This window comes from Medicago sativa, chromosome 8, assembly GCF_051527215.1.
Source record: "Medicago sativa cultivar Bolivia chromosome 8, Bolivia_mono, whole genome shotgun sequence".
Lineage (NCBI taxonomy): Eukaryota > Viridiplantae > Streptophyta > Magnoliopsida > Fabales > Fabaceae > Medicago > Medicago sativa.
This window is the reverse complement of record NC_140756.1, coordinates 64,496,748-64,640,926: the sequence shown is the minus strand read 5'-3', so window position 1 is coordinate 64,640,926 and position 144,179 is coordinate 64,496,748. Positions and strand designations below refer to the sequence as shown.

General features: G+C 33.1%; 8 protein-coding genes, 4 long non-coding RNA genes and 1 other non-coding gene across 16 annotated transcripts in view; 2 read left to right on the top strand and 11 right to left on the bottom strand.

Moving 5' to 3' along the window:
- Positions 1 to 3,407, bottom strand: part of LOC146900496 (serine/threonine-protein kinase/endoribonuclease IRE1a-like) — a 3,881-nt gene extending 474 nt beyond the window's left edge. The window contains 5 exon segments of the mRNA XM_085736950.1: positions 743 to 1,007; positions 1,356 to 1,495; positions 1,601 to 2,718; positions 2,955 to 3,174; positions 3,328 to 3,407. Coding sequence (XP_085593076.1) covers positions 743 to 1,007; positions 1,356 to 1,495; positions 1,601 to 2,718; positions 2,955 to 3,174; positions 3,328 to 3,407 — 1,823 coding nt within the window.
- A 19,102-nt stretch (positions 3,408 to 22,509) lies between these two features.
- On the bottom strand, positions 22,510 to 23,208 carry LOC146900495 (uncharacterized). The gene is made up of 2 exons (XR_015021302.1): positions 22,855 to 23,208; positions 22,510 to 22,749 (listed from the first exon to the last, which is right to left on the bottom strand). It is a non-coding gene; the product is annotated as an uncharacterized LOC146900495 (long non-coding RNA).
- A 17,524-nt stretch (positions 23,209 to 40,732) lies between these two features.
- LOC146900494 (uncharacterized) lies at positions 40,733 to 41,137 on the bottom strand. Its single transcript, XR_015022176.1, has 2 exons — positions 41,042 to 41,137; positions 40,733 to 40,920 (listed from the first exon to the last, which is right to left on the bottom strand). It is a non-coding gene; the product is annotated as an uncharacterized LOC146900494 (long non-coding RNA).
- Positions 41,138 to 42,954: 1,817 nt separating this feature from the next.
- On the bottom strand, positions 42,955 to 44,445 carry LOC146900493 (uncharacterized). Its single transcript, XM_085738410.1, has 3 exons — positions 44,147 to 44,445; positions 43,419 to 44,013; positions 42,955 to 43,331 (listed from the first exon to the last, which is right to left on the bottom strand). The coding sequence occupies exons 2-3, from the start codon at positions 43,857 to 43,859 to the stop codon at positions 43,077 to 43,079; spliced, it is 696 nt and encodes a 231-aa protein (XP_085594536.1). The 5' UTR covers positions 43,860 to 44,013; positions 44,147 to 44,445; the 3' UTR covers positions 42,955 to 43,076.
- A 196-nt stretch (positions 44,446 to 44,641) lies between these two features.
- LOC146900492 (protein PIN-LIKES 3-like) lies at positions 44,642 to 49,331 on the top strand. Of its 4 annotated transcripts, none has more exons than XM_085732294.1 (11): positions 44,642 to 44,793; positions 45,881 to 46,040; positions 46,119 to 46,198; positions 46,277 to 46,401; positions 46,669 to 46,790; positions 46,959 to 47,150; positions 47,287 to 47,379; positions 47,477 to 47,577; positions 48,268 to 48,320; positions 48,420 to 48,605; positions 49,135 to 49,331. In XM_085732294.1, the coding sequence occupies exons 2-11, from the start codon at positions 45,906 to 45,908 to the stop codon at positions 49,260 to 49,262; spliced, it is 1,215 nt and encodes a 404-aa protein (XP_085588420.1). In that variant the 5' UTR covers positions 44,642 to 44,793; positions 45,881 to 45,905; the 3' UTR covers positions 49,263 to 49,331. The 4 variants fall into 4 exon arrangements, with proteins under 4 accessions (XP_085588420.1, XP_085588421.1, XP_085588417.1 ...); XM_085732295.1 differs by having other exon boundaries at positions 44,671 to 45,781; XM_085732291.1 differs by lacking the exon at positions 44,642 to 44,793 and adding an exon at positions 44,796 to 45,496.
- Positions 49,332 to 49,420: 89 nt separating this feature from the next.
- On the bottom strand, positions 49,421 to 53,867 carry LOC146900491 (diacylglycerol O-acyltransferase 2D-like). The gene is made up of 9 exons (XM_085732296.1): positions 53,519 to 53,867; positions 52,467 to 52,541; positions 52,291 to 52,376; positions 52,054 to 52,160; positions 51,812 to 51,967; positions 50,265 to 50,351; positions 50,057 to 50,154; positions 49,837 to 49,924; positions 49,421 to 49,725 (listed from the first exon to the last, which is right to left on the bottom strand). Exons 1-9 carry the CDS (start codon positions 53,851 to 53,853, stop codon positions 49,624 to 49,626), a joined length of 1,134 nt encoding a protein of 377 aa, XP_085588422.1. The 5' UTR covers positions 53,854 to 53,867; the 3' UTR covers positions 49,421 to 49,623.
- Positions 53,868 to 66,884: 13,017 nt separating this feature from the next.
- LOC146900490 (diacylglycerol O-acyltransferase 2D-like) lies at positions 66,885 to 73,753 on the bottom strand. The gene is made up of 9 exons (XM_085732290.1): positions 73,394 to 73,753; positions 73,232 to 73,306; positions 73,023 to 73,108; positions 69,676 to 69,782; positions 69,394 to 69,549; positions 69,139 to 69,225; positions 68,461 to 68,558; positions 67,451 to 67,538; positions 66,885 to 67,153 (listed from the first exon to the last, which is right to left on the bottom strand). Exons 1-9 carry the CDS (start codon positions 73,546 to 73,548, stop codon positions 67,052 to 67,054), a joined length of 954 nt encoding a protein of 317 aa, XP_085588416.1. The 5' UTR covers positions 73,549 to 73,753; the 3' UTR covers positions 66,885 to 67,051.
- An 11,672-nt stretch (positions 73,754 to 85,425) lies between these two features.
- Positions 85,426 to 104,433, bottom strand: LOC146900488 (ankyrin repeat-containing protein BDA1-like). The gene is made up of 7 exons (XM_085734970.1): positions 104,154 to 104,433; positions 103,845 to 104,021; positions 103,409 to 103,443; positions 89,547 to 89,670; positions 87,163 to 89,455; positions 86,686 to 87,020; positions 85,426 to 86,120 (listed from the first exon to the last, which is right to left on the bottom strand). Exons 5-7 carry the CDS (start codon positions 87,772 to 87,774, stop codon positions 85,724 to 85,726), a joined length of 1,344 nt encoding a protein of 447 aa, XP_085591096.1. The 5' UTR covers positions 87,775 to 89,455; positions 89,547 to 89,670; positions 103,409 to 103,443; positions 103,845 to 104,021; positions 104,154 to 104,433; the 3' UTR covers positions 85,426 to 85,723.
- LOC146900489 (uncharacterized) lies at positions 98,295 to 99,267 on the bottom strand. The gene has a single exon (XM_085735969.1). The coding sequence runs from the start codon at positions 99,217 to 99,219 to the stop codon at positions 98,536 to 98,538; it is 684 nt and encodes a 227-aa protein (XP_085592095.1). The 5' UTR covers positions 99,220 to 99,267; the 3' UTR covers positions 98,295 to 98,535.
- Positions 104,434 to 116,635: 12,202 nt separating the features above from the next.
- LOC146900487 (lipid phosphate phosphatase epsilon 2, chloroplastic-like) lies at positions 116,636 to 119,698 on the bottom strand. The gene is made up of 4 exons (XM_085736949.1): positions 119,693 to 119,698; positions 118,105 to 118,258; positions 117,959 to 118,026; positions 116,636 to 117,222 (listed from the first exon to the last, which is right to left on the bottom strand). Exons 1-4 carry the CDS (start codon positions 119,696 to 119,698, stop codon positions 116,986 to 116,988), a joined length of 465 nt encoding a protein of 154 aa, XP_085593075.1. The 3' UTR covers positions 116,636 to 116,985.
- Positions 119,699 to 120,059: 361 nt separating this feature from the next.
- Positions 120,060 to 120,166, bottom strand: LOC146900486 (small nucleolar RNA R71). The gene has a single exon (XR_015024337.1). It is a non-coding gene; the product is annotated as a small nucleolar RNA R71 (small nucleolar RNA).
- A 9,383-nt stretch (positions 120,167 to 129,549) lies between these two features.
- LOC146900485 (uncharacterized) lies at positions 129,550 to 130,886 on the bottom strand. Its single transcript, XR_015023261.1, has 2 exons — positions 130,764 to 130,886; positions 129,550 to 129,927 (listed from the first exon to the last, which is right to left on the bottom strand). It is a non-coding gene; the product is annotated as an uncharacterized LOC146900485 (long non-coding RNA).
- Positions 130,887 to 132,714: 1,828 nt separating this feature from the next.
- On the top strand, positions 132,715 to 139,196 carry LOC146900484 (uncharacterized). The gene is made up of 2 exons (XR_015022315.1): positions 132,715 to 135,381; positions 138,607 to 139,196. It is a non-coding gene; the product is annotated as an uncharacterized LOC146900484 (long non-coding RNA).
- The last annotated feature ends 4,983 nt before the right edge of the window (positions 139,197 to 144,179 follow it).

Sequence of the window (144,179 nt, the reverse complement as noted above, 5' to 3'; positions counted from 1 at the left end):
ACAAAGCTCCTGCTCCTACTCCTAAATAAATAGGAAAATCAAGAAACAAATCATGATAATAACTGTGTAATACAACAATCAAACCTTTACCCTACTACGTGAGATCGGCAAATAACCATGTAATATAAAAACTAATTTTTGGGTCTAAAATACGCTACACGATTATAAACTAATCCTGGGAGATAAACTAGGATACTAGGACATAATATCGAAGATATTATAACATTTTTTTTATATTCTAACATTATCCTTCAATCTAAACTCTAAAGCTTACCGAACTTTAAACTTTTTATAAATATTCCCTTCAAAAGATAAGATATAACAACCAAGGTAACCAGACGAGACTCAAACAGCAAAAAACAACACATAATTAACTGAAGAAGCAAAATAACAAACCAGAAAGAAATACGCAATAGCAAGCTAGAGACTGAAATTATATTGAAATAGCATAATTTAAATTTAACCTATTCTAATAAATCTTAGTCTTGGCTTAAAATAAGACCTCCTGAAATCAGCAGACCAATAAAAACAAATAAAACTACAATAGATTAATGTTATCAAAATAGGTATAACACTCTTACATCTTAAATTATTATTCATAACATTAATAGGTATGTTGGTATTAACTTTGAGCCTTAATCATTTGATACAACATAACATTTAAGCAAGTCATAGCAGATGCAACACTGTGAAAGTATGAGAAGATATACTTCTAAAACCACAATGAATGACAATGATTTACCTTAGATTCTGGTCAGAGTTTAATAAACAGCTAATAAGATCCTCAGCTTCCGGAATGAACTCCACTAAGGAAAGATCTTTTCGATCGTTCAGGATATTGGACTCACGCCAAAGATGATCATCTCCAAATGGATGGCTTCCCTTAGTCAAACAGAAAAAAAGAATACAACCTAAACTGAATATGTCTGCAGCTTGTGTTTCAATTCCTTGATGCTGCTCTGGGGCTTCCCAACCTGTACAGTAGGATTTGGCGAAAACAGACTTCCCTGTTTAAACAATATAAAGAGAAAAAGGTCAATGAATTTGGAAAGAGAAAGAAGAGAAACAAATCCGAATAACATTGAATTCGATCGATATGGAAACAAATTTGAAAAGGAAACAAAAATTAGGAAACAATTCCTAAGAGCTAATCGATATAGAATATTTTTGAAAATAAAACAAAAATTAGGAAACAACTCTTATGAGACAATTAAAGTACTTTGGAGATATTAAGAGATATCTAACAAATCACCATATTGTAATTTACAGAAGCAAATCCCATGCTAGACATAATTGGACATTCACAAGGTAAATGTTAGGAAATGTAAATTTTTTTAAAAAATCTTAGTGCTTACCAGGAACATGTTGGTTAATGCCCATGTCAGAAAGCTTTACACATAAGGATCTATCCTTGATTATTAGAACATTTTGAGGTTTCAAATTTCCGTGTATTATTCCTAGTTTATGCAAATGAACAACCCCTGCAACAATACCCCTAAGTTGCAAAACAAAAATGGAAGTTAGTTTATACTAAAAATGTGTAAAATAAACTACACTTACAATGTGCACAAGTAAGGGTTCAAGAAGAAATAATGCAAACCTCATCAGTTTTAGTAGTAGAGGTGATGGATGGTCATTTTTTTTCCAAAGATATTCTGTAGTATCCTTCCCTGACTCCACTTGAACCAAATCATTTAAGTTGCAAGTACAACGCTCCAGTGCAAGGTAAATAAAATCTTCATCGTACTCCACTCCATGCCATTTGACAATGTTCGGATGATGGTCCGACATAAGTGTTCTGATTTCGTTTAGAGCTAGACTATGATGAGATTTGAGAAGCCGCTTGACTGCAACTGGTTGACCATCATACCTTCCATTCGTCCTTCCCTGGCCAATCTCTTTTTTTGAAACGAATAATTCGCCAAATATTTCTCCATCAACACCTTCATTAAAGTTCATCGATACTTCTCTATTATTATCCTTTGGTATATACTTATACTTAATCCCCTTTACCACGAGATAGCAGTAGAGTGAAACAACGACCAACAGAATAACGAACATACTAGGTGATGGAGTTGGCCATCCACTCTTCTTGTTCAAATAAACATGTCCTATTAAATCACTCTCAGTGAGAGGCTGACGAAGTTTATCTTTCCTCTTGTAATTATTTTGTTGTAGAAAAGGCGTAGGAGGCATTGCCATATTACCATCATGATCATTGAAAAATCTATCAAAATCAGGCTGCAACTGAATCATCATATCTGAGGCAGGCATTGAATTTGAGAGTGTATCATTTCCATGATAAGCACCATGTGAACTTTCACTGATTAAAGATTCTAACAGAAAGTTATTATTCAGTTTGAACACTTTTTGCTTCTTTAGACATGGGTAAGGCATTGTAAAATTGAGATATGTAGTATGATGATGGCATAATAATACAAAATCAAACTCGGCTACTGTCAAATTCCAAAATCCTGATCCCGACGTGGGACCATCATACTTCAGATGGAAATCCTTCCTATAAATATTGATCAGCAGCGGCTTTGATGCATTTAGATTCCCAGGACCAGCAAAATTCTTATTATTTGTACTGACCGACCCAGTTTTGGCTTCAACTTGAAATGAAGTGGTTTTTTCGGATCCAATTACAGCTTCTCCATTATATGAAATTATGATAGGCGTACGATGTGCAAGTTCTCTAATAGATTCCACTATTATCTGCAGACATGATAAACAACCAACAGAACATCAATCCCAAATTTCCTCAAAAAAAATAAAATAAAATTGAATAAACAGCGTAAGAATAGATTAGTTTTCTACTTCAAATATTCTTTGTATTTAGTTAGTTACAGACACAGTAGTGAAATTTAACTCTCTAGCTAATGTAGGTTAAGCTGATGCTGCAAAACGCATATTTCAAATACCAATTACAATTACAATGTTCTAACATATACCAGTTTGCCGTAGTACATATCCTCCTTGTACAATGACCAATCATCCTCACAGTCCAAAAATTCGCTAGCTCCGGGAGCTTGATACGAGCTGTAGATTGGCGATCCTGTGGAGAATGACTATAATATCCTCATGGGACCATTCTAGTAGATGGCCACAAAATAAATGGTCCCATCAGGTGCGGCAAACAGTTTTGTTGGAATTAGTTTTGTTGCTTCATTACTGTCAATGAAAACATTTGCACAAATAAGTACGAGAATATCAACATCAAAATAGTAAAAAATAATTGTATAATAAGATATCATGTACAAATCAAACAAGCCTAGCATATATTATTGATAAAGAAAAGAAAGAAAAAGAGTTGTTAGAACGGACGGAGGGGGAGGAGGAGCATGGTCGCAGCAACAGTCTTGAAAAAGCGAGAAGAGGAAGAGGAACCAGGGGAGAACTTTCATCTTTTCAACACGGAGAGGGTGGAGTGGAATGGAAGTAAGTGAAAAATAAATTAGGGTTTATGGGAAATTAGGGTTTATGGAAAGTACAAGCGATTCCAACCTTCTTTCTTTTCTATTCTCTCTCTACCACTCAACTTGGTTACTTTTTTTTTTTTAGGGTTTTAGGTTCCTCATTGATTATTTTTATTATCGTACTAGACCATCGACCCGTGCTAACGCACGGATCATATGGAAGGTAATAGGTAACAAAATAGTTTAGATGAATGTCATGATTGTCATATAGTATTTCATAATATTAAGAATCATAGACGTTGGTACTGTGAAGGTGAGAAAAACACAAGAAGGGGGGTTGAATTGTGTTTTGAAAAATTCTTCGTTTCTCCTAAAAACTGAACACACTGATCAGAAGCTAGGTGAGACAGCTTCTGAAGTGATAATCAGAATCTAAATGCAGCGGAATAAAACAGAGAGAGAGAAGAAGAACGACACAAAGCAATTATACTGGTTCCTTCCACAATCCGGAAGTAGTCCAGTCCCCCTTGCACTTCCAAGGAGATTTCACTATGAGTAATATCTGATTACAAATGCTCAAGCACACAAGCAAGAGACTTCCTTTGCTCAAGCACACAAGCTAGAGACTTCCTTTGCTCAAGAACACAATCAAGAGACTTCCTGCTCAAGCACAACTGCAAGAGACTTCCTAACTAAACAAAATTACACAGAAAATTGTTTAAGGTTGAACACTTGATATACAATCAGAGGTGCTCACAATACAAATCAGATACAGACTCAATGAACTTAAGAATTTCTAAGATATGACTTTGAGACACAGAAATTCTAAGTGAATGCAGAACAATTTCAGCAGAGGTTTGGTACTTGTGAAAATCTTGTGAGTCTTTCGTTTAGCGTTCTTGCATTACCAATTCTCTAGGTCTTCACTCCTTTATATAGAGGTGTGAAAGAGACGTTATGAAATTGCCAGCACACCAAAGAGTCGTTAGTTGAAGCTTGATCTTTCACCAATGATCTTTTGCCTGATTTGGTTGTTGTCCTATGAAGAACCAATTTGAAATCCATTCCTTATCCAAAGGAACATATATGCAGGCGAGACCGTATTCTGGAGCTGTTTTCTTGTCTTGAAGCGTGGACACAAAACAGAGTAGTGGAGAACGTGGTTGTACAATTCGTACAAAGTACAATGTCAACGCTTTCGTCCAAAATGCAAGCACAAGCCTTCAAACATCTTTGAAATGACCGTTGCAAAATTCCACTAATCCTTTGTTTGTGTTTTCGAATCCAATGGACAGCTTTTGCATTGATAATTCTTCAATTCTTGAATCTTTTGCAAATCCAGTTGAGATTCAGCTTCTGGTGAAATAGCTTCTGATGAGGCAGCTTCTGCAGCTTCTGATGACGCAGCTTCTGATGATGTGGCTTCTGGACCTCTTGTCTTCAGAAGCACTATTCTTCAGGAGCAGCTTTACTTCAGGAGCGCTATTTCTTCAGGAGCAGCTTGACTTCAGGAGCGCTTTGCCTTCAGAATCATCTAAGCTTCATTTTCTTTTGCTCTTTATTTGCTCATTCAGAACCAATGATGATGTGACTTTATAATTATGGTCCTGTACACTTGAACAAATATTAGCTAGTCCAATTTACAATTTTTAATACCTTGTTATCATCAAAACTCTTTAAGGTTCATTGTTAAACACATTTTGTTCCAACAATCTCCCCCTTTTTGATGATGACAAACAAAAGTATTTAAAATTGATCAATTGTTGTTAATCTAATTAACAAGTTGACTTTGGGGTTCTGAGGTTTGTAAGCTCAGAATCTGAGGTTTGTAAGCTCAAACTCCCCCTGAGTCTGATAGTATTTAAGGTGAGGTTTGTAAGCTCCCCCTAAGTTCTATCCAGGTTAATTAAATTCATTTTTCGCACAATAAAAATATCAGAGCTTAAAAACAAAATTGAATCATTGAAAGAATTAACTTATAGATAAGAAGAATGGTTCAATTAATTTTACTTGAATTTTGATACTCCTTCGTTCGTTCATAGCTTATACCAATAAGGTAAAAAAAATGATAGAAGTTTTTCAAAAAATTTCAAATGCCATTAATGGGGCTCAGAGCCTTTAAATACTTGTCACATATACTCCCCCTTTTGTCATTATCAAAAAAAATAAAAAACATAAAAGACAAAAAGAGAGTATACAAGAAATTAATCAAAAGAGAGTATACAAGAAATTAATCAGATCAAAAATATATGAACATGAATATCTAAAATCAGAAGCAGCTAAACAGTCAGAATCAGTAAGCATTCAGAAGCAAAGAGAATTAAAACAGAATGATTTCAGAAGCAAGGACTAGGAATTTAAAACAAACAACAAACAAAAAGAAAAACACAAGGGTGTGCAACTAAGGGTTGGTTTGTTGTTGTTTCTTCATCTTCTCCATCTCTTCAATTTTCTTCTGCAACAGTTCTTCAAGTTGTTGTTGCCTCTGGAGAAGAGCTTGTTCCCTTTCTCTAGCTTCTTGCTGCTGCTGTGCCATCTGTTTCTTCAGAAGCTTACACAACCTTGCTTCTCTGGTCAAGTAATCCGTTTCTAAGAAGAAAGGCTGGTTTGCCAGGAGCAGTGTAGAACTTCTTACTCTAAGACTCTGATTCAGATTTTCCATTAACCTTCTGACTGATGCTTGCTTGACTCTGATGCATTTAGCCTTGATCTCTTCAATAAGCTCAGCTGCCCGGTTCTGAAGAGATGCCCAGGAGTCTTCATATGCACTTGTGAGATCAATTGTCCTTCGTTGATCCACAAGATTATGCAATCTACTAAGGATTGTCAGAAGCTCAGAATTAATATATCCAGATTCCAGGATGTTTGTGGGTGGTTGTTCAAGGATTTCAAGATCAGAATCACTGATTTCCAAATCTTGAAAAGGGTTAGGAATTGGAATGGTAAAGTGTGTTTGAGTGTTTGAAGATGAAGGCTGGTCAGAGGCAATGTGAGTGGTAGAGGTTGAGGCTTGAACATTGACTAGAGAGATGTCAACATCCATGGGAGTTGGTTGTGGGGAGTGTTCAATTTCAGTTGGTGGTTGTTGTGGTGAAGTTGATGTTTGAGTGTTGAGTTGGGGGTCAATGGTAGCTGTTGGTGATTGTGGGGGTGTTGTGGGTTTATGTGGTTCAGGTGTTTGTTGATGGGGGTTTTCTGAAACAACGTTTTCAGAAGCAGCTGCTTCTGGAGTTGCTTCAGAGGCCTTTTCTGAGGTAAACTCAACATTTTCTGGAGGAATCATGTTGAGAGGTTGAATGTTAAGGGGTTGAGGGTTAAGGCGAAAGATAGTCTCAATGACTCTTTCTCTCTGCACAGCCATTTCAGCCAATTTCTCATTAATTATGTTACCAACTGGTTCATAAGTAGTTGACTGAGAGGGCTTTTTGTTGGTTTTGGTTGATGTTGACTGGCTTTTTTACTGGTTTTTGAAAGAGTTGGGCTAAGGGTATATCATCATCAGAATCATCAGAATCTGATAATGGTGTGGATGCGGAATCTGATGATATATTAATTACCTTCTCTGGTTCAGGATCAGAATCCTCTTTAACAGACTCACTGGTCATCAGCAACAGTTGCTTGGCTTCTGAAACTACAGACTCTTGTAGCTCAGCAGCAATCTCCATAGCTTTTCCAATAGCTTCTGACACAATAGTAGCAGCTTCAGTCTTTTTAGAAACATGAGGGAAGTTCTTGGTCCTTCTTACTGCTTGCTTCCTTTTCTTCTTTGGTATTGCAGGTTGATCAAGAGTAATGCCAACATCCATGATCATCCTGGAATTCATGTCTTCAATGGCTTCTTCAATAGAAGGTACTGATGAACTACCAATCTTGAGCTTGTCAGTAGCAACTTTTGCCTTTTTAGCAGATTGTTCAACCTCTAGATATTGCTCTGCAGTCATCTTTCTTTTTGACTTTCTGCCTCTGGCTCGTGGCAGAGCACCACCATACATTTCCTCTGGAATATCTTCCAATCTGATTCTCTCATTGGTTGCCTCAAAATGTTCCTTTATATAGTACATCTGCACTTCAATGGGATCCTTCTTGCAGATGGGTGGAAAGTCCTTCATAAGATCAGACTTAACAAGTGATTCACTCAAATCTGTATGAAGCTTGGTGACAGCAGGGATCAACTTCATATTCTTGAGGGTTTGTGCATTAATGAACTTTCCAGTTTTAGTATCAAGCAACTCGTCTGTGAAGGCTTCAGCACTGCTTAGCTTGTCCAAGACTCCTCCTTGATAGAATATTTCTGACAAGAGTCTTCCATAAGGTACCCAGGTTCTATTCTGCAGCTGACTCTGTTTCAGACACTCTATCAAGTATTTGAACATATATTTTGGCACGTTCACTTTCTCCTTCTTAATGAAGTGTTGAAGAAAGACCTTTTGTGTCAAATTGGGTTTCTCACTTCCACCACATGGAAGTAAGTCCTCATTCTGAATCTTCAGAAGCAGCTTCTTATCCATGCTTAGATCAGCATACTTTCCTGCTTGTGTTGAGTTGTACAGGGCCAAGTTTACTTTCTCTTTCCAGAGGCGTTCTTCAGCTGTATTTGAGAGATCAATTCCAGAGTATTTTCCAGAGGCCTCTCTACAGAGTACAGCTTCTATCTGCCATTCCGCAATTCTTACTGGAATACCACAAATACTTGACCTGATTTCAATACCTGTAAATGGCTCAAGACCCATTTCTTCTCTGGTCTTCCCTTCCAGTTCGGGATAAATCAACACCATTTGACTTTCTTCAGTTATAGACGCAGCTTTGTCATAAACCTTAGCCCTCACCCAGAAGTGTCTTACCAATGCTTCGTATGTTGGTCCATTCAACATCTTGAAGTAATGCATAAGTTCCTGCTTTTCATAGTAGCTTCTGATCCAACACTCATGGAAGGCGAGTGATTCAAAATCCACCGGATTTTCTATTTGAACCTGTAGTTCCCATTCTTCCAATTTCATGCTTCTTCCTTTGTAGTCATATTCAGGGATCATTCGTGAAGTAGATACTGAAACTTCTCGTTGCGAGCTTGATGATGCCATTTGATGATTGACGAAGATTTGAAGAAGATAAAGATTTTAGGGTTCTAAGGTTGAGAGAATGCGCTTACTTCGCAAGAGGTTTGAGAGCAAATGTGTTTGTTGTGAGTGAGTAGTGTGTGAATTGTCAAAGTGTTAAAAGTAAAACGATTGCAATTCAAAAGAGACAAACAAACATAACATTAATGACAAAATTGGGGGCGCGTGAAAAGTACTTTCAAAGCTATTAAATCATCATTGCCCTTTTAGTTATACACCAACACATACAGGCCACGTAAGAAGTTCACAGAGTGACTACCAAGTTAGTGGGCCAGAAGTTACTTTTTAAAAGGTAACTTCCAACGTTTCCACTAATTCAACTATTCAGAAGCAACAAATCCAGCTTCTGGACTTCAGATGCTGACGTCATCATCAGAAGCGAGTTTTCCTCAGAACCTCAATAAAGAGCTTCTGATGGACTACCGCTTCTGAACTAACTTCAGAACCTAAAATCCTATTCAGGAGCAAGCAAGCATTTAATCAGATACAAAGTGCATGTTCAAATTTTTCTTTATAAAATCAAATCTTTCAACAGTTAAAGGCTTAGTAAATATATCAGCCCATTGATTTTCAGTATCAATGAATTGTATATCTAAAATTCCTTTTTGAACATAATCTCTGATAAAATGGTGTTTGATTTCAATGTGCTTCGCTCTTGAATGCAAAATTGGATTTTTAGACAAACAAATAGCAGCAGTATTATCACAATAAATGGGAATACTGTTAGCAGTCATCTGATAATCTTCCAACTGATGTTTCATCCAGAGTAGTTGTGTACAACAACTTGCAGCTGAAATGTATTCTGCTTCTGCTGTAGACATAGCAATAGTTGTTTGTCTTTTGCTAGCCCAGGATATAAGATTATCACCCAGAAATTGACAATTGCCACTGGTTGACTTTCTTTCAATCCTATCACCAGCATAATCAGCATCACAGAATCCAATTAGCTTATAATCTAAGGATTTCCTATAAAGGAGTCCAAGATTAGTTGTTCCTTTCAAATACCTGAAGATTCTCTTGACAGCAGTCATATGAGATTCTTTAGGATCTGATTGGAATCTTGCACACAAGCATACACTGAATAAAATATCTGGCCTAGATGCAGTGAGGTATAACAAAGAACCAATCATACCTCTATACAGCTTCTGATCTACTTTAGCTCCTTCATCTTCTTTGCTTAAGGTGCACGTAGGGTGCATTGGAGTGTTCATCACTTTACAATCTTCAAGTTTGAACTTCTTCAGAAGCTCCTTTGTGTACTTTGATTGATGAACATAGACTCCATCTTTGCATTGATTGATTTGAATGCCAAGGAAGAACTTCAGCTCTCCCATCATGCTCATTTCAAATTCATCCTGCATCAACTCAGAAAATTCCTTGCAAAGAGATGCATTAGTAGAACCAAATATTATATCATCAACATATATTTGCACAACAAGAATATCTTTCCCAAGGGTCCTTCTGAAGAGTGTAGTATCAACCTGTCCTCTTTTAAAGTCATTTTTGATTAAGAAATTACTTAGTCTATCATACCAAGCTCTGGGAGCTTGTTTCAAGCCATATAGTGATTTCTTCAGTTTAAAAACATGGTCAGGATATTTAATATCCTCAAATCCAGGAGGTTGCTTGACATACACTTCTTCTTCTATGACACCATTTAGAAAAGCACTCTTGACATCCATTTGATATAATATTATGCCATGATTAACTGCATAGGAAAGAAGTAACCTGATTGCTTCCAATCTTGCAACTGGAGCAAACGTTTCAGTGTAATCAATGCCTTCTTGTTGACTATACCCTTGTGCAACAAGCCTGGCTTTGTTTCTTGTTACTTCACCTTGCTCATTCAGCTTGTTTCTGAATACCCATTTTGTTCCAATAATGTTCTTGTGCTGAGGTTTGGGTACCAGATCCCACACATCATTTCTTTGAAATTGATTCAACTCTTCTTGCATAGCTAGGATCCATCCATCATCTGAAAGTGCTTCATCAACTGTTGTAGGTTCAATCATTGAGATTAGTCCAATCATTGACTCCTCTTGTCTGAAATGTGATCTTGTTCTTCTTGGACTATCTTTGTTTCCAATGATTAGCTCCTCAGGATGTGAAGACTTGTGTTTGAATGTGTTTCTGGGAGGATCTGCTTGATGTGAGCCATCTTGTGCTTCATCAGAAGCAGCTTCATCTTGTGCTTCTGATGTGGGTTCAGCTTCTGGACTATCTTCAGACTCAGCTATCTGATCAGGTTCTGGAGTAGCTTCAGGAACCTGTATCTCTGCAGAACTTTCACCTTGCTTTGAAGTTTTATCTCCAAGCTCCTTGTCATCAAATTTAACGTGCATAGATTCTTCAACACAAAGTGTTTCTGAATTATACACTCTGTATGCCTTTGACCTTTCAGAGTAACCTAAAAAGATTCCCCTTTGGGCCTTGGCATCAAATTTCTTTAGGTAGAGCTTGTTGTTCAGAATGTAACATGTACATCCAAATTGATGAAAGTAAGAGATATTGGGTTTTCTTCCTTTAAAGAGTTCATATGCTGTTTTCTCCAAAATAGGTCTAATATAGATCCTGTTCTGAACATAGCATGCTGTATTCACTGCTTCTGCCCAAAAATGTTTTGGTAAATTGTTTTCATGAATCATGGTTCTGGCCATTTCTTGTAAAGTTCTATTCTTTCTCTCTACAACCCCATTTTGTTGTGGTGTTCTAGGAGAAGAGAACTCATGGAAAATTCCATGTTTTTCACAAAAAGCTTCAAATGGCTCATTTTCAAATTCTCCACCATGATCACTTCTGACTTTCAAAATTTTTGATTCTTTTTCAGATTGAATTTGAGTGCAGAAGCTACTGAATACATCACACGCAACATCTTTACTCTTTATGAATTTCACCCAAGTCCATCTGCTGTAATCATCAACAATGACTAATCCATATCTACTTCCATATAGGGATGCAGTACTCACTGGTCCAAATAAATCAATATGGAGTAATTCTAAAGGTCTGGAGGTTGAAACAATGTCTTTGGTTTTAAAAGATGATTTCACAATTTTCCCTCTCTGACATGCACCACAGAGTGCATCTGAATGATAGTCAATGTCTGGTAGCCCTTTCACAAGTTGTAACTTACTAAGCTTAGAGATTAACCTCCAGTTAGCATGTCCCAACCTTCTGTGCCACATCCATTTCTTATCATTCATTGATAGTAGGCAAACCACCTTCTGATCAGCCAGTTCAGAAAAATTGATTTTATAGACATTGTCAACTCTCTTTCCCTTGAACACAATGGATTTGTCTTTCTTGTTGATTACTGTACAGTTGGGTTTTTCAAAAAGCACATCATAACCATTATCACAAAATTGACTAATGCTCAAAAGGTTATGTTCAAGACCATCTACCAACCATACATTATTAATTGAGGTAGAGGAATTACCAATAGTTCCTGTACCTATGATCTTGCCTGACTGGTTGCCCCCAAATTTCACATTTCCTCCCTCTTTCATTGTTAGGCTGAGGAACATGGACTTGTCTCCTGTCATGTGTCTTGAGCAACCGCTGTCTAGGTACCATGATCTTTGCTTTGGCACTGCTCTTAGACATACCTGCATCATTGACATTTTTAGATTTAGGTACCCATTGTCCTATGGGTCCTGGAAGGTTAGTACTTAAGGCTTTACTCTTCACTTCTTGTACCTTGTGCTGTGAGTTGGGTTGCTTCTGATTAACCATCACCTTAGGTTTTGGTACTTCAGAAGCAGTAACTATCTTCTTCTGAAACTTAGACTTCAGAACCCCAGATTTTGGTTTCACCAGACTCTGAGGAATAGGTTCTGATCTTTTGCGGATCCTGACCTTTGAAGTCTTGGAATCAGATTTGATCATAGCCTTTGACTTAGAGTTCTTTGGCGTTGAAGTAATCTTAGCCTTAGGACTAGAAGCTTCAGGTTCTGATTGAACAACAGTTTCCAACTCAGCCCCTTCTGGTACAAAGAATGTTTTTAGACCTTCCTTGATGCATTCACAACAAGATTTTAGATTGGTTTTCTCAAGTTTCACTTCTGGAAAACCAATTCCTCTGCCATTGTTCTTGTAAATGCTATAAATCATAGAAGCTACTCTGCTTCTGTCAATGCCAGATATAATAAAATCTTCAAGAGCAATTTCATGGTTACTTAAAGGTTTTTCATTACACTTTTCTTGTAGCTTCTGACATAAGAACCTGAGCTGATCTTCATATGTTTTACACATGAAGTCAAAGCCCCTAAGTCCTTGTTCAGAAGCTTTCAGATCCAATAGAGTTGATTTTTGCTGTTGTACCAAATTAGCATATTTTTCTTTTAAATCCTTCAACTCATTGGTTCTTACTTCAAAATGTGTAAGAAGTTCTTTGAGTGACTCAACAAGTTCATCTCTGGGAATTTTGGAGTATACCTCGTTTTCATCTTCTGAGTCTGAATCTGATCCAGCTTCTGAAGTTGCTGTTGCTACCAACCCAACAGCTATCTTTGCATCTTCACCAGCTTCCTCTTTATCAGATCCAGATTCACTACCCAAATCATCCCAGGTTGCCATTAAACTCTGCTTAATCTGCTTCTTGAGTTTGCTTGGTTTGAATGTAGACCTCTTTGACTTGTCCTTTGACTTTTCTCTTTGAAGATCAGGGCATTCAGCAATGAAGTGTCCAGGCTTCTTACAGTTGAAGCATCCCTTCTGATCTTCTTTCTTTGAGCTTCTGGAGTTACCCCTTCTGGAGAGAAACTTTCTGTTCTTCTTGGCCAGATATTGAAGTCTGTTTGAGAGCATGGCCATTTCAGCAGCATCTGGTTCAGAATCTGAACTTGACTGTTCTTCCTCTTCAGATTCAACTACTTTGAGAGCTTTTGATGACTTGCCTTTGGATGGAAGAGCTATTGATTTACTCTTCTTAGTAGACTCATGTTCATTAAGACTTAACTCATGAACTTTGAGAGAACTAACAAGATCTTCGACACTTAAAGTGTTTAAATCTTTAGCTTCCTCAATGGCAGTCACTTTTGGTCTCCATCTGGCAGGTAAGCTTCTGAGTATCTTGCTTACATGATCAGAAGCAACATAGCTCTTCTTTAGAATCTGTAGCCCAGAAACTAAGGTTTGAAACCTTGAGTACATCTCCTCAATAGTTTCATCATCCTTCATCTTGAATAACTCATACTGATGTACAAGCAGGAGAGCCTTTGCTTCTTTGACCTTCTTGCTCCCTTCATAATTTGAACAGAGAGAAGCAAACATAGCTTTAGCAGTGGATTTGTCACTCATCTTCATATACTCTGCTTTGGGTATGGCAGTGACAAGGGCTCCTCTGATAATATGATGCTTCTTGTAAAGTTTCCTCAGTTCTGGAGTATGTTTCTTTCTATCCACAGCAGCTCCTTCTTCATCAAGGACTAAATCACCAACACCATCTTCCAGAATATCCCATAATTCTTCATCCAGGCTCATGATGTAACTGTAAAAGTTGGTCTTCCACCAAGAGAACTCTTCAGCATCTCCATTGAACTTTAGAACTTTTCCAACACTGGTTTTCTTACTATCACTATAATCATGTGAGACATGTTTATAGCTAGTATCACTAGAACCAGTAGGAGGAGGAGTAGACATGTTTTTCTCAGATCTTTGACTGTTGCACGGTTAAGTGTTACACAACAGACCAAGGCTCTAGATACCAATTGAAGGTGAGAAAAACACAAGAAGGGGGGTTGAATTGTGTTTTGAAAAATTCTTCGTTTCTCCTAAAAACTGAACACACTGATCAGAAGCTAGGTGAGACAGCTTCTGAAGTGATAATCAGAATCTAAATGCAGCGGAATAAAACAGAGAGAGAAGAAGAACGACACAAAGCAATTATACTGGTTCCTTCCACAATCCGGAAGTAGTCCAGTCCCCCTTGCACTTCCAAGGAGATTTCACTATGAGTAATATCTGATTACAAATGCTCAAGCACACAAGCAAGAGACTTCCTTTGCTCAAGCACACAAGCTAGAGACTTCCTTTGCTCAAGAACACAATCAAGAGACTTCCTGCTCAAGCACAACTGCAAGAGACTTCCTAACTAAACAAAATTACACAGAAAATTGTTTAAGGTTGAACACTTGATATACAATCAGAGGTGCTCACAATACAAATCAGATACAGACTCAATGAACTTAAGAATTTCTAAGATATGACTTTGAGACACAGAAATTCTAAGTGAATGCAGAACAATTTCAGCAGAGGTTTGGTACTTGTGAAAATCTTGTGAGTCTTTCGTTTAGCGTTCTTGCATTACCAATTCTCTAGGTCTTCACTCCTTTATATAGAGGTGTGAAAGAGACGTTATGAAATTGCCAGCACACCAAAGAGTCGTTAGTTGAAGCTTGATCTTTCACCAATGATCTTTTGCCTGATTTGGTTGTTGTCCTATGAAGAACCAATTTGAAATCCATTCCTTATCCAAAGGAACATATATGCAGGCGAGACCGTATTCTGGAGCTGTTTTCTTGTCTTGAAGCGTGGACACAAAACAGAGTAGTGGAGAACGTGGTTGTACAATTCGTACAAAGTACAATGTCAACGCTTTCGTCCAAAATGCAAGCACAAGCCTTCAAACATCTTTGAAATGACCGTTGCAAAATTCCACTAATCCTTTGTTTGTGTTTTCGAATCCAATGGACAGCTTTTGCATTGATAATTCTTCAATTCTTGAATCTTTTGCAAATCCAGTTGAGATTCAGCTTCTGGTGAAATAGCTTCTGATGAGGCAGCTTCTGCAGCTTCTGATGACGCAGCTTCTGATGATGTGGCTTCTGGACCTCTTGTCTTCAGAAGCACTATTCTTCAGGAGCAGCTTTACTTCAGGAGCGCTATTTCTTCAGGAGCAGCTTGACTTCAGGAGCGCTTTGCCTTCAGAATCATCTAAGCTTCATTTTCTTTTGCTCTTTATTTGCTCATTCAGAACCAATGATGATGTGACTTTATAATTATGGTCCTGTACACTTGAACAAATATTAGCTAGTCCAATTTACAATTTTTAATACCTTGTTATCATCAAAACTCTTTAAGGTTCATTGTTAAACACATTTTGTTCCAACATACTGTACCATAACATAATTTTCCATGACATCGTCCTTGATACCGTAACGTAACATCATATGTTAAGTACAGGGACGAAGCTAGGTACTAATGAAAAGGGGCAGCCGCCACCCATGAAATATATAGGACCCCTATAGGACTCATATGCATATTAACCATTCGCCACCCATGCTTTCATATCCAGTTGGTTCACTTATACTAAATTTTATTTTTTTAATTAAAGGTCCACTCATGTTCTCTTTTTTCTTACCATCCACTCATATTATTTTATAATAATAAATATAGCATATTGAATTGATCAGTCTATTAAGTTTCATTCCTATTTCCAAGTAGAAGCCAACAACATTTGGGAAATTAGGGGTGATAGAGACACCCTAAATCATACATTCAAGAACAATTATATTCTAAAGTTGCAATTTCTAAAAATTTCAAGTACCGCCACACCTCAAGATTTAGTAGTATATATATTTGTTATTGTTTATCTTGCAAACAAAGTAGGAGCAGGGAAACAAAATAGGAAGAAACTGTTATAGGATGGACTCCGTTTAGTAAAAACAAAGTAGCAACGATGAGTTGAAAATAGGAGCAACGATTATAGGATGAAACATTTAGCATCCGGGTTAACTTTAATAAATAAGAGATAAGAGATCTCTCCATTTGAAAATAAGATTTTGATTAAATTGATTAAATTAATTAAATTAAATAGGTTTAATTAAACAGGGGTAATACAGTAAAAGTAAGCGTAGAATTTAGGTTAAAATTAGGGCAACAGTTAGCGTCCAAGTTAACTTTAATAAATAAGAGATAAGAGATCTCTCCGTTTGAAAATAAGAATTTGATTAAATTAACTAAATTAAATAGGTTTAATCAAACAGGGGGTAATACAATAAAAGTAAGCATAAAATTTAGGTTAAAATTAGGGCAACAGTTAGCGTCCGGGTTAACTTTAATAAATAAGAGATAAGAAGATGATAATAATAATAATAATAATAATAATAATAATAATAATAATAATAATAATAATAATAATAATAAGAAGAAGAAGAGAAAGAGTAGGAAGCAGATAAGGTTAAACCAGAAAATAAGCATTAGGGTTAAAACAGTAAATCTATGCAATAAGTTTAGGTTAAAATTAGGGCTAAAATATTTACCCGGTTAACTTTTATATATATAAGAAGATAAGAAGATTATATAATGAGTTTATTTCAAAAGAAAGAATTTGTTACACACATGCGTTTATGTATTAAGTTACTTTTTTTAGGGTTTTAGGGGTGCGTTTGGCCCTACTTTTTTTAGATCTAAAAGTCACTTTTAAAATAAAGTTGAAAATTAAAACTTTGAAGTTGAAGTTAAAGTTGTTTGGTATTTGTTGTTTTTTTCAACTTAATTAGTACTTTTCAGTTAAAATCTGTTTGGCAAAATATTTTTAAAAGAGCTTTGAGATTTTATTATAAATTATCATAAATAAAATAAAAGGCATTTTTTTTTTTAAAAATTAAATTTTTTAAAGACCTATGAAGTTAAAATTAGGAGGCCTCACAATTTTTTTTGCTAGTAAACATAAACTTTCTAAAACTTCATTAAACTTCCTACTTACGGTCTCTCCTGATTTCTAAATTTATTTTGAATATTTCTATTAGTCTCGCTATGCGCACAACTCCAAATAAACATAACAAGTGCCTCCAAGGATGTCATTTCTTTACATTCTTTATGTAAGAAATTGTTCAGCGAATATGGAGACAATTTTGATGCGTGGGCGTATAGATTTCTGATCTTAATGGGTGTGTAAAATTGTGAAATTTTTTCACAATTATATTTCTTGATTTTTCAGAAACAATAATCTTATGTTGATTTTTGATGAGTAAAGATGATGCATATCGAAAAGAGAAGGAGATGGGGCATAATCATGTGTGTAAATATAGACATGTTCTTGTTTTAATTTCCAACAAATCTAAACCATTGATTACATCTAACCAGTTTTTTAATGTCTCATAGGTGAGAGATTTAATTGAGCTCTCACTTTAAAATCCATCAACTTGAAAATAGAATTCTGCTCTTTACCAAAATGGTTTCACTCATTCCCAAAGTAAAGTCCAAAATGCCCCTACGCAACTTAGCATGCGTAGCGTGAGTTAACATGCGCTAGTTATAAGAGAAACGTAACTTAAGTCACGCAGCGTGACTTAAGTCACGCTACGTGCTGTAATTAGCCCAGGCAGAACCTCATTCTGCCTCATTTTCAAACAACACACACACAAATCTCAATTTTCTCTCAAATTACCCAACTTCAAAATTCCTTCAACTTCAAATCAAACAACACTCCAACAACAAGAACAAGTAAGCTTTCACTTAAACTATGTTGGTATGATATATTTTTTCACTTAATCTAGAATTTTTTAGGTTTAGTGTTTTGTTAAAATTTTATTTTTTCTTGCAAGAAATGATAGAATGTTACATGCAAATGACTTATAGTGCTTAATTGTTATGATGTTTAGATGTTTGCATGACTATTTTAGGTTTTTTACACTTAGATTAGATTTTTTTTAGATTTAGGGTTTGTTTAATTTTTTTTTTTTTTGCAAGATATGATACAATGTTACATGCAAATGAGTAATATTGCTTAATTATTTAGATGTTTGCATGTTTATGTTGTAGTTATCATTTTTAGGGTTTATGTATAATTTGCACTCCAAGTGTTTGATAAAATGTTGGAATGAATTTTTCATTGATTGTGTTTAATTTCTTATTGTATAGATTTGAAGCAATGGCCGGGTGGATCGACGTTCATGCAGAATTCAACGACGGAGAACCTCAGAGGTTGAAGGTTCGGTGCCTTGATGTAACGTTAAGAGGTCTCAAGGATCAACTGAATGAATTCAACCAAGGAGTCAACCCCAGAGACACAAGGAGAGAGCAAAATGTTCGCAATAAACGTTCAACGCTCGACGAGGGGAGAGTATCATTCACTTGGGTGGAGTTAAAGAACGACGAAAACGTGACGAGCACGTTTTGGGAGCACAACATGTTCCAGTGGATCGATATGCGGCTAACGTTGCTGAGATCAACTGAAGATATCATCAACAGCTTGATTCCGCCAGAAGATCGTCATTAGTTAGGATAAGGTGCATTCCAACTACAACAATTGTCTTACCTCTGAAATGGGGTAATTGAAACTTGCCAAACGGCCAGGACTCAAGCATTTCGATCGGCATTCATGTTTTACTTTGAAAAGATTAAATTCTTGTTAGGCTGGTTTAGATGAAGGTATTAAGTGTCAAGGAATGAACCTCATTTCATTGGCACTTGAATACCATCATCTAAAGCAAGTCTAACAAAAATTTATTCTTTTCAAAGGAAAACATGAATGCCGGGCGAAATGCTCGAGTCCTGTTGTTTGGCAAGTTTGAATTTACCCCATTCAAAGGTAAGACAATTGTTGCAGTTGAAATGCACATTCCAACTACAACAATTGTCTTACTCTGGATGGGGAAATTCAAACTTGTTAATCGGCAGGACTCCAACATTCGATAAGCATCTTGAATACCATCATTCAAGATGTTGATCGTATGTTGGAGGCATGTTGCTTAGCAAGTTTGAATTTGCCCCATTCAGGGGCAAGACTGAAGGTGAGAAAAACACAAGAAGGGGGGTTGAATTGTGTTTTGAAAAATTCTTCAATTCTCTAAAAACTGAACACACAGATCAGAAGCTAAGTGAAACAGCTTCTGAAGTGATAATCAGAATCTGAACGCAGCGGAATAAAACAGAGAGAGAGAAGAAGAAAGACACAAAGCAATTATACTGGTTCCTTCCACAATCCGGAAGTAGTCCAGTCCCCCTTGCACTTCCAAGGAGATTTCACTTTAATGTAATATCTGATTACAATTGCTCAAGCACACCTGCAAGAGACTTCCTTTGCTAAAGCACACTTTGCAAGAATCTTCCTATGCTCAAGAACACAATCAAGAGACTTCCCTGCTCAAGCACAACTGCAAGAGACTTCTAACTAAACAAAATTACACAGAAAATTGTTTAAGGTTGAACACTTGATATACAATCAGAGGTGCTCACAATACAAATCAGATACAGACTCAATAACTTAAGAATTTCTAAGATGAAACTTTGAGACACAGAAATTCTAAGTGAATGCAGAACAATTTTAGCAGAGGTTTGACACTTGTAAAAATGTTGTGAGTCTTTCGTTCAGCATTACCAAATCTCTAAGTCTTAACTCCTTTATATAGAGGTGTGAAAGAGACGTTGTGAAATTGCCAGCACATCAAAGAGTCGTTGTTGAAGCTTGATCTTTCACCAATGATCTTTTGCCTGATTTGGTTGTTGTCCTATGAAGAACAAATTTGAAATCCATTCCTTATCCAAAGGAACATCTTTGCAGGCGAAGCCGTATTCTGGATCTGTTTTCTTGTCTTGTAGCATGGACACAAAACAGAGTAGTGGAGAAGGTGGTTGTACAGTTCGTACAATAGTACAATGTCAACGCTTTCGTCCAAATTGCAAGCACATGCCTTCAAACACCTTTGAAATGACCGTTGCAAAATTCCACTAATCTTTTGCTGTTCTTTGATGAATTTCGATCCATGAAACAACTCTTGAATCCTTGAATTTCTCAAATTCAGTTGATCTTCAGCTTCTGGTGAAATGGGTTCTGATGAGGCAACTTCTGATAATGTGGCTTCTGATGATGACGTGGCGCTTCTGGACCTCTAGTCTTCAGGAGCACTAATCTTCAGGAGCACTATTCCGTCAGGAGCGTTTTAGTCTTCAGGAGCAGCTTGACTTCAGGAGCGCTTTTTCTCTTCAGGAGCATATTGCCTTCAGAAGCGTCTAAGCTTCAATTCCGTTGATTTCTTTTGCTCTTTATTTGTCCATTCAGAACCAATTAATGATGTAAAAATGTAGTTGTGGTCCTGTACACTTGAACAAATATTAGCTAGTCCAATTTACAATTTTTAATACCTTGTTATCATCAAAACTCTTTAAGGTTCATTGTTAAACACATTTTGTTCCAACAAAGACAATTGTTGTAATTGGAAGGTGCATGTAATGTAATGTAATTGTTGACATACATGTCGTTTATGTAATGTAACGAAACCTTAATTAGACTTTTTATTCGAATTCACGCAGTCGCAATTTTTATTCGAATTCACGCTGAATTTATTTTAATTTATTTATTAACTTTATTCGAATTTTTAATTCAATACGCAATTAAAAAATAAATGCAAAAAATTAACAAAAAACGTGTAAAAACCATTTACAATGCATTAAAATGCATGAAGAACCTGCCACAGTAGCGTGGCTTAACACACGCAAGGTTTAACACAAACGTGAGTAAACTCACGCCCAGGTTAACACTAGCGTGACTTAAGTCACGCCTAGGTTAACACTAGCTTGAGTTAACTCACGCCTGTTTGGCAGGTGGTCACAAGTGAAGAACACGTTTTTTGGACTTTGGTCGATTATTTTGATTTTATTGAGTTTTACACTTTTTTTTACTGTTTTTTGACTGCATTTAGTGCATATAAAACCTATGCACTAAATTATTTTCAATTAGGCCTTTTTTTTCAATTTTTTAATACGTAACTTTATTCTAATTTAGTCAATACTCTAATTTAGTCAATACGCAAATTTTATTCTAATTCAAATTATTTTATTTACTTTATTTACGCACTTAAAATAAATATTGATTCGATATTATTCATTAAATAAATACAAATATAAATAAAAGGAAATGAACTAAATTAATATTTATTCATTAAATACAAAAATAGAAAATAAATGCAAATATAAAATAAAAAGGAATGAACAAAATTGAGGCACATAACAACATCTTATTTTATTAATAGAATTCAAACAATACAATAATTGATACACTAATTTATTCAAACATTACAATAATTTATTCATATATTTCACCCTCTTCGGTATGTACCAATAGCTCTTGGGGTAAATAGTGATCCGTCCTGTTGGGGAAAACGACATCAAGATCCCTTGAGGTAAATTTAAATTTGGTTCCTTTTATACCCCCCATGATGATTCTTTTTACCCACGGTAAAAAGATTTTGGGAGTAAAAGGAAGCAAATTGAATTTTACCTCAAGGGATGATGCCCTTTTCCCCAACCTAACGGACCACTACTTTCCCCAAAAGCCACTGGTATATACCTAAAGGGGCCTAGAAACTAAAGAAGCCTAGACACTAAAGAAGCAAAAAAAAAAAAAAAAAAAAAGAGAAAGAGGGGGAGAGAGAGATAATGTGAGGAAAAGAGGATGGTTGGGAGGGTATTTATAGGTGGTTTAAGGTCCAAAAACGTGTGAAAACCTTAAAAAAAAGTGTAAAAATCAATCAAAACCATTCACCACCGTCCAAAAAATGTTTGTGCTTCAGTTTTTACCACCGGCCAACTAGCGCGAGTTAACTCGCGCAGAGGCTCAGTGGTGCGTGACTTAAGTCACGCTGAGCTACAAGGTGCGTGAGTTAAGTCACGCTGCTTGACTTAACTCACGCTGCGTGACTTAACTCAGGTAACGTATACACTAGCGTGACTTAAGTCACGTAAGGGCATTTTGGACATTTACTTTGGGAATTGACTTAACCTAATAGTTTGACTAAATAACCTAATAGCTAAATGGACATCCACTTGTAGTATTCTTAACAATTCTTATCATCATGCAAGTTAAACATTATCATGCGAACTAGCATCGCTTTTTACACACCAGTCAAGCATTTAATATATATATATATATATATATATATATATATATATATATATAGAGAGAGAGAGAGAGGGCATATCAAATGAGCGGAGTAGTTAAAATGAGAGGATGAGAGGATTGAATAGGGACCCTTAGATTAAAATAAATGGCTGTGATTAATTTACTTCTTAAAAAATATTGTACACATTCCCATAGGTTAACCTTCAACCGTCCTTCCCTGTATCATGAACACGACTTTCCGACTGCCTCTCAAACCGCCAATATTCTGCAACTTCATATTCCATCCGCCTTTCAAGCTTTCATCTGCAATCATGTTCTGCAACTCCACCATATCGTAAATCCACACCTTAAGTTTTCATTCTTTCATATTTTGTCTCTACAATTCCAGAATTTTTAACCACTTAATCTTTGATTGCATATCCAATTATGCTTACAATTATTTCAAATTTTGAAACATCAAATTGCTTCAATATTCTTTTACCTCTTTTATCCTCGTGCCACCTTAGCAAAGAAAAACTAATTATGTTCAGATTCATATTTTGAGTAGAAGGCACCATCAAAGCTAAACTTCATTTTGCATGAGAAAATTGTGGCATAGTAATTTTTGAGACTTGATTAAATAAATATGAAATCAAGAACAGCGAAGAACAGGAAACACAGGAAGAGTAGAAATTACTCCTTAGAGAGAGAACGACAGAGTGGAGAAGTGGAAGGCAGAGGTTATAGTGCATGACCCCTTTTTAAAGAGCAATTAAATCTGAAGCGTTGATTTTGATCCAATGGTCCAGATTAATTCCTCTCATCCTCTCATTCTAACTACTCCTCTCATTTGATATGCCCTATATATATATATATGGGAGCCCCTAATATGGACCCTATTTTTAAGAGTCCATTGGTGGACCTCTATAATTGACCGATTATAGCAGGTCACTCTTTTTCTTTTCTTTGGAGTTTAACATTAACTTCATTCTCTCTCCTTCCGTTGTATCCGCTGCACCCAGTTCACCAATTTTCTCTTTTCTTTCACAACTCCGCCGTTTCAAACCCACAAATTCTCACATTTAAAAAAATTGATAAATTCATTTGTTGTTGTTTTTCATTGTGATTAGGATCAAAGAGAAAAAAAAAACTGCAAGGGGGATTTGTCTTCTCACTCGTCCTCTCAATGTATCAAAGTTCATCTCTTAGTCTCTCCTATTTATTTGGTCTTTCTTCTCCTTAGTTTCTTTCATATTCCCTTATTTTATCCTACCACATACTCTCTCTCAACAGATTTTAAAAAATCCAATAAAATCAACTTCAAAAACAAAATCTAACAAAACCAAAATCCAATAACGACCACCACCACATCCCATACAAATTTTGAAAAACCCAACGATGTAGTGAGAAAGAGCACCAAAAGTAACCCTTCACAGTTCAGACTAGAACAACGATAAACAAAGTTTTGTTTTTTTTTTTTTAAATTCAGATTTGCAAATTTCATATGACACAGACTGACAGAAGTATCCCAGTTTAAGGTTTATATGTCTCTAAGAATCGATGGAATGGGTTCCATAGTCACACTGTGACTAATAGAAATGAAAAATTAAAGGAAATGAAACCTTAAAATGTAATGGGAAAATTGAAGGTATATATATATATACCCACTTCTTCAATTCAATTTTCATTCTCACGCGTAAGCATCACAATTGTGCTACATCTACGGTCATTTACAAAGGCGTATGGATGAAAATTGGGAGGGAAAAACTCACAAAACTAATGGATCACTACTCAAAAAACCAATTAACATTTGTATATACAGGCTATATCCGGTCATTCACAGAGGTGCACCTATGGTCCTCTTTTTTTAGGGTCCATATTAGGGGTTCCCTATATATATATATATAGAGGACATATCTTATGAGAATGATCATCTTATATGAGAATGATGAGAATGATCATTAGTCATTAGATCAAAAATACACGGCTGATATTAAAGCACCGCATTAAAACTCACTCGTACCTAATTAAAACCCTGTCTCCATCATTCCTATTCTCATCGTGTTTATCTCCCACAACAACAAATTCTCCCACAGCAACAAATTCTTTCCTCCATCAAGAAGAATAACGTGAACCTTCACAAATTGATTCCCATCAGTTTTTCTTAATACATGTCAAATTGATTTGTTATTTCAATGTTCATTGTGGAACCTCCGTGAACAAAAAAATTCTATAAAAAACCCAAATTACAAAATCAATTCAACATCATAGGAGTACAAATTGAAATAGATTTGAAAGATGAGATCACTTTTAATTGTTTGCTTGATTCACGATGAAATATTAATTTAAGAGGAAAGATTGAAATTGGTTTTTTGTTTACATCATGAACGATATTATCAATAGATAGATCGATTATATGGATTAATTGCTATCAATAGATCAATTTTTCATATAAAAAAAGAAAAAATAAAAGCACAATTTTGATGGTGAAGGGTGGGAATGGATTAAAGCTCTGCTGTGTGGTTTTTGGATCGGCAAAGATGAGAAGCCGAACAGTTCTCAACAAAGGATACACTGTGGAAAGGCACATGTGTTGTTAGAAATAAAACTTTTAATCTCAACCATATATTTTTGATCTAATGGTTGATGATCATTCTCACCATTCTCATATAAGTTAACCATTCTCATATTATACATCCTCTCTCTATATATATATATATATATATATATATATATATATATATATATATATATATATATATATATATATATATATATATATATATATATATATATATATATATATATATATATAGGGGGCTGTTCCGTCAAAAAAAAAAATATATAGGGGGCTGTTAACTTGCACCCACCTAAAAACACTAAGGTGCAAGTTAACAAGCTGCACCTACTTGTACTTTACTAAAACACCCTTTTGTCTCTATTAAACTTTATTTTAATTAAAAGAACATTTTTGTAAATAGCATAAATAATATTTGTTTATAATAGAAAAACATGGGTGTTTTGGTAAATAACTAGTAGGTGCAGTTTGTTAACTTGCACCTTAGTGTTTTTAGGTGGGTGCAAGTTAACAGCCCCCATATATATATATATATATATATATATATATATATATATATATATATATATATATATATATATATATATATGTTTCTCTTCTTCTTGACACAACCTTTCTACATTAGATTTGAGTTTATTTTTTGTCTAACTCTTCATAACTTTTTTTTTTCTTCTGCAATTCTCGAGCACTTGAAATCGTTATTGCTTTTCGGCCAAAAGAAAAAAGAAAAGAAATTGTTGCTGCTTCTATCAAGCACAAAACAAAAGTTAATATGTAAAAAAAGTATTTGGTTGAGTTGCGAAGTAAGTCATCATTCTTTTAATACATTTCACAATACTACTTAACGGTGCAATTGTTTTGAGCCTCACCGTCCCATGATTAAACATCGTCCAAAATTGGAGTAAGAGTACTCTATGTAACTTTTAGATCAGAGCATTTCTTGTTCTTTGATTGTTTGTTTTAATTTATCATTTCTTTTATCTTCTTTTAAAAAACTGGAGTAAGAGTAATCTATGCACAAAGAGAACTCACCATTTAAAGAACAATCTATTTATGAGAGTATATCAGTTTAACTCGTGCATGATATTAGAACTGTATCGGGTAAAACTTGATTATGTTAAATATGTTTTTTGTCTCTGAAATATTGTTGTGAATTCGGATCAAAACTCATATCAATATTTTTATGAGTGGAGTAACATTAAGCAATAACCAATAAGCAATGTGATAGACAAATCTTAGACGATAAAAAAAAATATAAAGGCGAAGATTGAAAAACATGGTGATATGTGTTCATCTAGTTGTGCCCAAATTTGATCTATGCACGGAGAAGAGATCTCTCACCAATTGACTATCAAAGAGTTTCTTACAACGAGCTACAATGGTTACAAGAAATTAGTTTTAAACTATAAAACCTAATTTCTAACATTTTCCCGAATCTATTTCCGTGACCAATTACATTCAATGATTTATCCCCAAGGTGTTTTACAAGTCTTTTCCAACCCTAGTTTCTATCCCAAAAGGAACCAACCCTTAACTTTTCATTTTCTAAGGATATACTCTTTTGTCAAACCCTAGTTTTCTCCACTTTTACATCTTTCTTAAAACCGACTGAAAATGAAAATTTATAGGACACAACCTCAATAGATTCAGAATCATGATTTTAAGATATATACAACAAATATCTCGAATAGAACAATATACTTATAGTTTCCGTTTAGGGACTAAAACAAGTAGGTTTTATTTTTATTTTGCAGCATCTAAAATCGGATACAAAGACTAACAAGATATGTGGATGACTTCCATTTGTTCAATTTAAAAGCATTGCAGTTATGTGGTATTCGACCATCGCGATAGTTTAACAAACCCATATTGAACTAGTTAAAATTTTGGTTTTGGTGATGGACAAGACAGAACTAGTTAAAATTTTAATGTAGTGTGGTGTTTGCAGACGCGCGTGCGAGCACACATGTCTGTTACATATAAAAAATTTAGGGCACTTACTTCATGTTTTGCACAGGTCACTCAAAATTGCAGTGGTGGCCTTGCTAATGCAAAAGATGAGATATCCATAACTTTTCAAATTCAAAGGGTAAGAAAGAAAATCCAAAATAGGGTCATGTATTGCTGTTGATTTTAATGGTTAACCAACTCATGTTCTCACAAAACAATATAGATTTTGTAGATAGAAGTGGGTGAATGTTGTTGTACTTTATTCCTCAGCCCAAAACTAGTTTAAATAGAGTTGATATAATTAATTCTCTACTTGAATTAAGGAGAAAATAGTTACAAGGAAAAATAATAGGAAATAGAAATATGTAGAAGTCCTTAAAATATGATTAATGAAGAAACTTCTGTATCTTCCAACACCCACCCTCATTATCGAAAATATAGGTGTTATCACGTCATTTGGAAGATCTGTTCGTGGTCCAACAAGGTAGCGATACATCAGAAGTTGAGTCTTTTACTCAATATAACCAACAATTTTTGAAGGGATGACCTCAATATTTAAATTGGGTTGCTCCATTGCAAAAAGACGACGCCCATTAGATGATGATTCCTTGTATCCTTGTACCCAAAGATACTGGAAATATTGTAATCTTGTTTCAACATTTATTTTGAACAAGCTAGTTGCAGCATCAACTAGCATATTCTCACTAAAAAAAGAACAATATATTATTTCAAGTTTCTAAAGTGTTGGACAACCTTGAATTGAGAAGAAAATAGTTACAAGGAAAAATAAAAGAAAATAGAAATATATAAAATTTCCTAGAAAATGACTAATGAGTATTCTTCTGTATCTTCCAACACCCACCCTCATTACCGGAAAAGTTGGTGTTAGCATGTCATTCGGAAGATCTGTTTCACTCTCCGGTAAGGGAGCGATATGCAAAAAGCTAAGTGTGATGCTTAGCAGTGCCAACAATTCTCTAAGGGGTGATTTCAATATTGGAATGAGGTAGCTTCATAGCTAAAAGATCACACCCACTAGGTGATGATTCTCTATACCCTTGTATCCATAGAAAATAATAATCCGCCAAGGTAATATAAAATGGATATTACTTTAATGTTACATTTTTTTTAATCATACATTTTGTTGTCATACAACAACAAATTGTAACCATGTGAAAACAACTAGTTAAAAATGTAAATTTTATCAAGTTATTACTATCATTACGAAGATTTTTGTTTTCTTCTTTATATATTGCGGCTGTCGACAAGGAGGCGACAAGCCCCAACAGAATAAAGATGACATTACAAAGTTTAACTAAATTGGTTAAAGTTTCTGTTTGATTTTGATCCATACTTAAAAAAAAAATACTAAAATCAACAAAAAAACCGAAAAATGAACAAAAATAGCAAAAAAAAAAGAACAAAAACTAGATCGAAGCGATTTACCGGTGAGAAGCTTTAAGTTGTGTTGACGTATTGCGTTAGATACGTTGCGAGTGAGAGGGTATAAGAAGGGTAGTGAGTGAAGGGTTAGATACGTTGTGTTGACGTATTGCGTTGTTGAGTTGTTGTGAGGTTCTGGAGCGAGAAATGAATGACAAATGTGATGACGGGTTTAGGTATAAGAAGGGTAGTTCTGGAGCGAACGTGTTGCGTGTTTTGATAAATGGAGCAATGCTATTTATAGCGAATTGCCCATCGTGAATTTTCAAGAATGTTAGATACGTTGATTTAAATATATTATATTGTTGAATGTTAGATACGTTGTGTTGGTTTGATAAATGAATATTGTTGAATGTTAGATACGTTGTGTTGGTTTTGTGTGATGACGGGTTTAGCCTTTTGGAGAGTGGGGAGTTTACGGAATAGTGTTTTTCACCGGTTTTACCGACATTGCCAAAAAGCATCCATCTCACGTTTGGACTGTTTTCTCCAATGTACCATTGGCCTGCATCAGTTTGAGGTGCGACAACACATGACTCCATTTTTCCATGGGAACCAAATATTTAACGTAGCATGTGTTTGTGTGTGTGAGTGTGTGTGTGGTGTAGTGTTTGCAGACGTGCGTGCGTGCGAACACGCACGTGTGTTACGTATAAAAAATTTAGTGCACTTACTTCACGTTTTGCACAGGTCACTCAAAATTGCAGTGACGACCTTGCTAATGCAAAAGGTGGGATATCTATAACTTTTCATATTCAAAGGGTAAGAAAGAAAATCCAAAATAGGGTCATGGATTGTTGTTGATTTTAATGGTTAACTAATTCATGTTCTCATAAAACAACATAGATTTTGTAGAAAATAATGGGTGAATGTTTGTTGTACTTAATTCCTCATCATGAATATTCAAAATGTACTAATGGTTATTCAAAATAAATGTTTTTACCCTTCCAAATTATACCTATCATTGTAGTTTATTATTTTTACGGTTTCATGTTTTCTTGTCCAAATAAAGATTCAAATCAATATATGTACGATTAATTTGATAAAATTAACTTGATAAAATTCTAGAATCTTACCTCGAGGATTTCCAGGTTGGGACATCTTCAGATTAATGTACAATGATCCTCCCTATTCATCTCAACATCGTAAAGTTCCAACATTTTCAGTTGGGCTGCATAAGGGAAGACAATAATCGGCAATTGATCCCTTTTAATGAATCCTAAACCAAGTCGACTTTGCTCAGGTAATGATACAACAACATAGTTATTTGGATCTTGTATCACATATATACCTCCAGCAAATTCTTGAAGAGAAGATGCATGCCGAAAGAAGTTCCTAAGCTCCCAGACTTCATATATTCATGATCTTTTTCAATTTCACTTTCAACAATTTTCTTTAATCTTGGCGTTTTTGTTTCTTTGTATCTTTTTGCCCTCCTTGCCATAGCTTGTGGTTTGGTGCGGTTCTTTCTTTAATATATTTACGATAAGATCGATTGAAGTTGTGTCTGAAGTCCGTGTTATTGTCATTGCTGATCATTTTCATAATTATTGAGTTGATTAATGTAGGTTCATCAAATACAATGGAAGAAGCTCTGATGGAAATAGATGACTGTTATTAGGAGCAGATCATGCCTGATACTCTTCCATTTGCTAAAGGGTTAGTTTTTTAAACCTAAACCCTTTCCATTGTAATGTTTTTTGCTTGGATTGATGAGTTTTTTTTTTTTTTTTTGTGTGTGTAGCTATCAACTTGAAGCATTGGATAAAACCATTCGCGAAAATACTATAGTGTACTTAGAGACTGGTAGTGGAAAGACTTTGATAGCCATCATGCTTCTTTGAAGCTAAGCTTATCACCTCCGAAAGCCTTCTCCTTACATTGCTGTTTTTTTGGTTCCCAAAGTTGTTTTGGTTTCTCAAGTATTATGCTGCCACTTTCATCTCTTTTATAATAACTTAGTGATTTTCACAGAGCTCAAGTTGGGGCAGTTTTGTGCTAGAAGTTCAAGCTTCTCAATATTGATTTCTTTAAAATCAGTTGAGGCAAAATTCAGTATCTCGAGCACCGTGTTATTTAACACAAGATCGTTCAGTCATTCACCATCATTCTCAATAATTGAGCTCTCCTCCATAAACAAGACTCTTAGATTCCTGCCAGACAGAAAAATCCAGTAACAATTTAATAACCACTGATTTAAAAGAGAAAGCATAGGTTCCTACTTCAAAGTTCCAATAATATGCAATTACATGTGCAAAGCTTATAAGTTAAGTAAATTTGAATCATGTGTAATAAAAATTCAACAAAAAACAATCCAGAAAGAAATAGAGATAACCAACTCAAATTATACAAGAGAGACTTCAAAATCTAGAGATGTAAAGAAAAGACAAAAGGATCAAAGCATAGGGTATACTTTTAATCAATATACTATAGTATATATAGGATTGTATACATCATCCAAATCAAATTTGAATTTTCACACAAGATAAAAGATTACAAAGACTTCCATGATTATGTTCCTAACAGACTACAACCTAACCAAAACTAACATGCCTGCATTTTCTTATCAATAAATCTTAAAATCTTTATTCAATTATTATTTAATATCCACAATAACTGATTGTGGATAATAACCTGTGTGACTTTCACCTTTGGAATGGAAGAAACTACTCAATTGCACAAGAGTGGAAGAAACTACGGCTTTGTCTTCCGGGATGTCTATAACTTTGGAATGTTCCACATTCATTCTTTGGACGATGGGATTTTCCAAACCTGAAGATGATTTTTATGATCAAAGCTGAAACTTATCACATGGGATGAAACAAGACAAATCATATATTGAATAAGCATATAAAAATAAGGAAGAAAGAAAGAAAAAAAATTTAGCTGCTACCACACATGACTCCATTTACACCAAATATTTAACGTAGTGTGTGTTTGTGTGTGCAAGTGTGTGTGTGTGTGGTGTAGTGTTTGCAGATGCGCGTGCGTGCGAGCGTGCATGTGTGTCACATATAAAAAATTTGTGGCACTTACTTCACATTTTAAATGTGGAAACAAATTTACCAACTCTATTGAAAAAGAGCAATGCTATATCTCTAGAAAAAAAACATCAAGAATTCTTCAAGAATAAAAAGCAACCAATCACAATGCACTATTTGCCACAATTCAAGGAGGTGTGGCTGAAAAATAGGATGTGAACAAATAAATCATGCAATTAAAACTTGCCACATGTGTCTTCAAAAATTCTTGATGCTATTTTTCTAGATAAATAGCATTTTCCATTGAAATAATTTTATGTGCTTTTATTGTTATGTCTCATTTACAATTTCTTTTTTTTGTTATTCAGCAAATAATTGTATGTCGTTCTTTCTTCCAATAAGTTTTGTCTAAGTGTTTTTCTTTATGGGTGTGTCATGTGACAGATTTGACTATTGCTTATTTCATTTAGGAGTAAATAGGCAAAAAACCCCCCGAAATTGTAGTATTCGTCAAAACCCCCCTGACATTTAAGAAACTTCAAAAACCCCTCTGAAATTGTCAAACGTTAGGCAATTACCCCCATCCATTTGTTTTGGATATTAAACCATATGACGTGGCAAGTAAATGTACACGTGGCACCTCCACATTGGCTGAATTTTATGCCACATCATAGGGGGGTAAATGACTTTATTTTATTTTATTTTTTCTTTCTTCATCTTCTACCTTCCACTTCTTCATCATCTTCAACATCACTTTCATCAATGTTTATAAAAAATGCAGAAGCGGAAGGAAGAAGATGAAGAAAGCAAAAAAAAAAAAAGAAGTCATTTACCCCCTATGATGTGCCATAAAATTCAGCCAATGTGGAGGTGCCACGTGTACATTTACTTGCCACGTCATTTGGTTTAACAGCCAAAACAAACGGAGGGGGTAATTGACTAACGTTTGACAATTTCAGGGTTTTTTTTGAAGTTTCTTAAATGTTGGGGGTTTTTGTCGAAAGTTACAATTTCAAGGTTTTTTTTTGCCTATTCACTCTTTCATTTAGTTTCAATGTTCGATAATTATTTTTGTTATGAATAATATAGTTCTTGAGCTTAATCTTTACTTGATAGAAGTTGCTGTCACATTTCAGGACCTCGAGCTTTTAGCCAAAAGTGCCCCATCAAGATCTTAAAGGAGAAGAATGAAAAACACAACGATATCTGTTCATCTAGTTGTGCCTAAATTTGATCTACGTATGGAGAAGAGAGATCTCTCCAATCGACTATCAAAGAGTTCTTACAACGAGATACAATGGTTACAAGAAATTAGCTTTAAACTATAAAACCTAATTTCTAACATTTTCCCGAATCTTTTCCCGTGACCAATACGCTCAATGATTTATCCCCTACGTGATTTCCAACCCTAGTTTCTATCCCAAAATGAACCAACCCTTAACTTTTCATTTCCTAAGGATAGCCTTTTTTTACAAACCCTAGTTTGCTCCACTTTTACATCTTTCTTAAAACGACTGAAAATGAAAATTTATAGGACACAGCCTCATCACATTCAGAATCAAGATTTTAAGGCATATACAACAAATATCTCAAATATCGTTTTTAGCCTTTGTACACACTTTTCGGTCTTTACAAAACTATAGAACGATATACTTTTAGTTTCCCTTTAGGGACTAAAACAAGTAGTTTTTATTTTATTTTGCAGCGTCTAAAACTGGATACAAAGACTAACAAGATATGTGGATGACTTCCATGTGTTCAAATTAAAAGCATTGCAATTATGTGGTATTCGATCATCATGATAGTTTAACAAACCCTTATTGAATTAGTTAAAATTTTGGATTGGTGATGGATGTTGAAATTGACTCAAAATTTGATGGATAAAGCATATGTTGCTAAAAATTAAAAAGATTTGTTTTAAATATATTTTGTGTGCTTCCAGAAGATTGTTGCTGAAAGTGTGCTCATTGTCAAGGTTTCATGCATCTATTTATCGACTTTGTAACATTTCAATATTACCAATACTTTTATTGACCCATGATCATTAAAATTTAAAAATAGCCCCCTCCTTGCACCGCTTCCACCCTTTTCTAGGGTTTAGGGAGTTATGGTGTATAGTGTTCTCTTTGTCCGTTTCAATCGTGCTATCCAATCAGTTTTTCCTGCCTCTCAATCACCTTCACCATGTCGTATCCGTAGCTCCACCCTTAATCTGATTTCAACCCCAAATAGTTGTAATTCCCAAATCATCCCCATGAAATCACCTTCCGGCCCAAATCTCGTCAATCCCAAATAGCTCGCCGCCCCCATCGCCCTCACCCCCAAATCGATCTCAGCGTTAGTTGATTCTCCCTTAACTACCTTGAGACCGCCGGTTGGTGTTTCCCCTCTTTGTGTTATGGCAATTCTTCTGCACCTCCGTCAAGCCTTCCTCCGTCAGATCGTCCACCACCACATCCACCGCCTCTGTATCTCGTTGTTATGGATGTCATCACAATCATTGAAACGTCAACTGAGCGTCCCTCTCGAAAGCCACCATGGTATCTCTGTTACTGGGTTATTCCATCATCGCTGGGTTTGATATCTAATAAATTTGTGGTTGTTTTCAGGTTTTATTGTTATGTTATTTGGCTTGGTTTTCATGTTCCTTATTTGAGTTCAAGATTGTACTTTATATGTTTGCTAAAATGCTACAGAAGGACTGGTTTCACAGGTACTATATTACAAGTAGGAGACTTATGGCGGTTATCACTGAACTCATTGTCCTCACAATCACACAATTACCTTCTCATCATGTGGCATAATTTGTCATTTCAGAGACCATTTATAGTCAATATGTGTGAACACCTGTACTAATCTTTTTCCGAAGTTGGATGAAATCAAAGACTATGGATCTCAAATTCTTAGCGACATTTGGCCATATATGTGGAAGATTTTAGCCTGGTTGTTACAATTGGTATTTTGGTTTGTTACTGCTTTAAGATTTTCTGAAAGTACTATATGTACTCTTAGGGGGGTTTTAGCTATCTTGATATCTTGTACTCCTCTCAAAGTATGGATGGGAATTGTCCCAATTCATGATCATTTTGATTGTAATTTTGCTATTTTTGCTTTTGAATGAATGAAATTTATTTACCGTATAAAAAAATACTTTTATTGACCCACTTAGGTAGGTTAATTTGGTGGTATTGACTTGAGATCTAAGAGTGTACTCCTTGTTAAGGTTTCATGTACTATTCTCTCCAAGGCTAATTTGGGTGGGCTAATTTTTTCTTCTTAAAAAACAATACTCTTATTAATTTTTGATAAGAAAATACTAACAAATGTTCTAAAACACTCTTAATTTAGAATATTTAAATAGTAGTGTTCCATAAACACTCTTTAGATTTTTTTTTTATCATCTTTTTGGCTTATGAGAAAAAAATGTATGGTCTTAGTTGTTGGCACATGCAACACGATGACTAGGGAGCACGAGATCTGAAAATAGAAAGCCTGATACAATTCTGGTACCAGAAATAAAGACAAACATAAAAACATAACCGTGCATGAATAGCCCTTGTCTAGTCCGGTTCACCATTCAATTATGATTTTGACCTGCAAAATAGCGACAACGAAATTAAATTGTACCAAAGAGAAATATTAACGTATTAAGTTTATGAAAGGTGCTATTCCTCACGACAAAAAACAACCTGTGCTTTTCACAAAACAGTTGAACTGTTGGATTTTGATCTGTCTGGTAGTGACAGATGAAGGCAACGATAACAGTGTTGTGTTCCGGGATGATGGCGATGTAGTCTTTGTGGTGGAATGAAGGTAGACACATTAGCACTCCAACACTCAAGTCTATGTATAAAATGAGGTGGAATGTGTAAAAGTATGTGGAAAATGAATAGTACCTTGAAGGTGGCGCGGAATCACCCTTATATATGAGAAGGAGACGCTAACGACTTCCGTGAAAAGCAGCACATCATCAGGCAGCCGTTGGAGGCCACATGTATGGTGTAGGAAGCACTGGAGAGTGCTTTAGTGAGGTGGTGTTCACTATTATTGACGTGCTGACGCAAGACACCGCGCCCTTGGTCTGAAGTGTTTTGTCCACGTGTTGTAATAGGATTGGCCTTTTGGCCAGTTCAGAATAGATTCTATGTAGTAATTGGAATACATGGTCGATGTGTGGGCTAAAATAGGAAAATATGCATGAGGATAATTGTCCACAAGTATTGGGATGTTCTCCGCCCCGACAATAATTAGGGCCCTAAACCTCTAGGGTGTGTTTGGATGGAGGGTTTAGGAGGGAAGGAGATGATTTACTTTTCTTTTTTAAATTACAGATATTATAAAATTATTTTTAAAAAATTGAAAATGATAAATTATCATATATTACATAAAAAAACACTTAATTTATTTTAAAAAAACATTTTACACTGTTTGTAATTTAAAAAATAAAAGTAAGTCCTTCCATTCCTTCCCCTCTAACGGTTGTTGGTTGGAAAACAAGGGATCGAAACCATTTATTAGAGAATGTTTTGAGTTATGAGGGAAAACTTGGGAGATGCATTATGGGATTTTTGCATGGCAAGTCATTGTTGATACAATAACTCAACTACTTATATTTTTTTTTTTTTTGATAGAAAAATGTGGAGTAGAACCCAATAGTTAATTTTTTACCACCTCATAGGTCAGAATAAATATTTATTGATCAGAAACAACATTTAAGCCCTTTAGAGTAGTCCAAAGCTTGGCCATCATTATAGTACACGATCCCACGAGGCAAGCAAAACCAAATTATAATCAAGACACACACACCCTACAAACTTCTTTAACTCCATGGTTAGTCAGCACACCATCCTCATTCAACTTGATTCTACCAAAAGTAGGAGAAACCGGGGAATGGATCCTCTCTATTGTTTTTTTTTTTTCTTCATGTCTTTTATGTGTTGAAAAATAAAAGATTTATTTTTAATATAAAACCAAGAGCAAAAAAGTTTAATGATGAAATCAATATCAATTAAAAGACATGAGAGAAAAACAATTGTGGCGATTCATTCTTGAGGAACCCACGTAGGAGAGGAAATGTTATTAATATCAACTTTATTTGAACACATTCACCCAAATTGAACAAAGTAAAATAGAGTTCAATAATGTGTATTTTACAAATAATTAAAGGGTTAATTATGTTTCTAGTCCCTATAAAATAGCGACCTTGTGAGTTTAGTCCTTACTTAATTTTAATAGCATTTTTAGTCCCTATAAAAAAAATTTACTTATAATTTTAGTCCCTGCTAAAACAAAGTTTGATTAATTATCATTAAACTCTTAAATTTTTGAACGATTTTTTTAAGACAAGATTAGAACACTATGAAAGGTTCGTTTACTAAAATTTAGAATTTTCTGACATGAAATGAATTAAATATGAATTTTTTAAAACGACAAAAGTTAAAGATAAAAAGTAATAAAATCTGGATGTAGAAATCAAATTTTGCGATAATTTTTTGCGGAGGAACTTTTAGTAATGTTCTAAACATGTCTGCAAAAAATTGTTTAAAAATTTAAGAGTTTAAGCATAAATTAAACAAATTTGAATTGAGTAGGGACTAATACTCAGTGCAGAAAAACAAAATTAGGGACTAAAAATGCTATTAAAATTAAGTAAGGACTAAACTCACAAGGTCGCTATTTTATAGGGACTAGAAACATAATTAACCCATAATTAAATGATAAAGTTCAATAATGTGTATTTTACAAATAATTAAATGATAAATTATGTATATGTACCTTGATCTGTCTGGTGAAGATCAAAGAGATGTAGTGGTGGTTCTTCAATAGATATGGTTGTTGTCGCAGTGTTGCGCGACGCTTCGACGTGGAGGAGGACAAGCTTCTACGATATATGAGAATGGTGTGTGCAGGTACGGTACGTTAGCACTTCAACGCTTAAGTCAGTATGTAAAAGATGTGGATTATGTGCGAAAACGAAAGGGGTGAGTGAATCGTGTCTGGAGCATGAGGTTGATAACAGCCTCTAGGATTTTCGGCGTGAGTTACGGAGGCCGTTAGAGATGGCTTCAATGACCAAGATTCAAACCAAACGTACTCTTGTGCGGTTAGCCGTAGATGGGCACATTGCTTCACGTGCATCTTCACAGTGTCGTCTTCTAAATGATGTCGGTCTCACCTTATTGGGTTCTTATTAAGACTTATGCTGATCTGAAACATACCTAAATCTTGTTTTTTTAACAAGCATACCTGAATAATTTTTATTTAGAACTGTGACCATAAAAATATTTCTCCATTGAATGATATGTCAAAAAAAGATGCTTACAAATTGTATTTGTCTTTTGCAAATAAAAACAATGTCCCTGCGAAAACATTCTGATATGAGTGAGACAAAGGGACAAAGAAGAGAAAGGAGAGTTTTGTTAGTAAGCAAAAGAAAAATCTTGTTGACGTTAGGGTAGATCGTGGTTCAGCTTCATCATCCTCGACTAGTCACCACTCACCACCTGTAAATCTGTTTTTCACGTACATTTAGTAGTACTATTAATTATTGAGATTAAAACATCTACCAACTATTATAGTACTAGTTTGAGTAGTTTCTTCGTATCATTATCAATAACAAATTTATTATTTTACACTCAAATTCAAGAGAAATTATAGTGTTTTTATTCAAAGTAATCTCATTTTATGCATGCCAAACACTAAACAAGTAAATATAAATGTATTTTTGGCCATAATTCTAAATTTGATTTACCATGTTCGACCTTCTTTTAGTGGTGACTGGGGGTTTGAACTCCAGAACCTTCACCAACTGAGTTAAGCTCACGAGGGCAGATAAGTCAATCTTTTACGCTTGTCTAACCCTGATGGTAATATCAATGTTTATTTTAATAAATATTGTTTTAAGTTTATCTCTTAATACTTGTAAAAAAAATGTTTATCTCTTAATTAATGATCAGTTCAGGATACTAGCTCGTCAGCATTATGTTTATTCTTTAAAAAAAAAAAAAATTATGCTTTAATACTTTCATGAACATATGGTGTACTCCACTTTATTAGTTTCCTTTAACTATCTGCTTTTTTCTTCACAAAAGTGTATTAATTAATTAATTAACAATTAGCAGGTTTTTTTTTTGTCAAAACAATTAGCAGGCTTTATTGACATTATACCAGCATATTGCTTTTGACTTTTTATTATTTTATTTAGGTAGATCTATATTCCCCAACGTTCTTTTAATCTACTTTTAGTTCAGAAAAAAAAAACTTTATCGACATTAAATATCTACTAACATTATCAATAACACAATTAGTAAAACACACTTATCATTTCGCAAAGAGGAATCTTGGTTAAAAATTGTCTTCAACCTTAGTGATCTAGGATCGTTACTATCACTCCGAACACAAATTAGTATCAATAACACATTTATTATTCACACAAAATAAGAAGAGAAAGGAGAGTTTTGTTATAAAAGTGACGAAAGATTTTTTTTTTTTATAAAAGTGCAAAAAAATGGGAGTTAAATTATTTTTATAAATCAGTCATATTAAATATTGACTTATTTATCATCACTTTTTTGAGCAAATATTAGAGTGAAAAAACATCACATTGCAACAATGACATCCCAAGTCCAACTATGTCGACATTGAAAAAACCATCATCATTTGCGAAATCCTAATAACTATATTGAAATAAAAAGAAGAATAATGGTTTGTAAATATGGTGGATTGTTTTGTCTCCTACGTACTTTGTGTTTTTATTTCGGTGGGTTTATAGTACCATTTGTGTTTAGTCCCTTTTGCAGGGTTTATTATTACTTGTACTTTATTTCTTTAATTCTAATAAATTCTTTTAGGTTAAATAATAATTATATTAATAAAACCGTGGTAAAGGAAATTAGGCAGCAAGAACAAATAGTACACTCACAAAATGATAAGTCTACCAATAGAGAGGGCAAAACCAAACCCATCAAGAAAAAAAATGAAAATTAAGGAGACTAAATCTATTATGAAAAAACCATCTCCAATAAAAGAATGAAAACCTTTCACCAAGTAAAACCATGCATACGAAAGTCGAAAAGTATAGTCAACATGCTTATCCGTTTTTAGATATGAGACACAATAAAAGATAAATCACCAATTTTGTCAAAAAAAAAAAAAGATAAATCACCAATGATATTGATAAAAAATAGCGATATCATAAATACAAAGTAATAAATATTTGGATTTGAAAGTGATGCAAATAATACTAATTAAAGCGTTTATAAAAAAATATTAATTAAAGCGTATTATTATAAATTTGGCTTAATTAAACGTTTGATTCCTTAATTAATTTTCTGTTTTCATTTTGGTCTCATAACTACTACTTTTTACATTTTGGTCCTTTTAAGTATAGCTGTGTTAGTCAATTTGATCTCTAACCGTTAATTTTAACTTCAAATGTCTAAAGTGAAATACAAGCAATGTTGGTCCACCTTAAACCTTATTAACTCTTTTAATTTTAACCATTCGATCTTGTCAAAAAAAAAACCATTCGATTTTTTTTTATCAAAAAGTGATTGTTAGATCATGAAGGTCCATTGTATCTTACGGTATACCATCAATAACTAATTTTGTTTATGATCAGACGGGTACTATAGACATGATACAAAGTGAGTGTTTTTTTAATAGTCGTCTAATTAAAAGCCCGTTTGTTATAGTTTTATTCAGGAAAAAATCACTTTTTTTAAAAAAATAATCACTTTTAAGAGTTTTGCATCCGTTTGTTACAGCTTTTTAAAAAAATCAGAATCTAAAAAAAATCTAAAAACAGCTTCAAATGAGAAACTGTTAAGAGCAGCTTCTCAAAAAATAGACTCTTTTTAGAGGAGAGAGAAAATATGTTTTAAAAGATTGAACTAATTTTGTAACAAAAAACCCCTTTTATATAGTTGTCCAAACAAATTAAATTATTTGTTTAAAAAAAGTGATTATTATCGTGGTAAACAAACTCAAAATAAATTCTAATTTTTCATAAAATCTCTAAAATATAATCTCTAAATTATTTTACATGAAAATCACTTTTATTTTAATCCGTAACAAACGGGCCATAATTTTCACCTGCATGTGTTAATGAACTACTTTAGAAAAATAAAAATGAAATTTTTCCAAAAAAATAATAAATATAATAAAAAAAATTCATGTGCATTTCCTTAGTTTTTTTTTTTTGACGTTACATTTCCTTAGTTACCCTTAGTGTTGTTCTATTGATGATTTTCTCAAATCTATCATTTTCTTATAGTTTTTTTTGAAGGAAGGGCCATTTATAGTTAAAAATCATAAACACGTGATAATAAAACTAGATCTCCCTCCCGTGCTACCGCACGGGTCATATATATTTAACAGCGGTATTTGAAGAGATTAATAATTCACGTAACATCTCTGACAACACGATATAAACTAAATATTGTTAAAAGTACGATAAATGGACCTCATAGTGACAAATAATGCATCCAAAGTTCACACTTAAATCGATCATAATACATTCCCCACACACTAAAATAGAAAGCTAGTTCATATACTATGTATATCTGTCATGTAACAACAAATGCCTCCAAATATTGTTAATAAGTTTCCATATGACCTACATTTCAATTAAAATATAAATAGCATGAGACATTACAGTACATATAGCATAATGTTAAACTAATATTTTGCATCTTTAAATAAGGATTGTGCCTGCCAAAACTTAACAAACCAATAACCTCAATTTCCTTGAAATTCCTTCCAACAGTATCAGCAGCATAGTTCTTACGTAGTGGTTTTGAAACTGGGGATCATTGTGAGTGACCAAAACGTTCTCCAATTCATACGTAGCGCCCTCAGTAACTCTTGTCTTAACATCAGGAATCAAGGACTTTTTTTGCTGAGGCTTGTATCTTCCCGTTCTGGTCATAGGTGATAACAACATATTATGTTTCAATAAAACCATTTGATAAAAGGATTAAGCAACAAATTCATTCAAAAATTGTTATAAAAAATCAATACCCGTTCATCAAGCAGCAACATATGAAGGAAATTTTCTTCATTAGGCATATTGAAATCTGGTACAGTCCATAAGTGGACAACGCGGACTTTGAGTTTCAGCTTGATTTTGCCTGCAACAATTGCTGAGACAGGGGTGTAGATTGGGGCCATTTCTTTGGTTTGAAAACTAAGATTAATATTTCTGAGTGTGTTTAGGTGTGGCAATGTTATGGAGGTGATACGTTACTTATAAGAGGAAGAAATACAGCAAGGGTCTCATCATATGTTCAGTGGATATTAATTGGGTTCAACAAAATGAATGCTATGTGCATATGCTCAATGCAGAATGTATATGTTGAATGCTCCTTGTTCCAAGACTGTTAATGAGTAACGCATTATATTCCCAATGAATTTCTAATCCCATCAGAAGTAAGTCCTTTCAACTTTCAGATATAATTTTATGTGTGGCCCGCCATTTAAATGATATATATTCCATTGAGCATTAAACAAAACGCATGTAAATAAGTATTGGTAGTGGAATTAAATTAAAACATCACAAATGAAACCGATATATATAAACCATTACAATTGTTCAAAAAAAAAAATATATATATATATATAAACCATTACAAATTATTTTGTGAGTTTCAAATTTTCCTTCAAACATATAAATTTATCAATTCACCTAACCTTTGTTTTTATTAAAATTTTGCTTGAGACCTCAAATATAAATTTTAACACCAAGTGAACTCTTAAGTGAGATTTCACTTCTTTTATGCTTTTTAACATAGAAAATACTGAAACTTGATAAGATAACTGTACAGTCATGGCTAGAATATAAAACGTAAATTGATTCCACTCATGAATTGTTCTTAATAAAATATAAAATATTAAAAGAAATTAGAACAAAACTGGTCCTGAATATTAAACAAAATGAAAAGCATTCTTTATTAATCATTAGCGGTGTACCTTAAGTATTTATTATCAAGATATATTAAAAGAAATCATATTTAGAGGTGGCTTAAAATGGACCTCTTTTAGGTGATGCAAGTATACAACCATACTTCATTTCTTAACATGAAAATCATACTTGAATGTGGTCATTGCAGTCAAAAACCATAGGAATGGAAACCAAGATTGGGATACCTTGCGAAAGTTGGAATGCGTTTTTCTATTCTTAGTATTAAACTGCACTTAACGCGTAGTTATTCGTGATATTCTCAATAATTCTTATTTTTTATCTTTCCATTTAACATACCTTTATCTTTTCATCATGTATGTATAACCTTAGTTAGTTCTTAACCCTGAATATTACACAAAATGCACGGCATTTCCTTGTTAATTAAACACGGTTATACATTAAGCAAATCTTTACCATGAATTTAAAAGAAATTCCGATCATTTTCCTTGTTACATGTATAAACTGCAATATCAATTGATATTTAAATAAGGCTTAATATGGACCCCTTTTAGTTGATGCAAAGATACAATCATACTTCATTTATATTCATTAGTTACATGTATAAACTGCAATATCAATTCATATTTAAATAAGGCTTAATATGGACCCCTTTTAGTTGATGCAAAGATACAATCATACTTCATTTATACTCATCAGTTCCATTCCAAAATTACAGACCCATTACTGAAAACTTTTATTTAAACCGACACCTAATTAGAAAATAAAAATAATACTACAAACATGAAGCAAAATTCATGAAGAACGCAAGAACATATTATAAATCATCCCAATCATCTTGAAACACCATAGCATCAACGACGAATTATGCAGAAGAATAGAGTCAAATTCATTCCAACTCCAGGAGCACCTACAACAACGCGCGCACCTTCCTTGATCCTTCGAGCCTGCACCATTCGTTCCCAGCCACCACCTATCCTGAAGTTTGCATAAGGAGTCTCCGAAAACAGGAGGCTACAGTTCCATAAGTTTCCATTCTCATCCACCAAATCGATAGCCGTTGTTTCTCTATCTAAGACCATAAGTGCGAATCCGAATTCAGCTAGTTCCTGAAAAATGAAAACATCATATTAGTTTTTATTGTAAATGTATAATGTTAATTGATATATATATACTCAAAAAAGGTATAAACTTACCATGTATCCAACACTAACATCACTTAAACTCAGGATCTTTTCATAAGTCAGTTGGAAATTAAACACATCATGGATAAATGGGCGCGGGACAACCCAGTCAGGGGTGACGGTCACATCAGTACGGTGAACCATGAAATGCATTGGTGGAGCAAAGGTTGGATAATGAATCGTCTTACCCCACCTATTTCTTATTCTAATACTGAACATGCCGTTTCCCATAAAGATAAGAGTAATCCACGAACCAAATTGTACTTTGAAGAAATCACGAATAGCATGCCAACCCTTGGTTAGATAAATTCCCTGATTATTTCTTTCCACCAATACCTCAAATCGATTGTTGTTAGGGTCAATAAGGGTTGCATATTGATGTATTTGGTCTCCAAAATCATGTGAGAACATCATCGGCAGCATGGCAGATCCCTGAAACAAAAAATACAACATTAAACCATGGAAGGAACAAACTTAAACTGCACTACACCATCAAGTTTAATACTAACGTAATCGACATCCATTTCAACCATGTATGTCCGATATTTCGTACGAAGTCGATTGATCTTCCTCTCAATAGCAGTAGCTGGAGCAGGAATCAAAGGTGCTGTAAAAAAAAAAAGAAATAGTTAAAAGCTGATAAAATAACAAATCAGATCAAGAACATAACGGCTCTGAACTATTCAATAAAATGGTTTGACATAAGGAAAATGACAAAGATCAGGAGTTCGAAAATTAACCTTACAACATGTGATAGGACCACATTGCCTGAAAGTTATGGTGGTGAGCCATCACTGAAAACAGAACGTAAAATCCCTTACTGAAATTCTGAATATATATAAGACAGCAAGCTTTGATATGTAAACTCCAAATCTTGGAAAAATGGAAGGCAATTCATTATCGGTTGGGAATCCAATAGTTGGGGGAATGTGGAATAGTATAACTGCCATTTAATTATTGATTTGAAAAAAATCAGAACGGCATACTCTGCTGAAGTTGCATCAATACATTGTGAATTGTGATAGCAATAACTACGCGTACAAAAAAAAAAGGCCATAAAGTTAAACGGTTCCAAAAAAAAAGAGCTTCCAAAAAAAAAGGAACACCAAGGCGCCAAAAGTAATAGGAATTAGGGTTGGCACATTGTGTTAGCAATGTTATTCATATTAGAAATAAGTATGATGTATCTAATATTTGTCCATAATAAATATTTCCTTCTCTTGATTTAATGATTTATCAGAAATTTTTCTTCTTTCCACTTCTCACCATTTCTACATCGAAGCTCAATTAACGTAGCCATTTCCCTCTCTTCATTCTTGTTTACATCGACAAACAAAAACAAATCTCAGAAATATATTTATATATACGTGGAATCTACGCTATCTTGGTACGTAATCATTCTTGATGCGTGTTAGTAATATTTTCTTTATGCATCATTCAACAACATAACATGGCTTCAACTACACAATAATCTTTCTTGATGCGTTTTCAATTTAGATAACTCTCTCTACGTACCTTTTTATTCTCTTTTTCTGGTTAAGCTTTTCACTTTACTCACGTCACTTAAATGTTCTTTTTCATTTTTTATGAAAACTATAAAACTATGACAATTGCATATATTTTGCTTTTTTCTGTTCACCTTTTAACCCATGTAGTAGTACTTTTTTTTTAATGGCAACCCATGTAGAACTTTGTGTTATTAATTTTTCTTTAATCTTTTTATTAGGTTGCTTATGTCGGTTAATTTAATTTGTTTAAAATGAATAAGAGGCAAGTAGTAGTAACAACTTTATATATTGTTGTAAAAATTTAGTTATTTATGTTCTATTAGACCATATTTTTGTGTTTTATTTGTTTGTTTGTGTTGGGATTGATGCATGCATGAACTCAATGGAATGTGTGTTTCAATTTTAATATGTCATGCATCAGCAAAAAAACAAAAGTGAATATATATATATATATATATATATATATATATATATATATATATATATATACAGTACACAGAGAGAGAGAGAGAGAGAGAGAGAGAGAGAGACTGCAAAGGTTTGTTGAGGAGAGAGGGCTTCTGCTGCTGAAGATATTCTAAGGTTTGGTATCAAATTTGTACTTTAAGAGTCTTAAAAGTTGTTTATCAAAATAAAATATGATTACAAACTTGGTTTGAAGTTCTGGTCGTTGGATTAATCTAACAGTGAAGATTACTATAACTTTTTAGATTAATATCCAACTATCATTTAATTATTTATCATGTGTAATTTATGGTTACTTTTATATTTGGTGCAAAAGTCATAATAAATGTTAAAGTCTTCTTACAGTAGCTGCAAATTGAGACAAAATTGTTCTGTATCTCTTTTCAATCTCTTTGGAGTTCTGTAAGGTTTTGTTTATTTTTTCAATTTTCCAAGTTCACATTGTAATTTAGATTTTGTTTCTGATTTATGAATTTCTGAATGTATTTTCATTGCTTGCAGGATTAGCATTTGAAGAATTGTGATAATGGGGTTTATGCAGCTCTTGTATGTTGCTTCATTGCCAGTAATGAAAGTGTTGCTGATTACTGCACTTGGTTTGTTTCTTGCAATTGATCAAGTTGATGTGTTGGGAGCAGATGCAAGAAAGAGAGTGAATGATGTAATTTAATTGCATACCTTAATTTTTTTTGTTTGCTCTGAAATTTATCCATTGACAAAATTACTCTTTCTTTGACAGCTTGTGTTTTATGTGTTTAATCCATCACTGGTTGGTAGCAATTTGGCAGAAACATTAACATCTGATAATGTTCTTACTTTGTGAGTAACTATCTGAGTAACTGTTGTTGTGAATTGAAGATTGGTTTCTTCGTCTTAACTCGTTTTTGATACACTTAGGTGGTTCATGCCAGTGAATGTTCTTAGTACATTCATATTGGGTTCGGCTTTAGCGTGGATTGTGATTAAGATCACAAGGCCTCCAAAGCACTTGGAAGGTCTAATATTAGGTTGCTGTTCTGCAGGTATACTAATCCTCTGCACAAACAAATGAAATGTTGCAATTTTTTTTATCGGCAAATGTCAGCATTAGCACATTAGTTGTGTTAGGATTTTCTCTTGGAAAATGCTAACGAGTGTTCTGAAAACATTGTATGTTTAACAGTTCAATTTGTAAGTTTTTCTAAAAATTTGTGCATTCAATGAATTGGAAATCATAATACTTTTTCACAATTCCAATCTTGATGCATCTTTTGGTTGAGTTCATGATTTGAAGATTATAATGTAAACAGGGAATTTAGGAAACTTGCCTATAATCATCATTCCGGCTATATGTAAGGAGAAAGGAAGTCCTTTTGGAGACCCTGTTCTCTGCCATAAATATGGGATGGCTTATGTTTCACTTTCTATGGCGGTATGCAACTTCACTTTCTATGTCCTCTCATGTTTATGTGTCAGTGTCGTGTCTAGTGTCTGTGTTAGTGCTTCACATCATACTAGTATAGTGTGCATTTTCATAAGAAAATTATAAATTTATTTGGCTATAATTGGTTCTATTTTAAATTTACGTGGAGATATTTAGATTGGAGCAGTTTTACTATGGACATATGTTTACAACATAATGAGAATTTCAACAAGTAGAGCCAAATTGATGACTTCAGGGGTGATATCAGAATCACAACAATACAATATTTCAGTAACAAATTACCCTGCAAAAGATGTTCCGGATGATGCATATACTTTACTACTTCCAAATACAGACTTTGAGGAAAAGGTAAAAGATTCATACAAACTTTCTTTACTGACTTTATCTTCATAATACTTATCTTTATAGGCATTGTAAGTGTAAACAAATTTTACAACATCAATTAATGTAGTCACAATAATGTTTTGGTGTTTTATTTTTTCAGGTTTCTTTCCCAGATAAAGTTAAGTGCCATTTGAGGAATATTTCAAACAACATCAATTTCAAAACCATTTTTGCACCATCAACCATTGGAGCAGTATGATTCTTCACTTGCATTTCATATTCATTTTGCTTATAGTAATATAGGTTGCACAACTCTTATAAAAATTAATAATTACTCTCTCATGTCACAGATTATTGGATTTTGCATTGGTGTTATCAACCCAATACGTAAGTTAATGGTTGGCAATAATGCTCCATTGCATGTGGTTGAGGACTCTGCTTCAATGTTGGGGTATGCATCCTAAACCTTTAGTTTTCAAGATATTAAAACCAAAAAATTGTGTAGAGGACTTATTTTAACTACAAAATAAATTTGTAAAAGTCTTCAAAGTTTTCTGCTCAAAAGCTAATTTTCTATGTGTTAAATTAAATTAAAAGGGGTGGGGGAGAAGGTTCTATTATTAATAAAATACTGAGTGTTCCCTATGGAGGGTTGAATTCTTTCCCAAGGGATCTATTACACGAGCTCCATATGGATTTATTTATTAATGCTATAAAAATAATCATGAGGCAGAAAAAATAAATAATATGACATGTGCCAAAACTAAAAGGAATTTATTTTCTTATGTTCGTGCAAGTTCCAAAAAAATAAAAAAAAACAGATTTAGATTTTCAACACCCAATCTTATAGATCTTGTTTTCATTTCTTATGTCTTACTCTAACAATATTTATTGGGAAGTATAGTGATCAATTTTCTAAGCACATTGCTTAATGTAGTTTAAAATAGTAGTAAATTCTTATGAAAAACTAGATATTTAATGCATTGTAAATTAACATATTTAACTTTTTTAATAGATTATTTTTTCGTTTGACATCTTAAATAATGTCTTTAGGACACTTAGTTAGTCTAAATCCATATTCATTATAGGAGTACCTTCGTAGAAAGGAATCTCACTTTCATTTTTGTCTGATTAATTTCAGTGAAGCAGCCATCCCTACTGTCACCCTAATATTGGGTGCCAACCTCCTTAAAGGTAAACTCTTATAATGCCAAGTGTTTAGTTTCTTAATAGCATTTTTTTGTCATTGGTAATTTGTTTATGAGTAATATAAAACTTATGTGAATGGACCAGGTTTGAAGGGAACAAGTACCCCAGTGTGGACAATTGTGGGAATTATAGCTGTAAGATATATTTTTCTACCTATAATAGGTGTTGTAGTGGTCCAAGGGGCAATCAAATTTGGTTTGGTGCAACCAGATCCTTTATATCAATTTGTACTTCTAATTCAATATGCAGTTCCACCAGCTATGAATATAGGTAATATTATAACTTGTTCATATACTAACGTCACTATTTCACTAATTAGAAATGTTTTCAAATTGTTCAAAACAATAGCTAGGATAGGAAAGTCTCACATGTGATCTATAGTATATGGTTGTTGAAAATCACTCAAAACTTTGACGACTATTGATGTCACCATCTTTGAGTAGAAATTTAAAATTCTCAATGTCTTTAAAACGACCCGACCGATATTGATTCAACAAAAATAAAAACGGATATAAGTTGAGGCATTAACATTCTTTTTCTATATTTTTAGTCAGTATCATTGATTGGATCACTATCGAATGACAAGCAATACCGTATGTTTCTATCTACTAAGAGTGAAATCGGTTATTGTTAACGCTTGGAACGATGCTCAAACATCGATCCACGAGTACATGAGAAGCATGCTATTGGTTTATTATAATAAGGGTAGATAGAAAAATAGGCCACCACATGAAAATTGTTATATTTATTTTATACTACACGTGATAAAGCTAATCTTACTGTCCTCTGGCACTGGCAGGAACTATGGCCCAGTTGTTTGGATCTGGTGGTGAAAGTGAATGCTCTGTTATTATGTTATGGTCATATGCTTTGGCGTCAATTGCTGTTACCCTTTGGTCAACCTTCTTCATGTGGCTAGTTATTTGATTTTGTACTCAGATAAATGGTTATTATTATTTCATTGTTACTATTAATTAATATTTGAGTTTGATTTTATACATGGCCAGTAGATTTTTTCTTTGACAAAATATCAGTGATGAATTCAAGTTCATTTTTACTACACATGACAGCATGACATTTCTATGTTTAACCTAAAACTAAAACTTGTATAAATCATAGATAGATAGATAAATATATTCTTATTCTAGTGTTGCAGCCACACTGGGGTATGATCACAGAGTTCTTCAATAAAATTACGTTTTTTACATTCTTAATCTAAACAAGCTGTATTGCCATTCCAAACATAGCCTAACCTAAGAGGAGATACGTGGTCGAAGTGTTGGCCTTGTCAAACAATTCTCAACTCAAGGTTCGGATATCCAGCTCGAGCTTTGTTGCGTTCAAAAAGATCTTGAAGTGCTTCAACAAACTGACTATGTACTTTAGCAACCTGAAAAAATGTGAATGTGATAAAAGAGATGAATTTTTTTAGAAATTCTTGGATCAAATTTGTGAATACTATCTAACATAAAAGTTGTCTGATGGTAGTGTATATATATACCTCCTCAGGCGTCGGTTTCGGATTTTTCTCAAGCTCAATTGGTCTACCCACTACCACATGCATGGGATGTTTGAATGGTATTGGAGATCTAAAGAGGAGAAGAGGTTTAATTTGTGTTAAAACTAAGCTCTATGCAACACTGACTTGTGTGCCAAATAGAAATTAAAGGATATCAGATCACAGGGAGGGTGCAAGTTGACATATAGAAGTAAAAATGTACCCGAAAATTCCCCAAAAATATATCGGGATGAACTTGATAGCCCTCGCGATATTCAGAATTATCTTCCCACCTGGTTTCCACCACTTATAGACATCTGACTATAGTGACATTGCATCAGAAGATGAATGATAATTTGAATGAACAAATATAATGAAAAAAATAGAAACATTGACATATGAGTAAAAGAGATCTATGTAACAAATAATACCTGTCCGAAGCAAAAAACTGGAACCAGAGGCTTCCCTTTCTCCATTGCTATGCGGACAAATCCTCTTCTTGCCTTGAGAAAGGCAATCTAGAAAGTAAATAATTCTTGTTAGTTAACTGTTAACCTGTATGAATATAAATCATATCAGCGATGCTATTCCTCGCGAAGGAAAACATGGTGAACCGATCACGAAGCATGTACAGTTTAAATGGCTCAATGGAATAACTACATAATTAGTGGAAATCAGGTAGTCAATATGCTATGTCAAGTGAATTACACTTCTCGTGATCCATTCGCGAAATAGTTTTTTGCTATACATAGCATTATTGTAATCAAGAGTAAGGTTCTTATTGTAAGTTGTCCATTTTACCTAAAGACTCTCTTCTGTCTCGTTTTACTAACAGTAATAACAGGCTAAATGCAGCACAAAACCAAACAGAAAGAGCAACAAATTTTCCAATAACCAACCAGATATATCTAACCATGCAATTCTATTTTCCTAATTAATTTGCAGCACTCTTAGACCTTTTGTAACTATAACGATAACACATTAACACATTATTTGATAATTTGAAAGCAGTTAGTTTGGATCCCCCAAAATTTACCGAAGCCAAGCCAGGCCAAGAGAGCATCGCTCAACCGTGACAACTCTTGAGGTGGGTCCACATCGTTATTGGGTAACATTAAAATGATCTGATATTCATCCTTACACTGCCACGGCAATACAGTGGTAAAAACATCCCAATTCACCAATGGATGGTGACTGTGTCGATACCACCAGAGCCACTATATGCGAGAGCACAGCCTCTCATTGCAACCCCAGCCAACAAAATCTTCCCCTCCTTTGGTGTGTCCTGCTTTTTAAAGTATTTCTCAGTGGAAAACACTCACCAATAAGGTGCCTATTTCGTCTCCAAACACTGGCTTCATAGTGTCTAAGATTGGTTTAGGAATTAAGAGATCAATAAAGAAAGCACCAATGCAGAGGATCTGAACTTAATGTAAGAGAGAATTGTGGTAATGCAGAGAAATGGAGGAACTGTTTTATTAAATATCAATTGTAAAGCCTAATTAGATACACTAGAAGGTGGTACAATAAAGAATGAAAGATAGTCCGAGTAAGAAGAGAATTGAAGTTGCAGGTATAAAGAGGAAGAAGAAGAGGGAAATTCGATAGAATCAGAGGGAAAGAGAATATGGTACATTACATCGATTCCATGACCCCTGCGCTCTCAATACATACATCTCCTCACATATATTGTTACAACTAATTTGCGACACTTGAAGACTTGACCTTCTTTTTAACTTATTCGTCTATTAGTCTTGTTACAGAATCTTGGAGCAAGGCTATTAGATTTCAGAGAATCTAAACAATGAATTAAGAATTGAATTCTCAGAGAATGATAAGTCACTTGAAGAAGTTACAACAATGTGCCATCGACGTGTCCATGTCAGTTTCCATGCTTCATAGGTAAAAATCGAAGAGTACAACTATGAACATGTACAATATACATATAAGACTATTGTTGAGTGCAAAAACAATGTACCTCACAACCGTGCTCCATGAAAAATGTTTCTTGAACTCCACCTGGGACTAAGATGCAACTATAGTCTGCATCCAGCAAGGATGTGAAATTTTTCTTTGTCGCTGGTGTCAGACCCAACCATGTCCATATGTGTCGTAAAAATGGTGTGTAAAATATCTATTTGTGAAAGGCGAAGATAAATATTGGTAATTATATCATTAATAAACTTCATTAAGATACAGAGTCTCAAGTAAAAGCCTTACTGCACTGCTCGCAAGAACTTTTATTTTCGGAAGAGGCATAAAACCTGTGCTGTCGGCAAGTGCAACAACTCCGATTGGTAGAACTGAATGTGGTTCATAACCAAAAACTGCATCAAGTACAAACCGTTGTTAACATAAGTGCAAATGATAGAAGCATTTGATGGAACACAAAAAGATCCTAAAAAATTGAAAATTGAATTAACATTAATACTAGTTAGTTTGGCAGAAAGAACAAACCATAAGCACGATTTGGATCGAAAGCCTTTATATCCTCAACATAAAGCGTGACAGGGAAGTAACTACAAGCATGCTTACATATATACCTGAAAAACATAGCCACAAAAAAAAAGATACTTAAGTTTTGCATTATAAAAAACAAAAAATTAGAAAGAAAGAAAAAAGCGAAAAAGTACCTTGCTAATTTTCGACCAGATAAGCTCTTTTCATCAATAGGAATCACCATTAACACAAAAAGAAAACCAAAAACCCTGACATGAAGAACAAAAGTCACAAAAACTTAATTAACACATCACCAATAAATGCATCTTTGAGTTGGTGGTGAGTTTTGTGATTTGGAAAATGGATCCCCTCCAGTGTAGCTTTCGACAAAATCAAGTAACACGCTATGTTTCCATTAAACTCACTATCAATTCAAACATATACGAAGTCTATTTGGATGAACAACTTAATTAAACATTCAAAATATAAGAGCTTATCAATATAAGTCTTTATGTATAAATGCACTTTTGGTCCCCTAACTTTTCAAAACCTGCGATTTTGGCCCACAACAAAAATAGCAATTTTGGTCCCCAACTTAAAATAAGGGGCCAAACTTGGTGAGAAGATGCCACATGTCTCAAAACATGGGGCCAAAATTGCTATTTTTTATAGATATGGGCCAAAATTGTTATTTCTTAAACATAATGGGCAAAAATTGCAACATTTTGTAAAGTTAGGGGGGCAAAAATGTTATTTTTTGTTAAAGGTCAAAGATAAATTAAATTCAAATGGCTTTCATGTAAACTATAAACATTTTTCATAAGAGCTCATTGAATAAATACAACAACAACAACAACAAGAAATAAGTTTAAACAACTTATTTTTCAAATAGTTTCACGATAAGCCAATTCAATCAACCTGTTTGGATAAACAACTTAATTTCCATCTTATAGCATAAACGCTTATTATAAGTCATTTTCATCACCAAATATAAAATAAAATCAAAGTTTTCTTTCCGTATAACGTATATATGTTCTTATAAGTTATCGTGGAGAACTTCGAAAACTGTTTATAAAACATATCATAAGTTGCACATGTCATAAACTGTTTTTATAAGTTTTTGCAAATAGTCACGTAGTCATGCATGTAGATACATAAACTCAAATAAGTGAATCCAAACAAGTCCAATAATAAATACCTATATATACATGCAAGAAAAAATGAGAAAGTTGAGAGAAAAACTCACAAGAGTGCTTTGGAGAAAGGAAGGAAGAAGAGTGCAAAGAAAATCACTACTCCATTGAAATGAATAGCTCCAAGCCATAATGACAAAGCAAGAACAGTGTTGAAACTGTTGCATGAAGAATCAGCAAACTTATCACTCCCTACAAACACTTTCTCCATCTTCCCACGCTCATTGACGAAGGAAACAAGGAGAGTTAAGTAAATTGATAAGATGCTATTAGGGGTAAATAAGTCAAGTGGAATTGTCTCGGAGTTTCCAAGCTTAAAAAGGGAAATGACAGGTGAGCAATCGTAGCTAGAAAGATGTTTATAATAAATAAAAAATGGAATGATCATAATGCTATCAACCAATTTGGTCAAGTATGGACCAACCAATACCGTTTTATATACTCAACCCATATAGTATTAAATGAATTTATAGATCACCCCATCTTAGACTTAAATGTATTTGGTGGGGTGAGGTATGTGAGTATATTGATGTTCATGATCAATAAATAACATAAGAGAAATCTAACATAGAGAACATGTTAAAAAATCTAGGCTTAAATATGAATTTCGTCCCTGTAATATAGGCGTGTTTTGATTTTCGTCCCTGTAAAAAAAAAAGTTTGAATTACGTCCCTGTAAATTTTTTTTTTGTTTGAAAATGGTCCCTGGGCCCACTGTTCAGCTGAGTTGGCAAGGGTTTGGCCACGTGGCAGTTGCTGACTGTGCAACTTTTGCCACGTGGCGCTGACGTGGCGTGCCACATAATTAAAAAATAAAAAATAAAAATAAAATTCTGAAAATTATTTATTTAAATTTAAAAAATCTGAAAATAAATTTTAAAATCATAAAAAATTTCCAAAAAAAATCTAAAAATAATAAAAAATTTCCGAAAAATCCCAAAATAAATTTAAAAATCATAAAAAATTTTGAAAAAAATCTGAAAATTATAAAAAATTTCCGAAAAATCTGAAAATAAATTTAAAAATCATAAAAAAATTTCAAAAAATAGATATTTTAATTTGAAAATTATATATTAAATTTTTTTCGAAAAACATAATTTCAGAAAAATATAATATATATTCTGAAATTAATATATTATATTCAGTTTTTTCGAAAAATTTCAGAATATATATATTAATTTCAGAAAAAAATCAGAAAATATATTTCATTATTTCAGAAAAAATTTCCGAAAAAAACTTTATTTTAATATTTCAGAAAAAAAATTTTGAAAAATTTTATTTTAATATTTCGGAAAAAATTTATAATTTTTAAATTTTTTTGAAAATTTAAAAAAATTTCGAAAATTTATAATTTATTTTTTCGGAATTTTTAATTTTTTAAAATTTTTTCGGGAAAAAACTAATTCTTATCTACAACATTCTTCGAAAATTTTCCGGAAATTTTTTTCACATTCTTCGAAAATTTTTCGAAATTTTCGAAAATTTAAAAATTTAAATTTAAAAATCTGAAAAATCCGAAATATTTTTAAATTTTCGAAAATTTCAATTTTTTTAAAATAATCATGCGGTAAGGCGCAACATTAAGAAAGACTAATGGGGCAAGAAAGATGTAGCAGAAGTCTGACAGGAAACTTTTTTCGTATAACCCCCTTCTACTTGTTTAATTAACTGAATATGCGGGGAAAATAATAAATAACAAGCCTTTTAAAGTAAAAATTGTCATATTCATATATGTATAATGTTATCATAATCATATATAGATCAACTTTGCTGGCATGACACACAAGTTTTCGAATTTTTTTAAGTTTTCGAAATTAAAAATTATAAATTTTTAAATTTTTAAAATTTTTGAAATCTTTTTATGATTTTTAAATTTATTTTCAGATTTTTCGTAAATTTTTTATGATTTTTAAATTTATTTTCAGATTTTTTGGAAATTTTTTATAATTTTCAGATTTTTTTCGGAAATTTTTTATGATTTTTAAATTTATTTTCAGATTTTTCAGAAATTTTTTATAATTTTCAGAATTTTTTCTGTAATTTTTTATGATTTTTAAAATTATTTTCATATTTTTTAATTTTAAAAACAATTTTCAGAATTTTTAAAATATTTTTTAAAATTTAATATTATGTGGCACGCCACGTCAGTGCCACGTGGCAAAAGTTGCACAGTCAGCAACTGCCACGTGGCGAATGCCATGCCACATCAGCGCTACAGTGGGCCCAGGGACCATTTTCAAACAAAAAAAAATTTACAGGGACGTAATTCAAACTTTTTTTTTTACAGGGACGAAAATCAAAACACGCCTATATTACAGGGACGAAATTCATATTTAAGCCAAAAATCTAAAATAGAAATTATGTTTTGGAAATTGTATCAATTTAATTCTAAAAAAAATTAAAATTAATGTTATTTTATTAAATATTTACTCACTCCGTTTCAAAATACATGTCTATTTTAGAGAAATTGCAGTAACCAAGAAACCAAATAAATTTTGTTATTTTTTATTTCCTCCGTTTCAAAATACATGTCCAATTTTTGCAATGTGCACTATTCACTTGACTTACTTTAACCATACTTTTTAACTAATCTATAAATACAAATATTAGCATGTAAGATGTTGTTTGATTTGTCTCGACAAATATTTTTAAAATATTAAATTTTTATAATTTTTTACTTTAGATAATTAAAGATATTAACGGTCAAAATTGTGCATTGGCATATGTGAAGTAGTTGACTTGGACATGTATTTTGAAACGGGGGGAGTATGAAATTATGTGAGTGTTTTGTATAATACCCTTAACAATTTATTATTTTATTCTATTTTTTCTCTCTCTACAATAAATATGTAAGGGTATTATTGACAAGACAATCATTAATGTTGCATTGAAACTTGAAAATGACAAGTATTGTGAAACAAAATTTTTCTCCAAAATGGACAAGTATTATGAAACGGAGGAAGTATCATATATAGAATCTTTAACATGTGTTCTTATAGTACATGTTAGCATGATCCATAACATAAAACTCTTTTCTAGACGTAATGAAGTTATGTTTAATTTTGTATGGTTAGTAAAATGATGATAGGGGGGCCATTTTTATTGAAATTTGACTTATATTTAAGGATTTTTTTTTTTTTTACAATTTATTCAACTTTTGCTGTAGATACCAAAAAAAGAAATCATGTAGAAGTGTACTTAGTTTTTTCAGTGTAATTTGCTGTAGAAATATATTCATTCAACTTCCGTTTGATCAAGATCTAAATGGAAACAAGTTGAGCAGAGCATATTAAATCACTAAATGACTTGTGGGACTATACTTAAGACTTAGGAACTTAAATAATTTTTGGATCAAGAAGTAAATAACTTAGGGTTGTGTTTAGATGGAAGGTTTATTAGGTGGAAAAGGTTTACTTTTCATTTTTTTAAATTACGAACATTGCGAAATATTTTTTAAAAGATCAAATGCCATTTTTGGTCCTTTTAGTTTGACAGAATTCTCAAGTTAGTCATTTAAGTTTCAAAAGTTTCAATTAGGTTCTTTTAGTTTGACAAAATTCCCAAGCTAGTCTTTTAAGGTTTAAAAGTTTCAAATAGGTCCTTTTAGTTGATAAACTATTTCACTGTCACCGTTTCAAAAGTTTCAAATAGATCTTTTAATTTGAAACTTAAAGGACTAACTTGGGAATTCTGTCAAACTAAAAGGACCTATTTGAAACTTTTGAAACTTAAAGGACTAATTTGGGAATTCTGTCAAACTAAAAAGACCTAATTGAAACTTTCAAAATTTAAAGGACTAACTTGGAAATTCTGTCAAACTAAAAGGACCAAAAGTGGTATTTGGCATTTTTTAAAAGTTAACATATTAATATGATAAACGGTCATATAATACTTCAATCACACTTAATTTATTTTAGAAAAACATGTTATAAAGTCTGTAATTTAAAAAAGAAAAGAAAAGTAAATCCTCCACTCTCTCTTCCTCCTAAACCCTCAATTCAAATACATCCTTGAAGTCATGCCAACCGATACAAGTAATTAATTTATAGAAAAGCAGCAAATTTGATTTTGTTGAAACACATGTTTTATTGGCGATCCTCCTAGTCCTTATTGTTGTTTATGTTGTTGGTGATTATTATTGATTTCCCTAGGCTTTGGCGGACTCGTTTCTAGCATTTCAAGGGTCTAAGTCAAGTTTGATAAAAGGGTCCCCTTAAATAACAAATTAATTTTTGGGTTAAATATGTTTTTAGTCCCTACATTTTGACGGACTTTGAAGAATAGTCCTTACATTTCATAAAATGTTTTTAAAATCCCTACATTTTGCTTTCGTTTACGAAATTAGTCCTTACCGTCAATTTTTACACAGTCAACAAACAGATTGGTGATGTGGCATTTTTTTTGTTTGTTTTTACTTCTTAAACGGGTTGGACTGAAAAATATGGGTAAAACACAACCCGACCATATCAAACCCATTACAAAGATGATTGAATCCCTAAATTCCCAATATCAAACACCTTATTCTAGATTTTGCATCTTATTTTTTATCTAATCTACCCACATTCATCACCCCATTTAATTCCAGCAACAACCTCTTCTTTTACCATTCATCAACAAGGATTCATTTTTCAAAGTCTGATTTGCGGGTCATTATAGTTGGGCAGAGAGATCATGAAATTGAGTTTGGGGGTTGCTTTTGATTTTGCTTCATTTTCTAGATCTTCTCTGCCAAAGAGATGATGGTTCCTTCCTCATCTTCTAGATTTTATGGGTTTGAGGGTTCATGATTTTCTAGGTTCTGTTTCTTATTTCTGGGTTTGGATTTGAGAAAATCAGCAACCAAAAAATAGATCTAATCTAATCAAATGGATGACTAGAAATTTATTGAGAAAATCGTTTTTTAGGAGGGTGGAAACGGTATCAACTTTTTGCTGTTAAGTGGGTATATTGTTTTTCTACCATGTAGCTGTATTCAACTCCTATTGTATGGGTTCTGTTTTTTCTAGTTTTCTGGATGTATGTTTGGGTAGAAGAACTCTATTCATCTCTTTCTTCTTTTTTATTTTTTTTATTTTTTTTATTCCTGCATTGGGTTGAAAAAATAAAAAGAGCACTGCAGTTGAATAAGAAGAGTTTTTGTCTCAATTAAATGAGAAAAATATGTTTTAAGATATAAAAACAATAAAATTGGCAACCACAATATTTAAAATGTTCATGTGGCTTTACATGTCATTTAATGAGGTCCACACTACATGCCCAAATACCATTCCGTTTGCTGACTAGGAGGATAAGAGACGGCAGGGACCAATTTTGTTAACGGAGAAAAAATGTAGGGATTTTAAAAACATTTTTTGAAATGTAGGGACTATTCTTCGAAGTCCGTTAAAATATAAGGACTACAAACATATTTAACCCTTAATTTTTTCATAAACAGTGAATAAAATATGCATTAATTATGGCGGTCACCATAATATGATGGTTTGAAATCCCAACTATACCGACACTCTAAAACATCGCGTGTCAAATGCATCTTGTCCTTATATTATTAATAAAAAAGAATAACAAAACAAAAAAATAATATGATAATTTAATTGATTTACTATCTCTAAAATTTATCAAAGAGCTTCATTATCATTCGTCACCATAAATCTATAATATTATAAAATACACTTCCCTCATACCCAGTAACACGAGAATATTTTATCATTTGTCGATAAAGTATGATATGTGAGTTATGAAAAATCATAAAAGCATCCTCAAATTTCACGATAAAGGTCATATTATATTATGAAATATAAATACAAATTCAAGTTAGCTTCAATTTGAAACACCAAAAAGCATCCTCAAAATTTTAAAAAATAAAAAAATAAATTTGGTCTATAGGAAGAAGTAGATATTTTGTGTTTTATGTGTTTCTTTTGCGATTTACGTTTTATTTCTAAGTTTTGTGTTTTGGCTAATGAAATGTTAGGGGTGAAAATAAAAGCATCGGGCTGGGGGTGTGACAATGAAATGTTTTTAAGTTGTAAAAAAATGGTAAAATGGATGACGGGCTGAAGTCTAGTAAATGTTTGTGCCCTCATTGTGCTTATATATATACACACCTCCTTTAAACCAAGTATTGCTATATACGACCCACTTCATAAAAAAAAATTAATTGGAACCCCTACTAGCATGGGCTATAGGTCGCCGCACCCCCGGCCTATGCCTTGGGCCGGCCCTGTGTTTTGGTTACCAACAATTTTCTCCACACATCAAGTGTTGGTGTGACTCTAATTGAATTCACAACACATATTGGTTCTATTTAATGAAATTGTTATGAATTGTACGTTATGGGTGTGGGTGTGGTCACATTGAGAATGCGGCTCACATTTTTATGGATTGTTCATCGTTTGCCTCCTTATGGTATGATTTATGCCGTTAGTTAAACATTGTTTCAGTTTATCCTCATAATTTTCTAGATCATTTAGTTCAGTTTGGTAACATTGTCGGCACATAAAAAATAAAACGTTTACGTTTTGGTTATGATTTGGTTTGCTTGCATTTGGATTATCTAGAAGGACAGGAATACCATAGATTTCTCAAACAAAGCAGCCGCCACTCTTCAGCTTATAGATAATGTCAAGCTTTTATCTTTTTGGTGGTTAAAAGCACATTTGAGTAACTTTGCTTTAGATTATCATAGTCGGTGGTGTAGCTCTTTTTTGAGCATGGACATTGGTTAATTGTATAGCTCCTTTCTATTTCTTTGCCTTTGGAGTTTTTGTAAACATGTAAACTTCGACTTTTTCTCAGACACGCCTTGTGCGTGAGTTTGGTAATTTAATTCATTTTGCCTTCTTAAAAAAAATAGTTATGAAGTTTTATTCATAACTTTTTTAAATTTAAAGATTGATATCAAATGAGTAGTCACCATTGTACCTTAAAAATAAAACGTTTACGTTTTGGTTATGATTTGGTGTGAGCTCTAGTAGTCTAGTGGCTAGAGCTCACATAATTAAATGTGGAGAAGTGGAGTGTCCGGGGTTCGAACCCCGACCCCTGCATAAATTATGTCATATCTGAGTTAAGTTCACGAGAACGTGGTTTTATTTATTTTAAAAAAAATAGTCACATAAAATATGAGTATACCGTAGATTATTTCTTTTTTGAAAAACAAATGAGTGCTACTACTCCTTCCCTTCTTACAAAACCATTTTCAGAATTTTCTTTTGTCCATTTTTCTAAGACTTATTTGGTATTTCCAACGATATTAATTATTTCTTTACTAACATTCTCCTATTTACTTATATGTTTTTGTTCTATCAACAATAAATACTATGTTGAGAACATAAACTAGCTCTCTCTCAAAGGATAAAATAGTACAAACAATAGTAATTATAAACAAATTTAATAGTACTATAAACTTTCTTAATTCCGATAATTTGACCAAAATGATCTTGTAATTAGGAACGAATATACTTAGTTACTAATTGTACTAGATTTGACTTTGTGAAAAGTGAGAGGTAATCATTATTGAATTGTACTTTAAATGAAACTCATACCATAGTAAGTACATGATTTAGTTTCGCTTTCAAATTTGATTTAGTTTTGCTTTCAAATTAACATGTGTCATTATGCTGCATGTTAGCATGATCTTTTTTGTAAAAACACAAGAATTAAGAAGAAAAAAGTTGTTACATTAAATGTGTCAACAAACTCATTTCATTTTTTAAATTATCCTTTAATGATTGTGTTAGTACTAGTGTGTCAACCCGTGTCAAGCACGGGCGATAGGGCGCTACTATTTTTAAAAAATTTAAATTTTCAATTTTTTTTGTAAAGTAGTTTAGTGGCAATAATTCATTTTTAAGGTGAATAAGTGGAGTTTTTGGGGTTCGAATTCCGTCCGCTGCATGTATTTTCTCTACAAACTAAGTTATGCTCACGATGGTTGTTTTTTTCTATTTATCAAATAAATTATTTATCCCGTGTTTTTTCATATTTATCCTTTTTTTAGTGTCGCAAATACAAATATATGTCTCATGTTTTTTATGTTTATTAGTTGTCCCGCATTTTTTAAAATATTTATTAGTGACAAATATCTAACTCATGTGTGTGTATTAGTGATGAATATTTGTCCTGTGTTTTCTATGTATCAGTTGCTGCTATTTTCCTGTGATTTTTATGGATCAATTATTAATATTTGTCTTGTTTTTTTAAATATTTTTCAGTGATAAATATCAATTGTGTTTTTTTTAATATTTGTCAGTGATTTCTATGTTTTTTTAGTATTTGTACCCGTGATTTTTATGCATCAGTTATTAATATTTGTCTTTTTTTTTATAACATTTTTCAGTGATAAGTATTTGTTTTGTGTTTTTTTATTATTTATCACTTACGAATTTTGTCCCATTTTATGCATCAATGACAAAATGTGTCCCGTATTTTCTTATGTACACGTTATAAATATATGTCGCATGATTTTTTTTTTATTTGTGATAAATATTTGTCTCGTATGTTTTTACTCTTCACTGACGTATTTTTGTTAATATTTATCAGCGACATATATTTGTCTCATTTATCAGTGGATTCAACGTACGTATCCTAACTTATTTTTATTTTAAATAAATTGTGTAAGCAATTGGTATTCAACGTTTTTCATTATTATTTATTTATTTATTTCATTATTATTTTTTTTAAATAAAATCAGTAAAACTATTTTATAAAGGAAGATCTTAGTTTAACAATATTAAAATAACAATTTATTTTTACTTTTGACTTTTGAAGATTTAATATAAATTATTATTTCAACAGGATAATAGGATAAAAAAAGTTATTTTAAACTAATGCACATCATAATATATTTAAACTTTCTTAGAACTTTCTATCTGTTTTTGGAGGAATAGAACTGTATATCTTTAATAGTATATACAATCAATCTCATTTTATTTGTTTTGATGATCAATGTGATTTTCTTTTTGTTGACAAAGATGATGAATATGAATTATCTACTATTCTATTGATTTGCCCATCATAAATCTTAACTTGGTTTTTGTCATTTGGAGCTATCTAATCATTCTCATTCCACCTTTTTTTTAAAAAAATATTATTGAATTGAAATTTTAAATCTCCTCATCTCCTCAAATTTTTAATGAAATTTGTCTTACATTAATGTTGCATTGGTATTGTAAAACGACATATAATTTGGGACAAATATTTTTCCCTAAAGCGACATACAATTTGGGACGGAGGGAGTATGTAATTACTTTTTTTATATATGAAAATCAATTTGTATCGTTATTGACAAATGTTGATGTATTTTCACATTAAATTCAATTCTCATATGTCAATCAAAAACAATTTAAGAATAAGTCAAATCATATATATTTTTAATGTCATTAAAATTTCATTTGTGTTGTTTGTACAACATAAGGACATGTGTCATTGTTTTAGATAGAAAAATGGAGAATGCCATGTGGATTGGTTATTTCAACCATGCTCAAATGTATGTATAGGAGATAGGAGATAGGAGATGTGTGAGAGGGAGAGGGAGAGAGACAAATAGACTAAAAAATCTTCATTTAATTAGGGATAATTTTGTTGAAAATAATTAATTAATGCATCTCGTAAGTTGAACTAAGTCTTATAAAAAAATTATAAAAAGAACAAAAAAGATCTTATATAAATTATACCAAACAATTTAACATTTTTGAACAAGACACATGTAACCAAATGCTAACTTGGGGACAAAGTCAACATGAGAGGGTTATTAATAATTTACTAACAGCACAACAACTACCCAAAGTGAGACAGGATTTAGATTTTTAAAGTGATTTTGTAAAGCATCTATGAGTAACAAATCATTTGCGTGGATGACCCTAGGATAACAAATAATTTGCCTGCCCTTGATGGAGGGGAAAAGGATACTCAATTCATATGGGTTTGGATTATGTGAAGGGTTTGATTGATTTTAAGGGATAAGATAAGATTATGTCAATTGGAGTGATGGTTTGTACGAAGTTGAAGCTGTAGTTAATAACGAAGTGGAAAATAAAGTGGAAGATGTTTATGAGTTGGACTTGCTGCATTGATCAATGAAGGTGAAAATGAAGTTGAAGAGGTTGCTGGGGCTGCTGAACCAGTTATCCTCGCAATATGGGGAGAGATTTTTGTAATGTGAAAGATTCAGCCATCACAGTGGAACCCATATAGTCAAAACTCTGAAGATATTTCCATTCATCTACTCTGGTGAGATTAAAGATCTAAATTTTGATATATTGGTATTAAAAAGGGTATTGCTAACTAATTTCACCGAAACACTCTTAACACATTTCAAAATAAGAAATTATATTTTAAAAAAGTCAAATATTTTAATTTTTAATGTATTGAATACACACATTTTTATAAATACTCATTGTTTATGGTCATTAAAGAGTGTCTCGAGAGCACTCATCAAAGTTTTCAAAAAAATAACACTATAGTAATGCATAATCATCACAACAAAAAAAAGGTTATATATTGAATTTTAACCTTTAATATTTAATTAACGGTTATGATCACACTGTGTATTAAAAGATGCATCTAATGCACTAAAAGAAAGTAAAAAAAATGTTTCTTTCCGTTTTAAAAAAATATATGAAAAAAGGTTTAATTGAGAAAAAAAATGAAAATTAAGAGTAAACCATCAAATTGATCTCTGTCTTTATAAGTCACTCTCAAAGACAGATACTAGTTTCAAATATTAATAGAGTTCAAGACATATTTAAAAATGATTTATAGAAACGAGACCAATTTAGTGGTTTACTAAAAATATTAACCCAATATTGAGAGTGTTGATAGCATGACTTCCTAAAAAAAAAAAAAAAACAGAATCTGAGTATTTATTCTAATTATCAGCATAACCAACATTATTTTAATAAGGTGACGGTAGGTACAAATGGTGTTAAATCCACTAATGCAATCGAGTATAAGTAGTACTTGTGAGTTGTGAGTTCAATTTTTTGAGTAATTCATTTGAGTTCAAAGATCCTATTTGTTTAATGTGGTAATAAATGTGGGTTAGGAAAAGGAAAAAAAAAACATGAAAACTTTTTTTTTTATTTGTTTGACAAATATAACGCATGAAAAACATAATTGAAAATTGTATTTATTTTATAGGTCAATACAAACAATAAAGTCGATTAAGGTGGAAATAAGCGCAAACATATGAATCTGAAATATAGAGAAAGGAAAATACCAAGCTTGTGAATTTTATTAAAAAATTTGAACTAAATAATGAAATAATGAAGCCTCATTAAAAAAATTGAAATAATGAAGCTAAAGGAAAAGAAGCCCAAAATTAAATAGGTGGATAATATTTGGCCTAAAAAACTGTTCTTATACATGAGCAATGCAAAAACCGTGATATGCAAATTGAAATTCCAGCTTAACACCATCAAAGAAATAGAGAAGAGTATGAACACAACATTGAAATGAATTGCTCCAAAGCACAAATCCAATGCTACAACAGACTTGAAATAGTTACTACATGATTCCACGTTCCTCGCAACACTTTTTTCCATGTTTTGTTTTGTTCAATAAGTACTTTCGAGAAGTATGATCAAAAGTAAACTTTTGTGTTTACAATTTTATTTTATTTTTTAAAATATTATTCAAATATTTAATTAAACAAAATCAGGTGTTTACAATTTTATTTTATTTTTTAAAATATTATTCAAATATTTAATTAAACAAAATCAGTTTAGACCCAATAAAATAAAATAATTCCATTACAATAGGAACACACATTACATAGAGTTTGAACTTATTTTACAAAATTGATTATAAACATGTGAGATAAAATAAGTTGATTCAAGTTTCCAATTTGATTGTTTAAACTCTTCTTTATGCTTGTCCTAGTGAGTTTAGTTTAGTTGGTATGGACAATGAATAATACATGCAATAATACATGCAAGGTCTGGGGTTCAAACCCCGGCCACCACACAAAAAAAACTCTTCCTTATAAATCGATTGATCTTGGCTAATTTCCAATTTAATTCAAGTTTCAAGTTAATGTGGTGGATGAGTTTGATTTTTGTGAAGGAAGTAAAACGACGACGTGGTTTCACCGTATTCTCTTTCTAATTATCTTTTTTTTTTTAAATTTTTAAATGATTTTGTTTTAAAATGAATCTCAGTCATTGCTTGTTTAATATGCCACATGTCAAGCTCATATACAATAAACTTAAGATCTCAATTTTCTAAGGAAATGGAGAGGATCTGCACTCGTTTGGTAGTAACAGTAAAAGAAAAGAAAAAAAGATAGACATTAGTTAGTGTACCACCGAACACCAATGGAGAAAGAGCGTCAGAGGTTCAAATCCAAACCAATAACTAAATATTAAAATCACAAATCAATCTAAAAAACTTGAAAATCACACGAGATCGAATATTACTTGATGTATTTAAATGTTGTTTTGTGAAAATCGTTTGGACCACATACATACATTTTAATACTTATTTTTAATTAGTTTATTATATTTTTTACTATTTTATATGTTTCAAACATAACTGATCGTAATCACTACGTAATATTAATTTTTAATGAATTGTATGTTATATTTTACATCAAAATTATTATTTTATAATATTTTTTATCCAAAATAACTAACAAAGATCTCCAAAGAAACAAGAGGCCGTGGCGTGAAGGACCTACATCTATTCAACTTATCATTTTCTTTAGAACTTGCGACGCACAACTTGTAGTTTGCAACGCAAGTGAGGCTCAGGCTGCACATGGCTAATTCCTTTCTGATCTCACGACGTGGGAAATGGACTGTGCTTCGATTTGGATCACACGTGATCAAAGAGAAGAGGTGAAATTTTGAGCAACCTTGGCCCCTACAGCTGCTAAGGTCGTAGTGCCCGACTATGGGCAGATTGTAGCAGCTTCCTGGTTGTTGAACCAGACATGTGTTTCCCTCACCTGGGTAGGATAAAGTCGTAGTGTCTCACTACGGGTAGACCATAGCCTCCCGTTGTGATTTTTGAAACTCTAACCATAGGTTCAACATAGATTATGATCCTATAGTTTTCCTTGGATTATATGCTAATGGTAACTTGTAGATCAAGTTATATTTTGAGAGAAATTCTAAGTGAGTAGTGTCTAACTTGAGATTATGTGATAATCATTGATAAGTGAGTATAAGAATAACTAGATGTGCAAGTAAAAATATAAGTTGATTATTGATAAACGAATTGGATCAATAATGAGGGATAATCCTAAATATAAAGGTAGGGTTAAGCAACCTAAGTTAAACTAATAGATACTAGTAGGATAAGTTAGGAAGGCTACCTTTAAGAGTTAGCAAGTAAGTTAAAAAGATGAGTTAAGTGAAATCAAGTGATTATTGAGCCTAATTTAATTTGGTAGTGGATAAACTTGAGACTAAAGAGAAGTATGATATAAAAGTGATTTATTTCTATCATATTAGAATACATTAAATATTTTATAAGGATCCATCAATAATAATAAGGTGTGAATCACAAACAAATTGAAAGAAATAAAGAGTACTAAATAAATACATCAACCAACTTAATATATATGGGATGAAATCATGGTATTTTCAAACAATTTTCAACTCGAGGTTTGTACATCCAGCTTGAGTCTTGTATCGTTCAAAAAGATCTTGAAGTGCTTCAACAAACTCACTATGTACTTTGGCAACCTAAAACCAAAGTAAAAAAGGATAAATAATATGCTTTATTGATTATGAGATCAAACCATGACAACTCCTTTTAACAAAAAAAAAAAGTACATCTTCAAAATATTTTTAGTTGGTTGTAGTGCCTTTAGGGCACTTATTTTTGTAATATTTATGAATGTTAACATCAAATATGGGTATATACTTTTTTTAACTAAGGAGGTATATATACTTTTGAATGACATAAAAGTTGGGATTTTTCAATGTGTACTTCTAAAATGATTTTTGGATGGAAATAATTGGGTCACTATAAGTGCATACCTGCTCTGATGTTGGTTCTGGAATTTTCTCAACCTGAATTGGTCTACCCACCACCACATACAATGGATTCTTGAATGGTACAGGAGATCTATAAGAGGAGAATAGATATCATCAGTATTTTTTTTAGGAATGGAAATATCAAAAGTAATTTTTTTTTTTATATACAAAACATATAGAAATCACCAGTATTATTAACTTAGTTATTGATATCAACATTTTTTTTCATTTGCTAACTGGGCATATCTCATGCATTAGCAATTACTCTATTCCAATTAAGAGGCTAGCCCAATATACTTTTACGTGAAATATAATAAGTTAATCACATAAGAATCACCGTTCTTACAAAAATAAATGAAAATATAACATTCAAACCATATGGTAAATTTAAAATTCATTATCGATAATATTTATAATTTTTTAACTATAAGATAGTAAGATTTTTTCTAATTATTCATCAAACTTCATTTTAGTATATGGGAACCGAAGGTTTCTCCTCGTCTGAAACCGTTCGTTTGGAAATAGTAAAGAAAGAGTCTTGCATTAAATTAAAAGGAAAAATGAATATTGATCAATATATAAGTGATATGATCCATAAACTTAATGCTTAAAGATTATTCATTAACGTTGTGTCAAAAGTCTTTCTAACAAAGGTGCTGAGACGGCATGTGAAAATGTATGTTAATGAAAAAAAATTCTGCTTGAGTGGGAACATGCCTAAATGAATAGGTGGACTCACTTGAAAAACAGATTTGTACACATATCAAGTGTAAGCTAAAAGTCCCACGTTTACATCCAACAAGAGTTTGGGTCGATATGTCAATCAATTATTTATCCAAAGAAAATTTCAATAAAGAAAGTCTAGGTCATTGCTGAAAAGAAACCACTTTAGACAATAGGAATTAACATATGTCATTTAATTTACACATGAATTTCTTTTTGAAGAGAACAATTGGCTAGTGAAAACAAAAGTAAAGAGATGGAGAGCATGAGAATGAAGCAATTTGACTTACCCGCAATTTCCCCAGAATATTAATGGAAAGATCTTCATTGACTTTGCAAGATTTTGAATTAACTTACCAGAAGCTCTCCACCACTTATAGATATCTGTCTATGACCCAAAGGAAAATAAAAAAATGCAAGTCAGAAATATGTAATATACAGGATATATTTGTCGGGGGTGAGAAAGTGTTTCATGTGGTCTATGATAGATCGATCAATACTGGAAATTGTCGCTCAAAACATCAACAAATGATATTTAAGTAAAAGTTCAGGATCGTCCGAGTCCTTATACAAAATAGGAAGGAAAAAAATAATATAAATTGTGTTTTGAGACAATAATTTTCTTTGTCTTTGTTGAACTATAGCATCGATCTAGTCATCATATCAGACGTGATGACAAGTAATGCTATAAAACCATAGGTTTCTACTTGAGCATCATCAATTGTTATTAGAATTTCAAACGAGTTTCAAATATTGGTATATCGTGGATCTCATGAGAACATCCGTTACTTTAAACGTTACCACTATATATAGCGAATCAAATTTCAAATTCTATTTGAGAGAGGCATCCACGTAGTATCGGATAGTGTCTAAAAGAAAATTATCTTTAATGAAGAAAACCTACGAAAAATTTAAAACCATTGTAATGACAAAAATAAGGATCATAGCACGAGAATAAACATATATACCTGACCAAAGCAGAAAACCGGAACAAGGGGGTGACCCGTCTCCATTGCTATTCGAACAAATCCTTTTCTTTCTTTAAGATATATATTCTATACACATTGTATATATTTCTTATTAGGAGCAAAATCAATGGTGTGAATTATTATTACTTTTGCATGAATGAGAATTTACATGTCCAATATATGCAATTATTTTTATCCATTTTTCAATAGAAACTTTGTAGACAATGTCAAAGATCCATTTGATAAGTAATGTACCTCACAACCATGTTCCATAAAAAGTGTTTCTCGCATTCCACCAGGTACTATAATGCAACTATCACCAGCTACCAATAAAGAAATTAAATTTTTCTTTGTTACAGATGAAAAACCTAACCATGTCCATATTTGTCTTAAATATGGTATGTAGAAAGCCTGTCCATAAAATGCCAAGAGATCAATTAAAATTAAATTCTTAATGTTAAATTTCATTGATAGTCAGAAGAAAATAAAACTTTTACTTTTAGTAAAAAAAATAAAAGAAGAAAGTAAAAGTCTTACTGCACTGCTAACAAGAAATCTTATTTTTGGAATAGGCATGAAGTCTATGTTGTCATGAAGTGCAAAAATGCCAAATGGGAAAACTGAATGTGGCTCGTAGCAAAAAACTGCATAAAGGACATGGTGTTATTTTTATCAAAGATTTTAATAAGCAAAAAACTGCACAAAGGACATGGTGTTATTTTTATCAAAGATTTAATAATAATGATTATTAAAAAAAAAGGTTTAATAAAAAAAAAGATACAAACTAGATGAATATTAGAACACGAGCTTTAACAAATGGTTAATTCAAAATGATTAATTAACTTTAAAATGATTAATTACATATAATTTTTTTTTTGAGAGAATTACATATAAATTATTAATTATTGAAAAAATATATGTCATTAAATGATTGAATATTGGATTTCATACTCAACAAAACTTTAGGCTACGTGAGTGTTCCAAAAACTAGTAACCTTGTTAACGAATCTAGCTTACATTATATTGGTCACAATTTATTTTTGTTACAATTTAATGAGAAAGTAAGAAAGGAAACTTTATGAGAACATTTTGAAAATTTTGCGGAGAATGTTTAATAGTAAAATGAATAAAGTTGTTGGTTTTTGCCTTTTTTGTACCAAAAAAGAAATTGAATAAAATTATAATAGTTTATCAGCCAATATGGTCCCCACCACCCTCCACGCCACTTCACAAATTCTAGTAAAAGTTAAAAATGGCATAATCCTTGTGGAGGATTCATATAGTTGAAATGGCAATGATGATGTTGATTTCAACCAACCTTCCTTGTACTAGCCCTGTTTTACCAACAAAATCAGAAAGTACAATAATTTCACTACTCATTTTGTTCTACTTAAATTTGGTAGGTATAGAAATTACCAAATATCTATCAAGTACATAATTGTTGGTTATACTCATGACTTTGTGAAAAATGATAAATAGTTTATGATAAATACTATAAGCACGCCATTATTTGTGTATTATAGTATCTTATCACAAACTAAAGCATTAATTTGTTATGTTTAGAGTTTGTTTTAGTATAATGCACACCAAGATGATATTAAAGGAGTTGATAACATGTCACTCTTTTAAAACCGTTAAAAATATGAGTAAATCTTGAATTATTTCACTTGAGAGGTTTAGGTGGTCAAACTCATGAAAAAATTAGGCATCATAGTGGAACCCAAATAGTCTAAATAAACTATGGAATTGGAGATATTTGATTAGTCTACTCAAATAGGTTAGTATAAAAAACATACTAATGCACAAACATCATAATAAACAATGAAGTTATTTATTAACGGTTATAATCACACTCTTTTTATCCTCCAAAATGCATGATCAAATAAATAATAAAAAAATATTGTCTCTTTCAAAAATAATGAAGAAATGGGGAGAAGAAAATACGTATGGAAAACACCAACACGGTATTAGGAGAGTTGATAACATGAATCTCCAAAAACAAATCTTAGTATGAATGCCAAAGTTGTTTAGTTGGGAGAATGTCCAACTCAATATGAAAATTAAAAGAAAATTGTTCTTCTCTCGTACAAAATTGTTCACTATCATACAAACTAACCAAAATACTTTTAACATAAGTTAACTCATGTTCAATATATCCAAACGTGAGTTAACTTACACTCACGTTGGATATCAGCGCACGTCGAACCCTAACTCACGTTGGGTTTCATGTTTCCCACTTTATTGATCCCTGACCATTTAACTGGTTGCATGGAGGTATTCTTGCATAGTCACAGGACTAAATCAATAAAGTTTGGACACACACACATAAAAACATTCTCCTCAAAATATTCAATCATCTTTTTTATCAATTTCCTCTTTATTATTAAAAAAATACTTCTTTATGTATGTGTGACCAAACACTATTTATTTGGTCATGTGACCATATTAGAATTTCTCGGTTGCATGTCTCCCACTTCATTGATCCCTCACCATCTTCATCTTGCATGTCTCCCAATAAATGGGCCCCATTATAGGTGGTTGGTGACGATAAATGTTAAAAAACATAGTGCAAACCATGACATGTAAACAGTAAAAAGAATAATTAAATGCCCCCACACCCTAGTGCAAAGCTGCTCTCTGATAAAAAAAAAGTATTCTTCAATTATTGAAAATGGGAATATAACTTGCCAAAATATCTTGCTATAATTTCTACACAAGAGTTTTGTGAATTATGTATAGTTGGAAAAATCAGATCTGTATATATTTTTTTAAGCAAACAAAAAATTGATAAAAGAATACATGAGGTAATACTTTAACTCATATATAAAGCAATACCACAAATAAACCTAAACAACTTTAGTTACACGTTCTCAACCTATACACCTTTGCACTTAGTTTTTTGGGAGAAATGCAACCCAACGTGAGTTAACTCACGTTAGGGTTCAGCGTGCGTTAACTCACGCTGATATCCAGCGTGAGCGTGAGTTAACTAACATTGGTGATATCGAACATGAGTTAACTCATGTTGGGGTATTTCAGTCAATTTGTATGGTAGTGATCAATTTTGTATGGGAGAAGAGCAATTTTCAAATAAAAAACGGATGTTCTACCACCGATTCAAGAATTAGGGCATGTTTAGATAAACAACTTATTTGTAGCTTATAACACAAACATTAATCATGATAAGTGCTTATACATAAGCTTACATAAACTATTTTTATAGAAAAAGATAAATAAATTTGAATTGTATGTTATAAGATGTTTTTGTAAGCTATATTGGAGAACTTATGAAAAGAAGCCAATTTCTTTGTGAAAATTGTCATAAGCTATTTTCATCCATTTTCACAAATAGTCTCACAAAATTCATATAATTAGATAAACTCAAATAAGTTGATCCAAAGGATATTAGAATATGTTGGGCGTCTACCCAGTCAAATATGCTAGTTATAGGGTGCGTTTGTTTCAGCTTTAAAAAAAATAGATTTTATGTTAAAAGAATCTAGAGATTTTTTTTAGAGATTTTAAAAAAAATCTGAAGTTATTTTTGTTTGTCTACTACTCATAGAAATCCATTTTTTTTTTAAAAATGAGTTTTAACTTGTACATGTGTTACCTCCTTGTTGTTGAAAAAAATAGATTTTGAAAAAAGTTAATCCTAATAGCTTTTCATTTTAGGGTCAAAATAGATTTTTTTGATAAAATTATTTTTCTAAAAATCCTAAACAAACACTTCAAAATGAAAAAAGTGATTTTTTTAAAGGAAAAAATAGATTTTTTTTTGGAAAAAAATCGAAAACAAACGCACCCATAGTGAGATAGAAAGAAAAAAAAAGTGTTTGAAAAATATAAGTGAAAATTGTTTTTATTTATAGGTTAATACAAACCATAAGGTTGATTAAGATGGAAAGCTTCTGCATCCTCCAAGTGAAGTGTGATGGGAAAATAACTGCAAACATGTTTGCATATGAATCTGAAATGTAGACAAAGGAAAATGTTAAGATTGTACATTCTTCTTTTTCTTAATTTACAATTAAAAAATGAAATAATTGGAGAAAAAAATTAATTAAGCTAGAGGAACCCCAAAATTAATTACCTGGATAATTTTTGTGCCAAAAAACTGTTCTTATCCACAGGAAGAATCATAAACAGCATGAGGAAACCAAAAAGCCTGACATGCAAATTGAAACACCATAAAAAAAGTGTTTGAGCCAAGAGAAGAAAAATAAAAAGAAGATGAAGAAGAAAGAAAACGTACAAAAGTGCTTTTGAGAGAGAAAGGAAGAGGATAGCAAAGAGTATCAAAGCAATATTGAAATGAATTGCTCCAAAACACAAAGTTAATGCTACAACAGACTTGAACCAATTGCATGATTCACCAAATACCTCATTTCCTCGCAACACTTTTTCCATGTTATGTTTTGTTGTGTTATGTTCTCTATGTGATGTAATTGGTTTGGTTTATAAATGAGTCAATCTCTTTTGGTAAAAAATAAGAAAAAGAAAAGGAATCAATCACTTAAATAAATTGGAACCATGTTTGCTTTGTCACATTACTCTCTCCTATTACCTTTTTGTGGGTAATGTAAGTTGTGTTCACACCTCTAGACGCTTGGCCAAATCCGTTATCCAATGCAACAAAGTTTTATTGATTTTGGGTTGGATTAAATTGTTGCGAATTCGATGAGAAAACACACCAATAACAAACTTGATGTGTGGAGCAAGGGATAATTAAGCAACCAATATCAAAGTGAATTGCAATTAAACAAGCAAAAGTAGAAAAAACAGCGAGAGAAAAGCAGAGAGAACACAAAAGAATCTGTTTACCCAGTTCGGTCCAAATTGACCTAGTCTGGGGGAGAGAGCAGCCCTCCGTTCCACTATATGATGAGTAACGTTACAAAAGAGATTTCAATGGGTTACAAGAATAAGTCTCCCGCCTAATTCTACCCAAATCCCAGCCTCTTCCCGTAACCAAGAGACTCAATCCTAATAGTGTTTCCCAAGGTGAATCAACCTTCAAACCCTAGTTTGTTGCCAAGAGACAAACTCTATACAAACCCTAGTTTGATTTCTAAACCCTTGTTTCAGCCCCCTCTATCTCTCAAAATAGTCTGATACAAGGCCTATATTTATAGTAAAAGAAACTCCCATAAAATTGTAACAAATCTGGCCCAAAAATACGTTTCTGAAAAATAACAGCACGCGAAATCGGCCACCGATTTTCCAAATCGGCCACCGATTTTTCCCGAACAGAAAACCTCCCAAAAGGCAGCCAAAATCGGCCACCGATTTTCCAAATCGGCCACCGATTTGTACTTTCAGCAAACATCAATTTTGGCCTCCAAACTCCAATTTTGAGTCACTTTCACAACAATCTCCACCTTGACTCCAAATTAGTGATGATGCCCATTTAACATCAACACCTTGCTGCTCTTTCCCTTGCTTCCCACTACGCCGAGTAGCTCCACAAGTTTACACCTTAATCTCTTCAATCATCGGAATGCCTTCCGCCCCTTTGAAGATCCTTGTGTCCAAACTACTCAAGGAATTTTAGGTAGTTCCACAAGCACACACCTTAACCTCTTCAGCCATCGGAATGTCTTCCGCCTTCTCGAAGATCCTTGTATCCAAACTACACTAGGAATTTCAGGTAGTTCTACAAGACTACACCATACCTCTTCAATACGAGACATCTCCCGCTTCCTTGAAGATCACCTTGCATCCAATCACCCTTGGACTTTTAGGGTAATTCCACAAGCCGTGCTATACATTCTTCAACCTCCGGAATGCCTTCCGTTTTCATGAAGAAAACCCTTGCTCACCACTAGAGCATAGCACCCAAGGTCCTCCATAGTCGTACCACTCCCGGTGTGTTCAACTCCACCTAAAGCTGAGCTTCCAACCTCTCAACTAGCAAATGAGTACATCCCACTATGTCTTCCTTGAACCTCCACCTCAACCGGTAGATCATGAGTATTCTTACCACCGCCTCTCCAGGCTGATGTTGAGTGTTTAACGTCTCTCCAGACGATCACCGCTCTACCAGGCATCACCCCCAAGGTGAGAAACATCACCTTCATCCTCCAAACAGCACACCATCAAAGCACCTGCATCCTCATAACCCTCAGAGACAATTTGTACGGAATTACCATTAATCTCCGGACAATCCTTCTTGAAGTGACTCATCTTGTTACACTTAAAGCATTTAAACTTTGTCTTGTTACTACTCTTTCCCCGGTTACCTCTACCTCCACCATTCCCTCTTGAAACACTTAGGCCTTCCCCGTTTTCATCAACTCTCAAGTCCTTCGACTTAGTCAACTCCTTGGTTCTCAAAGCCGCTTGAACTTCTTCCAAGGTAACAGTGCCTTCTTTTCCATAGAGCATGGTATCTTTAAACGATTCAAAAGATCTAGGTAGAGCACACAACAAGAGTATAGCTTTATCTTCATCCTCAAGATTCACCTCAATATTCTCCAAGTCATCAAGGATTTTGTTGAACTCCGTAAGTTGCTCCATGATGGCCTTTGACTCCACCATCTTGAATGAGTAGAGTTGTTGCTTTAGGAATTGCCGATGAGCCAAAGACTTTGTCATATACAAAGATTCTAACTTTGCCCACATCGATGCCGCGGTTGGTTCCTTTGCTACTTCTCTCAAAACTTTATCTCCGAGGCACAAGACAATGGCACTCCTGGCCTTGTCCACCATCTCGGTCTTCTCCGCTCGTGTCATGGTGACCGGTAACGAACCTTCACCCTTCAAAGCTTTCTCACACTTCTGTTGTATTAACACCGCTTCCATCTTTACCTTCCATAACCCAAAATCGTTATCGCCGGTAAACTTCTCAATATCCCACTTTGAACCCATGATACTTGATTATCCTTTGACCTTTGCCCCACGGTGGGCGCCAATTGTTGCGAATTCGATGAGAAAACACACCAATAACAAACTTGATGTGTGGAGCAAGGGATAATTAAGCAACCAATATCAAAGTGAATTGCAATTAAACAAGCAAAAGTAGAAAAAACAGCGAGAGAAAAGCAGAGAGAACACAAAAGAATCTGTTTACCCAGTTCGGTCCAAATTGACCTAGTCTGGGGGAGAGAGCAGCCCTCCGTTCCACTATATGATGAGTAACGTTACAAAAGAGATTTCAATGGGTTACAAGAATAAGTCTCCCGCCTAATTCTACCCAAATCCCAGCCTCTTCCCGTAACCAAGAGACTCAATCCTAATAGTGTTTCCCAAGGTGAATCAACCTTCAAACCCTAGTTTGTTGCCAAGAGACAAACTCTATACAAACCCTAGTTTGATTTCTAAACCCTTGTTTCATCCCCCTCTATCTCTCAAAATAGTCTGATACAAGGCCTATATTTATAGTAAAAGAAACTCCCATAAAATTGTAACAAATCTGGCCCAAAAATACGTTTCTGAAAAATAACAGCACGCGAAATCGGCCACCGATTTTCCAAATCGGCCACCGATTTTTCCCGAACAGAAAACCTCCCAAAAGGCAGCCAAAATCGGCCACCGATTTTCCAAATCGGCCACCGATTTGTACTTTCAGCAAACATCAATTTTGGCCTCCAAACTCCAATTTTGAGTCACTTTCACAACATAAATATTTATATTTTTACATCAAATCCAAATTAGTTTAATCTAATAATCAGGATTGTCTTAATCAAATTGGAGAAGTTACTCTAATATTAAAAATTGACTCCGAATAAAAAAATTAAAAAAATTCATCTTATATTTAATGTTGCGATAATAATGTCATTTAGTGTGTATTATAACGCGATAATTATTTAATTGGTTTGAGTTAAGATATAAGAAGTTGGAGGTTTAACTCACTTCTAAGCGAATGAGTAAATATTTATTTTTTGAAGAAGCGACGAATGAGTAAATATTAATTTAATAACTAACTACTAACATTTTTCATTAAAAAATATATATCATATATAAATAAAACATATATTCATATGCATGATCAGCAAAGAGCACTAGCAGATTTTTCTTTCCAACATGTGCTTCGAGAGGGCAACCATTGCGCAGATTTCTTGGCCAAGCTCGGACGCTCTTCAAGATTAGGTGTGACTTTTTGGCATGCTCCTCCATCGGAGTTGAAGTCAGTCTTGAGGCTTGATGCCCCAGGCTGAGCCGTTTTTAGGGTATTTTTATCTTTTTTTCTCTTTCTTTTGTTTCTGGTTTTTTGCTTTTGTTGTTTCCTTTCTCCTTGTAAACAAAAAAAAATATCATATGAAAAATACACTACCAAAAAATATCATATGAAAAATAAATAAAACATCCTTTATGTACAAGTCTACAAGAAATTGGTTCTTCTATGTATTCATTAAAACGTAGCTCCTTCTATGTGTGTTTGTTTTGTTAATTTCTTTTTGTTTTGCGGTTGGATGTGTGTGAATTAGACTGGACCTATTATCATATGATTTGTCCATTTACTTTTTTTTTCCCCTAAATAAACAGTGGTTCCTTCTAGAAAATTGATTTTAAGTAAATAGACATCATTTTTAAGAACATGAAGTTACATTTGAACAACCATTTGAATAATTATTTGGTGATAACTTTCATGACAACTTTCTTTTTCTCTTTTTTTAATTGGTAAAAAATAATAGAGAGAAATGAAAAGAGGGTAAAAATATAATGTGAATACGAGAGAGAAAATTGTTCAAAAGTTGTTAAAAAATGGTTGTACAAACATTTCTATTTAAGAATTGATCATAATACTAGATTCCTTCAACCTCTTGCAACAATTTCAACATCTACATCTTCTTCTCACACATAAAAGCTTCAATTTCTACCAAAGGTTGGAGCTTTTTCACACATGATTTGATTAAGAATTTAGTATATTGAAGGGAGATTGATTCTAGGATCTTACAGAAGCAGAAATGTGTGGATATCGGCAATTTCTGCACTTTTTTCCATCTGGGTATTTTTTATTTGGGTTTCTAATGGGTAGTTTGAGATACAAGGCAGGGTTGTTTCTTATAAATGCGATTTTGTGTTTTTTGTTATATTTTTTAGGCCCTTAAGTTTAGTACTAGTTCAGTTCAATTTAATGATTGTGGAGCTTAATTATGTCATAGTATATAGGACCTTATTGTTAATTGCACTACGATCATTTAGGAAGCTGATGTATTTGAGAGATGGATGTGGGTTGATATGGTTTTGCTTCATGTGACTTGATTTGGAAACTTTCCATACATCATAAGATCCAATCAATTTTTTATCTAAACTCGGCATTTGGACTAAGGACCAACTAATCTAGGGGACAAATCCCACCGTCTATTAGTGGGGACCGATCGAAGTTAGGGCAAAGCTCTGTATGGATTGACCGTCTCACCCAGCACATGAATTGTTGGCACTTGGCAGATTTGAACCTGAGACCTAGAGAGGAACGCACTCCTAGGTCCCAAGTCTTCACCACCAGGCCAACCCAACCCCCGGAGGTTTCAATCATTTTCTTATACATACACTATTTTAAAGTTTGTGTTTTTTCTATAAAGGCCGTGTGAGATCGAAAGCTCTGTTGGCTAAGAATGATTTAGTTTACGATATAGCTAACCTAATGACCCAATGAGATTGACTTATTGGAAGCATGCTTGGTCCACAAGTGGAGAGGATGTGTATAGGGATACTTCTTAGTAATAATTGGAGGTCCTAGTTCGATCCCATGTAAACAATAAGTTCTTTTGACAGAGGTCTTACCCTTTTTGCTCTGTTAGTCTTGAACAAGATTACTTATGTTGTGAACAAGTTGATTCATGATATACTCAAACTTGAACAAATTCAGATAAAATATGAGTTTGATTGGTTTGAATTATCAAGTTGAACAAATCACTCAAACATGTGAACACCCTAATACGCCCTCTTATTTCAATTTCAATTATAAATAGAATTAACCAACTACACATATTAAAAATAACGATTAGTCTAGTTAAAAATTTTGATAATATCAACCAAAAAAATCATTTCTCAAACTATTTAGCTTTTGCTTTGATTCCATCCTCACATGACAACTTAACTCATCATCTACATGTACAAACGATGTGCAAATAAAAACATACTGATAAACAAACTAATGTGAGTTATCATAAAATGAGCAGAGTATGATAATAAGATAATTTAAATGCACAATCAACAATGCAATAAACAACATATCTCAACACCATATACATTTATAATTATACATGATAATGTTATTATGTGATACTAAAGGCATGTACTTCAACGATATGGCCCCATCAAAGGTTAAAAATAACGGTTTCGGTCGCATTAAGGTTGTCGCGATTTCAGTTGTTACAACATGAAAATAGACCGTGAAAGGAATATGAGATACTATTGGCTAATCACAGTTTCTCATTATCTTTTTTTTTTTTTTGTCTTAGATGAAGTGGTAATCCACTTAAATTAAACTCACCCACAACTATGAGGTCCCGGGTTCGAACCCAGGTCACGACGTCCGTGATGAAAGTTTAAGTGTTTTAGCCATCGATCACTAGATACAAATTATAGCATATCATCAATAACAAAGAAAGAACAAGAAATTGTGTACCTTTGAATTAGGTTGATGAAGAATAAACGTAGACAACCCCGACAACTATGAGAGGGATAACTACCCTCATTCCGTCTAGCTCTAGGTTTTCACCAACATTCAGAATAATTAACCGTCTAATGGGATGACGTTTAAATAGCTAAACGATAGAGGGCAGGGACCTCTCATTGGGCTTATCTAAATGGTCCAACCCATCACGGTCCATTTAGTAACAAAAGCCCAATCACTCAAATTCATCATATAATTAGTGCTTAACACAATAGACCATAATTTATATTATGACATCAACTTATAATAATTGATTATTGTCAATCCATGATTGATTAATTAAATAATTAATCCAACAATCTCCCACGTGGATGACAATACTCAATTACTGAAAGAATAAAAAAAAAAATCAGTTGTCATAAAGAATTTAAAAATTTAAAATTACATGTATGGTCAAAGCACTAATCATTCAAAAGAGAAGTAAGCTTTAATGCTGCAGAAATTGAATCCGATAGGGAAAACAAATCATACAGATCAAAGACTCACTTTTCTAACAAATGATGAATCTATAGTGACACGTTTGAATTAAAAAGAATATGTCACTAAAGAATAGCCCAAGCATTTTAAAAATGCTATAACAAACTCCCACTAACCCAAAATAGTATAGACTTAATCAAATCATCATGAGTTACAATACTCATATATATAAGTCTGTGGTTAGTGATTCTGCCAATGAGTTTTCAATTTTATAGAATTCCTATATCCACATAGGTACACGAATAGTAATTACTTATAGGGATAGCCTATTAAGAGTGTAATTACATATAGTCAAAATCAATAAATGTTCTACGACATTCAATTAATCCAAGTTTTAACAAAAGCGTGACTATGAAAATCCATAAAAACAAAATAGGAAATTCAATAATCCCCAAATTGGATTAACATAGACACGTAGTTTAAAGAAAAAGATGTGGATTAATGTGGCCACTAGAATCTCAATAACAAAAGAACATTTATGGTTATCTCAAATTATAAGTACCACAAGAACACAATATCATACTCAATAGGAGTATTGATATTATACATTGTACTTAAATTTTATGACCTCAAAAAATGTGGAATGTTGGTAAAACAGAAACACAATGTATATTTGCATGCCAAGAAGTTATTGTGCATATTCCAACAAAATTGACTTAAGCATCCAATTATGATGCTCATTGAGATCGATAGAATTTTAACATATATCTCAATATAATAGAATGAGACTAAAGTTTAAAGTCTCTTAAGCTATGCCATATTTTATAGTGTGCACAAGAGTATATGGCGATAACGACAATAATATTGTGTACACATTTCTCTTGATCTCACATATATATATAAACAAGAGTGAGATTTCTCATTTGAGCTCATAATATATAATATTGTGTACACACTCCCACTGATCCCACATATATATAAACAAGAGTAAGTGGGATTCTCATTAGTGATCACTGATACAAAATATTATAATAATGTAATATTCAACAGTGGGATACTCAATTACTAGTGCAAGATTATCAACATAAGTGGTTATATAATTTTAACCAATAGAGTTTCATGAACTCAACCACATATTTTGCACATAAGCATAGCAGAATTATTAACACAAGTGGTAACTCAAGAATAATATGAAACCCCCATAAATACATATTTTATCAATGGCAGATATTATCAAGAATTGGGTTTCGTAGTTAACCACATATTCTGCATTTAGAATTAAGGAGAACGTAAATTTTCATTTAAGAATTTCATAACACAAGATCTCCTTTTCACAATTAAAATTCCACAGAATTTTATAAACATAGTAACCGTTATATGACAGAGTATGATGATTATATAAAAATTTATCATCATATGAGTGAGATGAGTCTTTAAAAATAGGATATAAGACTCTGTTCACAATTTTAATAACTCACTCAAAACTCAAATGCTACAATTATACTTACACAAATTTGAGAAACAATTAGGTTACAAGCAGCGGAAATACACAAGACTTATATTTTATTATTATTGAGGATATAAGAGAAAATAGTCATAAGCTTCCATAAGTATTAAAGAATAGCAATAGCATAACTAATATCCTCAATATAAGTCTCTACAAAAAAATTTCATATCTAAAAATATGAAAACAAATAAATATATTTGTTTATGAGATATAGTTAATTGACATGTAGAATTTTTCTCACTTGTTGAAGAATGATATTTTCTCCACTTGGTGGAGAATGATAGTTAAACTATCTTACCCACAAAAGGATGATTATGTTAAGTAATGTCATACCGATAGGGTATGTCCATCACGTTACACAATACATAACAATGATTCTCCCACTTGATAGAGAATAGACAATGATAGTTGAATTAAAAAGTTTGAAAGATATTTTAAATAAAATGTTCAACTATTTCTCTATCACAAAATGATATGTTAAGTAACGTCACACCGATAGGGTATGTCCGTCACTCACATAACAAAGGGATAGTAGCAATCCAAAATATTTATATATATAAAATCACATATAGTTAGAAATTTAATTCAAATATAATAATATTGGATTGCAAAATTAATACAATTTTCTACATGTCTTTTAACAAAGTAACTTACTTGTATTAATCCCATTCAAGGATCTTAAGGATAATAAGTAAGAACTATATCATCACAATGTACAATTCTTATGTCTTACAAAACTTAAACCTTGATAGAGTATTCTAATTATAATTGACATAAGTATAAACATTATAGATACATTGAATAATAACAATTATATTAATAACAACACACCGATAGGGTATGACTGTTACCAATATAATGCTAATCTATTTAACAAAATTCGCATAATTGTACCCACGATAGGTGAGATTACAATTATACAAATAAATAATGTTTATGCTTAAGAGAGTATGATACAATAATATCATGCATAAATTGTACTTAATTTACTCAACTTCGGTCATATTCAAACGATAGAAAAATGTGCTTAACAATATTTTAAATTAGCACATCATAAATATGACTTTAGAATTTCTTTTATATGAAGTAGTATAATAACAAAAGTTGTTATTTGGAATAGAAGTGTGTCAAATAATTTTCTAATTTATCCAAAAAAGAACTCTTAGAATAAAATTTTTCAATACTCCCACTATAAATTAGAAAAAAAACACAAATACAAAATGGAGCATTATAGTAAGAAAATAGTATATAACAACAGAGTTCTGTTTAGAATATTCTGAAAAAGGATTTCACTTCTATATAGGATATCATAATTGCACAACAAAAGAGAAGAAGAACTAAATTTCTTCATATGTGCAATAATAAGCAATGAATCACAAGAGGATAAAATAATTAAATAACAACTTACCTCGCAGAGTGTGACATTCATCCTTATACTTAGAGCCACTAAATTTTGATGACTTAACGAGAATATCTTATAATATAGTCATCTCAAAAATATTCATCAATAGAGAATAAGCAATTATAAATAAGCATATGTGAGACTCTAATTATAAATCAATATGATTTATATAAGAATTCAGATGTAAGGATGATACATATTTCAAAAATTTGCCTCAATTCTTAATAAGTTGTTTTGATAATAGTTAACAGATAAACAACAAGGAGGCTTACAAATTTTAATTCATCATTATAATTTTAGCATAAAAAATGCAACAATGCATTATTTACTATATACAAAAATACATAGTTTAACATAATTGTGATCCAAATATTTAATTGCAACAAGACACACTGATAGTATTTATCACAAAATTTAGAGTAATAAATTACGAGTCTAGATTAGAGAGTATAGCAGAAAGCATAATGTATATTAAAGAGAAATATGTCAATATTATATTCAATTAATATAAATGACATATATATACAACTCACTATACTCATTTTGAAAACAAAATATTATGAGGACCCTTCAAAACAATTTGTGACAAGAATCAAAGACAAGTGTCTTAGTTTAAATATGTCGCCAAAAGAATGATCAATTAGTGAACTTTGGATCTTTATGCTAAGACAATATGAATTCAAGAATATCTTACATTAGAATATTTATAATGCCAAGAATATTTAAAATCGTAAAATATAAATTAATTATACTTGGCATTAAAATTAACAAAATTGAGTCTTCTATAAATTCACAATAGTAAATATAAGAGAGAATTTTCAAAAACAGTTTAAGCTCAAATTTTGAGAATACATGATTTGAAATAAATTATTCTCAATTTAATCGATATATGATCTTTTCAAGATTTGACAAAATTTTGAAATCCATGCATCAAAAAATACAATATCAACAATTCTCAAAAATATATTAGTTTATACAAGATATTTGAGACAAGAATATAAGACTGAGTCTAAAGATTCTTCACAATACCAACATTTTAAAAGAATAACTTACATAAGTGTTATATTTTAGACTCAAATCTAAAGAATGCATGATTTAAAAGAACATATGATTTTCATATCAATTTACATCAAAAAATTTAGAGATCTCATAAACTAATTCAAATCCCAATTTTTATGGGTACAGAATAAATCAAATCTTCTTAAGAATATTTTGGGTGGAAGAAAAAATTATATTTTTATCCCAATATAATATTTACTAATTAATTTGGGGATGTAAAATTCCTCATTGGCACATCAATCTCAAGTTTGACCAATTAATTTGGGGATGTAAAGAATGCTCTGATACCAATTGATGAAAGTTTAAGTGTTTTAGCCATCGATCACTAGATACAAATTATAGCATATCATCAATAACAAAGAAAGAACAAGAAATTGTGTACCTTTGAATTAGGTTGATGAAGAATAAACGTAGACAACCCCGACAACTATGAGAGGGATAACTACTCTCATTTCGTCTAGCTCTAGGTTTTCACCAACATTCAGAATAATTAACCGTCTAATGGGATGACGTTTAAATAGCTAAACGATTGAGGGCAGGGACCTCTCATTGGGCTTATCTAAATGGTCCAACCCATCACGGTCCATTTAGTAACAAAAGCCCAATCACTCAAATTCATCATATAATTAGTGCTTAACACAATAGACCATAATTTATATTATGACATCAACTTATAATAATTGATTATTGTCAATCCATGATTGATTAATTAAATAATTAATCCAACAGTCCGGCCTTGCAATTTCGGCATTTGCCAGTTGAACTAGGACTTCCATTATCTATTTTTTCTTATGAACGGTGTTGTGTTTTTCGCTTCCGTGATGGTGTCTCGCATTCATAACGGAATTTTACGGTTGTATTGGCTGTTTGTCACTGGCGTTTCGATGTGATTTTTCATCTCACCCTGAAAACAAGTAAAAACGATAGCAGTGGTCACCTATACCTTTTTGTCGCGGCCGTTTTCGCCTAGTTTCGGTTCAACCTCCAGGATATCAACTCCTCTGCTGGGGTGCCAAAACTAACTATTTTTTTTCCCGTAATCATGTAGCCACGAATAGGTTTGTTGGAAATGAATCTCCCTACGAGGAAGCATCTTGTTTCACGGGATTGGTTGAGAATCTGTACGATCGGAATCTCAAAACAGGTGTATATTAAACATCCTGCTACTATGCACTCAATAAATTAAGGACCGACCAAATCTAAAATTAGTCATCTTCCAAAGGACCATCAGACAAATTATTAAGGATATGAGTAATGAATTTTCTTCGAAAACAATAATTAATAGAATACACATGCATTCAATAAAATACATGATATGATTAAAATATAGTATAATACATTGAATCACAATTTGCTAATGTTGAAAGAAACAAAGATAACAATGACAAGGAAAATTACAAATTCCCTAAAAAAAAAAAAAATAAGTAAAAAAGTAAAATTACAAATTGACCCTGAGATGGATATTATTGGTTTTGAATTCGACCAGAAGTGGTTTGAGTTGCAAAGATCTTAGTAGTCATCATCCTCATGCCATCATCTATATGACCGGCGACCATAACCTTTGTTGATGTTTCTCCTATTGAAACAATGCTTTGACTGTCATATTCAATATCTTAGCAATTCCGTGTTTAAGCCTTGAGTACACTCCAAAATTGACGACCTCAATCACCAGGTATAACAGATTTGAAACGAAAACAATGAATAAAATAACGGAATTGACATGTGTAGGGGATATCCTCCACATAGAAAATATATAACTTAAGGTAAACGAACCCATTGGAGTAACCACTAGACCGCCTATTATTCCATATGGCATCATAATAAGTATCGCTAAAATTGATGCAGTAAAGGAATACATATTAAAATACACAAACCAATAGAATTCATATCCTGACAAGACTGATTTCCCAGTATTTCCTGGGGTAGAAATGGTAGAATTGGAGGAAGTGATGTTCACGTTAGTGTCACTAGCATTGTTATTAAAAACCCGACTTAAGTCTCAAAATCCTGGTTTTTGCGACCTTGCGTAGCTTCAACGACTCAAATCCATAGCAAAGTCCCAAAAACAGGCAAAATCCTATCAAAATCGCACAAAATCGTGAAATCCATTCAAAATCGCAGGATTTTGATGGATTTTGAAGGATTTTGTTCATTTTTTTGATAAGGGTCAATTTTTGACCTGGTTCGTAAATTGACCCGGTTTGAATCCATGACCCGTTCTATAAATACCCGAAAGGCCAAAATTTTTCATTCCTTCACATCTCCCACATTTATGTATATGTATTTTCTGGACTTTGAACTTTAGACATTTATGACCATATGCAATTTATAACATATATTTAACATTATTCTTGTTTTGGTAGAATCCTCGATTTTGATTGCGATTTTACGAGTCCCGACTTTGCTATCCTACATCGATTCTACAAAAGTCCTTGAGTAAAATCCTTCGATTTTGATTGCGATTTTACGAGTCCCGATTTTGCTACTCCCTTTCGACTTGAAGTAAAGTCCCGATTTTGATAACCTTGGTCACTAGCACTAACCTGATAAATTCCACCAGGGGGACTCAATCCTGATTGATAGATGGCAGTTGCAACAAGAGTCGCAGCTATCAACCAAATGTTACGTTCCTCCTCTAATATATCTCCTCTAATGCGATCTATATAAATTGTCACAGCATCTATAATTGTGATCTTTGATCTTATTATAAGATCAAATCTGGGACAATCATCAGTGACTTCTGTGCCAGGTTTTGCTCCAACACTTAATAATATACTCTTGATCTCTGGTGTGCTTGCTATGTCTAATGCAGTTTTGTCCTCCCTATTCTTTGCGTTCAAATTTATACCAGTACTTATCAGCAATAGAAGTGCCTGTACTACCAAGAAATTAATGAATAATACAATTGTTAGAGATCATTCATGCTAGCAATTCTATATCTTATTTATAAGTTGGTAGGGGAGGGGAGGCGACAAGAAATATGTGATTTTAGTAATGGCACAAGAATAAGATTACCTGCGGGTCACTGCTTAGTGCTGAAATATGCAAAATGGTGTTGCGTGCCTTATCCCTTTGGTTTAATATTTTCTTTTCCAGCTTTTGAGCCCCTCTCTGTATATTTTTCTTGAGCCAGCTAACAAGTACTTGAAGAGCCTCAAATTGTTCATTCTTAACAGCAATATGGAGTGCAGTCTCGCGCCTCACAGTCATGGATTCAATGGATTCCGGACACAAAAGGAGAAAGTAAGCTAACATTTTAACCTCACCAATTTCACTTGCATAATGAAGAGGAGTTATCCCTTTTCTGCCTTTAACTCTAACAAGGTCTTTATTGATAAACACAAAGCGATACACCACAAGTTCTTGGTTATTTTGCATTGCGAGATGGATGGGGCTGAATCCTTGCGGATCTAGTTTCAAAGCAAATGAAGGTTTCAAATTCATAGTTTCAATGGCAAAATCGAGATGACCCATGGATGCAGCAATATGTAAAGGAGTTTCAACAAATGGTATTGAATCTATATGCTCCAAAATGTATGGAGCATCTTGAATTACTGTGTAGAGGAGATCTACATCACCTGCTTCAGCTGCAGCTTTCAATCGGTCTCCATTAATTATGGTGTCCATGTTTGAAGCTTTGATTTTTTCAGTAATGTGTGCAAGATAAAACAAAATATAAGGTATTTGATTGTATGGTTTCAATTTTCTTCACTCCTTTATAAAGTAATGACACGGGTGTTCATATTTTTTTTTTTTTTGGTATTTCATTGACTTGGGGTCAATTTGTATTTGGGGGAAATTACTTTATTATAAAAAAGCTATGTGAAATTTCTGCTAAGCTACCAAGTTCACACTTTTTATGATTTGCGTGCCAACTTTCTTCTTCCTCAAAAGTCAGCACTATTTGCTTTGTTGGTCACTAATACTATTTCTTATTAAATTTCGAATAAGAGACGGTCCGAAGATTCGTAGAAAATGTTATTCGGTTTAGTATGTCAATTAATTGGAAATCATGAAATTGGGATGATAGTTTGGCCATATTCACCATAACTTTTTAGTCAAACTCTGTCATTTCAACTTCGTAATTAATGCTTATTACAATTTTAATTTGTGTTTATATATTATAATTAATTTTAGTGGCCCACCCAAGCTTTTGGCAACAACTCTTCCTCATTTGGCATGAATACGAACCAGGTTGTGCTAGGGCGGTGATTTGACAATCATGAATCCTTTCGAATGAATTGAGAGAAAATTTGAAGGAAGAGGTATCATCATAAAAATATTTTGCCATAACCTAAATTGCAAACAACAATCTTTGTAGAGTGTCATCTAGATCTAATTTTACCTCCTTCAAATCCTACAGAACTTTAGAAGACTCAAACAAATGTTACACCTAAAATTTAATTTTACGTTTCGAGGGTGAAATATACTTTGAGGGTATAAAATTGATGTTAACCAAAGGTATTGTATTAGGGCACAAATTTCAGCTAAAGGCATTGAGGTAGACAAAGCTAAGGTGGAAATCGTTGAAAAGCTCCCTCCACTAACACATGTTAAAGGAATCCAAAATCTTTTTTCAGATAATTCATTAAAGATTTCTCAAAGATTGCAAAACTATTGAGTAATTTACTCAATAAAGATGAGTCTTTTGAATTTGATGGACCATGTTTATATGCTTTTGAAGTTTGAAAGAAAGACTAGTTACTGCACCAATAATCACAACTCTTAATTGGAATTACCATTTTGAATTAATAATGTGTGATATTAGTGATTATAGTGTTTACAGTAAAGTTTTAAACGAAACTGGAAAAAAAAAATTGTATTAGGACAAAATTGTGGTGTATACTAACCATGCAGCTATAAAGTACCTGTTAAATAATCTTGATTCAAAACCAAGACTCGTTACAAAAGATCACATAATTAGTTTTTGTAACCATCAACCTTAATTTATCGATTAAATGTATGACTTAATCGATTAACATAAGAAAAAAATCAGAAGAACTTAACCAAAAACAGTTTAATTCCTGAAACCAATACTTAATATATTAATTGATCTTCCTAAACAATTAACTATTGAAAAATATTGATCGAGGTACTTGTAGTTGTTTTATATTGATGTCTAAACATTTAACAAATAGTACAAATGACACAATAAACGACCTACATAAATATTATTCATCTAACATCAACATCCAAATTTCAACCACTTAAGCCATTTCCTATTGTAACCCATTCTAGACATTGCTTTGATTCTATGTGCCCTGCAAGATAGTGAGTTTAATGAACAAGCCTTCACAACAATGCTATCCTACAAGACCACAAAGCTGACCATTAGAAGAAGAAAAAAATATGTAGGAAGTGTACTTTTAGGCATATACAATAGTTTAACAAAAAGTTACTTGTGTTATGAGAGGATCATGCTTCTCTTGAAGTTTAGTGACCATATCCATATTCTCATTTGCATCTAATGATCCTGATCCTTTTCCTAGCTTTCCAGCTATTATAGATGTGGAAGAACTTGACCTTGACGTGTTTCCCATGTCCAAGTCAATACTCAGCTGAAGAATCAAAAACTAATTAAGCATACATAAATAATATAGATGTGTATATATCACTTTGTGCTTAATGGCCTTTAGAAAAATGTGAATTATCATTACTCTTGACTTTTTATTTGCTCTTTATTCTAAAAAATAACTTTCAGAAGTTATCTCCCAAAGTTTTTAAAAACACAAAAATGTCATTTGGAAGTTATCTCTAGAAAAATTTGCGTATTTGTGGAGGTTAAAAGAGCCATCCTTTGAAAGTGTTTGGAATTGGAGAAATATGACTCAAACTTTTTGAGTAGGAATTCATCATCTTTTAGGACTTTTTATTCTTTTCTTATGAGAAAGATTTTTTTTTCTACCTTATGAATTTGATGAACACCATTATTATTATTCTATTTTTTTGGCAGTGCATTATTATTTTTATTTAACTTTTGTGTATGACGACTCTATTTACATTTTGGTATAAATACTCTTCTAAAATCTCAAGTGTCAATTTTTATTTAATTTTGGTATAAATACTCTTGTAAGATCTAAATATATTTCAAGAAAATAATCATTTTTTACAACTTTCCTATGGTGATTTGAGCTCTCTTCTATCACTTTATATTTTTCTTGTAAAAATATATATTTTTATTTTATCACTAACTTTTTCCCTAGTTTAAGTTTTTTTTTATTAGTGAGTATTTATTTTTAGACAAAGAAAGTTATAACGTATCTACAATGAGTAGATAGAATCAGAAAAATGTACCATATCTATTAAAGGAGTGAGAAGAGGGGTAACTAAAGGAGAGAGGGGTAACCAAGGAGGAGAAAGTTTTTATTGGAAAACTAAATGAACTAGTTGTATTAGTGGCATCTGAGGCGTATCGGCAGCGTATCGCCACGTGTCGATGAAATATCGGAATTATTTTATTTTTTAAAAATAAATAAATAAATCAGATACTCCGTCGATGCGTATCAATGGAGTATCAGGGCATATCAGCACGTATCGGTAGCTATTATCACATTTAAAGTATATGTGGTACACAGGGATCATGTGTGTGAGTTAGACGGGACCTAATATCATATGATTTGTCCATTTACTTTTTTTTTTCTAAATAAATAGTGGTTTCATATGATCATAGATATGGTTTTGCTGCATCGCATTGTTTTTAAGAACGAGTTGTGATATTTAAACAATTATTTGATGACATTTCAAGAGGAAGATAAAAAGATAATAAAAATATAATGTGAGTATGAGAGAGAAAATTGTTCAAAAATTATTAAAAAATAATAACATTTCTCTTTGAGAATTGATCATAATACTAGATTCCTTCAACCTCTTGCAACAATTTCAACATCTTCATCTTCTTCTCACACATACAAGCTTCAATTTCTACCAAAGGTTGAAGCTTTTTCACACATGATTTGGTTAAGAATTTAATATATTGAAGGGTGATTGATTCTAGGATCTGGCAGAAGCAGAAACGCGTGGATCTCTGCAATTTCTGCACTTTTTCCATCTGGGTATGTTGGTTTGGGTTTCTAATGGGTAGTTTGAGATACAAGGCTGGGTTGTTTCTTATAGGTACTGTTGTTATCATTTGGATCTCCTCTGCTAAAGTCACCCAGGTAAATTTATCATCTTTTCTTAATCATAATGTAAATTATTTAATTTTCTCATAAGTTTGGTATTATTGCATAATTTGCATTACATAGATAAATGTGATTTTGTGTTTTTTGTTTGTTAGAATTCAAACTGCAATATATCTTATTGTTTAATTTATTCTTTTGGTGTTTTTCATTCTATCTTATCAGTGTTACATAGAGTTGTTTATATAGTGAGTACACACTGTTAACAGACTAACAGCTGTATGCCATAACAGCAGTGTACACATACAATATTACATATATTCTCTAGTGGTATCAGCTTTCTCATAGTGGTATCAGCTGTACACATACAATATTACATATATTCTCATAGTGGTATCAGCTGTATGCCACATACAATATTACTCATGACTAGCCTAACTGTTTGCCACATACATGTATTACATATATTCTCATAGCCCCCCCCCCCCCCCCCCCCCCCCCACCCCAAATTTAAGGGGTTTGATGAAGAGGAACACCTTGAGTTTTGTCCTGATAGTTGCATAATTGGAGGGAGCCAAGGGCTTAGTTAAAGGATCAGCAAGTTGATCTGAGGCAGCTACATGTAGCACAGTTAGTTGCTTGGTCAATACTCTTTCTCTGACAAAGTGGAGATCAAGCTCAATGTGCTTGGTACGGTTGTGATGAATGGGGTTATGGCTAAGTGCCACCGCACTAAGATTGTCACATAGAAGGGTAGGAGAATGAAAGGGAACATGCAACTCAGTGAGAAGGGACTGTATCCATAACAGTTCTGCAGTGGTGTGTGCCATACTTCTATATTCAGATTCAGTGCTGGAGCGTGCTACAAGTTGTTGCTTCTTAGAGTGCCATGAAATGAGATTTGGCCCAAGATAGATACAGGAGCCAGAAGTGGATTTCCTGTCATCTTGATCAGTGGCCCAGTCTGCATCACTATAGGCCCTGAGGGAGTAGGGAGGACCAGAGACAGCAGGTTGAAAAAGCAGGCCATAGGTGATAGATCCCTTAAGATACCGGAGAATGCGTTTAACAGCTCTCCAATGAGACTCAAGAGGATTAGCCATAAACTGAGACACCTTATTAACACTGTATGCAATGTCTGGTCTAGTTAAAGTAGCATATTGGAGGCCCCCCACTATGGATCTGTACATAGAAGGTTCAGAGAGAGTGTCAGTGCCATGTTTACTTAATCGACAACTGCTAACCATTGGTGAACCAATTCCTTTAGCCTCATCCATGTTTGCCTTGCACAGTAGATCATGAACATATTTAGCTTGATTGAGCAAAATGGAACCATTGGGAAGATAATGAACTTCAATTCCCAAGAAGTAATCAAGTGTGCCCAAATTTTTAAGTGCAAATTGTGTGTCAAGCTTCTGAATAAGATCAGTGACCAGAGATGAGGAGTTACTAGTGATTAATATGTCATCCACATAGACTAAGACATATAAGCATGCTCCATTGTGAGAGTAAACCAGTAAAGAAGGATCACATTTACTCTTAGAAAAGCCAAATTGAAGAAGAGCAGAGGTTAGTCTTTCATACCACGCTCTAGGTGCCTGCTTGAGGCCATAAAGTGACTTCGACAACTTGCATACCAGAGATTTATCAGCTGCTTCAAAGCCAGGAGGCTGAGACATGTAGACCTCTTCTTGCAAATGACCATTGAGAAAAGCATTATTAACATCAATTTGTTGAATTGGCCATTTGTTAGTGAGTGCCAATGTGAGAATAATTCTGATAGTAACAGGTTTGATGACAGGGGAAAAGGTCTCTGTGAAATCAAAACCAACAGTTTGGTGAAACCCTTTGGCTACCAATCTTGCTTTATATTTGTTCAGGGAGCCATCTGGATTTTCTTTAACTTGAAAAACCCACTTACAACCAATAGCTCTCTTATGTGGAGGAAGAGATACTAACTGCCAAGTTTTATTTTCTATAAGAGCCTTGTATTCAGCCTGCATAGCCTTGAGCCAGGGAGGATCAGACATAGCTTGTTTGACAGATTTGGGCTCCATGATAAAGAGAAGCACCTTAGGCTTCAGCTTACCTGTTTTGCCTCTAGTGACCATGGGATGCTCATTATGATTAGAAATAACAACAGGATGTTCAGATGAGACAATAGGTGAGGCAGTATCAGGTTCACCATCAATGCTAGGTGCCTGAAAGTTAGACAGAGGATCAGGGGTGGTAAGAGGTGGAGGAGAGGAAGGTGAGACAGGTGGACTGACATCTACAGGGTGAGGTGGGCTAGTGTCAGAAGTGTAGGAGAAAAGAGGAATATTAGCAGGGTAGCTGGAATTGTTTTGTGAAGAAGAAACTGACTGGGTAAAGAGGTCAGAGTAGGGAAAATGCATTTCATCAAAGAGTACATCTTTGGAAATGTAGATTCTGCCATCAGAAGAAAGACATTTATGACCTTTATGGTGAGGTGAAATGCCTAAGTATACACATTTGCTGGATCTTGCTTGCAACTTGTGTATGTTATACGGTCGCAAGTGAGGATAGCAAGAACAACCAAAGGTTTTAAGCTGACTATAATCAGGGGTAGTGTGAAACAGGGCTTGATGAGGTGAAATAAAGTTGGGTAAATCACTTGAGGGAATTTTGTTAATGAGATAGACTGCTTGTGTGAAACTATGATCCCAGTACTTTAAAGGAATAGAAGCATAGGATAAAAGAGTTAAACCCATTTCTACAATTTGCCTATGTTTTCTTTCTACGGTGCCATTTTGATGAGAAGTATGGGGACATGTGAGACGGTGAGTGACCCCTAAAGAGTTAAGTAATGTGGTAAAAGGTCTAAATTCACCCCCCCAGTCAGACTGAACAGCTTTAAGAGGTATTTGAAATTGATTTTGAATAAGAGCATAAAATTGTTTGAAAGCAACAAGTGCATCTGACTTAGATTTAAGAAAGTAAATCCAAGTGTATTTGGTAAATGTGTCAACAAAAGTAATGTAATAGTTGTAGCCATAGACAGATGAAAAAGGAGCAGGACCCCATAGGTCACAGTGAATGACCTCAAAAGGTGACACATATGAAGTGAGAGAACTAGGTGCATGTAGTCTATGTGTCTTACCAATAGCACAGGCAGTACAAAAATCAAGAGTATCTTTATTAGAAAAAGGTATTTTACAAAGATTGAGAACATCTTTAACAGCATTTGCATTAGAGTGCCCGAGTCTAAAATGCCATTTTTTAAAGGTATTATCAGAAGAGATAGCAAAATTGCTATTATTACAATGAAAAGTAGAATTGCAAGAAGAAACATTATTAACAGTAGAGACAGACTTAGGTATAGTAGAAGGAAGAAATTGAAAAGGTCTGAACTGGTAGAGTCCATTAGTACCTACAGAACCCTCAAGCAGCACTTGATTAGAGCCCTGTGATTTAACAAAACATTTATAAGGATGGAACTCAAAAATGACACAATTATCTTGAGCAAATTTACTAACAGAGAGAAGGTTTTTAGAGATACTAGGCACATGTAATAAATCTTTGAGAGATAAATGAATATTAGGATTAGAGGAAGCAGAAAAGGTAGAGTGACCTAAGGATTGGATAGACAAACCTTGACCGTTTCCCATCATAACTTGATCCTGACCATTGTAAGGAGTGATGTAAGAGAGATTGTTAGGATTGAAAGTGAGGTGATGAGAGGCACCAGAGTCAGGGTACCACTGTGCATCAGAGTGTGAAGAAGATGCATAGTCAAACGAGGGCATGTAAGACTGCATAGCAAGATTCGCCATAGGTCGAGCAGGAGGGTGAAAACCTGAGTTTCTATGAGAATATCCATGAGGAGGAGGATGTTGAGGATGGTAATTAGGGTTAGCAGTGGCATCAAACCTGTACCAGCAGCGCACTGCATCATGATTCATACGACCGCAAATCTGACACTGAATACGGTTGGTAGAAGTAGCACCTCTTCCCCTACCACGGCCACGACCACGGCCACGTCCTCGGCCACGCCCAGCATGATAGTGCTCAGTACCAATTTCAGAATTTGGGAAATTAGGGTTGGCTAGAGGAGGAACCTGATCCGTTTGAGCAAGATTAGCAGAGACACTCGGATTCGTTAATTCTTGACGAAATTTCTCAAATTGAGCTTCTTGTATCATGAGAATTGCTTCAACATCTTCAATTGAAGGAGTATCAAGCTTGCTGTAGATCATGAGAACAAAAGCGTTAAATTCCTCAGGTAAACCTTCCAAGATAGCATCAATATGCTCTTGCTCAGAGACCACATCCCCAATCGCAGTAAGAGAATCAACAATTGATTTGATTCGTAACAGATATTCATTAACCGAACGAGCTAATTTCTTCGTATTTTTGAGCTCAGATCGTAACTGTCTCGCACGCGCTTTCATGAAAGAAGTGAAAAATTTATGGATTTTGTCCCATACCTGAAACGCATGCTTGCAACCAAGAACACGAGGTAGAAGACCATCAGAAATCGTGGATAACAACCACGTAAACAGCATCTGATCTTGTGTGAGCCACTTGCGATACTCATCAGAAACTGTATCGGACAATCGATTTGCATCACTGTTGAATTTGAGAGGAATCTTCGAATCAAGAACGAATCGATGAAGATTGTGTGCAGTGATAACACCGTTGACTTGTTGTTGCCAAAGCAGATAGTTTTTCTCATTGAGTTTGATTGTTAGTGTGTGTGTAAGCCCCCGTTTAGAAGAATCTTTGGTGGTTGAAGGAAGTGGAACTATTCGGAAGATGAATTTGGTTCTGATTCACCGGTAGGTGATACAGCCGCCATGGATGAAGCTTGTTGAAGCTTGAATCGAAACGGCGGAGATGATGAATGAAGCGGAAGGTTCACGCCCAAAGGATCGTGAAGGATACTGATACCATGTTAGAATTCAAACTGCAATATATCTTATTGTTTAATTTATTCTTTTGGTGTTTTTCATTCTATCTTATCAGTGTTACATAGAGTTGTTTATATAGTGAGTACACACTGTTAACAGACTAACAGCTGTATGCCATAACAGCAGTGTACACATACAATATTACATATATTCTCATAGTGGTATCAGCTGTATGCCACATACAATATTACTCATGACTAGCCTAACTGTGTGCCACATACATGTATTACATATATTCTCATATTGTTATATTTTTTAGGCCCTTAAGTTTAGTACTAGTTCAATTCAATTTAATGATTGTGGAGCTTAATTATGTCATAGTATATATGACCTTATTGTTAATTGTACTACGATCATTTAGGAAGCTGATGTATTTGAGAGATGGATGTAGGTTAATATGGTTTTGCTTCATGCGATTTGATTTGGAAGTTTTCCATACATCATAAGATCCAATCAATTTTTTGTTTAAACTCGGCATTTGGACTAAGCACCAACTAATCTAGGGGCAAATCCCACCGTCTACTAGTGGGGACCCGATCGAAGTTAGGGACCGACCGTCTCACCCAGCACATGAATTGTTGGCACTTGGCGGATTTGAACCTAAGACCTAGAGAGAAGCACACTTCTAGGTCCCAAGTCTTCACCACAAGGCCAACCCAACCCCCGGGGGTTTCAATCATTTTCTTATACATACACTATTTTAAAGTTTGTGTTTTTCTCTTAAGGTCGTGTGAGATCGAAAGCTCTGTTGGCTAAGAATGATTTAGTTTACGATATAGCTAACCTAATGACCCAATGAGATTGACTTATTGGAAGCATGCTTGGTCCACAAGTGGAGAGGATGTGTATAGGGATACTTCTTAGTAATAATTGGAGGTCTTGGTTCGATCCCATGTAAACAATAAGTTCTTTTGAGAGAGGTCTTACCCCTTTTGCTCTGTTAGTGTTGGTCTTGAATAGGATTACTTATGATGTGAGCAAGTTGATTCATGATAGACCCAAACTTAAACAAATTCAGATAAAATATGAGTTTGATTGGTTTGAATTATCAAGTTGAACAAATCACTCAAACATGTGAACACCCTAATACGCCCTCTTATTTCAATTTCAATTATAAATAGAATTAACCAACTAAACATTAAAAATAACGATTAGTCTAGTTAAATTTTTTGATAATATCAACCAAAAAAAAAATCATTTCTCAAACTATTTAGATTTTGCTTTGATTCCATCTTCACATGACAACTCAACTCATCATGTAGATGTACAAACGATGTGCAAATAAACATACTGATAAACAAACTAATGCGAGTTATCATACTCATAAGTCATAACAATAAAATGAGCAGAGTATGATAATACGATAATTTAAACGCACAATCTCAACGATGCAATAAACAACCATATACACTTATAATTATACATTATAATGCTATTATGTGATACTAGAGGCATGTACTTCAACGATATGGCCCCGTCTAGTTTCGGTTCAACCTCCAGGATATCAACTCCTCTGCCGGGGTGTCAAAACTCAGCTATTTTTTCCATCATCATGTAGCCACGAATAGGTTTGTTGGTGGGGAATCTCCATACAAGAAAGCAGCTTTTGAGCCGTTTGTTTTAGATTTTTCTTTGTATTTTCTAAAAATGGATTTTTTTTTTTTTGAAATTTACTCAAAAATAGTAGAAGTTATTTTAAACTCATTTGATATAAGTTTGAAAAAAAAAAAAACACATTCACTAACTTAAATATTCGTTCTTCGAAATTTTACAAAAAAAATTATAACAAAATGATGAAAAATTTAGAATGAGATTTTAAGACAAGATATTCAAACAAATTTTTCATTTTAAGTTTTTTCATCAAGAATTTCGTTGTTAAAAATATTATAACAAAAATATATTACGCTGCGGAGTATTAAACATCCTGCTATCGGATGATCCGGAGTATTAAAAAAAAAAAAAAAAACCGGTTTTGTGTCATGGATTGGTTGGGATCTCTTCTATCGGGATCTCAAAACAGGGTTTTAAAACAGGTCTGTACTCTGCATTAAACATCCTGCTCCTATGCATTCAATAAATTAAGGACATGAGTAATGAATTTTCTTCGAAACAATAATTAATATAAGACACATGCATTCAGTGAAATACATAATATGATTTAATATTTAATACATTGAATCACTCTTTGATAAGGTTGAACAGAAACAAAGATAACAAAGACAAGTGACATTGGTTTTGAATTCGGCCAGAAGTGGTTTGAGTCGCAGAGATCTTAGCAGTCATCATCCTCGTGCCATCATCTATATGACCAATGTCCATAACCTTTGTTGATGTTTCTTCTATTTCAACAATGCTTTGACTATCATATTAAATATCTTAGCAATTCTGTGTTTAAGCCCTGACCTTGAGTACACTCCAACAATGACGTCAGTCACCATGGGTAGCAGAATTGAACCAAAAAGGATGAATAAAATAACGGAATTGACATGTGTAGGAGATATCCTCCACATAGAAAATAAATAACTAGCGGTAAACCAACCCATTGGAGAAACCACTAGAAAGCCTATTATTCCATTTGGTATCATAATAAATATCGCTAAAATTGATACCGAAAAGGAATATATGTTAACAAATAAAAACAAAAAGAATTCATACCCTGACAAGACTGATTTCCCAGCATTTCCTGGGGTAGAAATGGTAAAATTGGAGGAAGTGGTGTTCACGTTAGTGTCACTAGCACTAACCTGATAAATTCCACCAGGGGGACTCAATCCTGATTGATAGATGGCAGTTGCAACAAGAGTCGCAACTATCAACCAAGTGTTACGTTGCTCCTCTGATATGTCTCTTGTAATGCGATCTGTATAAATTGTCAGAGCACCTATAGTTGTGATCTTTGATCTTATTCTATGATCAAATGTGGGATAATCAGTGACTTCTGAGCTAGGTTTTGCTCCAACGCTTAATAAAATACTCTTGATCTCTGGTGTGCTTGCTATGTCTAATACGGTTTTGTTCTCCATATTCTTTTCCTTCAAATCTATACCAGTATTTACCAACAATTGAAGTGCCTGTGCTACCAAGAAATTAATGAATAATACAATTGTTAGAGATTATTCATGTTAGCAATTCTATATCTTATTTATAAGTTGGTAGGACACATGTGATTTTAGTAATGGCATAAGAATAAGATTACCTGAGGGTCACTGCTTAGTGCTGAAATATGCAAAATGGTGTTGCCTGCCTTATCCCTTTGGTTTAATATTTTATTTTCCAGCTTTTGAGCCCCTCTCTCTGTATTTTTTTTTGAGCCAGCTAACAAGTACTTGAAGAGCCTCATATTGTTCATTCTGAACAGCAATATGGAGTGCAGTCTCGCGCCTCACAGTCAAGTATTCAATGGATTCCGGACACCAATAGAGAAAGTAATCTAACATTCGAACATCACCAATTTGACTTGCAAAATGAAGAGGAGTTATGCCTTCTCTTCCTCTAACTCTAGCAACGTCTTTATTGATAAGCACAAAGCGATACACCATAAGTACTTGGTTGTTTTGCACTGCGAGATGGATGGGGCTGAATCCTTGCGGATTTAACTTCAAAGCAAATGAAGGTTTCAAATTCATAATTTCAATGGCAAACTCGAGATGTCCCATGGATGCAGCAATATGTAAAGGAGTTTCAACAAATGGTATTGAATCTATACGCTCCAAAATGTATGGATCATCTTGAATTACTGCGTAGAGGAGATCTATATCACCTGCTTCAGCTGAAGCTTTCAATCGGTCTCCATAATTTGTGGTGTTCATGTTTGAAGCTGTAATTTTTCAACAACGTGTGCAAGATAAAACAAATTATAAGGTATTTGATTGTGATGGTTTTAATTTTCTTCACTCCTTTATAAAGTAATGACACGGGTGTTCATAATTTTTTATTTTATTTTTGTATTTCTTTGACTTGGGGTTAATTTGTATTTGATCTATAATATTATTTTTTGTTGTATTTGATTGACCTGGAGCAAATTATTTTATTATATAAAAGCTATGTGAAATTTCGACTGAGCTACCAAGTTCACACTTGTTATGATTTGCGTATCAACTTCCTTCTTCCTCAAAAGTCAGCAGTATTTGTTCCCTTGTTGGTGATTAATACTTTGTTTGTTTGTTCCCTCAAAAAAGCTATGTGAAATGTTACTCGGTTTGGTATTTTAATCCGAAACCATGAAATTGGGATGATAGTCTTGGCCATATTCGTTGGTTTGATAAAAATTCTCTGATGAGAATAGCATATGATCATCATGATGTTGTATTATCCATTGAATTAAATCTAAAATTAGTTAAATCACAACGATAACATGGTTAACCAATACAAAATTATTGGAGAAGACTGCATATAAATTGAAGAATGTCACTGACATTGATCAAACTAATTGTGATACATAATTCAATTCAACTATTTTTTTTCTCTTTTACATATTTTTATGTTCAAAAAAATTGTATTGCTTCGTGTTACACTAGAATTGACCACTGTTCCTTTTCCACCCTTTGGAGTTGATGATATGCTCCAAAGAATCAATTTGTTGGTCGACGACAAGTTCTTTATAAAAAGTGTTAAGATTTTGGCAGCAACTCTTCCTCCTTTGGCATGAATACGATCCAGGTTGTTTAGGGTGGTGATTTGAGAATCATGAATCCTTTCGAATGAATTGATGGAAGATTTGATGGCAGAGGTATCATCATAAAAATATTTTGGCGCAACCTAAATCGCACACAACAATCTTTGTAGAGTGTCATCTAGATCTGATTTTACTTCCTTCAAATCCTTTACAACTTTAGACAACTCAAACAAATGTTACACTCAAATTTTAATTTTATGTTTCGAGGGAAATATACTTTGAGCGAAGGAACGGTTTGATTTCAAGCATATCAAGGAAGTTGCAATAACCGTTGAAGATAACCGCTACTTTCGCTCGAAAGGTTCAAATGTTGTAACCTCCAAAAACTTCCATACAAAGATTGCTAAAGAAGCTTCAAGAACAACGATTATCCTTCCGAAAGCACTAAGGATACAAATTCACAAGAAGTTATACCAAAGAAGTTTCTTTTGAAAGCTAGAAGACACTTGACATACATACATTGTAATAGTTAGTTATTTTATTTGTCTATATAATGTAATCTCAAACTCCATGCAAAGGAGTTCATTTTCGTTCGATAAAACCCTGCCTACTAGAAACACATATGCCGCTCTCGAAGGATAATACTCTTACAGACAATGTTGAAAGAGTGATGTATGAATCTAACACATAGATTAATAGAACTTTTCATTTCGCACACTTGGGCCTTGTATCTTTCTTCCTTTTTACATAATAAAAAATTATTCATATTTGTTTGATCTGCAACTTAAAGCTTGTCACACGTAAACTTGTCAACTAAGAACCCCTTTTAGAGATCTAACTTGTATCCTAGATTGCTCGCCGAGTTTATTTGCTGTGAAGAAACTATTTCGAATCAACAAATATGCACGCCCAGTGGGACATTATTTTAAGATGACTTTGTCAAGTTTCTGGTCTCAAAAATACATAACCAAAAATATATAACATAACTCCTTCCAAAAGATTTCAGCTAAAGGCATTGAGGTAGACAAAGCTAAGGTGAAAATCATTGAAAAGCTCCCTCCACTAACACATGTTAAAGGAATCCAAAATCTTTCTATAGAACATGCAAGCTTTTACAGACGATTTATTAAAGACTTCTCAAAGATTGTAAAACCATTGAGTAATTTACTCAACAAAGATAGGTCTTTTGAATTTGATGGATCATGTTTAGATGGTTTTGAAGTTTGAATGAAAGACTAGTTACTGCACCAATAATCACAACACATAATTGGAATTACCATTTTGAATTAATGTGTCTTATTAGTGATTATGTTGTCGATGCAGTACTAGGACAAATAAAGAGTTGTTGGCTATATACTGTTTGCATTAGTTTCACGTTAAACATGTTTTTGAATTCAAATAATAGGACTTGAGTTTCACATTAAGAAAAGACAAAAAATAACATAATTAGTTTCTGTCACCATCAAATTTAATTTAACCGATTAAATGTATGACTTAATCGATTAACATAAGAAAAAATCAGAAGAACTTAAGCAAATACAATTTAATCCACGAAACCAATACTAAATATATTAATTGATCTTCCTAATCAATTAACTATTGAAAAATATTGATCAAGGTACTTATAAATATTTTATATTGATGTCTAAACATTTAATAAAGGGTTAATTATGTTTCTAGTCCCTATAAAATAGCGACCTTGTAAGTTTAGTCCCTACTTAATTTTAATAGCATTTTTAGTCCCTAATTTTGTTTTTCTGCACTGAGTATTAGTCCCTACTCAATTCAAATTTGTTTAATTTATGCTTAAACTCTTAAATTTTTGAACAATTTTTTGCAGACATGTTTAGAACATTACTAAAAGTTCGTCCGCAAAAAATTATCGCAAAATTTGATTTCTAGATCCAGATTTTATTACTTTTTATCTTTAACTTTTGTCGTTTTAAAAAATTCATATTTAATTCATTTCATGTCAGAAAATTCTAAATTTTAGTAAACGAACCTTTCATAGTGTTCTAATCTTGTCTCAAAAAAATCGTTCAAAAATTTAAGAGTTTAAGGATAATTAATCAAACTTTGTTTTAGCAGGGACTAAAATTATTAGTAAATTTTTTTTTATAGGGACTAAAAATGCTATTAAAATTAAGTAGGGACTAAACTTACAAGGTCGCTATTTTATAGGGACTAGAAACATAATTAACCATTTAATAAATAGTACAAATGACAGAATAAACGACCTACATAAATATTATTCATCTAACATCAACATCCAAATTTCAACCACTTGAGTCATTTCCTATTGTAACCCATTCTAGACATTGCTTTGATTCTATGTGCCCTGCAAGATGGTGAGTTTAATGAACAAGCCTCCACAACAATGCTATCCTACAAGACCACAAAGCTGACCATTAGAATAAAATTATGTGGAAGCGTACTTTTAGGCACATATACAATAGTTTTAACAAAAAATTACTTGTGTTATGGGAGGGTCATGCTTCTCTTGAAGTTTAGTGACCATATCCATATTCTCATTTGCATCCAATGATTCTGATCTTTTTCCTATCTTTCCAGCTAATGTAGATGTGGAAGAACTTGACCTTGATGTGTTTCCCATGTCCAAGTCAATACTCAACTGAAGAATCAAAAACTAATTAAGCATACATAAATAATATAGATGTGTTTATATCACTTTGTGGTTATGGAACTTAGGATATGGTTGAAATTTGAATTTTTATCTGTAACATGGGTTTTGCTTCGACCACCAAGCTACGAAGATGTTACGCAAAAAGTATCAACTTATTAGTATTAAATAATATCGATTTTACATTGGAGGCTTAAAGACCTTTAGAAAAATGTATACTTTTTTGGAGGTGTAAAACAAGAGTTTGAGCCACCTTATGTTTGTTGCAGACACGTGAAACAAGAGTTTGGGTCGCCTTATGTTTTGGCAGACACGATGATACATAGACGGCATATCAAATTTTAAAACAAATGACACTAAACAAAAAATAAATTATGTGGATCTTCAAAAACCTGAATTACTCGATTTTCTAGCAATGCTACTCTTTCCAGCAACGTGCCTTTGTGGTGAACTTCTTCAAAAACATAGGACAAGCTCTTACTTTGTTGTTCTTGTTCCAAACATTTGTAAATGGCAACATCAGTAGAATCTCCTATTGTGTGACATTGCTTCTTTTCAAGAAACAGAAGCTGCATTATTAGGAGTTAATTAATGACCATTATATGAATCTTAAAATAAAGTACAGTTTTTTTTTATCAAAAACATAAAATAAAAATACATTAATGTAAAATTCTAGAGAAGAAATGTTTAATTTAATTTACCAGAAGCTCAAGACGATCCAATCGTTGGAGAATCGACAAGGGTTGATTATTAAGCCCTTTGTTTTCATCTGTGTTTGTCATTTTTTATGATAAATGAAACAAACTATATGCACATATATATACAAAGAAAATGATTGTATAAAAAGTGGAGAATGTGAATGGGACAGTAGGGGTCAAAAGAAGAGACAAAAGTGTATACATCGGTGTGTGAATGAAGTAACTTTTTTGTTGAATTTTATAGATATAAGAGATTACATTGAATCATAACTAACTTCCCATACATTGTTTGAATTTATTGCAATTGCAATGCATTGAAATATTTTTATCAAAGAGTGGGAATGGATGGTTGTGAATTGACTTCAAATGAAGGCAGTGTCATCTTTTATTATGTTGTGGTTCAAAAGCTATGTATGATTTTCTTATCATTTCGTAATTGCTTTCACATATCCAAAGTATGGAAGAAGGCTTTATGAAACTCAACTAGAGGGAGATGAATCTTTGTATTCGAATTGTTTAAATTTTAGAAGTAGTACTATAATTTGCATATCATGTTTGCTTTCTTTTAATCACACATCGAATGCTTCTATAATTTTGTATGCATTTATATATACCAGGTTTCGCCCTATAAATTAATTTCGAGTTGCATTCAAAATGAACCTTTGAGAGCATGTTAAACTAATGATATTACTAATATCGTAAGTTTACATAGTTCTTCGTAGGTTCATTAAGCATACAACTTTATTTTTGACCGCGATCACGGTTTCTTTTTTCTTTTTTAAAATTATAGTGGTCCATGTGTGAATGTGTTTGTCGTTTATATATGACCCCTATATATAGGGACTTTCTTTCGTCAACTTATTCATGTCGTGGCCTTGAATGTGGTCTCTCGCTCAAGTAACTTCTATTCCATTCTCTGCATATCCATGTCTTGCTGATTGTTCCTTTCATCAAGTAAAATTTGAAAAGGGATGTAGAAGTAGAATAACATGCTCGGGTTTAAATTTGGAAAGGGTTTTTTCCATTCTTTGATTGTCGTTAGCCCAAATGAATTATTTGATGAGTTGGTATTTTGCATCTACGGCTTATAAGCTTTGTATCCATGTACTCATCATCATGTTCTCTTTACCATAATGCTCATAATAGGTATCAATATATATATATATATATATATATATATATATATATATATATATATATATATATATATATATATATATATATATATATATATATATATATATATATATATATATAAGGGACAAGGTTGATATTGTTAATCTAGATACCTTTATACAAATTTAAACCCGAGACCTTATAATTGCGTGTGTGGATCTCTAGTTGTTTGCCACTTCTTCGAGTGTTCAAATAAATGCATGATGCAAAGGAAAAAAAAAAAAGAATTGATGGAGGCCCAAAGGAAAGCAAAGAACCTGACGGCCCAGTTATATGAAAACGGAGAGGAGCGCGTCGGTCGAATGATAATTGTTCTATTGGCTTTCTGTTTACTCTTTATTTTGTAAAATAACGTTCAAAAGTTATCTTCCGAAGTTTTTAAAAACACAAAAATGTCATTTAAAAGTTATCTCCAATAAAGATTACTTATTTGTGGGGGTCAAAATAGCAATCCTCGGAGAGTGTTTGGAGTTGAAGAAATATGACTCAAACTTATTGAATATGAACTCATCATCTTTTAGGATTTTTTATTCTTTTATGATAAGGATTTTTTTCTGCCTTATTAATTTGATGAACATTATTATTTTTATTTAACTTTGGTATAACAACTCTATTTACATTTTGCTATAAATACTCTTGCAAAATCTCAAGTGTCAATTTTTATTTAATTTTGATATAAATACTCTTAAGATCTAAATATTAAAGACTTTACGAATTTAATTAGTATACTCTTTCGATGTACATTTGTTTTATGGGAAATGTTAACTTGTGCCTTAAAGGCACATGTTAAGGCACATATTAAGGTTCCATAGAAATTATGCATCGTAAATTGTGCCAATTTATTTCTCAAAGGATTGAAATTAAATGTCTCAATAAATACTTGCTCTTTGTAGAAACTTTAACATGTGTCATAAGGGCATAAGTTAACATAATCCTTGTTTTATACATGAATTAAAAGATATGTTATCACGTCAATTAATAAGTTGTCAAATTCATTAATTAACATAACAACACATCATTTAATGCATGTGTAGAATATACTAATTAAACTCTGAATGTATTTACATTTTACAAGAGTATTTATACCAAAATATTTATTAACCTGACGGCCCAAAATATTCAAATGGTCTTTATTAACCTTAAAGTTGTTATGAGAAAGTTGTCACAAAAGAAATGTATGTATTGAAAATTGACAGTTTCTCATACTCACATTATATTGTAACTTTATTTCTCTATTGTTTTGGTTTTTATGTTAATACATCCATTTCTTTGTAAGAATATAGTTGTCCCACACTCCCTCCGTTTCAAAATATAAGCAAAATTCACTTTTTACGTTCATTCATTTAATGATGTATGTGGTCCATAATATGGACCACATACATCATTAAATAAATGAACCTAAAAAGTAAATTTTGCTTATATTTTGAAACGGAGGGAGTAGGTCATTAAACAAATAGATGTTCAAATGGTCTTTTGACTAAGGTTCAATTTTTTTTTATTCCCATGTGTCACCTCCTGTGAAGGGAACATATGGGGACTTAAAGGAGCCCCAATCCAATTTTTTTTATATGGTGTATTTTTATTACTCCCTCCGTCCCGTTTTAAATGTCATAATTTAAAAAAGTGTACTATTCATATAATATATTTTGACCTCATTTTTCTACTAATATATAAATACCAAATATAGCATATAAGATCTTGTTGAATTCGTCACGATGAATATTTTCAAAATATCAAATTTTCATAATTTTTTCTAATAGATTATTAAAGATATTTAATTTTAAAATTGTGCATTACCATATGTGACAGAGTCAACTAGGTCATGTAATATGGGACGGAGGGAGTAGTGAGTAATTATTTTTAGAGAAAGAAAGTCATAGGAAAAACTAGGAAAATTTAGTCTGAACAGCAATTAATCAAGATCATACTAGACTCAGGAGAATATTAATTTCAAAATCAAACTAGTTGCAGTCGAACACATGCATTATCCATGACACATTTTTTATTTAAAATTGCAACGAATCAGAGGCTAGAATATAGAATCTTATAAGTATTGTTTACTTTAGTCAACAATTCCTAGCTCTCTTTTTTTTCCTTCATTTTTTTTTTAATGTTAAGTGTTAACAGATTTTTGCTTTTCTTTTTGTGAAGTTTTCATGGCTCCGGGTTTTGATTTTGTTAGAATCTGAAAAACAGGCATAAGACACGGAGATATATGTAAATGGGCATGTTATAACCACCACGACACTCCTCAATTGAAAAAAAGTTGATATAATTCTTTTCTAAATTTCATATAAAATTTTCAGATGAGAGGCTTCACACACACTTGTTTTTCCAGAATCAACTTAATATGCATCCAGGGATTGCTGCATTGAGCATCGGGGCGCATATTTTGAAGATACTCCAACTCATGCAATATTGTTAAATATTTGTTGATTAGAATAGCCAAAATGTAATACCACGTAACATTCAGGGAACCCAAATAGAAAACTGACATAGCTAAAGTGTTTAATGTTTGTAACTTAATAGACTAAAATGACACGGAAAAATTTAGGAGACCAAAGATTTTGACTTAATCTTGTAATTTAAGAGATTGAACTTGAGCAAAGGGGAGTAAAGTGAAACCTAGTGTTAGGAAACATGGCATCCATTGATGGAGGAGAGAAAAGCTTATGAAATTCTTTCTATTGATGGAAAAATGAAATATTACAATATGAGAAAGTTGGTTACAATGTTAACATCTTAAGCCTATTTATAGGCATTAACTAACTAGTCACTATATGACTAACATATATCTCTAATAGTCCCCCTCAAGTTGGAAGGTGTGCAAAACACTTCCAACTTGAAATGAGAAAATACAAGGAAAGACATCAAGCAAATGAAAGTACAAAGAAAGATGCCGGGAATACATCGGCCAAGAGAATAGTAACAACGCTTAACCACCATCCGGTAGAAGCCAATCAACCACAAAGCCTTAAAAGGCACAGCGCTTAACCATCAAGAGTGTTCAATCACTCAAGATAGAAGCACAACGACGCTTAACCATTCATGACGGAAGCATATGAACATGTCTTAACCATCATGAACAAAAGCACAAGACAAGAAAAGAAGTGCAAGGAAGGGCCATAGTCTACAATGGAAGGAGGTCATATGTTGAACAAACTTCACACCAAAGGTAACATGAAGCAACAAGACCAAGGTTCCAAAGATAAAAAGTGATGCCCTCCAATGCCGAGCCGAGACAAGAAAAGAACCAAATGCAACCTGTAAAAGGACTGCCCAAAATTTGACAACCAAATTTTCTCTTCAAAAGTGTTCTGCCACTTGCATAATGCAATCAAAAGTAGCACAGAACATAGAGATAACAAACAGGTACCTACATAGTTCATCAGTAGGGAAAAAAAACTTCATGAACGATCCAGGAAGATCAAAACAGAGGCTGAAATCATATCAACAGATCCATTTGAAGTGCAAGAGCTTGACAATATAGAGAAACAAACTGCCAAGAATCAATGCAGCCATATAAAGATTCCTTTGATGCTCCATTCCATAGACAACACCTGAAGAGGAATAAAGCAAAGCAACTAATTGTTAATGCCAAGAGTACCAAACTGACATGATTAATCATATGCGGGGCAAAGACTTTGTGTGTGACTTCAACATATTAGTGGCTCCACAAATCCGATAGAATTGTTAAGCAAATTGATAAATGAAGCTTTAGTGCACTCCATATAAGCAATGCAAGAAAACTTCCAAACTGTCATGTTCTACCTTCAACGCATCACAAATAACCTTTACCAAATATCTTGTGCACAATATACCAGCAAAGCAACATTTCACATTCTAGCTTCCAAACCAGATGAGAATAACAATGTAATGACCTCATAAGCAAACCAAATCCACAAAACTATGATAGAACAATCCAATTACTGATCAAACACTTAGAGAACCTTAGTAGAAATTGAAGAATAACTAGGCTCAAGCTGATTAGTAACCCAGCCAAAGAATTAAATCCAAATTGCGATGTTCAATGTATTGACACACAACATAAGCGTAGCATACCAGAGAATTGAATTACCGCTTCATGTAAAATCTTCCAAAATCCAAACAATATTCCAAACTCCAAGAGTAAAGCCAATTGTAACAAGAATCACAAGATACCATACCAGATAGAGATATTTCAGCAGAGGAATTTCACCACAGCAACAAAATCCTTCAATGATACTAACTATCACCGTAACCGCAACTTTAAAGTAGCAAAGAACAAATCACAACCTCAAACAGACGTAGATTGAACTCTGAAATCACTAACCACAAAAAGAAGTTGGAACAAATCGCAATCGGAATCAAGAGAATCAAGAAACTGAATCGCTAAACATAATTTCAAAATCAAAATCGACAACTCATAGAGAAAATGAAGTATGAGGGGAAGAACGGAAGAGACGACAAAATCGCATTCCAAAATGCTCAATGGAGCGATAATAAATTTTGAAATTGAATGAATCTTGAAATTGAACAAGAAATTCAATTCCAATCAAGAAATCGATTGAGAAGTGAGAGGAATCAAAACGAATCGAATTTGATGAAAAAATGAAACTGAAACCCTAAAAATTGGGAAAAATTACATGAGCAAACGCAACAAATCGACGAGAAAATGAAAATTGAAGTGATCGAGAATTGGAATTTCTCGGAAAGAAAATTGCAGCAGAATTGTGTTCAAGGTGGATACCAATTATGCTCTGATACCATGTTTGGAAACATGGCATCCATTGATGGAGGAGAGAAAAGCGTATGAAATTCTTTCTATTGATGGAAAAATGAAATATTACAATATGAGAAAGTTGGTTACAATGTTAACATCTTAAGCCTATTTATAGGCACTAACTAACTAGTCACTATATGACTAACATATATCTCTAATACCTAGCTTAATAACCTCTAGTAGAAAATAACAGGAATGTGTACCTAAATTTTATCCTTTATTTTACTTATTTATTTGGTCAATTAGCTTAGTGCATAATTTCACCTCTTAAAATAAATACGTGATGGTTCTTGAGTTCAAATCCCGTTCTAGCATATTACAAAGTTTCTATCAACTGAGGTATGTTTATAGGATAATTTATCCTTTATTTATTGACTTACATTTTCATATTTTAGGTAGTCATGATTTAAAGGGTTGCCAATTATGGAAAGTAATTACGTGCACCAAATTACACCCTATCCTTACATTGTTATACTAATAGATTCTATTTCTGTTTTTCTTTCTTTTGCTTTAATCCTTACCGATACTCATTTTTCTTTCTTGCATCTCATCGATCGTATGCATACCTGGACGGGACACCACTTATGTGTTGTGTGCAAGTGTGAGTTATATGTCCCACATCAGATATAAAAGTAAAGGTTGAACATCTTATAAGTAAGAGGACTCATAAACCCATTGCCTTAAGGTTTTGGGTAAGAGTGTGATGTCTCTCTCGCTTATTCGGTTGCTCTAGCCTCGATGTGGATGGTTCTCCTAGGCTCCCCTCATGACCCAACAGTGGGATCAGAGCCCCGTTCGACGAAGGGTACGATCGAGGCAGCCGGTCCGTTTCGCAGAGAGAAGCAACAGCGGTACAAACAGTGTCGGTCCGTTGCAGAGAAGCCAGCAACGGCGATACAAGCAAGGCAAGTAAGAAATTCCGCTTGAAGGGGGAGCATGATGAATTGATATACTCACACTTGAGGGGGAGTGTTGTGTGTAAGTGTGAGTTATATGTCTCACATCAGATAGAAAAGTAAAGGTTGAACACCTTATAAGTAAGAGGACCCATAAATCCATTGCCTTATGGTTTTGGGTAAGAGTGTGGTTCTCTCTCGCTTATTCGGTTGCTCTAGCCTCGATGAATTGATATACTCACACTTGAGGGGGAGTGTTGTGTGTAAGTGTGAGTTATATGTCTCACATCTAATAGAAAAGTAAAGGTTGAACACCTTATAAGTAAGAGGACCCATAAACCCATTGCCTTAAGGTTTTGGGTAAGAGTGTGGTTCTCTCTCGCTTATTCGGTTGCTCTAGCCTCGATGTAGACGGTCCCGCTAGGCTCCCCTCATGACCCAACATCATTGACCAATAAAGGTGTGCCACCTAGCACTTAACATGCATATCTTTTTTCTTCTCTCTTTAGACCTTCCTATGTGGCACACATTCATTAGCCAATGTTATATAACATTGGTATTCCAATGGTACACAAGCGGTGTCCCTCATGACCCACCTTTTCGGTTAATCACTACTATCATTTTCTTTATCATATCATGAACATGAAGGACTCACATAGACATATTTTACTATTCCTTTCTGTTTTACATATAAGTGGTACAATATACCGATCCTTGTATTTGTGTGTGTGTGTGTGCATATATATATATATATATATATATATATATATATATATATATATATATATATATATATATAGGGATTCATCCCTTAATCAATAGATGAGTTCATTTTCTACAGTATTAACACTTGTCCATGACTAATTTATTGTGGTTTCATAGTTTAATACATATGATGTCATATCTTTATGTACCTTACCTTTACTATTAGTGATAACAATTTTTTTCCATTGTAGTGGAACAATTGTATGAAATTGAATTGGTAGTTGGAATGTAGCCTAGAATTTATAGTTGTATTAAAGGAGAGGAAAAATAGTAAGGATTTTTTATTGATAAAGAATTGATTTATGCAAAAATAAACTATTTTGTTGTTAATATACTGCAAATGTCTATAGGAACCTCTTGTAGGTGGAGATTATTTTCGTTGCTAGTTTTGACAATCCTAACATCATTGGAGAGGATTGTGTACCTTCTCCTGAAGGTTATTTCATTGTTACTAACTTTTCATTCTCTAAATCATTGGGAGGACTGAGTGAATTAAACTTTGCTAATTGCCCCAGAGAGGCAATGGTCAAGTAGGGTCCATGGCTCAATATTGCATTATAGTGAGGTTTCACAATTCTAAATATTTGTTATGGCTTCTCTTTCTTTGTCAATACTCTAATTTTCACGTGGTATTAATTTTAAGCAAGAACTAGTCCTTGTTTAATTCCTATCATGCTGCTTTTATCGATCTTTGACATTTTCACTCTTGTTTTAACAATTTTATGCTTACCGATCTGTTGCGAATTCGATGAGAAAACACACCAATAACAACTTGATGTGTGGAGCAAGGGATAATTAAGCAACCAATACAAGTGGGTAAAGTTATAAACACAAGCCAAAAGTAGAAAACAGCGAGATAAAAGAAGAAGAGAGAACACAAAAGAATCTGTTTACCCAGTTCGGTCCAAATTGACATAGTCTGGTGGAGAGAGCAGCCCTCCGTTCCACTGTATGATGAGTAACGTTACAAAAGAGATGTCAATGAGTTACAAGAATAAGTCTCCCGCCTAATTCTACCCAAAGCCCCAATCTCTTCCCGTAACCAAGAGACTCAATCCTAATAGTGTTTCCCAAGGTGAATCAACCTTCAAACCCTAGTGTTTGTTCCAAAGAGACAAACTCTATACAAACCCTAGTTTTGTTGTTGCCTTTCTAAACCCTTGTTTCAGCCCCCTCTATCTCAAGGTTTACATCTGGCACAAAGTCTATATTTATAGAGAAATATAACTCATAAATTTGGAACAAATATCACACTGAAGATACGTTTCTTTTTCTCCTCCTTCAGTGAAAGAATATTTGCATCAAAAATATAATATTCCCTTTCAAAATATATTTGCATCAAATCGTCCTTCATACGATACAAAAATATATTTATTGTCCATAAATATATTTTCAGCACAAAATATATTTGAAACAAATCTTTTATATTTTTAGCAACAATATTATCCATCCATCAAATTTTGAGCCATACTACAACACGATCAATTTTCTCCGGTGATGGTTGCTAACCTTGCAAAATGAAAAGGATTGGTATATAAATTACAAAAATTTAAGAATGTAACAAATCATTCAAAAATTTAAAAGTTTAAGTATAAATAAACAAATTTTAATTTTACAAAGGCTAAAAGTATGTGTTGTAAAATTTTATAGACACCAAACATGTCACTTTTTGTAGAGAAATGATTTTTGAACGTTTATTTTGTGATAACTTTCTCTCTCATACTCACATTATTTTTTACATTATCTCTCTATTGTTTTGGTTATCGTGCAAATACCTACTTTTTCTGTATAAATTATGCTTGTCTCATAGGTTGTCAACCAAATGGTTGTTCAAATAACACTCCTCTTTTTTATACGAGGATTAAAAACAAAATTGACTATATTTATAGAGATCAAAAATTTATTTAACCTAAAATACAATAACAACAGTCAATTTTTCCTATATCTTCAAAAATAAAATAAAAAACAATCAGCTTTTCTTAAAAATATAGAAAAATATATCAAAGTGATGCTGTTAAAAAAAACAAAAGTTAAACTGAGCGACATGTTTTATTTGTTGGAACGCTAAGTAAATTTGTATGTATGCTTTCTTTCAAAAAAAAAAAAAAAGTAAATTTGTATGTGAATTAAAAAAATCTTAGAAGTCCTGAATTGGATAATAACACTAGTGTTTATATCCCAGAGGTATGACTTTTAAGGGTGTGCATTCAAGGTGCACAGTTTCCTAAACCAGTGATGGCGCACTCAACATGACCATCACACTTGCGATGACGTAGCCAACATTCGGCTTGGGCTGAACACACGCATACACGTGCCTTTCTCTAGTTAACTAAATTCCACGCCAGTCATTAATGAGGCATCAGTGAGGCAAGATCATGTCGTTGGTTCCATAATGATCAAACGATCTCCACCCTTCATTTTGGTTTCCTCATTGGTCCTCGCACTATATAAGGAGTGTTTCACTCTTAGTTTTCTTACACCAAGAGTTCTATTGAGTTATCGAGAACTTTTTATCTTTTTCCTCTCTTCTGATCAGTGTACTTTCGAGCCATTTTCTCCATTTTCTTTTCGATTTCTTTGGAATTAAAGATTGATCTTAAGACCATAGTCTCATTTAAGATATTTAGACCCTTCGGTTTTTCTTAGAGTGGTCATCAGACCATAGTTCCTTCGAGTTGTCCCTTTGAAAGTTATAGTGGTTGTTGTATCATACTTGAATGGTCTCAGTACCATAATAGAGTGGTCTTTGTACCATAACAGGATCATCTACATTTGTAGCTGAGTTGTTTTATCATGAGGACATTGTGGTTGATAGTTTGTTTACACGATTTCAGACAGTGCCATGAACCATGTTAAAGACAGTGACCTAGTCCATGACTCATCACACTAATTTCTTCGGTAGTTGGAAATATTTTTGAACTGTTTGTAACTATTGTTCCGACATTATATGATTAATCATAATATTTTATTGTGTGAGCCGTATATCGTTTTAACATTGATGCATTTTTAGGATTGTATTCGAGCATATGACCTCCGATTATGAGGGAGGAGATCTTTACAAGTACTCTTGGGTATGATTAATTTTACTGTTATAAATATTTATCGAAACAACAAAAATTAAATATTTTGTACAAACATTCAATTATTTGTTAGAATTTCATATTTTTTATTTGAAAATAAATAATTCATCACTTTCTTTACTAGAGACATTATATCACTTTTTTACCAGTTTAAAAATATAAAGAGTATCTAAGGACAACATAAACGAAAATATTTTGTTTCGAATTTGATTCACTTTGTTTCGAATTGGATTCACTGAATTAACAAAGATATTTTATTTGAAAGGGAATTAGCATGATCTTTATTTGCGTCCAATCCAAAACATTTTATTCGAAGAACGTACGTAGTTAATTATGACAAAGGATACATATGTATTTTAGATAAAATAATAAAGGTAATTATGGAAGAAAAATAATAAGTTATAATGGCCTTACCAAACATAAAAGTTATAATGACATTCATACTTGAAGTATGCCTTTAAATTTTAAAGTCAATCTATACTATTCGTTATATCATATACACTTAAATTGTCAACCTCATACTAAATATAAGCCTTTTAGCTTTATATTCATTCACATCAAGAAGCCAACTCTAAGAAATAGTTACATAAATTGTAGCGTGAATGTTTTAGAGTCATCTCATTCTTTATAAGGTCAAAACAACTAAAAGAGAAAAGATGTCAACTTGAAGTATGCCTTTAAATTTTAAGGTCAATCTATATCATTCGTCATATCATATACACTTAAATTGTTAACCTTAATGATGTCTTCAATGTATTCAACCTCAATTTCAAAGACATCATTCTTTGTCAATCATTTCGTCAAATAATTGCAAGATTTTATTTTAACTTTGATAAACTTTCAATATTAAATTTTTCACATAGATTTTGTATTCTCATAGCTATGTTTATGGATCAACTTATATACTCTTGATATTGTTCACCAACTATCATTAAACCATGATACTTTTGTCAATTGAGTATATTGTAATAATACACAAACTTTATGTCATTACATCTTTGCTATAATAATATTTAACATACATTTCAATTTGAACTTCAACTTTTCTTTTATATCTGGCCAAGATATAACATACATTGAATGCATTTAAACATACATAGCAAAATAAAACTTGATCATAAAAGAATGTTATAATCAAACTTCATACGATAGGATTAAACATGCAAGTCATATACTCCATATCAAATTAAATATAACACAAACATTTTTATCTTAGTTATCATATAACTAATACATATATCATAAATTCATTGTGTTAAATTCAAGTTTATTTTAAATATGTTCAATGCTAAATTTCAATAAACAGTCACATAGAAAAATAAACAATGAGTCGAAATCATTAATATTCTCTATGACTTTCTTCCATGAACATATATCAACTTACAATAATTCAAAACATACCCAAATTATTTTAATAACAAGAAATTAACAATTACTTTTCATATTATCATGCACATATAATAGCAACACAATATTATTAATGATAATAATTTCTTACACAAAACAAATAATATTATTAAAGCAACCACTTGATATTTATGACCGAAGCACATACACTAATTTTAAATGAATAAAACAAACAATTTCTAAGCCCAGAAATTATCAAATTCAAATTCAAGATAATAGGTATCTTTACTTCATGCATATTTAAAGAGTTTCTAATTCATGCATATATGAGTCTAGCACCATATGTTATTCAAAGATAGACAAGAATCTTAACTTTTATCTTTATTATTCTTCCAATTTCGTTTACTCTTTCAATCTATGAGTCAAAGTATGAAACTACCAAAATAATTTAAAGGCCAACATACAAACAGAAATTGCAATAACAATTATATACCATGTAAGCGATCACATTACGTACTCATAATCAGAAAACAACAAGTTCGCAAGTTGGGTTTCGGTTTTGGTGGAAGCGAGAAAGTCGTGTTGTGTGACCGATACATCAAAGTTGGTACAGAAAGTAAGCGGTGCAAACGCCGATGACTCCGCCATGGTTTGCAATGGATTAGTTCGGCCAAGAGTTGCAACCACACCAGAAATCATGTGTTGATATATTTGATTAATATTTCTCATGTATATCATTTGATTTCGATGTATGGTTAGAATTGAATATTGCGAAATAGCTTGTATAATGGTTTATGATCACACTTTCATCAAATTTCATTTAATTTATCTTTAAGCCATTGGCGAATCACATGTAAGAGAAAACTTAACCAAATTCCTGCAGACCCCAAAACAACAATGATTCTGACCCACGGAGAGGATACACAAGCATCTAGCATAAAAGCATTCCAAAGCCAATACCACAAGATAGAGCAAGTGGACCCAATAACTGCTCCAACAACCACCTGGCTCACTGTATGAAGTTTCTGTGACACCCGCAGGTATGACTGGAAACATAGATAAGCATGTGAATAAGACATTTGACATTTGATATCACGACAGTAAACTTAAAATTAAGAGATTCAGGTCACGGCACAAGGAACAAGCTGCATACTCTAGATAACAAATAAATCTAACAAGGGTTTTCTATAAACAGCTTCAACTACTACCAGAAATCATGCATTTTAACATTACATTGCAAACATGGATTACTTTGTGTTACTAGGTGTTACTAGAGATACAATAGCTATCTATTTAGAGTCTTTTTATAGAATGGGAAAAAAAGTTTGGGGAGGTACATTGAATTAAGTAAGCATATCAAAAGAAGAATTCGGACTTAAACCCATTTACAATAGAAATTATATATGGCGAATCTTAGACTTCAACTATAGACTTTACCTTAAAATGGCCATTTTAGACTTTAGCTAGCAGTTTCAATTGATAATGCTGTTTGTTTATTGGTACATATATATTGGTAATCTAGATACTCAAGTGTGATACTATTTACACCGTGTCAATGTAAGACGCAATACATGCTTAAATAGATTCTTGTGAAGAGGGAGCATACAAGATCGAAGTTATCTAAACATGATGCACCTAACATGTCAGTCCAAAATACCTGGGTTCTTAAGTGTAATATTGTCTGTCATGGATCACACAAAATAAAAGAAAGTTAGGTACCTTACAAATGAAACGGGAATAAAGGATGTACTAGTACACTAAATTGAAATACTATATGCTTACTAAATAAGACCCAAATGCCAAAGCCAGACCACTAATGGTGAGTTCATTTATTCTTAACAATTCAACACCTGTAGCATCATCAAAGAAACAAAAAATTAGGTCATGATTACTTAATTTGAATGAAAATAATAGGTGAAAGAAATTACTTGACAATATGATAAAAATGACAGTAAAGAAGATGGATTGAGCATGTGAAGATGGCATTCCAGGGTCAGATTTCAGGGTTGAAGGTCTTTTCTGATTCAATATCTGTTTGAGTGAAATAGAAAACGTTGCATTTAAAATGGATCCTTGATGAGTCTTTATTTAGTCTATTTTTATGCATTATTTAGTTTAGTTTTATTTAGATTTGATTTTATTTTATTGCAAATTTATTTCCTTTTTGAATCTTTTACTTCAAATTGCATTTTATTTTATTTCAGGAACGAATATATGATGGAAGGTGTCTTGGAGCAAAAGAAAAAGGTCTGAAGCAAATTCAGTGCAAAAATACGAAGATACGGAGACAAAAATATGTCTCTCTCAAGTCAGAACCTTGGCACGGCCCGTGCCACCCTCCAGAGTCTCTTTTGTTGCTTTTTCTTCGGGCCCAAGTTACCCTATTTTAGCTTTACTGATTAGCCCTTATAGTTGCTTAGATTTTAAGTCAATTGTAAAGCTATAAATAGAGTAGCACTCCATCATAAACATTGACCTTTTATTCTTAGAATTTATTTTTAGTAACAATTATTTTAATAAAGTTCTTTTATTTTATTTCTTTACTTTCTTTCTTGCAATTTATTTTATGCTTTCACTCTTCTTCCCCATGTCTACAATGAACATGAATGAGTAGACTTCTTTGTCTTGGGATTATTGGATAAGTCTAATGACGTAATCCTAATCGAACCAAGCTTTAACCCTAATTTCATGTAACTCTAATTTCTAATCTAAATTCACCGTTTTAATATGAATTAACCATTATCAAACTGTAGAAGCGAAAGTGGAGGGTTTGATAATTGTTAATCCATTATCTCAAACATCAATTCATAATGCGAAGCGGAGCTTTGATGTTGGAACAAGTGAATTTAGACAAGAATTGCAAAGGCAGTGAAATAGTCTTTGCAATTCTTGAGACGCAAGTAGTTTCAATCCTTATAAGCATCTTTTAGTAATCAAGTCAGCGAAATAGGCTTGGTTGCAAGGGGTAAACTCTCACCGGACTTGATTGGAAAGGTGAGGGGCTAAAGGGAAACCGGTCTTTAGAAATTAGGTATAAAACATGGAATTAGAAGTTAAGGTTTTGGCTAGTAAAGGATTCGTCATTACGATGAACCAATGATCCCAAGGCTCTTTTTATTATTGTTATTTAATTTTAACCAACTGAACCCCCTCTTTTTAATCTCTTTTCTCCTCTAATCAATTTCTAAAAGTTTATTAGATTGAACAACTCCCTAGCAGAACGATACTCTTTTACTACTATTACTTCGATAGACCGTGCACTTGCAGTTTGGCCTATCAAGTTTTTGGCGTCGTTGCCGGGGAGTTGACTAATTTAATTAACTTTTTCTTTTTGATTAGAATTCTCTTTCTTTTTCTTTTCTTTTCTTCTTTTTTTTTCTTTTATTTTTTTCTTTCTGTTATCGTTAAATTCTTGGGTTCTCAAGCTTTTATGCGAAAAACTAGAAATCGAGTGGTGTTCATACCCGAGATCGAAAGGTTTTTACATAGAAGGAGGAGAGAGGCACGAAATAATACCGCCATGGCTAATCGCACTCTCAAAGAGTATGCAACGCCGTCTACGACTGAGCCACAAGCTATTATAGTGTACCAAACGGTTGAGGATGACAACTTTGAAATCAAGTCCGCCCTACTTAACTTGGTGCAGCAAAACCAATTTTTGGGATCCCCCACCGAGGATCCCAATCTTCACATCTCTGCTTTCCTACGAATTAGTGGAACCATGAAGGAGAACCAAGAGGCTATAAGACGTCATCTCTTTCCCTTTTCCTTAAGGGATATAGCTAGCGCTTGGTTCCATTCCCTCGAAGTCGGTTCCATTACTTCATGGGATCAGATGAGGCAAGCATTCCTTGCCTGGTTCTTTCCCCCATCTAAAACTGCTAAACTAAGGGACCAAATTACTCGGTTCAATCAAAAAGATGGGAAGTCTCTCTATGATGCGTGGGAGCGTTTCAAAGAAATGCTCAGACTTTGTCCCCGCCATGGTTTAGAGAGTTGGCTCATAGTCCACACCTTTTATAATGGCTTGTCTTATACCACTAAGATGCATGTTGATGCAGCTGCAGGTGGAGCTCTAATGAACAAGAACTACACGGAGGCATACACCTTGATTGAAGATATGGCTCAAAATCATTACAAGTGGACCGACGAGAGAGCCATCGCTAGTTCTTCATCCTCCAAAAAGGAGGCGGGTGTGTACGAAGTCTCTAACTACGATCATCTTGCTGCTAAAATTGATGCACTAACCCAAAAATTTGAAAAATTCAATGTTAGTGCTATCTCTTTTACTCCTGCATCTTCTTCTTGTGAAATCTATGGTATAACTGGTCATGTTGGTGCTGATTGCCAACTAGGTAGTGCTATTATTGGTGTTGAGCAAATGAATTATGCTCAATACAACCAAGGGATGAGACAAAATCAAAACTTTTATAAAAATCAAAATCCCTATGGACAAGTAGCACCACCTGGATATGCAATCAACCAAAGAGTCACTCAGAAATCTAACTTGGAAATTTTGTTGGAAAACTCTATTGCCAATCAAAATAAATAACTTCAAGAACTTAAAAACCAAACCTGATTTCTGAACGATTCTCTTTCCAAACTCAATACCAAGGTTGATTCTATTTCTACTCATTCTAAAATGCTTGAAACACAAATCTCCCAAATAGCCCAACAAGTGTCCACTCTTTCTTAAGCACCGGGAGTCTTTCCCGGTTAAACCGAAGCCAACCCTAAAGCTCATGTTAATGTTATTTCTGTTGAGGGTAGTAAGTTAGGAGAAACTATTGCTAAGGTTAAAAACATTGAGAAAGAGAGTGTCAAGCTTTTAGGTGAGAAAACTGAGAAACCACTTGATAAGACCCAAGCTCCTTCACCTTTAAAACATGCTAAGCTCAATTTGGAGGGTCAATTCAATAAATTTGTCAACATCCTTAAAAGAATTTGCATTAAAATACCCTTTGCGGAAGCTTTGTCTAGGATGCCTCTATATGCCAAGTTTTTAAAGGAAATTTTTTCAAAGAAAATGACTATAGAGCATACTGAGACAATAGCTTTGGCTAAAGACACTAGTGCAATCATCCAAAAGACACCCCTTAAGCTTAGAGATCCAGGTAGTTTTGCCATACCTTGTATGATTGGGAGTGAGACCGTTGACAAAGCCTTGTGTGACTTAGGAGCTAGCGTTAGTTTGTTACCTTTGTACCTCTTTAAGAGGATGGGGATAGGAGAATTAAAACCCACCAAAATGGTCTTGAAATTAGCTGATCGTTCTACCCTAAACTTAGTTGGATTTGTTGAGGACATACCCATTAAGATAGAAGGAATATACATCCCAGCTGACTTTGTGGTAGTTGACATTGATGAGGACGATGACGTCCCTATAATCCTAGGTAGACCTTTCCTCGCGACTGCGGGAGCTATAGTTGATGTTAAGAATGGTAGGATAGTCTTTCAAGTGAGTGATAAAATGGTCGGCTTTGAGTTGGAAAATGTTATGAAGGGTCCTGCCCTTTACTCTTGTGCATTACTTAAGGATCATGATGTGAAAGAACACTTCATAGCGTCATCTACACAACATGACCTCTTTGATCCATTCTAAGGACTCTTTCTAACCGTCAAGCTAATGACACTAAAAGAGCGCTTCGTGGGAGGCAACCCACGCATTTATTTGCTTTATTTTGTTTGTTTTCCTTTGTTTTAAGTGTTTTGTAGGTAATTGTCCGAGTGCGATTCAAAGAAAGTGGAAAAATTTGAAGCCCCGTGACCAGAGAGGTGGCACGGCCCGTGCTAAGACTGGCATGGCCATATGCCAGATTTTTAACACAAAAAGAAGGCCAAATTCCAGGAACTTTATACGGCCCGTGCCAATAGGTGGCACGGCCGTTCCCAACTTCTGCACCCTATAACACCAAAATTTTTCTTTCTTCTTCCTCATTCTCAAACCACAAACCTCTTTCATCTTCTAAACTTCTCTCTAAACCTCCATAACCCTCCACCTTTAAACCTTCATATCTCCATCAAAACTTCGTCAATCCACTCAATTCTTTCACCAAACAATTCTAAACTTCATCCTAAACAAAACCTTCCATCAAAAACAACTTTCATCCACCCAAACCCATAATTCAACAAACCCCTATCTCCATAAACCCTAACCCAAAAACCACAAATTCTTACCCAAACTCCACAACTAAACTCATAAACCTTACTCAAACACCAACCCCAACCCTAAACCAACCCTTTTCACCAAAAATCTTCCAAACCCTAACCTTCACCCAAACCTCACAAAAATCAACCTAAGGTCTAATGGCTTCAAGAAGAAGTGGTAAGGAACCAGCAAGCTCTTCCGGAGGACCTCCCTCAAAGAAGCAAGCATAAGTCAAGAATCATATGATCAAGTTTAAGGATAACAAACAAAGGGATACGTATAAAATTCTAATCTCTAAACCCTTGCATCCTTCTAGATATCCTGATTCTCATACTTTGAATGTGCTAGGACTTAGAGATGATGTTTACAGGATGATAGGAAGGCTAGGTTGGACTGATTTGTTAGAACCTATGAGGGGTTATGAGAATTTCATTTATGAATTTTTAAGCTCAATTGTTTTTACTAAAGATAAGTTGAATTTTGATAACCCTAACCATAGAGTTGTTTTTCGGTTAATGAATGTTGATTATGATATGTCTCTACATCACTTTTGTGAGGCCTTAGGCTTTGCAAACGAGGGGTATATCCATGATCATTGGAATCCTAGTTTAAAGTCGGTTGACTATCAACCCGCTAACTTTTAGGAACGTATCACCGGTCTTACATCTTTTGTCTCAAGGTCCAACAAAGCTAGTAACATTCATATTCCCGTCCTTAGGTACCTTCAGAGGGTAATGGCTTGCACTATTTGGGGTAGAACCGAGTTAGGGAACACTAGAACCGATGAGCTCTTCATGTTGTGGGCTATGCTCCATAACCACCCCGTAAACACTTGTTTTTATTTGATTGATTACCTAGACTTCGTCGGTACTAGACCGACCGGTAAGGAGATATAGTGGTGGGTGGCATCATCACATATATAGCTAGGTGTTTTGGAGTAGGTGAGGATGAGGGGATCAAACGAATTGAAGGAAATAATATGCTTAATAGGGAAACCCTTATTGCTCTGAATTTCATTAGACATCGTCCACCCCTCCATTACCAACTCAAGCTCAATGTGCCAATCATGTTTTTACTTCTTAACCCATCTCGGACTACCACCGAGGTGGAAGAAAATTTGTTGTATGTTGATGATGTGCAGGTTCTTGGTGAGCAAGATGATGATGAGGGAGAAGGTGCCAACTTGCACCATGATGTAGGAGAAGGTGCTAACTTGCGCCATGAGGGAGGGCACCATGACCATGAAGCCGGTGAGCTAAATGAAAATCAAATATGGGCATGGATGCGAACCGAGGTTGAGAGGATATGCATCGAGCAACAAAGGCAAGATGTTGAAATCTCCGGCCTAAGTAATGATGGTCAAAGGGGCAGCCGTTTAACACAAGAAAACAATGAGATGATCCGTCGGATGATGCAACACCTTCATCTTCAAGGTCCTCCCTATGGACCTCAATGAAAAAATTGTGAGCTTTCCTCTTCCTCTCTTCCCTTATCTCTTCTCTCCTTCTTTCTTCTACTCTCTTCTTCTTCTTCTTCTTCTTCTTCTTCTTCTTCTTCTTCTTCTTCTTCTTCTTCTTCTTCTTCTTCTTTTAATTTAGCTTTTCTTTGAATCATTGAGGACAATGCTTCTCCTAAGTGTGGGGGGAGCCTATTAAAGTGTCTAGAGTCGTAGTGTTTCCAAACTCCCTTGAACTTTATTCTTTTGTTTTGTTTTATAGCGAAAGACATGATTAAGTAGCTTGTTTTTAATGTAAAATCATGGCATAAAATTTTTTGTTTTGTCTCTTCTTAAAAAGGTTGTTTCTTGTACATGAAAGTGATTTCTTGTGTTTTTTGTGTTCTTGCTATACCCATATCTTGTTTTATTGTAAAAATTCTCCAATGAGAAAAAGCACCCAGTTGCAATCTTTGAGCAAGTGTATGAGTAGATATTTTAAGGAGCACGTTCTAGCTTTAGTGTTAACTTAGACCCTTAAAAGTCTTCAAAGTAAAAGTAGTATAAGTCTGTGTGGGAAATTTATGTGCTTTATTGTTTTTATTCTAAATTGTTGAATTAAAATGGGGTGGGAGAATGGCACCAACATTGGGAGGAAAGGACACTCCCTCTCTGACTTCCTAAATGTGGTGGTGACTCCCTAAATTGAACTTTAAATTCAAATCCCTCAAATGAGGAAACAAATTCATCAAAGCTAGGGGGAAAGGACACCCTCTCCAAAAAGACTTCCTATGCGGAGGTGAATAAAATTTTTACAGCACTACTTAGGGTAATTTTGAATCTAGGAGGAAAGGACACCCTCTCCATAAAGACTTCCTATGAGGATAGATAACCCCTAAGCATTTGCAGCCCCTTGTGCTTAATTTGTCAATCTAATTTAAATTTAACTGGATTCCCATCTCTCTTATATGAAATGAAGAAAAGACTTTTCTCGGTTACTTTAGCATTAAGGGTAGAACCTGTTCCTCATAATATTTGTCTTATACAGGAGCAAGAAAAGGGTTGGACTGCACACACACTTGAGACTAGATGTTGGGTTGAATAGGTTCACGAGGAATGTTTGAGATTGTGATTAGTGTACTTGAAACAAAACCTTGAGAGAGACATGAGTTTTTCAAATGTATTGCCATGTTAAATCTTTTGTTGCTGCTATGTTTATTGCCTTTTGCTTGAGGACAAGCAAAGATTCAAGTGTGAGGGAGTTTGATGAGTCTTTATTTAGTCTATTTTTATGCATAATTTAGTTTAGTTTTATTTAGATTTGATTTTATTTTATTGCAAATTTATTTCCTTTTTGAATATTTTACTTCAAATTGCATTTTATTTTATTTCAGGAACGAATATATGATGGAAGGTGTCTTCGAGCAAAAGAAAGAGGTTTGGAGCAAATTCAGTGGAAAAATACGAAGATACGAAGACAAAAATATGCCTCCCTCAAGTCAGAACCTTGGCACGGCCCGTGCCAACATGTGGCATGGTCGTGCCACCCTCCAGAGTCTCTTTTGCTGCTTTTTCTCCGGGCCCTAGTTACCTTGTTTTAGCTTTACTGATTAGCCCTTATAGTTGCTTAGATTTTAAGTCAATTGTAAAGCTATAAATAGAGTAGCACTCCATCATAAACATTGACCTTTTATTCTTATAATTTATTTTTAGTAACAATTATTTTAATAAAGTTCTTTTATTTTATTTCTTTACTTTCTTTCTTGCAATTTATTTTATGCTTTCTCTCTTCTTCCCCATGTCTACAATGAACATGAGTGAGTAGACTTCTTTGTCTTGAGATTATTGGATAAGTCTAATGACGTAATCCTAATCAAACCAAGCTTTAACCCTAATTTCATGTAACTCTAATTTCTAATCTAAATTCACCGTTTTAATATGAATTAACCATTATCAAACTGTAGAAGCGAAAGTGGAGGGTTTGATAATTGTTAATCCATTATCTCAAACATCAATTCATAATGCGAAAGCGGAGTTTTGATGTTGGAACAAGTGAATTTAGACAAGAATTGCAAAGGCAGTGAAATAGTCTTTGCAATTCTTGAGACACAAGTAGTTTCAATCCTTATAAGCATCTTTTAGTAATCAAGTCAGCGAAATAGGCTTGGTTGCTAGGGGTAAACTCTCACCGGACTTGATTGGAAAGGTGAGGGGCTAAAGGGAAACCGGTCTTTAGAAATTAGGGATAAAACATGGAATTAGAAGTTAAGGTTTTGGCTAGTAAAGGATTCGTCATTACGATGAACCAATGATCCCAAGGCTCTTTTTATTATTGTTATTTAATTTTAACCAATTGAACCCCCTCTTTTTAATCTCTTTTCTCCTCTAATCAATTTCTAAAAGTTAATTAGATTGAACAACTCCCTAACGGAACAATACTCTTTTACTACTATTACTTCGATAGACTGTGCACTTGTGGTTTGGCCTATCAACCCTGTAGCAAACCATAATGCTTCTGCATCATGCCTCCAAATAATGAAAACACCAAAGATGATAGTTACTATCCACTTGCTCTGTAAACAACGGCATCCTTCATTAGTCCATAAAACTTTCGAGATAAAAAGACAATCACACCATAATGTTAACTTAATCTATGAAGCACTAACATAGACACGACACTGACAAGTCGACATTTGTAATAATTTGAGAAAATGGAATAATTGAATGTAACTACTTGTGTCGGTGTCAACCATTAATTTGTGTCAGACATCAGACATGTCTTCAGTCTGAAATCTTAGTACTAAGAAAAAACAATCTAGATTGGTAGAAGCCGAGATAACATGTAGTGGTAACTTGGGAATGACATGGATTACGAACCAATTGATTAAGAGTTGATTCCACTTCTTGCAACAAAAACTTTGCCTGAAACTCAGATGATCTATCAACAAAAGCTTCTTGTTTAAGCGCTTTGACATGTTCACCACTCTTTCTGTCTTTGTATCGAGTTCTTATGAATCCATCCATTGAACTTGCCACCCAAAGTTTGAAAGGAATAAACCTACAAGTGAATGATCTTGAAGAAGATAAACGATGAATACATGAAGTATTTTTCATGTATCTTTGTTTAAGAAGACTTGTCCCCGGAAATTTGTTAGATGGATTGGAGCAAAAGGTGGATGTTGCTGTCATGTGGAAAGATAATTGCAGCATATAGTTTAAAGAGTTTGAAAGAATCTCATGTACGGAAAAAGACATTAGTTAGTGATATAGGCTGAAAAGAATTAAAAAAAAAAAAAAAAACTAGTATTTTCATTGATCTTGATATACCTAATTAATCCACAATGCACACAATTTAAAATCTTCCAATTTTTAGTTAAAAATAGAAACTATTGTGTGTAGGTGGCCATGGTGTCTTTTGTTCTGACTTGTGTTGTTGTCCAATGCAATTGTTTATCTGTCATTATTTGCTATACAGGACACCCTTGATGAAAGTGGCATATTTATAAATAAAGTTGTATGGTATCTCACAAGATAAATGTTAGAATAGTGAGAAGATAACTTGGAGAGCAAGTTATCTAGATAGCTTGGAGAGTAAGCAAGTTAGTTAGGAGTTAGTTACCTCTATAAATAGCTCTCACCATTGTACCATACATATCTTTTATCAAATCTTTTGATTATCCTATGAGTCTCTATGGTTATCTCTCACATGAATATCGCTACACTCTCTTTCTAGTTGATCACTTTGACCTTTATCCCTAGGATTCCATGATTCGTAACATGGTATCAGAGCGATACCCTAGGGATGAAGATGATGATGCTTCCGCTTCCGATTCAGCATTCGATGAAGATGACGATTCTGTTAGTGATGAAGTTCTTACGGTTTCTGCACCAATTCTGGAAACTTCATATTCTCATGATTGCATCCGATTCGGTAGTTTCGATTCTCCAATCATTCATGTTTCTACTCCTTCAATTGAACCAAAATTCGATGGTTTTTCTGTCAAGATTGGTGAGATTCCATGCGTTTTCGTCGATTCTTGCAAGAACATCGTTGATTGTGACGATTATGTGTTCGTCGCTTCCGAAGATGACGATTACGTGAAGGTTCTTGAACCAGAATTGAAGATTAGCAACTCTGTTTGTGATGTCTCTGAAGCTTCGGAGCATTTCATCACACACGCAACTCTGGTGAGATTGAGGAGCCCTGTTTACGGCGTCGCCGCCGTGAGGCCTTTCATCTCGTGGTTGTTTGCAGGAAAACAGGCTGAACAACTCGTTTCTGCTCTCAACAATCAGGTTCAATTTTTCCAGTTACATGACGAATTCATTGTTGATTTTGATCCTGGTGGAAGCATTTTCTCGCATTCTCTATTCTCTGTGTTTACTGTTCTTCGACAAATTCATTCCACTTGTGGTGGATACCTTGGGATAGAGGAAAGAATAACTTGCTTTTGTTTGATTCACACACTGATCCATTATTGCCAGAAGCATTGCATAGAGGAAGCGCAAGCGAATACGAATCTAACAGCATTCTCAGCAGCTTTGTTAGCGAAGCACTTTTTTTTTTACTTTTGGATTTACTTGTGTTTCGATAATCAGAAGCCGTTTTTCTCAAACGCAAACGTTTCTCTGTTCAGAAGTGGTTTTTGTGTTCAGAAGCTGTTTTTGGTGTTCCTCTGTTCAGAAGCCGTTGTTGTGTTTCTCTATTCAGAAGTCGTTGTTGTGTTTCTCTGTTCTGAAGTCGTTTTTGTGTTTCTCTGTTCATAAGTCGTTGTTGTGTTTCTCTGTTCAGAAGTCGTTGTTGTGTTTCTCTGTTCAGAAGCCGTTTTTGTGTTTCTCTGTTTCAGAAGCCGTTTTTGTTTCTACTGCAACTCAGATTCCTAGCAAAGGCAACTTCTGATTGTGCACATGGGCTTCACTACTCTGTTGGACTAAATCTGGGCCTTCTATGTTTTTCAATCTTTTAAGTCATTTGCTAGTTTACTTCCCATTTTGCTTCGTTACTTCAGTAAAAATAAATTGTAATTTTCGTTGTATTTCAAACTCAAATTGGTGAATTTTCCCACTTTGAGTATGAGGGGGGACTGTTAGAGTATAGTGAGAAGATAACTTGGAGAGCAAGTTATCTAGATAGCTTGGAGAGCAAGCAAGTTAGTTAGGAGTTAGTTACCTACCTCTATAAATAGCTCTCACCATTGTACCCATACATATCTTTTATCAAATCTTTTGATTCTCCTATGAGTCTCTATGGTTATCTCTCACATGAATATCACTATGCTCTCTTTCTAGCTGATCACTATGACCTTTATCACTGGGATTCCATGATTCGTAACAATAAAGATAAGATAGTGCACTTTGAGCATTTTTGCCATGTCTAAATTAATAACACCAAAATGATATATGTATAAATTATTCTTTACTGTCAAAAGATAAAATATATAAAGTTAAACTATGTTTGCATCAATTGTAAAATGTTTTTGTGATAGAGTTCAAGAATCCATTCAAGCTTAAGAAGCTTTGCGAGCTTTCTATGAACGTTGCTCTGCAAATTTTGTGATTGATTACTTGAATGGATTTTACAATATAGATACTATTTATACAAATTGATGATGGATCATAATCTAACTGAAAAGTGCCAACATGGCATAACTAACATTGACTGAGTCCTAAATAACTTTGACTTTAGTTTTGCACATTTAACACGAAATAGTATTGAGCTAGAGTATGTAAGAACTAAGCTGGTTTGAAGAACAGTGATCCATAACACGTTATAATGATAACAAAATATATAAAAGAACAATTTTACATTCTTAATGAAAAATTGATGAAAATATATTTTGTCAAAATTCTATTTTACAATGATCAACAATAAAATGCCCCAAGTTTTTACATTTACAGCATGGTACAATGTTGATGATATAACACATTTTGATCAAGTTTCATTCGTCTTTAAGCCAATGGCGAACCACATGTAAAAGAAAACCTAAGCAAAGTACGGCAGACCCCAAAATAACAACGATTCTGACCCACAAAGAGGATACAAAAGCATCTAGCACAAATGCATTCCATAATCAATACCACAAGATAGAGAAAATCGACCCTACAACAGCTCCAACAAACAACCACTTGGCTCACTGTATGAAGTTTTTGTGACACCCGCAGGTATGACTGAAAACAAAGAATAAACATGAGAATAAAACACTTAACATTGGACATTGTGATAGTAAACTTCAAATTGAGAAATTCATTCCATGACAAAAGTAACAAGCTCATGAAATGATTTCAAATTTACTAAAGATGATCCATATTTTAATTAGAAGTATTTTTATGAAAAAACAAATAATGCATCTTGTAATCTGTAAACGATCTTAGAAAAATTGACATAGTATTAAACAGCGTACTTATACTCAAATATCTATAAAAAAAAAAAAAAAAAAAAAAAAAAAAAAAAACTAGTTTCAAGAAATTATGTGCACTAAATGGACAGCACACATATTTAAGAGTTCCAAGTCACCTATCACTCGATCCATACTGAGCGAATGCTAGTTGTCAGTATATTATGTTGGTAGTTAGGATTTGAACCCTAGATCTCCTTTTCAAAGTCTTTGGATGTCACCACTTGAGCTATACCTTGGGGACATTTAATAATTTTGTTTGTTTATCGTTATTGATATACTTTTAATCAAGATGTTCGATTCTGATACTAGTCACTTAGTGTCAATGCAAAAGACAATACATGTTTAGATAGATTTTAGAGCATTTCAAACGTTTTTATTGTAACAAAGTTCTTGTGAAGAGGGAGCTTTATATTCTCCCTGTATGAGATCAAATTTATGTAAACATGATGCACCTAATGGATGAGGTAGTAACTAAGACTATGATGGAAAGTTAAGGTAACCAATGTCATGAAGTACACAAAAAAGCAGAGAGTAAGGTACCACGCCAAGGATACGAGAATAAAAAAGACATACTAGTAAACTAAATTGGACATACTATATACTTACCAAATAAGAACCAAATGCCAAAGCCAAACAACTGCTGGTAATGGTGAGTGCATTGATACTTAACAATTCAACACCTGCATGATCACCAAAGAAACATATAAAAATATAGTCATGTAATTCTATTGTATTTATGGAAAAAATAAGAATGAAATCCAACACATCTGCATTTCCATGAAGTAGAGAGAAGACATATAACTAAAGAATTTTTTCTCCCTGAGTTGATTCTTCTAGATGAATAATGTCACATTATGTTTCGAAATAGAACATATATATTATATAATTATGCTCTGTATATTTCAAAAAATAAAAAATATGCTTTGAATATGAAATATAAAAAATTTATAAAAAAAATGGGATGGGCTGGTGTGGCAATAGCCACACTCAGCCTCAGACAGATCCGCCCCTGATCACGACTATTGTCGATAACAATGTAGTACGTTTGTCCATTTATTTACATAAAATAAAGTAGTCAATATTTTATGTATACGTAACAGGCTTTTGAGAGTAACATAAATAAAAAAATTACAGCAGAAATAAAATGGAACAACACATATGCAAAAGGACTTACACGAAAATATATATTAGATAAATTAGACAAGAAATAAATTAGAATTTCACAGTGAATACAATGGTAATAATTCATCAAATAAACATTAGATAAATAAATAGATAACTGATACATAATTATAAAAACGGATAAAAACTGATTGATTATAAATTATACATAACACCAGAACTCATTTCTCATAAACTCATAAACTCCTAATTCTTCAGCCGGTAAATCCCTTCAAATGTACCCTCGAAATGATATGCATTGAAAGTAATTGAAACCCCACGATCATGGCAAATTGGGCACAAAAAGCATAGGAATACGATGAAGTGTCTGTTTCAGGAAATTTTGATCTTGTGAAATAGTTTACGGTGACCATTAACAACCCACAAGCGGCGATAAATAATAATCCGCAAAGGTAATAGAAAATTGATATAATTTTTATGTTACATTTTTTTTTAATCATAAATTTTGTTGTCATACAACAACAAAATGTGCCATGTAACAACAACCCGTTAAAAATGTAAATTTTAATCATTACGAAGATTTTCGTTATCTTCTTTATATGTTGCGGCTGTCGATAAGGAGGCAACAAGCCCCAACAAAAAAGTGAAAACGTGACAGATTTTGATTAAATTAGTAAGAGTTTCTTCTTGATTTTGATCCATACTTAAAAACAACAAAAAAAAAACCGAAAAATGAACAAGCAGGTATCATCAGACCTTTTGAATCTTGAGATCGATCATTCTTTAAAGGGGTGGCATACTTTCTTACCTGATTGTATTTTTTAAAACATGAGGTTAGTAAAGCTGCCACCAAATATTTAAATTGTAGGAGCCAATTTAATAATTTAAAATAAATGATAATGTAGGTGATAATGCGATCCCATATGTGATTTAAAATATGAATGAAGTTACCTATGGAATAAGTAACAAGTTAGACTTTGCGAAGTTTAAGTTTGTTGCGTCGAAAATTTGAAGGCTTAAGTGTTGTTTGTAGCTTATCCTAGACTTATTTTGTAAGTTTGAGTTTATCTTTTGGAAAGTTTGATATAATATGTTAATTCGTTTAAAAATATATTTCATATAAACATATTTAAATAAGTAATAAGATTATTGGATGGGACGACCTATGAATCCGACGACCCAAATCGACTCAACCCGCTAATTATTCAAACTCGGCCATTTATTGGTCTAACCCGACACAACCAGGAAAGCTTAGTTTGGGCATTGGGTTTAAGTTTTCGAACACGTGGACTTGACCGCTAGTATTGATTTATATTATTATTATTATTATTATTATTATTATTATTATTATTATTATTATTATTATTATTATTATTATTATTATTATTATTTTAAGTCAAAAAACTTAAGAAATATATGTCCATTTTTTATTTGAACTATGTTTCAACCAAAAACGGTTATAAGTCCAACCTAAACCTAATTTCATTTACAATAGATTCACATTCAAAACCATAATTTTTTTAAAATTTTAAAAATAATATTTTATAGACCCACAACCACGTGAACCCAACCCAATCCAACCCGTTTACAATTGGGTTGATTCAGTTCGGGTTTGATAGTGAAAATATGGGTTGGGTGACCAACCCGACCCGTTGAAAGTTGAATAGTTTGGGCAACTGGTTTGATCAACCTCGACCCAATTCAACTTGTGTACACCCCTAAATTTAACTATTTATTTATAATAATATATTTAAATATGCAAAAAAAATTAATGTATATTTATAAGGTTTAAATTATGGGTAATCTTAACTTGTACCCTAAGGACACATGTTAAGGAACCTAAAAAGAGTAATTTTGCATTGGAAAACATAATATTTTAACTTATAAGAAGTTGACTACACGACTTTTAATATGTATATTTCTATAATGAGTTCTTTAACATGTGCCCTTGAGGGCACATGTTAACATTTGTCATATATATGTGTGTGTGGCGCGTGCGTGGGCGTGAATATGTGCGCGCGCGCGCACGAGTTCTAAGATAAGATTTTGTAACTTATTGTGCATTATCTATTAATATTTATTTCTCCAAAAAATTTAGTTTTACTTCCTTAAAAAAAAAATTAGCCCCACTAATAATTCAATCTCAGATCCGCCCCTAGTTGTGACTCATGGCATGGCTGGCCGTATCATTTGTTTTCTTCTACTTTATTTTCCCATCAATGGATCAAAATTAATAAAATTCTACGCAAATCTATCTACCCCTTCACTAATTGGATACACTTAATTTTCACCTTTTACGGATTCGAAAGAACGGAGAATTAGGAACATGTGAATTTAGAAACAGAAAAAATCACTGTTTATTTTTCTTTGTACTAATAATTTCTGATTGGAAAAGATATTGTTGTAGTACCACCATTATTGAAGAGGGTCCCAAAATTGAACAATGATATCCCGTCATAACGTCATTATTGGCTTAATTAATTTCAAAAAGAAGGAAAAATATCTTATATGTACATACACCATTTCCAATTTTACTTGTGTTCACTAGCATTTGGATGAAATTTATGCGTGAACAAAACAAGTTAAGGACCAACTCACATTGAATTTTATTACCGTGAGAAGATATGGACCCATCACTCTGCAAGGGAGACAATAAATACGTTGTACACAACAAGAACCTCACAAGTCACAACAACTCTACAACGCAACGTCAACACAACTTCTTCTCACCGGTAAATCACTTCGTTTTTGTTCTTTTTTTTAATCAATTTAGTATGGATCCAAATCAAACAGAAACTTTAAATAATTTAGTAAATATTTGTAATTTAATCCTTGGTCTGTTGTCGCTTGTCGCCGGCTTGTCGACAGCTGCCATATATAAAGAAGATAACGGAAATCTTCGTAGTGATAGTAATAACCTAATAAAATTTACATTTCTAGCTGGTTCTTTTTACTTGATTACAATTTGTTGTTGCATGACAACAAGATGTATGAATAAAAAAAATGTAACCTTAAAGTAATATCCTTTCTATATTACCTTAGTGGATTGTTGTTTATCACTTCTTGTGGGTTGTTAACGGTCGCCGTTAACTTCTTCACACGTTCAAAATTCCCTGAAACAGACGCGTCATCCTACTCCTATGTATATTTATAAGGTTTAAATTATGGGTAATCTTAACTTGTACCCTAAGGACACATGTTAAGGAACCTAAAAAGAGTAATTTTGCATTGGAAAACATAATATTTTAACTTATAAGAAGTTGACTACACGACTTTTAATATGTATATTTCTATAATGAGTTCTTTAACATGTGCCCTTGAGGGCACATGTTAACATTTGTCATATATATGTGTGTGTGGCGCGTGCGTGGGCGTGAATATGTGCGCGCGCGCGCACGAGTTCTAAGATAAGATTTTGTAACTTATTGTGCATTATCTATTAATATTTATTTCTCCAAAAAATTTAGTTTTACTTCCTTAAAAAAAAAAATTAGCCCCACTAATAATTCAATCTCAGATCCGCCCCTAGTTGTGACTCATGGCATGGCTGGCCGTATCATTTGTTTTCTTCTACTTTATTTTCCCATCAATGGATCAAAATTAATAAAATTCTACGCAAATCTATCTACCCCTTCACTAATTGGATACACTTAATTTTCACCTTTTACGGATTCGAAAGAACGGAGAATTAGGAACATGTGAATTTAGAAACAGAAAAAATCACTGTTTATTTTTCTTTGTACTAATAATTTCTGATTGGAAAAGATATTGTTGTAGTACCACCATTATTGAAGAGGGTCCCAAAATTGAACAATGCTATCCCGTCATAACGTCATTATTGGCTTAATTAATTTCAAAAAGAAGGAAAAATATCTTATATGTACATACACCATTTCCAATTTTACTTGTGTTCACTAGCATTTGGATGAAATTTATGCGTGAACAAAACAAGTTAAGGACCAACTCACATTGAATTTCATTACCGTGAGAAGATATGGACCCATCACTCTGCAAGGGAGACAATAAATACGTTGTACACAACAAGAACCTCACAAGTCACAACAACTCTACAACGCAACGTCAACACAACTTCTTCTCACCGGTAAATCACTTCGTTTTTGTTCTTTTTTTTAATCAATTTAGTATGGATCCAAATCAAACAGAAACTTTAAATAATTTAGTAAATATTTGTAATGTAATCCTTGGTCTGTTGTCGCTTGTCGCCGGCTTGTCGACAGCTGCCATATATAAAGAAGATAACGGAAATCTTCGTAGTGATAGTAATAACCTAATAAAATTTACATTTCTAGCTGGTTCTTTTTACTTGATTACAATTTGTTGTTGCATGACAACAAGATGTATGAATAAAAAAAATGTAACCTTAAAGTAATATCCTTTCTATATTACCTTAGTGGATTGTTGTTTATCACTTCTTGTGGGTTGTTAACGGTCGCCGTTAACTTCTTCACACGTTCAAAATTCCCTGAAACAGACGCGTCATCCTACTCCTATGTATTTTGTGCCATATTTGCCATAACTGTGAGATTTCAGTGCATAGCATTTCTACGATATATTTGAAGAGCTGAAGAATTAGGAGTTTATTTGATGAATTATTAATTCACTGTGAAATTGTAATTTATTTCTTGTCTAATTTATCTAATAGATATTTTCGTGCAAGTCCTTTTGCATATGTGTTGTTCCATTTTATTTCTGGTGTAATTTTTTATTTATGTTACTCTCGAAAGAAACAGAAAAAATCACTGTTTATTTTTCTTTGTAATTTATTTCTTGTCTAAATTATCTAATAGAACGGAGAATTAGGAATGTGAATTTAGAAACAGAAAAAATCACTGTTAAGCTTCAAAGGAATACTCGCTTTTTTCACCAAACAGAAGCTTCAATTAATCAATTGCTAGATAAAGTTAAGCTTCAATCTTACTGGTGGCTGAAAGCAAATCGTCCAGATTTTGTCTTCTCCTACCATTCTTGGTGGATAAATCCTTTACCTTGCTTGGGAATTATCATGTAACATGGTAGCTCTCTTTTTTGGTTTTCCTGTTTTGTTCCCCGTTTTTGAATTGTATTAGATACTTTTTAAGCTGGGTTTTGGCACTAATTGTGCTGAAATTTTCAGATGTTCAGTAATTAATTCCATTTTAGCTTCTTCAAAAAAAAAGAAAAAATCATTGTTTATTTTTCTTTGTACTAATAATTTCTGATTGGAAAAGATATTGTTGTAGTACCACCATTTTTGAAGAGGGTCCCAAAATTGAACAATGCTATCCCGTCATAACGTCATTATATTGGCTTAATTAATTTCAAAAAGAAGGAAAAATATCTTATAAATGTACACCATTTCCAATTTTACTTGTGTTCACTAGCATTTGGATGAAATTTATGTGTGAACAAAACAAGTTAAGGACCAACTCACATTGAATTTCATTACCGCGAGAAGATATGGACCCATCACTCTGCAAAGGAGACAATAAAGCATTGGAATACGATGAAGTGTCTGTTTCTGGAAATTTTGATCTTGTGAAATAGTGGTGACAGTTAACAACCCACAAGCAGCGATAAATAATAATCCGCAAAGGTAATAGAAATTGATGGTCTTGCTAACGATATGTTCTGAGATAATTGGTTAAAGATTTCATAAAAGAAAATTTTATCTTAAAAATAAGCATTATTTGTATTGATATAATAATTATAACAACTTTTTTTTGTAAAAAAAACTACTTATTCTGATTTATTAACTAATGCTCTTAGAACACTCGTTAGGATCTTTTTTAGTTTTGTAAAATTTTATATGTAATAAATAGAATATGTAAAAATAGTAATATTATATAAAGAGTGGTCAAACTGTATATATTTAAATTTGGGTTAAAAATACAATACACGTGTGGAGGCAAGTGGGGTCGCTTGACCCCATTGCCCCCACACTGGATCGTGTCTGGTTTCAATGCATATCATTTCTAGGGTACATTTGAAGAGATTTACCGGCTGAAGAATTAGGAGTTTCTGAGAAATGAGTTCTGGTGTTATGTACAATTTATAATCATCAGTTTTTATCAGCTTTTATAATTATGTATCAGTTATCTATTTATTTATCTAATGTTTATTTGATGAATTATTACCATTGTATTCACTGTGAAATTCTAATTTATTTCTTGTCTAATTTATCTAATATATATTTTTGTGTAAGTCCTTTTGCATATGTGTTGTTCCATTTTATTTTTGGTGTAATTTTTTATTCATGTTACTCTCAAAAGCCTGTTAGGTATACATAAAATATTGACTACTTTATTTTATGTAAATAAATGGACAAATGTACTAAGTTTTTATAGACAATAGTCGTGACCAGGGGCGGATCTGTGTGAGGCTGAGTGTGGCTATTGCCACACCAGCCCATCCCATTCTTTTTTTATTTATTTTTTATATTTCATATAAAGAGCATAATATTTTTTTTTGAAATATACAGAGCATAATTATATAATATATATGTTCTATTTTGAAACATAATGTGACATTGATCTTTGGTCTAGTGGCGCGACATTTGTGTTTCTGTTTGTGTTTGGTTTTTGTCGGTTCAACTTTTAACTTTTGCGTTTTTTTGATATTCTTTGGTCTAGTGGGGCGACATTTGTGTTTCTGTTTGTGTTTAGTTGTTGTCGGTTCAACTTTTAACTTTTGCGTTTTTTTATAATTTTTTCATGATAATATAAACAACATATAAAAATTTATAATTTTTTCATGATAATATAAACAACATATAAAAATAAAAGGAAAATGTTAACATGTGCCCTCAAGGCAGAAGTTAATGATTCAAATATAGAAAAAACTTATTAGAATTTGTGCATTGCATTCAATGTTTAACTTTTTAATCATTTAAATGCACAAAATTTTAGAGAATCTTTCTTTTTTTAGGTTTTTTAACATGTGTCCTAAAGACACAAGTTAACACTACCCAAAAAGGGTAATGTTAACTTGTGCCCTAAGGGCACATGTTAAGGAACCTAAAAAGAGTAATTTTGCATTGGAAAACATAATATTTTAACTTATAAGAAGTTGACTACACAACTTTTAATATGTATATTTCTATAATGAGTTCCTTAACATGTGCCTTTAAGGGCACATGTTAACATTTGACATATATGTGTGTGTGTGTGGCGCGTGCGTGTGCGTGAATGTGTGCGCGTGCGCGCGCACGAGTTCTAAGATAAGATTTTGTAACTTACGTTGTGCATTATCTATTAATATTTATTTCTCCAAAAAATTTAGTCTTACTACCTTCAAAAAAAAATTAGCCCCACTAATAATTCAATCTCAGATCCGCCCCTGGTTGCTGATGAGATCAATTGCGAAGGAATATGTGACAACGATTACCAAGGAAGCCCTCCTCCCTCCAGGTCCAAGAGGTTCAGCGATAAAGAACAAATGGATTGCACTGAGATATTGAAGATGCGTGGACTTCCTTTCTTGGTGACTAAATCTCAAATTATTGACTTTTTTAAAGATTACAAGCTGATAGAAGATAGGGTACACATTGCATGTCGCCCAGATGGTAAAGCTACTGGAGAGGCATATGTAGAGTTTGTTTCGCCAGATGAGGCAAAGAGAGCATGTTCAAGGATAAAATGACCATCGGATCAAGGTATGTGGAACTGTTCCCTTCTACACCAGATGAAGCTAGACGGGCCGAGTCAAGATCAAGGCAGTAATGGAGATATTTTGTCAGCGATTGTGCATCTTGTTTTAGGCTGTCAACCTTTTTATTCTGCATTATTCTACTTCAATATTCTAAAGTTTTAGATGAACTTGTACTTCAATTACCAGTTTGACTTGGTGGTGGTTATATTTGAATGTCTGAAATGGATGCATTAATTGAATATTAATAGAAATAGAAAGGGCCTTCAAATATGTGACTTGGTACTTGGAAGGTAAAATCAGTGTAATCTGGCGAAGTTATTTTTCTGTCATGGTTGGAATTTCTAGACTTCAATATATATTTGAGGTACTTTGGCGATAATTTTGTTTGTTCAGGTGAATAATTTTGAAGATCAACTCCTATACATTAAAGTAATATTGAAAAGAATATCAACTTGTGTTGGTGATCTTTTAATATAATAGTATTTGGAGTTTTTGATTGGCTCTGTCGTTGGGCATTAGTGCTTGTGTGAGAAGTGCTCTCTTCAAACATGATTTTGATGAAGTGCATGTTTGGTGTAGCTTTGAGCTCCCCAAACTTGGTTTCACAGGAGGCAAATATAGTTTTTGGTAAAAATAAATGTTTGATTGTAAAATGATTGATAAACAGTTTTTATGTTTAGCAAAAATAAAATATTATTACCAAGTTTTGCAGTTAATGTTCCTTTCCAGTAAATATGTGAATGTTAATCACTTTGGTCTGGATGGTAACTAGTTGACTCATACTTCTTTAGTGGGTAATTTATAAATACGCTCGAGCCTTACGAAGTTAAGATTCAACTCACCCACTCTTTTAATATTTTTTCTTCAAATTTTAATCAAATCATTCCGTAGAGATCGAGTTTATTTATTTGTACCCAAAAAAGAAAAAAAAAAGAGAGATTGAGTTTATATGCTTGACAAATAAGGGTCAAAGCAACTCACATCAACAGCCCCTGGCAATATAAACGCAATTTCTTTGAAAAAAAAAAATTGGAAATTAGGAACCACGTTGGAGAGTAATGGTTTTGCAAACCGATTGAAATTGGAAACTGAAAATTTGAAAACCGATTGAATTTAATTGTAAATGGGTTAGTCTTTTAATGTAGAGATTTGAAAACCCATGTCTTGCATTTAGTTGCAGATACGATGAAGAAGAAAGGTAAACTGATTTTGGAAATATAATAGACTATGGAGAGACACATGGGTATTTAAAGCATATTTTTTAACCTCAACCATCTATTTTTAATCTAATGGCTGATAAACCATTCTAACATAACAAACTCATTCTCACTAGATATGTCCTCTCTATGATTGTGCTTGTGAGCAAATATGTGATTGTGTTTTTTTTTTTTTTTTTTTAATAATTTGTTCAAGAAATTTATTAGCTACAGCCTACACACCAAGTAGAAAGGAGTTTTAAACATGTACCATCACGTATGCAAGCTCTGATGCTTACCCGATGTGTGGAGCTGAAAATCGCAGCATGAATGTTACATTTTGACATGGCCATTTGTGGCAGGGGTCCAACCAGAAGCAGGAGCGCTGTAGTGTGCTACTCTGCTATGCGCAATCTGGAGCGAGCAAAAGCCAATGAATCACGAACATTGGCTTTTTGTTTCTTCGCTTCCAAAGGCTCCACATGTGCATACAAAATACTATGAGCTGCTCTTCCTAGGCCACTTTTGCTCTTGGAATCTCTCATGCTCTTGTATCATATTATATGGATTGGGATAGCATGCACCATGAAGTGAGAAAATTGCTTTCCTCTTTTGTGGGGCAGACATTGTAGCTATCACTGTTTTATTCCATTGAACATCTTTCTTTTATAATCATGTGGAGCGACTTACACTATGTGTCCGGTAGATTATGTTTTCTGGTAAATGTGATCAACTTGTTATTACAGTTGTGTGTTTATTTTACTTTAACATGTTTTAAATTTTAAATTTTATACTTCGTCTATAGTGTATCGATACTTGAAAATATTTTTGCTTAAATGCAGTTTTGATCCCCCTATTTACATATTTCTAAACTTTCTATCCCCCTATTTTTAAAATCAATGGAAGTTAGATAAAAACAAGAAAGAAAAAAATAAAACATGAAGTGACAAACGTCATTTTTCAAAACCAACACACGTTGGCTCAGTTGGTAAGGAACGGGCCACTTAATTCCTTGTAGAATGTTGTGCGTTCGATTCCCTCTGCCGATGTGAGAGCAGTGTTGGTGGGTGATCTGTAAGTACCTCTATAAGTGCCATTTGGGCCCGGAGGCGTGCCCTGACCCTGGTGGTGACTGGAGCCGAACCCACCTAAACTTTATGTAACCAAAAAAACGTCATTTTTCAAAACTAGAAGCTTAATTTCCTCCTTATCTTAGGAAAACAAACATGAATTTTAAAACTCTATTTATATTTATTTTTTCTTGTTTTTATCTGACTTGCAACTATCACGTCTCTCTATGCCATTAGGATGAGAAGGCACACCGATTGAAATTTTGATTAGTTAATTGATATGATCCTGCATACTTGAACATATATTAATATATCCAATTATTCTTTTTTAGTTGTGATGAGCATTAAAAGTCTCTTTCTTGTGTGATTGAGCAAAGTAAAGTCTCTTGTTTATGTGTTTGAGCAACTTGTAACATGTGTGATGATAGTGAAATCATTTGGAACTGCAAGGGGAATGGAATACTCTCGGTTTGTGAGAGGAACTAGTAATCTCTCTCTCTCTCTCTCTCTCTCTCTCTCTCTCTCTCTCTATCTCTCTCTCTCTCTCTCTCTCTCTCTCTCTCCACTACATTTAACTCTTAGAAATATTTCAAAAAGCCAACACAATTCAACCCCCTTCTTGCATTTTTCTCAACTTCATATTATATCATATGGTAACATATAAAAATTAAGTATATCATGTAAGATACTTATATTATATGCAAGAGTATACTTTTATACAAGTATACTCTTATATGATATATAGTATACTAGTATTATTGATAATATAAATAAATTGTAAACTTGTATATTTAGAATAAACAATAGCAAGTTTTAATATAATACATTATTATCTATATTACCATAATAAATAAATTATTGTCTCGTATATCTATCTTTGGTAAGATTTGTCCATCCTATTAATAAGTAACACTAAAAAATAAGTAAATTATAGCATAAAATATCTTCCTTTATTTTATTATATTGTGTGTATACAATTTTGTAATTGCAATTAATTAATACTTTTTTGTAATTGCAATTAATTAATACTTTTAAAATAATTTTGACCACAATTACCTCTGAAATCAAATCCTAATATTAGGAATAAAATTGGTGACTAAGAAAATAATTAAAACACCATTCCAGCCATCTAATGTTATGATTGATGTTCACACTGATCTATTATTTGTTAGATAAGGAAATAATTAAATTAAAAAGTTCAAGGGTACTCTAATCCTTTTTTCTTTTTTCTTTTTGAGGAAAAGGGTATTCTAATCCATGTACTGATGTACATCAAGTCTTTACGAAAAGATGGAGAGACAACATAAATGATTACATAACCAATTAAAAAAACAATGACTTTCTTTCAAAAAAAAAAAAAACAATGACTATTTCTACTACCTTCCTTCCAAGCATATCAAGACCAAGAGGTTAGTTTGACATGTTCGACAATTTTTTGGACTGACACGTCTTCTCGTTTAAAATTAAATCAATTTCTATGTAGCCAAATTAACCAAACCACACAGAGCCATATAATGTGTCAAAATTGTCTACTCCTTTTGCCATAGAAAAAAGCCTACAAATTGAATAAAATGTGGTAATCGTTGACCATGAAGACAAACCTCCAAACTTGCTAGTGTTGGGATTCGAACCAATGACGACCATGCAAATGCAAACCATTTGAATTTCTTTTTTTCTTTTTTTTTTTTTTTTGATCAGGGAATTTCTTTTAATTATGTTGATAAGATATAATAATCATTTTTTTGCCTTATTTAAATATTTTAGGCTTCCAAAATTTAGAGGTCCTATTCCACGTCCTGAATGCTCTTGTTTTGGGTCAGCTCTACTAATAATGATTTATCAAATGCTACAACCTCAAAAAAAAAAAAAAAAACTATGTCACTCATCTAATTTAGAAACTCTTGTCGTAGATCATTGCAAGTTAGTGTGAGAAGCAAACAAATGATTGAAAGAATTAGACTTGGTGGCTACTAATTAAGGATGAGAATATTGTGGATCACAACATACAACAATCTTACAAGTTTTGACATGTGCACTTATATATCCTTTTATTCTCTTAGCATTTGTGAGAGGTAATATGACCAAGAAGATATGAAGCACCATGCCCAAAAGTGACTTTAACAAGCAAGGCAACACTTGATTCCATTGTTGACAAGATCAAATTCAACCTAAGCTATTTAATATCCCATGGTTACTTGTCTAAACTAAGGAATATGAAAATGATAGATTTCTAACTTGCTGTGCTTTGATTAAAATTCATTATGAACTCATAATTAAGATTATTAAATTAAATTGATATCTATATTTAATTCGACTATATTTGGAAAGACTTAATTGATATAGTAGAACTCTAGTACGACATCATGCATGCATAAAGACTGACCCATGCATGCCTACTTGCTTCCATTTAAAGTCATTTAGGCCCGCATCCATAAATTCTCGTTCTTCTTCTTTTGTTTTATATAATGACACACCAACAATCATGCTATTAATATCCATTGATCCAAGTTTTTCTTTTTAAATGACAAACGCTACTCTTTCCGTCCTAAAATAATTAAGCTATATATATATATACACACACACACACGCACTAATATAAAAAGAAATGTCCCTTGAATTTACCAATTTGGTAATCTACTAATTGGTTGAGTTTTTTTTTTTTTTTAACAATGGTCTATGAACTTCATTTTTTTCCCCTAACCAATTTTTTTTAAATTATTTTTTTTAATTTTTATTATATTTTTAATAACTTTTAATTATTTTCCAATTTTTATATTTTTAACTATTTTACAATTTTTTCTCCCAAATTCAATTGCTTCTACATTGCCGCTGTGAGAGATTAAGGTATCGTTTGACCCGACTTTTTTCAAACTTCTCTACATTTTTAAGGAGAAGTTAGGCCAAACACAATATCAATTAAATACTTACTAAAAAAAGAATTTTTTTTGAACGCGTAAAATTGAATGGAATGAGCTTTAACCAGAAGT

Excerpts from the sequence above, each read along its gene's own strand:
- LOC146900491 (XM_085732296.1), bottom strand. The coding sequence starts at position 53,853 with ATGATCATTCCATTTTTTATTTATTATAAACATCTTTCTAGCTACGAT. Across the intron at positions 52,161-52,290 it reads CGATCCAAATCGTGCTTATG|TTTTTGGTTATGAACCACAT; the intron begins GTTTGTTCTTTC and ends TACTTGATGCAG. Across the intron at positions 51,968-52,053 it reads AAGTTCTTGCGAGCAGTGCA|ATATTTTACACACCATTTTT; the intron begins GTAAGGCTTTTA and ends TTTCACAAATAG.
- LOC146900492 (XM_085732294.1), top strand. The coding sequence starts at position 45,906 with ATGGGGTTTATGCAGCTCTTGTATGTTGCTTCATTGCCAGTAATGAAA. Across the intron at positions 46,041-46,118 it reads CAAGAAAGAGAGTGAATGAT|CTTGTGTTTTATGTGTTTAA; the intron begins GTAATTTAATTG and ends TTTCTTTGACAG. Across the intron at positions 46,402-46,668 it reads ATTAGGTTGCTGTTCTGCAG|GGAATTTAGGAAACTTGCCT; the intron begins GTATACTAATCC and ends TAATGTAAACAG.
- LOC146900488 (XM_085734970.1), bottom strand. The coding sequence starts at position 87,774 with ATGGACACCATAATTAATGGAGACCGATTGAAAGCTGCAGCTGAAGCA. Across the intron at positions 87,021-87,162 it reads CACTAAGCAGTGACCCGCAG|GCACTTCTATTGCTGATAAG; the intron begins GTAATCTTATTC and ends TTGGTAGTACAG. Across the intron at positions 86,121-86,685 it reads GGTGGAATTTATCAGGTTAG|TGCTAGTGACACTAACGTGA; the intron begins TGCTAGTGACCA and ends TTTTAATAACAA.
- LOC146900489 (XM_085735969.1), bottom strand. The coding sequence starts at position 99,219 with ATGGAGAACAAAACCGTATTAGACATAGCAAGCACACCAGAGATCAAG.
- LOC146900493 (XM_085738410.1), bottom strand. The coding sequence starts at position 43,859 with ATGTTGTATTTTTTGTTTCAGGGATCTGCCATGCTGCCGATGATGTTC. Across the intron at positions 43,332-43,418 it reads ATGTTAGTGTTGGATACATG|GAACTAGCTGAATTCGGATT; the intron begins GTAAGTTTATAC and ends TTCATTTTTCAG.
- LOC146900490 (XM_085732290.1), bottom strand. The coding sequence starts at position 73,548 with ATGGAAAAAGTGTTGCGAGGAAATGAGGTATTTGGTGAATCATGCAAT. Across the intron at positions 67,539-68,460 it reads ATATTCTGGGGAAATTGCGG|ATCTCCTGTACCATTCAAGA; the intron begins GTAAGTCAAATT and ends CTCCTCTTATAG. Across the intron at positions 67,154-67,450 it reads CAGAACCAACATCAGAGCAG|GTTGCCAAAGTACATAGTGA; the intron begins GTATGCACTTAT and ends CTTTGGTTTTAG.
- LOC146900487 (XM_085736949.1), bottom strand. Across the intron at positions 118,027-118,104 it reads CATTTTTATCATATTGTCAA|GTGTTGAATTGTTAAGAATA; the intron begins GTAATTTCTTTC and ends ATGATGCTACAG. Across the intron at positions 117,223-117,958 it reads TGGCATTTGGGTCTTATTTA|TCATACCTGCGGGTGTCACA; the intron begins GTAAGCATATAG and ends CTATGTTTCCAG.